The following is a 120,174-nucleotide window of genomic DNA, read 5'->3' as shown; positions in this document are numbered from 1 at the left end:
ACCATCAAGAAAAATATAGTTAACATTATCCTAAGAAATTAGTCATTAAAAATTTTAAAAACCATTTTCTTAATCACCTTTTCTGTAAAAGGTTTTATGTTATAAATTTAATTATATTGACTAGAAAAAAGATAATGAATTTATTTAATAATTTTTAGAAATTATTTTTATTAAAATTTATTTAATTTTGTAATTTTCTATAAAATAACATTTAACTATATTATAAATTGTTGATTTAATAAGTATTAGATATTTTACTTTTTTTGCAAGGTTATTTTAGATATTTTGTACTATATGCTTTATTTTTTCATATAATGCCAATCACAGTGATTTAAAGCACTAGTGATTTATAATATTGTATCAAATATGATAATTTAAGACTACTGGTGATCAAATTACCTTGACAATTAGATCATTATAGTGATTTTGAAAATAATACCAAATGGTATATTAGAGTTTATCTTCTTCCACACTTAAAACCTTAGACATTTGATTGACTTAAGTGTTAGAGCGTATTACGAAGAACCAACTTTGATATATCGATTGATCATGCTTTCTTACTGCGAGTTCAAGTAATCCCACACATAACTTCCCAATCCTCACTTATTTCACCAACATCCAAAAACACCATCAACAAATATAATCTTTTCCTCATATGGAAATCTTGTAAATGTCTTTCGAAGAGTTCTAAGTTTTTCTTAGTAATTTTCTTTTAGTTATTTTATGTTTGAAAATAGTACCTTATTTTTGTTTATTACTCTAAAGCAAATTTTTTAAATGGATGGTTAGTGGATGGGAAAGTGTATTTTTTTCATTGGTTTTATAGTTTACTATTAGTTTTTTTATTTGACAGTAAAAGGCTTTTAGGTTTTACTAAATGTATTTTTTCGATGAATTTAAATAAATTTGTTTACATTAAATTTAATAAATTCATAAAAATTACTTTTAATAAATATAAAATGAAATACTTTTATGTAATCCCCAACTATGACATTAGTATTCAATCCTCAATTATGATGTATGGACATAATGGAAAGGGTTAAACAAAAGATACCTGGATCATTTTGACTCTTGAGTTATACAAAAAAGGTTTAGCACTCTATTTATAAATTATAGGCTATTATCACTATTTGTGTTGAGCTTCGATCTCAAGGTAGTCTTGGAAAGACAGAGAAAAAAGACAATTGAGGCAAAGGTAGGGAGTGTTCCTTATGTTTACACTTTGATGTACAAGTCAGAATGAGTGAGGTAAAAAAAAGAGTAATAAAGAGAAATAGGAATATGATGAACTTGCCTTAATGGTGCTTGGACCTTTATATTTATAGATAAGCGATGGAAGGGCCATTAGAGGACAATAAGAACAATGTTGAGTTAATATGGCATTAAGTATGTCAAATTGACTTGACATGTCAAGTCAGCACAAATGTTAGAATTACCTCTGGTTGTCTGTTAAAGTTTCTAACATGGAAAAAAGATCATTATACTTTTTTGACCATAAAATACCCCTAACATTTTGTCTCCCCATCAAGTAGTCTAAGTATTAGACTACTGGATGTATGATTAACACATTCCATGTAGGGCAGATAGGTAAAAAAAATGACATAAAATTTAATTCTTCAAAGTCGATGTCACAGAGGAGGTCGACATTATGGGACAATTAGCCTTGGACTATGGTTCAACCTTGTAGGGGTATGATCTTGCGCATATGTCCTGAGTTAAATGTATAGCTAACTAGAAGGTTACCAAAGTGTTAATTGTTTGGGATGATCCAAGATCAGTGTTGGAGTTTGTTTGGTCGACGTGAGACTTGTGTTTTATTTCAAGAGTTTGTATTTAAGTCTTTATTTTAAACTTTAATAACAAATTGAGAGTCTGGCTTGTCCCAAAGAGATTTTCAATCTATCCAATCTAACTTAGGATTTATCTAGTTTGATCGATCTGATGGCATTAATGAGAAGAAAGGTAGTTTAAGCAAGAAAATTTAAAGAGGGAAAATAAAAAAATATCTTTCCATATTTGCTTTAACACATTGTGTGGTCTATGCCATTCATCGGATCTACAATGTGACTATATAAAGGGCAGTGAGGGCTTTTGTTTTCCATTTTTTTTATTTTTTTATTCTCAGCCCGATTTAAGTTTTTCGAACTTAAAGTTATTCTTTTCTCTACTTTTTTTATACGTATTTTTGACTATATCTTCTCATTTAAGTTTTTGGGGAGGTCGTGAGTTTTAGGGTAGAACTTAGGGGGTTAGCTCGGGCATGGCGATGACGACCTAATTTTGCCAGTCATTAGAGGTTGTGATTGTCAGAAGATGGCTTTTTGGTTCAATCTAATGTCCAAAGAAGGACAACAACTAAATAAAGATAATGCTTGGATAAAAAGAGAATGGGCCCTGAGCATAGAGAAACTATGTGCTGAGATAGATTATGACTTACAGAATCCACCTCCTTTACCTATTTCTCAAGTCGATCCATCTTTTTTGGTTGACTTTTTGTCATCTTTAGCTATTCCCCCTTTTGGGGGTTTGTTCTCATCAATTCTCTTCTACTTCTACTTTTTCACCAATTGATGCTTCCATTGTCACTTCTATTTCACCTCGATCAGTTTTTGTTGAGATTACTTTTTCTCTTGAAGTGTCTTCACCTTAGTTTTTTTTCCTCTAGAGTTGTTTTTTTCTCATCCATGGTTCAACCTCAGATTTTACTCCTACTTAAGAGTCAAAGTCTTCTACTGGTAAAGATTCTGATGATGAGTAGAGTTTCAAGGAAGAATAAAAGGAAAGGAATACCTCGATGAAGAAAGTGAAGACAAGGAGGGAGATCTTACGGAGTCGAATAATTTGACCAGGGTTTTTGTATATACTGTTTATGCCTTTGATATGATCTTTAAGGACATGATAAGGTAATTAAAAGGTAGGGATAATCTTGAATACTATCTTAACATGTGTGTAGGTTATCATGTTCGTGCTCTGGAGATAACTTTTTTTTTTTTAAGAAATGGATATGGCATATTAATGCCAAACTTTTTAGATTAGGTCATTGATAGACTGTAGCCACATTAGTTGTATATATATTGAGATTCATTTGTGGTCGATCTTAGGTTCCTACTTTATTTTTTATCTTTTTTAATTTTTAATTTTTACAATTTAACAATCACCTAGCTCACTCCTAACTTTATATAGTACATAGTAGGTTTCATTATTCTTTATTAATATCTAAACATTCTTTCTATTTTTCTTTTATTTTAAAAATTTTTTTCCTCAAAAAGTACCATAGTGATTAAAGATGGTACTATATAACAGCTTGGCCTAATAAAAAATTATTTATCGATTGTTCGAGCTCAATAAAAAATTAGAAGCTACTCTTCCTTTACCTTGAAAAATAAAAATAAATAAAAATGGTGAGCCAAAGGTCAAGACCATTGCCAAAAGTTAAGGCATGGGAGATAATAAATGGACCTGGCATTTTTATGGATGCACTAGTGGCTTTTTCTATATTGGATCTATCAGATCAAGACAAAATATTGAAATATACCTATAGGAGGAGCTCGTCATTGATGCCCACAAACTAACCTCCCCAAAAATGATAAATAAGATAAAGTACTGGGTAGGTATGAGGTAACATCATAGGATTTTATTTTAACATGGTTTTTATCTAACTTTTAGTTCAATTTTGTAGAGATGTCTACCAATGAAGACTTTGACTTCGCCCTATATCAGCATGCCCTTAAGCTCAAAAAAGGCCAAAGGAAGATTTAGCTCAGGGTCCCATCTCATGAAGGGGACAAACTCACTAACCCCTTAACTTAGTGCTCCCTAGCAATTTAGAAGATGAAGTCTACGGTTGGTCAAGATCTTTTCTCAGAATAAGCACCTTTTCCTACAAAAAAACCAAGGATTGAGGTCTCCATTTCCACTTTGGAAAATCTCGAAGCAAAAGTACTAAGACCCAAATCGAAAATGATTTTTACAATGTTGGATTATACTATCACCAATGACCCTATCGAGAACCTCAATGTGGCAAGAAGATTTTGTAAAGTCACGATCCCTCATCTTGGTAAATGCTATTTGACTTTAACTTGACTTTTTTATTATTTTTTATTTTACTTAAAGTCTAAGTTCATCGCATGCAGTTTAATAATAGCTTTCTCCTCAACCTTTGGACAACACCAACTAGGCCGTTCGCCATGTTTACCTTACTATAGCCTACCTTTTCAAGACAAAAAAAGATATAGTTATCCTGATTGAGGAGTATAAAAAGAGCTTAAATGCCTTGAGCAATGTATGGTTTAGCCTCAGTGTGTCCCATAAAAAAGGGTCGAGCAAAAAAAATAATGACAAGCTAACAACAAAGCTGGAGGTTGTCTTGGTTGAAAAAGCCTCGATCGATTCTATAGGGATGTAGATCGAGCTTAAGCTCAATGATGCTCAGGCCGAGATAATAAAGCTGAAGTATGAGTTTAAGGCTAAAGAAGAAGAAAAAAGGATATGAAAAAGAAACTATTAAGGACTTCAAGGCTTTTAGTGAATTCGTTTAGCTAAAATTGGAATTCTTTAGAAAAAAATATGCTCAGTGCTTTTCAATTAGTCAAAGATAAGGTACAGTTTAAATTTTTTTACCTCAACCTTAACCTCTCTGATATTGATATCAACAATATTAGATCGAGGCTTTCTCTAAATCAAGCCAAGGAAAATGAGGAAAAAAATAATAATGAGACCATGAATTTTGAGCTCAAGGCAACTTTGAGGGCCAAGCAGGAGAATGATGAGGTTAGGGAGGCTAAGGCTATTACTACTACTCTTATTGATGAGGGTGCTACTTTTACTATTGCTACTGCTTATAGATACCTAATTTTATCCAAAATAATATAACACTATTAATCTGAACCTATTTTTGCACTTGGGCTATAACCTATATTTTGGGTCCATTATATTTGGCTTATTTTAGAAGGCTATTACGTAGGCCATAAAAGCCCATTTTTAAAACCCAATGAACAACCCATAATGAGCCTTTTTATAAGTTTTTTATGAAGCCCAAAATGAAGCCCAAGTGGAGTCCATAGTGTGACCCATTATTCAGTCCAATAAATAAGAAAGAAAAAGAACCCAAATAGAAAGAAAAACCTATGATGGCAAGGCATTTAAGAGCCCATCTTCATTCACATGATGATTGAGGTTTACATGGATCAGGAGACAATCAACTAACAATGAGCTAACTTGCCATAGAAAGGTAAAAGGAATAACACTTACAACATACAAAAAAAACAAACTAAGTTAGTGGCTGGTGGTGTCAGTTTTAAAGTAGTGGAGAGGCAAAGAAAAAAACAAAAGAGGCAGCTATATAAGGGGCGATAGGGTTAGAGTTTAAAAAAAAAGAAAAAATAAACATAGAAAAAAAATGATGAAGGTTTTTTTAGCAGTATGGGATTTTTAAGGAAGTTAAGAGGAAAAGATAAAAGAAATGAGAAGATAAAAAAAAAAAAAGAGATCGAAAGAAAAAAAAATAAAGAAAGAATTTGGCAAAAGGTATTATTTCTGAAACTTTTTTTCTTTTTCTTAAAGGTTTTCACATGCTCATAAGGTTTAAAACTCAAAGCCTTTTTCTTTTTTATGGCTTTTTTTTTAGTCTGTACTCAAGAGTTTAAAGTTCTATTTATCCTATTCTGCTGTTCTTTTTTTGTATAATAGCTAATGGTTTATAAAAGGATAAATAGGAGGACAACCTTCACAGCTTATAAACCAGTTTTAAATATGCAACCAGAAACAAAAGCTTAATTTTTTTATGCCTACACCTTATTGGGTTGTTAGTATAGGGAAGTTTCATATTTTTAGTTTGCCAAATCTTTGTTTTCATAAATGAAAGTTTCATGAAGGCATGGAGAGTTCAATAGCTTTCGAAGGTGCGGTAAAAACAAACAAAAAAAATAAAAAAGTTATAAAACTAGCTTCCATTAACAACTTTCCAAGATGTGGCAAAAAGCAAAAAAAAAAAAAAAAGAAAACGTTTCCAAACTCAGCTTGCGCCCCTTTTCTAGTTATGGGAGTTTATCTTTTGATTCTATTCTCTTCTGGGATTTAAGTTGCATAAAAAGTAGTTCTTTTTTAACAAACCAAACTGTAGGTCTAAGACCTGGAAGTTTTAAGAATTTTGTAAATTAATAACAAGGGATAGACTTTAGATAGGCTATGTATTATTAGTTTTTTTTTTCTTCTTCCTATTCCTTGTGTTGTCTAATCTAAGATAGAATGAAAAGTAGAATGGATAGAGTAGAGGTCTAAAAAGATTTTTTTTTTTTCATTCATTGATATGAGAAAACTTCAAAGCATATCAAAGCATGGGTAGAACTTTGTTCATGATAGGTGTCATTCGTGCTTTTTATAATACATATCCATGCTTATTTTATTTCTTACTTAATTAAAGTTGGAATTTTATGCATTATAATCTATTTAATGTTTAAATTTTTATGCTTAAATTAATTTCATGCAATTTAATTTTTCATATTATAAATTATTATTTTTATTATTGATGCAATTATTTTATTTACACTCTTGTTTCAAGTAAAATTAAAAATTAAAAAAAATGGAAGTAGTTCCTAGACATACCTAAACTTTGGCTTGGTTCCTATTTGGCTATGAATTTAGACTTTCCCTATTGCCTTTCATGTAAGTATCAAAAGTCATGGTGTGGAGCTATTATTGTAAGGTTGCTGTATAACATCATGTAACTGGCCAAAGTCATGGCGTAGGGAAGCCATTATTGTAAGGATGTTGGATTGAATATTTTTCCTTGCCCTATTTTTGTTTAGTCTAAAAAGGGATAAGTTCAAAAAGTTCATTCTAGTTAGAATTTTATAATAAGTAAAAATTTTAAAATATAAGGCTTAAAGTTTGTTCCCAATAAAGTTTATTTCCATGTGTGCTTAATTTTAATTATCCTATGCAAATTTTCTATATTGTTTAAATTTAATTGCAAGTTTAATTTTCTTAGTGTTTGGATTCCCATGCTCGTTTTAATTTAATTTTTCATACTTTAATCTATGTTTGGTATATTTTATTTTTCATAAACTTTAAATTTATGCATAATAATAATAATAATAATGATGATGATGATGATGATGATGATGATGATGATGATGATTTTAAAGAAAGAAGAAATATATATGAAATATATAATAATATAAAAATTTATTTTTAAAAAAATTATAAAAATGAGTTTACTCTGAAAGTCTACCTAGATGTTATAAATTTTTAGATAGATTCACAAATTCTTCAAATTTAAACCCAAAGCTACCCAAAACCCCAAACTCATTTTAAATTTTTAAAGATTTGCATGAAAACCCTTTATGAAGTAATCTGTTCTCGAATGCTACCTAGATATTGGAGTATTTAAGAAATTTTATTTCATTAAGAATTTTCATATATTTCAACAACTTCAAATAAATTCGTTTTGTTAAAATAAAAAATATAAAAAAAATAAATAATGAAAATAATAAGACAAGATTTTAAATATAAAAAGTCACATTTAAACTCTATTTAGATGTGGGAGAGTCCAGATGATCTTTTGATATTTGAAAATTCGATTCTTAAATTCGTATTTTATCATCATCTACATATAACTCATTTTTTAGAATAATGTGTACATTTATAATTTATATATATGTTTGTTGATATTTAATATTAATTATTTTTTTTTACTTCGTAAAAAGTTTCTTTAAAAATTTTTAGTTTTGAACAAATAAAATTAAAATAACATTTCATGAAATATAATTATTAATACTCTACTTAGATGTTAGAGAGTCATAAACGATTATCATTTAAAAAAAGTGTTATTTTATTATTTTTAAGAGAATGTTATGATAAATCTTAGATGGAAAGATTATCTTTGAATTCTGTCTTTATGTCAGGGACTTTGAATGTATTTCTTTAATTTGAAGATTTTCATAATATTCTTAAATAAAGATTTTTTCTAAAACTAATTTCATTTTTTAAAAACAAAGAGAATTATAATTAAATTTCATATAAAAAAATATTTTTATCTATGATTATAAATAGTGCATATTTAATTGGTACCAATTTTATGGGTGTTGTCGATGTGCTAATTCTTCCTCACACGTAATCGACTCTTGAATCCAATTTTGTTTTCGTAGACCAAAATTATCTTTTTGATAAACTTTAAACTCGTTTTATTATCTTATTAAAAGGATAAACTTTTGGGTGGTTAATCATATCTTAAAAAGGATTGGTGATAACTCTCCGTGTTTTCACAATTTAAAACCTTGTCATTTAGCAATCCGAAAATCATTATGATAGCTTGGTGACTCCACTGTGGACATTTTTTAAAGTCAAACCAAAATTAATCATGTGTTATTTGAAATGTTGGATTTTATGGTTTAGTTAATATTTAATTCCCTCTATTTTAATTTTTTTTAAAAAATTTGCTTGATAGTATTCTACCTTGGTTGAGTTATTTGTTTTGCTCTTATGTGCTTGATTGATATTTTTTTGTACACATTCTACATATTCACTCGCATACATGAATTCTAGGCCTGAGCACTATCCCTTATAGAAAGAAGTAAGGTAGTTACACTTTCGTGAAGTGATAACTTTTGCATTTGCTAGCAAAATACTTTCACTTAAATTTAACCATTTTCGTTAGTAGCATGTAATGGGTGAGGATCGGGGAGTCTTAATAGTCTATAATGGACAATGATATGAGGAATAGTTTGACAACCTTTAGACGTATAAATCCTAACCTAATATATTGTGAATCCTAAGGATCCAACCTAGGATAAAGCCAAGCTGTCTTTCTTAAGAAAATTACCTGAAGCTAAGACACTATGTATATTTTACTTTGTTATATGCTATGCTTGATTATTTATTTATTTATTTTATTAACATTACTAACTTATTTAATTCATTTATTGCCTTTAATTTTTCTATATGCATTATATAAGCATTATATTTCTTAAAAAGATATTATTTTAGGCCAAATTTTTAACAAGAAAAGCTCTCATAAAGCCTACAATTGTATCATTTATGTTTAAAAATTATTTAAAGGTTAAGAACCAGTCAAAAAGTACCTAAGAAAAAGAAAAGGATTATTTAGGTTATGGTTATATCTTGATACTTTTACAATCAGTGTATGTAGATCTCAATCAAAGTGACATGTTAGAATTAAAGGCTATCTAGAAACAATAGGGAATAGAGAGAAAGGAATCTTTTTCTAAGAAATAAGGGGATGTGGCATTGCTTATGTCGGTAAAAATTGATGAACAGCTGATTAGATCTACAGTGTAGTTTTAAGATCCATTCTATCGATGCTTTGTTTTCAACCAAGAAGATTTGATCCTTACAATCAAGGAGTACTCATTTTTTGCTTTGGATAGAATCTATCAGTCAGGATATGATATTTTGGAAATAACAAAAAATGATCAACTTTAGGAAGAAGTTGGCTAGGATCATGAAAGTTGGGATCGAGGAAATTGATAAACATAAGAAACAAAATAATGGAATCAAGTTAATTCCTTTAACTTTTTTGTTAAAGCACATAAAGAAACATCTAAATGATCATTGCAGGTAAAATATGTCTACTTTGGTAATATATGGGTTGGTAATATTTCCCAAAGCACTAGGGCATGTAGAAGTGTCGGTGGTTGATTTCTTAAAACAATTGGGCAATGGCATAAATTTATCTTCAACCATCCTAGTTGAAACCATTAGATTAATAAATTACTACCGAAAAAAAGATGAAGGCCGATTTATAAAATGTGCTTAGCTACTCTATATTTGGATTCATAATCACTTTTAGGGAAAAGAAAAAGTGTCTTTTTGACCTTTGTCTACTCAGTTTGTCACGATCAAGGAGTATTTTACTAAAGAATGGCGAAGAGATTGGACCAAAAAGCATTGAATGTTATTTTTTTTGAATCTCACGAGCGAAGCCATAACGTGGAGAGCACTATAGATGCTTTCTTCTGCCATATTATACAGTTGTAGAGATAAACCATGGGTTCTATCACTAGGGATATAAAAGGTAGTTAGCTATACACCTTTCATGGTTAAGAGACAATATGATTCTTGATAGTTTATTTTTATGACTCATGGACTCAACCTACTCAAATTCGATTATGGTGCACCCAATTATATGAAAAAAGTTTGAGAAGTCATTAAAGATTGGAAACAAATTAATTGTATGAATCTGGCTAGGTATGTGGATAATGTGGTGGAAAGATATCTTTCATAGAGAGCAAAAAGTATCATTGAAGTTAGGCCACTGTTGAAAGATGTTTTAGAACAGTTGTCCAACCTCATATCGAAGCTAGTGTTGATAGCCCTCGAAATTGCTCAATAAGAATTTGAGGTAGAAAGGAAGAAATTGGAGAAAAAAAAGATGGCAATGTTAGAACAGGTTAATCAATTGAGATATGATTTAATGATGAAAGACAATACATTGAATAAGTTGGCCAAAGAGCAAAAGGTGTTGAAAGAAGATTTGAAATATCTTCATTAAGAAAACAAAAAACTAAGAATAGATGTTGGACTTTTAAGAGGATCAAAGAGGGAAACCATGAATTTAAGAAACATGATAGAGTACTAAAAAGGTAGAGCTAAAGAGAACAAAAAAACTATTGTCACTCTCACTCAGGACCAGTAAACATGAAAAGATAAGTTTTTTAGAGTTACTGAAGAAAATAAGCAATTAAAGGTCAGATTAAGAGAAGAAAAGAACAAGAATTCTATTATGCAAAAAATATTGGGGCAAAAGTTTCTAGGGCTGGAACATCAATTGGTAGAGAACTAAAACCACATGGACAAGATTATGAAGAAGTGGCAAGAAAGAGAGGACGAACAGGCCTATATCTACAACATGAGAGTAAAAGCTCGAGAGATGTGAAGAATAGAAAGCTTAGAAAGGTAACAATACATAGAAACTTGACCTTTAAAATTACAAGGCTATTCAAAAGGCAAACAAAATGGTTAAGAAAGTGGAAGCATTTAAATAAGAGATTAAACCAAACCAAGGCTACAGTAAGCGATTGTTAAAGTTTCTATATGAGGCTAAAGAGCAATATGCTTAAGTTAAATGTTTTTATGGTTTTGATGTAAAGATGATTAGATGATGTACAAGAATTTTCATGATTAATGAAAATTTCTTTTGTTTGGATTGATCCAAAATAATGTCCCAATTTGCATTTCATTCATTCAATACATGCAATTTAATAAAAGTAAAGATTTATAACAATAATAATAATGATATTATATCATGAGCTTTAATTCATGGTTAATAAACAAAGGGTCAATGATAACGAAATGAAAAAACCTAAGTCAATCAATCCCACACAGATATAACACTTATTCTTAAGTTTGAGTCATGAAAGGAGAGAATGCAATTAGGTTTAAGAGAGTAAAAAAAATGCAAGAAGAAATAAGAGAAAGAGTAATGGAGATTCAACAAAGTATTAAGGCATAGATGGTTGAATTAAGGCAGTTGTTATCCATTTCATTAAAGGGTAAAGGAGTTGCTGGTATATCAAGACCAGCAAAAGAGATTAATATGGAAGAATCTTTATACCTTTAGGGTTCACCCCACCTCAAGCTCAAGCTTTCCGTGGTAGACATTTTGAGCCACCAAATGTAAAACCTTACCCTTATATCAATCTTTCTACTAGTTAACCACAGATTCACTTGAATGCTAACCCAAGATCTATCCCTGTTAACCCCATCTTGGTACTAAATCTAGATGACTTGGTTGAATAAGAAAAGTCATGAAAAATGTCAGAGTTGGTTGTAAACTAAAAAATATGAACAAGTATGACCAACTTAAAGAAAGACTCAAAGTAGTAAAGGGTAACGATATTTATAGGGTTATTAATGCTAATGAGCTCACTTTAGTGCTTAACTTAGTTTATCCTAACAAAATTCAAAACCTCAGATTTTGAGACATATGATGAAACAAAATGTCTTTCTGTTCACATTACCATGTTCTATCAGAAGATGACGGGTTATACCTAAAATGATAAGCTCATGATATATTATTTTTAAGATAGTTTAATCAGATTGATAGCAAAAAGGTATATAAAGCTAGATTAGAGTCAAATATATTTGTGGAAGGACTTAACCAAAACTTTAATCGCCCAATATAAACATGTCCTTGATACAACCTTTAACAGGCTATCATTACAAAATATAGAGAAAAAATCAATGAAAACCCTTAAAGAATATGTATATCAGTGAAAAGATTCGAAAGCCTAAGTCCAGCCACTACTAACTAAAAAAGATATCACTATACTATTCGTCAATACACTAAAAACACCATACTATATTAAGTTACTTGGAAATGCAACAAAAAATTTCTCTAATACGGTGATTTTGAGAGAAATAATAGAGAACGCCATAAAAAATGACAAAATTGAAGGGCCAAAAAAGAAGACAGTAAATCCAAAAAAAAAAAAACATGAGACATATGTAGTCACTTGCGAAAATTCCTCATGCCATTCCTATACAACCTAAACCCACCATACCTTTCTTATTACCCTACTACCAACCAAATTTCCTAGTAGCCCTATTATTACCAAGTACCCTAACAACCACCATACAGGTTAAACTTTAGTCCTCAACCACCTAATTATACCTTTGTACCTCCAACTCAATTGCTTGTCCAACCAACCCATCGAACTAATAACTAAAGAAACCCATAAAGCAACAACAATCAAGAGAAGCCTTAGTCTGACCCAATTTTTATGTCTTATATTGATTTGTATCCCCAGTTGTTGAGAGGCCACTTTATTATCCCTACTTGTGTGGTACCATTAAAGGTACCTCATCTAAGTTGGTATAACTTTAACGCGAAGTGTGATTACCATTATAGTGTGGCAAGACTCTCCATTAAAAACTACATAACACTTAAACATAAGGTACAAGGTCTAATAAATGAAGGGCTCTTAACTTTTGATACTAAATTTAAGCCAAATGTCAATAGAAATCTTTTGCCAAACCACTCATAATATTGTGGGTAATGGAAAAGATATAAGGATAAAAAAAATGCATGGATAAAGTGAAGAGCCCTTTTGAACGAGTGTATGACTATTTGATTGAGATAAGCATGATTTAGTTAATATCTTTGGATGATAATGGAAGCCATAAAGACCATAACTGGGTTTGCATGCACCATAAAAGAATAGTCAAACATTCGATTCAAATATTTGAAGTCTTTCAATAAATGTTGCAAAGTTTGATTGTCACTGCTGTAATAAAATTTTATGATGAGTATAATGAAAGCAATGTGAATATGATGGGTCATGAGCTCTTTGACAAGTCTTTTATCCTTAAACCTCTAATGCTATTTTATGATGAGAAACCAAAACTTACAACTGAGAAAACTATCTCTTTTTATATGATGGTAATGACTATTTATATTCTTAGTCCATTCCTTTACCACACCAATAAAGCAGTCTCGTGGAAGTATGACTATGATATCATGGTTCAAAGACCTGATATGACCTCAAATGATCCAAGTATAGGAAATACTGCAAACAAAATAAGTATAAAAGGAATAACCTATGGTGGCCAACATTATACTCTTAAGATGTTAGAAAGGGCCAAAAAAAGAAAAAATAAGTTATGAGAAGAGGATATAGTGGAAAGTTAAAAGTACTCAACCAGTAGTAAGTCTAGAAGTATAGATTAAAATTTTAGTATCAAAGAAAGAAACCTGTGAGTTTCTAAAAATCATCAAGCATAGTGAGTACAATATGGTTGACCAATTGAACAAACCGTTAGCTCATATTTCCCTATTGTCACTACTATTGAGCTCAAAGTCACATAGGAATGCTTTGTTGAAAGTGAATAATTAAGCTTATGTCAAGCATAATACTTCTACTAAGAAGGTAGATCACATGGTGAAAAATATTATGCCCCTACTTTATTACTTTCAATGATGATGAAATACCCCTAAAGAGATAAAGTAGTGTGAAGCTTTTGCACATCACTATTAAGTGCAAAACCTATATCATGGCTAAAATATTGATTGATAATAGGTTATCTATTAATGTCATGCCTATGACTATATTGTTAAAGCTTTTTGTAGACCCTTCCCACATGAGAAATAGTCACATGATAATAAAGCTAAAAAAGAGATGATCGATAATATAGAGATTTCATTGTAGATTGGCTCGTGTATTCAATATCTTATTTCATGTGATAGATATAACACTTAAATGTAGCTATTTTCTCAAAAAACCTTGGATTCATACTACTGAAGCTGTATCATCATCTTTACACCAAACGGTAAAGTTCGTTGTTAAAAGAAAGTAAGTTTATCCAGATGGTGAAAAAGATTTATAAGTGACAAAAACCTTGGCGACTCCTTATGTCAAGGCTACATAAGAGGCGATTAAATATTCATTTAGAGCTTTTAAAGTAGCAAATGCTACTTATGTCAGAGAAAGGTCAAAGATACCAATCCCTCAATTATAAAAAATTATAGATATGATGATCAAGCAGATTATCAACAAAGGTTAGCAAGCCAAACAAAGTTTAAAAAGCGCTTTATAAGGAATTAAAAAGTCACCGAGCACAATTGATAACAAAGAAAGATGGGGCTTAGGCTACAAGATTATTGTTGTTTATAGAAAAAATATGACACTAGAGAAAAAAAAAAAGATAATGGCATGCCTTAAAGGGCAGTTGATGGAAAAATGATGTTCCCTTATCTATAGGAACCATTTTGCCTAGATTGTTAGAGGTTGAAAAGGGTGAACCAGTGATGGGATTGGTGAAAGCCTTCTCTCAAGTTCAGATTGGTGTAAATGAAAAAGTTGTGCAAGAGGAAAAGATGTTTTTTTTTTTTTTTTTAGGTTAGAAGATCCAAGAATGATATACTATTTTGGTTATCCTTGAACCATTCAAACTTAAAACTTTTAATTACTTTTGTCCAAAAGCATGTAGAGGTCAAATGTTTGGGCTTACTTTCATTATTTTAATAAAATGAATGCAATTCATTTCACATATACCATCTTCTCTATTTTTTTTTTCATTGTTATTCATATTTTTCTTACCTTTGCCAAAATCAGTTTATATTTCTTTGAGATTGTACCCATTTTCAAATCTTTAAATTATGAACATTATAGATAGATGAGACAATAACATCGGATTTGATTTCAAAAATTTGATTCATATTAGTAAGCTTGGTGATGATGTTGATTCCAAAGACTATGATTTGCCTTATGATTTATTAAAATGGATGGAGCTAGAGAAGAAAATTATAGAACCTTAACAGGAATTTGTTGATTAGTTAAATTTGAAGGATGATAAGAATAAAAAAGAAGCTAGGATTGATACTTCACTATCACTGATTGAAAGATAAAAATTAATGGATTTGTTGCAAGGATATATGGATGTATTTGTAAGATCCTATCAAGATTTACCTAGGCTTAGCATAGATGTTGTTAAGCTTAGAATACTTTTAAAACTAGAATGTTGACTAATAAGTAAAAATTAAGACACATGAAGCCAAAAATATTGTTAAAGATAAAGAAAAAGGTGAAAAAGTAGTTTGATGCAGGTTTTTTATAAGTAACCAAAGACTTTGAATGGGTAGCCAATATAGTCTCAGTTCCTAAAAAAATGAAAAGGTTAGGATGTGTATAGACTATTGGGACTTAAATAGGGCCAGCCCAAAAGATAATTTCTCGTTGCCTCATATCAATACCCTTGTGGATAACACTACTAGGTACTCTACCTTTTCGTTCATGGATGGATTTTTTTGGCTATAACTAGAGTAAAATGGCCTAAGAAGATATGGAAAAAAACCATGTTTGTGACAATGTGGGGTACAATTTACTATAAAGTCATGCTTTTTAGATTAAAAAATGCTGGCGTCACATATCAAAGACCAATGGTCATATTTTTTTACGATATGTTGCACCAAGAGATAAAAGTATATGTTGATAATATGAAAACTAAGTCTCATGAAGATGAAGATCATGTTGCTAATCTTAAAAATCTCTTTGAAAGGTTACAAAGATACTAGTTCAAGTTGAATATGACCAAATGCACATTCGGTGTTAAATCTAAAAAATTGGTAGGGTTTATAGTTAGTGAAATAGCTATAAAAGTAAACCTTGATAAGATTCGAGCTATTCAAAAGTTGTCAGTGCTACACACGTAAAAAAAAGTGAGAGGTTTTTTGGGGTGATTGAATTATATTTCTCGTTTCATATTTTAACTTACCTTGAAATATGATCCGATCTTTAAGATGCTTTGTAAAAATAATCTAGGTAAATGGGATGAAAAATGCCAAAATGCCTTTGAAAATATTAAAGAGTATTTAACAAGCCTACCGTATTGGTACCATTAATTGTAGAAAGGCCATTGATCTTGTATCTAATAGAACAAAAGTGATCGATCAAATACGTACTGGGGTAAAGGGATGAAACTGGTAAAAAATAGCATGCTATATACTATTTAAGTAAAAAGTTTACAAAGTATGAGGCTAAGTACTCCCAAATAGAAAAAATATGTTATAACCTGACTTGGACTATAGTATATGCTCTATCATATGACTTGATTGATATTAAAGTTGAATCCCTTCAAATATATTTTTGAGAAACCATCTCTGTTGAACAGGATAGTGAGATGGCAGGTCATACTTTTGAAATATGATATTGTGTATGTGACACAAAAATTCATAAAATAAAGTGTGATAGCTGATTTTCTTGTCAATTGAACTATAAAAGATTATGAACCCATGAAATTTAAATTTTAAGATGAAAACTTAATCCATCTTGCAATATAAAAATAAAAAGCTTGTAAGAAAATCATGAAATATGTTTTTCGACGGGGCATCCAATATAATGGGGTATGGTATTAGCGTAGTGCTTATATCCTCAAAAAAATTACTATCTTGCACTACTAGGTTGGATTTCGATTGCATAAATAGCATTATTGAGTATGAAACATGTGCCATGGGTCTACAGATGGTAAGAAGATTGAGGTGCTAAAGTATATAAGGATTCACCCTGAGTAATTTACCAATTAAAAGGCAAATAGGAGACTAGGGACCCGAAATTGGTATTATACTAAAGACACATAACTAACTTGACAAAATAGTTCAAAGATAGCTAATTTCAGCATGTTTCTCACAAGAAAAATTAGATTACTAATACCTTGGCTACTTTAGCAGTAACGTTCAAGCTAAATGATAATACGAGAATCTAGCCTACTAAGGTACAAATAAGAGATTCATCGACCCCCTATTCAAATGTGAAAGAGGGGGTAGATCAGTGACCATGGTGTTATGACATTATGAGTATATCAAATGCCAAAATTAACTCGAGTAGGCCTTAGAGAATGACAGAAGGATTATTCAAAGATTAGCAATAAGATTTATGCTTGATAGGGAAATCCTATATAAGAAGACCCGAGATCATATATTATTAAGATGTGTAGACATTGTTGAAGTAAGAAAGATATTGAAGAAGTGCATGAGAGAATTTATGGAATACATGCCAATAGGTATATGGTGGCCAGATAGATTATGAAAACAGGTTAGTACTAGTCTACATTGAAAAATGGCTATACAAAAATGCCATAAATACCAAATTTAAGCGGATAAGATTCATTCCCTTCTAATCTCATTATATGTCTTGGCATCATTATGACCTTTCTATATATGAGGAATAGATGTGATTAGACCTATAACCCCAAAAGCTTTGAACGAGCATTGTTTTATCTTTGTAATAATTGATTACTTACCAAATGGATGACAGTAGCTTCGTATGGTAGTATTACATGATCAGTAGTGTGTAAATTCATAAAAAGAAAGATAATATGTTGGTATAAGCTCTCAAAAAAGATCATTTCTGATAATGCTAGCAAAGAAGAATCATGTAAACATATGACAAGAAGATACAACCTCGGTATGAAGGTGAATTAGTTTTGAAAAAGATTTTGTCGATTCAAAATGACAATAGAGAAAAATAGACATCCAATTAGAAAGGTCCATACATGGTAAAAAAGGCATTCTCTAATGGAACTAAGATCTTTGCATAAATAGATGGTGATGAATTGTCAAATCTTATGAATTTTGACACTATTAAGAAATATTTTGCTTAAAAAAAAAAAAGAGACGATTCAAATTAAAAGCTCAAAAAGGGTAGTTTCAACCAAAGAAGGATCGTTTAAGCTAAAAATTTGAAAAAGCAGCTTAAATGAACATAAACTAAAAAAAAACCTTTCAAAAAATAAAAAGATGGCACATGACTGGATGAATCGATGTCAGAGTCAAGGGAAATGACTTTTGAGGGAAATTTCCATTGGTTACAAGTGTAGGGCAAAGATTAGTTGTATGATATCAAGCATAGCAAAATCATAAATGTAACGAGTTTTTAAGAAATGATCTAGTATGAGTAGGTCAATGTTGTTCAAATGTTCATCATTTAAAGAACTGATATTTGATTCTTGAAATATTTTTGAATTACCTGTTCTTTCTTTTTCAAAAATCTCATATTTCTCTTTTTAAAACCAAAATAAATACCATATGGTTAGCTAATCTCATATTCAACCTTGAACATGGAATCATTGCATTTGTCACTTGAAATTAAGATAATGACTAACAATGTTTTGTAATAAATCGTGTTGTTAAAAAAGAGGTTGTAAGGTTGACAGAAAATAACAATATAAGGTCAAAAAACATAAAAAATGAAATGAAAAATCTACTAATTTCCAAAAACAAAAAGAAAAAAAGTGAAAAAAAGATAAAGAAAGAATTCAGAAGAGGTTTCAAGACAAGTAAAAGTCAAACGGATCTATAAAAAATCTGAGATTCCAAAATAAAAGGAAAGAGAAACAACTTGATGAAAAGTGAAAAATTTTAAAAAAATGAGAATATTAGAAACACATTCTAAAGTCTGAAAGAACCAAACTAAGTTTAGAAATTGAATTAATATTAATGAAAGGGCATGATCTAAATCATTGATTGTATCTTCATCTTTCTGATTCATCATAATCGTTGCATGCATCGTATACATTTTTACAATAAGTTGTATTGAAGGTCTCTTTATGAAATGTCTAAAAAAATCATGATGTGTTTCTTTCTAAATAAGGATGATGGTTTAATTAAGAGAACTTGTCCAAAAGATGAAAGGTTACCCCTAACACGATCCTCAAAACTTTGACTATCAATTTATAAAGCACCTAAATCACTTCTTTAACTCGTGGTTCAATCTCAATCATTTTTATTTTTTAACTCATAACTCAAACTCAATCATCTTTATTCTCTGACTTATAGTTCAATCCCAGTTATTTTCATTTCTCAACTTGTTGTTAAATCTTGATCATCTTTATTTTTTGACTTGCAGCTCAATCCTAGTCATTTTTATCCTTTGACTTGCAATTCAATCCTAGTCATCTTTATTCTCTGACTTATAGCTCAGTCTTAGTCATATTTATTTTTTATTTACGATTCAATCCCTATCATTTTCATTTTTTGACTTGTGACTCAGTCTCAATCATATTTATTCTTCGACTTGCAGTTTAATCTTAGTTATTTTTATTCTTCGACTTATGGTTTGATCTCAATAATCTTTTGTTTTTGGTTCATGGCTTAGTCCTGATCATTCTTATTCGTTAACCTGTGTATCGGTCCTAATCATTTTTTACAGTTTATGAACTTTTTAACTCTTAAAAAATATATATAATAAAAAATAATCAAACAACAAAAGCCAAAAAAAGATAGATTAATTTTTAAAAAAGTATTTTATCTCTTTTTCTCGAAAACATCATCTAGACAAAAATATTATTTATGTCTTTGTATTATTTTTTATCTTGAGAAATATACAAATAAAGACAGTTGTAGATACTTAATCTTGTTTGAAATAATTTAACACTATTAATCTGGAACCGTTTTTGCACTTAGGCTATGATTTATATTTTGGGCTCATTATATTTAGCCTATTTTAGAGGGCAATTACGTAGGCCACAAAGGCCCATTTTAAAACCCAATGAGTAGCCCATAATGCACCTTTTTATAGGTCTTTTATGAAGCCCAAAATAAAGCCCAAGTGGAGTTTATAGTGTGACCCATTATTCATTCCAATAAATAAAAAAGGAGAGCCTGAATGGAAAGGAAAACCCAGAATGGCTAGGCATTAGAGAGCCTATCTTTATTCACATGATGATCGAGGTTCGCATGGACTAAGAGACAATTAGCTATGAATGAGTTGACTTGCCACAAAGGGGAAGGAGAACAACACTTGTAACATACAAAAAAAAAAAAAACTAAGTTAGTGGCTGGTGGTATTAGTTTCAAAGTAGTGAGAGGAGAAAAAATAAACAAAAAAGGCTGCTATATGGGGAGCCGATATGGTTGGAGTTAAAAAAAAAAAAAAGATGAACATAGAAAAAATGATGAAGTTTTGTTAGTAGTCTAGGATTTTTAAGGAAGTTAAGAGAGAAAGATAAAAGAAAAGAAAAGAGAAAATAAAAGAAAAGGATAAGAGACTGGAAGCAAAAAAAAAAAAAAGAATTTGGGAAAATGTAATTTGTTTTAAACTTTTTTTCATCTCCCTAAAGGTTTTAACATGTTCATAAGGTTTAAAGCTCAAAGCTTTCTCTTTTTTCATTGCTTTTTCTTTTAATATGTACATAAGAGTTTAAAGCTCCATTTTCCTGGTGTCTGCTATTCTTTTTTGGTATGATAGCTAATGGTTTATAAAAGGATAAATAGAAGGAAACCTTTATAGCTTATGAACTAGTTTTAAATATGCAACAAGAAACAAAAGCTTACTTTTTTTTATGCCTGCACCTATTTGGGTTGTTAGTTTGGGGAAGTTTCATGTTTTTGGTTTGTCAAATCCTTGTTTTGATAAATGAAAGTTTTATGAAGGCCTGGAGAGTTCAATAGCTTTCCAGGGTGCAGCAAAAGCAAACAAAAATATAAAAAAGGTTTTTGAAACTAGCTTCCATCAACAACTTTCCAAGAAGAGGCAAAAACAAAAAATAAAAATAAAAAGGGTTTCCAAACCCAGCTTGCGCCTTTTTTTTTTTTATGGGAGTTCATCTTTAGAGTTTATTATTCTCTAGGATTTAAGTTGCAGAACAGGAGTTCTTTTTTAACAAACTAAACTGTAGGTCTAAAACTTGGAAGTTTTAAGAATTTTACAAATTAATAATAAGGGATAAGCTTTAGATAGGCTATGCATTTGTCAATTTTTTTTCTTCTTTCTATTCCTTGTATTGTCTAATCTAAGATAGAACGAAAAATAGCATGGATAAAGTAGAGGTCTAAAAAGATTGATTTTTTTTTTTTGTCTTTTTCATTCATTAACTTGAGAAAACTTCAAAGCATGGGGTAGAAAGTGACTTTGTTCCTAATAGATGTCATGCATGCTTTTTATAATACATGTCCATTCTTATTTTATTTCTTAATTAAAGTTGGAATCTTATGCATTATAATCTATTTAATGTTTAAATTTTTATGCTTAAATTAATTTCATGCAATTTAATTTTTCATGTCATAAATTATTATTATTATTATTGTTGTTGTTGTTGTTGTTGTTGTTGTTGATGCAATTTATTTTATTACACTCTTGTTTCATGTAAAAATTAAAAATTAAAAAAAAAAAGAGGTACTCATTGACATGCCTAAACTTTGGCTTTATTCCTTATTTGGCTATGAATTTAGACTTTTCCTGTTGTCTTTCATGTAAGTATCAAAAGTCATGGCATGGGGACATTATTGTGAGGTTGTTGTATAACATCATATAAGTGTCCAACGTCATGGCATGAGGGGGGCACTATTGCATTAAATATTTTTCCTTGCCCTATTTTTGTTTAGTCTAAAAAGGAATAAGTCTAGAAAGTTCATTCTAGTTAGAATTTTATAATAAATAAAAATTTTAAAATGTAAGGCTTAGAGTTTGTTCCCAATAAAGTTTATTTATGTGTTTTTTAATTTTAATTATAGCTATGCAATTTTTTCATATTGTTTAAATTTAATTGCAAGTTTAATTTTATGCATTGTTAATTTTCTTATTGTTTGGATTCCCATGCTCGTTTTAATTTAATCTTTTATACTTTAATCTATGTTTAGTTTATTTTATTTTCCATGCACTTTAAATTTATGCATAATAATAATAATAGCAATAATAATAATAATAATGATTTTAAAGAAAGAAGAAATACATACGAAACATGTAAGAATATTAAAATTTATTTTTTAGAAGAATTATAAAAATGAGCTTGCTCTGAAAGTTTGCCTAAATATTAGAGATTTTTAGAGAGGTTCATAATTTCTTAAAATTTAAACTCAAACCTATCCAAAACCCTAAACTCGTTTTAAATTTTTAAAGATTTGCATGAAAACCTTTTATGAAGTAATCTGTTATCGAATGTTGCCTAGATGTTAGAGTATCTAGGAAATTTCATTTTATTTAGAATTTTCATACATTTTGTAACTAAAAATAAATTCGTTTTGTTAAAATAACAAATATAAAAATAATAAATAATAAAAGTAATATGACGAGATTTTAAATATAAAAAGTCACACTTGAACTCTGCCTAAATATGGGAGAGTTTAGGTGGTCTCTTTATATTTGAAAACTTGATTTCTAAATTCATATTTTATCATCATCTGCATATAACTTATTCTTTAGAATAATGTGTACATTCATAATATATATATATGTATATATGTCTGTTGATGTTTAATACTAATTATATTTTTTTTGTTTTTTTACTACATAAAAAGTTTCCTTAAAAATTTTTAGTTTTGAATAAATAAATTAAAATAGCATTTCGTAGAGTATAATTATTGGTACTCTGCCCAGATATTAGAGAGTCATCAACGATTATCATTTACAAAAAGTATTATTTTATTATTATTGAGGGAATGTTACAATAAATCTTAGATGAAAAGACTATCTTTAAATTCTGTGACTTTGAAGGTATTTTTTTAATTTGAAGATTTTCATAATATTACTAAATAAAGATTTTTTCTAAAAATAATTTCATTTCTTCAAAACAAAAGGAATTATAATTAAATTTCATATAAAAAAATTTTATCTAGGATTACAAATAGTACATAATTAATTTTCATCAATTTTATGGTCATTGTGGATATGCTAATCCTTTCCCACACGTAATCAACTCCAGAAACCAATTTCATTTTCATAGACTACAATTATCTTTTAAATAAACTTTAACTCATTTTATAGCCTTATTAAAAAAATAAACTTTTGGGTGGCTAATCATATCCTAAAAATGATTAGTGGTGACTCTCTGTATTTTCACGATCTAAAACTTTTTCATCTAATGGTCTTACAACCATTATGGCACTGTTGATGTTGCTGACACCTAGTTCTTTTTTCTTTTTAACATTTTATGAATTTTTTATTTTAGAATTTTTAATGTATAAAGTCGATTTTGTGGTGACTTCAGATCGAAATTTTTTTGTTAACAACTTTGTACCAATCAATTAGAAAATCAAATACATATTTTGTTCAGTTTAGCTCAAGTTTCAATTTAGCTTAACTATTATTTTTCTTTATTTGTGCAAGTTTAACCTCGATTAATCATGATAATGTGAATTCATGCAAGTTTGAGACTAGTTAAGTGGCTTGAGGATTTACTTAGTTTCTTAAGAATATCTCAGATCAAATTAACTTTGGAATCCATCTAAGTTTCAAGTCAAATTTTGTTAGATCAATTGGGATATGAGCTCAGTGTGAACATAAGTGCTATCAACTAAGCATAATTCGATTTATATATTCAAGTACAAAGTACAAATATGAGCTCAATTTAGTTCAAGCTATTGACAATAGACCTTTAAATTGTTTGCATTCTATGTCCTTAGAATGATGTTGCCATTCATATCTTATAGTTTATAAGTTGCATCATGGACGATCTTTTTAACTACATATGGTCCTTCCTAGGTTGAAGTTAATTTATCACCTCGATCATCTACTCTTGAGATTTTAACTTTTCCAAGCACCAGGTGTCTTTTTTCGATGTGCTTACTCAAACTTTTTTGTTATAATAACTAGATACCTTTTGCTAATAAGCTGCTATCTATGTTAGGGCTGTGTCTTTTTGTTCTTCGATGAGGTTTAGGTTAGCCTTTAGGATTTTCTCATCTTCTTCTTTTGATTTTAATTTGACCCCTAAGCTCAAAAAGCTAATTTTGACAAGTACCATGACTTTGTTCCAAATGCCAAGTGAAATGGGATTTCGTCCGTTGGTACCTTAATGGTCGTCTTTAGAGCCCATAACACTCCTGATAGTTTATCAACCCACTTCTCTTTTGCTGCATCCAGTCTCTTCTTTAGGGCTTTCAATATTACTTTGTTTGCTACTTCAGCCTATTCATTAGACTAAGGGTTACGACCAATGTGAATCTTAAATTAATGTGAAGGTTTGAACACTATTTATTGAACCGTGAGTTTTCAAATTGTTTGTCATTATCCATTATTATGGATCGAGGTAAGCCGAATCTACAGACTATATTCTTTCACACAAATTTTTTGACTTGGGTTTTTGTTGTAGTAGCTAAAGTCTCGACTTCAAGCCATTTTATGAAGTAGTCTACTATTACTAAGATAAATCTCCTCTGACCTATGGTTGGAGTGAACGGTTTTAAGACGTCTATTCTTCATTGCATGAAAGGCCACTTACTAATGATAGTGTGAGCTATGTTGAAGAGAGATGTTGTATGTGAGTAAATCTTTTACATTTATCACATCTCTTGTCCAACTCAATCGTATCCCTTTTGATGGTGGGCTAATAATAGCATTGCCTAAGCATTTTATAGGCTAATGACTGAAGTTCGAGGTGGTTTTCACATATTTATTTATGGATTTCTTGCAAGCCGTAGTCTGCCTCTTCCTCATCAATACATCTTAGATAAGGCAGGCTAAAATATCTTCTATATAGTTTCCCTTTAATCATTGTGTATCGAAAAGCCCTCTTCATTAATACTTTAGCTTGGATCTTATCTTGGGGTAATGTTTTCATGGTCAAATATACTTTGATTGGTGTCTTTTAATTTTTTTTTTTTTTGTGATTTATCCCACAAGCTTGTCCTCAATGCTTTTGTGTGCCAATCTTCTACCAAGACTTAGTTCAGACTTTTTGTTGTTATTCTTGAAGCCAACTTAGATAAGGAATCTACTAGTGAATTTTCTAACATCGATATTTTCTTTACTTTGACTTTCCTGAAACCAGCCACTAAGACTAGCATTTTATCTAGATATTTTTGAATTTTATCTTTTCGATCTTCGAACTTCTTATTTATTTGGTCAGTCACTAGTTGAGAGTCGCTATACACTGTTATATGTTGAATATTCAACTTGGTTGCTAACTTAAACTAGCTATCAATGCATCATACTCTACCTTATTATTAGATGCCCTGAACTTAAATCTCTAGGCATATAGATATTGCAATCCTTTTGGTTAGGATAAGGTCGGCTCTTCCACTATGGTTTATGGCCTATCCATCAACATAAAACTTCTAATTTTTTTTATCCAAAGTTTACTCTTTTTTCTCAAGTAGTCTTTTAATGTGTATCGAAGTAAGTTCTATGATGAAGTTTGCCAGCACTTGAGATTTCAAGATTGACTTAAATAGTATGTGCAAGTCAAATTTGCTAAGCTCTACTACCCATTTGATTAACCTCCTTGACATTTTTAGCTTTTTAAAGACTTATCTCAATGGTTGATCGATCAGTATGTGGATTACATGGGTTTGGAAATATAACCTGAGTTTTCTTGCTGAAGTGACAACTACATACGCTAATTTTTTTATACTACTATAGTTCATTTATAGCCCCGTCAATACTTTACTTATAAAATACATCGATTTTTGCTTCTCTTTTTCTTTTTAGACCAAAATCGAACAGATGGCTTAGTCTGTAGTGGCTAAGTATAAGTACAAGATTTTGCTGGACCTTGACTTAGATAGAATGGGTAGAGAGGATAGAAGTCCACCTAAAGTCAAAAATGTTTTCAAAAATTTTGAAGAATGGTAGACATCATTCTACTGACCTAGACATGAATCGACTTAAGGTAGCTATTTTTCTAGTTAACCTTTGTACTTTTTTTATTGAGATTGGTGCTTTCATGTTTAAAATAACCTGGACCTTTTCTGGGTTTACTTCTATCATTCTCTTATTAATCATGTAATCGAGAAACTTACTCGATATGACTCCAAAAGCACATTTACTTAGGTTAAGCCTCATATTATACTTTTTCAAAGTATTAAAGGTCTTTCTAAAGTCTTTCAAGTGCTCGATTAAGTTTTTGCTTTTGACTATCATGTCGTCCACATATACTTTTATGTTATGATCGATCTGATTTTTAAATATCTTGTTTATCAATTTTTGGTAAGTTACCCCTGCATTCTTTAATCTGAAAGGCATCACCTTGTAATAGTAAAAGCCATTCTTGGTAATAAAAGTCATATTTTCCTCATCGTCTTTTAACATTTTGACTTGGTTGTAATCAGAATAGATATTCATAAAACTAAAAAGGCCATGCTTGGCATTATCGTCTACCAGCCAATCTATGCTAGGAAAAGAAAGTTATCTTCTGGGTATGCTTTATTTAGATTGATAAAGTCAATGCACATCCTTCATTTTTCACCGTGCTTTTTTATCATGATCACGTTGGTTATCAATTTAAGGTAGTAGACCTTCCTGATAAAACTTACTTGCAATAATCTATCGATTTCTTTCTCAATGGCCTTTTATTTTTTTGAGGTAAAAGTTCTCTTCTTTTATCGAATTGATTTTACCTCAAGATTAGTATGCAATCTATGGACCATCACTTAAGTATCAATTTTAAGCATATCAGATGGTGTTAGGTGAACAAGTTAGCATTGTCTTTCAAAAGTTGAATTTATTGACCCTTGTATTGAAGTTTAGTTTCAATTTGTATATATTTTTTAAAGATGCCATCCGAAAATGGTATGGCTACGAAATCTTCTACCAACTCAGGTCAGTTTTTATCCAAATTTGATCTTTGATCAATTATCTTTTTTTATTTAATTCGGTTGAGACCATTTTCTATGAAAATAGATCCCGACGTGATGATCAATATGTTATTAATAACTTGCTAAATATGTATATAGTGAAATTAATATGTATTTTTCATTTCATGCTATGTTTTGGTTGGTGTATTAGCTCGGTCCAAATGACATATAGTTGTTCACACTGACTTAAAAGCTTAGTCATTTTTAGAGTTACTTCAAAAAATTCAAATAATAGAACAAAAGATTTCTTTTTGTTTGAGTTTAAAAGCTCAAAATAGCTTAAAAGCATGCTTCTACTAGATTGATCTTATGTTATGTGTTTTGCCTTATAGTTTTATGTATCTTTTTTATTTCTGAAGTTTACCTTTTCTCAATGCATTTTGTTTTGGTTGAACTACCAATTTGTTTTTCAGTCCTCTCTTTCATTATTGCAATGTAACACTATCATGCTATGTACCGATTTCCCTATCCTGTTCAAGCCCGTTAGGTGTTAAGAATTTTACTCTCAGATGAGAATCTGAGCCTATAAGCTGCATAACATATTGGTTAGGTTGACCAAATATCATATTATAGGCTGATGAGACATTCACAATCATAAATTCTATGACCGAGGTGATAGTCTTTGGTTCTATTCCTAAAGAAATCAATAACTTGATGGTTTCCTTCACCAGTACTTGTTCATTCTTAAATCTCACTAGTGTTATGATGATCGACTACAACTGATCTTTATTAATTTTTATTTTTTTTTATAGTGCTATAGTATATGACGTCGGTCGAGCTCTCATCATCAAACAAGATTTTTTTTACTACATAGTTGTATATTACAACTATGATCACTATAGCATCATCATGTGGGTGTTGGATTCCTTCCAAGTCTTTTAAGCTGAATAAGATCGATTTATTTTTCTAGTCTTTTTTTTTTCTGTTGAGATGCCTATAGCCATAACCATACCTAGATTGAACTTTCTTTTGGCAAAGGTAGAGCTGCCTTCAGTGATCACATTAATCACTTCGACAATCGACCTGTTATTATCAATTCAAACCTCTTTTAACCTCAACTCATCTCTTCGAACTTTATTTCTTCTATTTTTTAGCCTTCTTTCTCTGTTGTAAGTGGGCTCTCTATAGTATTGTTTATAATCTATTCTAGGTTAGCTTTGTCTTCGTTGCTCTACAAATCTTCTCAACTAACTTTTTCTTATCAGGGCTTTGATCTTATTTTTTAGGTCAATGCAATCTTCAGTGTTACGGCCTACATCCCTATAAAAGTCATATCTTTTGATTGAATCCCTTTTTATGATATGTCTTAATGACTTCGACCATTTGAGGTCGATATTTCTCTCGATTTGTATCAAAATCCTCTCTCGAAAAGTATTCAGTGCAATGTAGCTCTTTCTCCACTAGAGCTTTTAGCCCTATGCCCTCTCTCTCTTGAGAAAAGATCGTAAAAATCATTATTTTTTTTACAATTGAGAAAAAAAGATGAGCCACACTCACCTTAGCTACCAAGGAAGGGGATAAGCCTATCTCACCTCAATTGTTTCTTATTGTAGCTTCAGTATTTATATATTTCTCAACTATCAGTAGGATGTCAGCCAAAGTCTTTGGTGATTCTAGTGACAGGATTAACTTCATGTGGTATTCTTTATCGTTAAGTCCATTTGTCAGGATAGCTACAACAACTGTTTGCTTAAGGTCTTTAACCTATAAAGCTTTTGTGTTAAAACATGTGACATAGCTCCTTAAAAATTCATTGCGACCTTGGTGGATCGACATCAAACTCAGAGTTATCTTTTTTGCTCATTGACTACTCATAAATTAGGACAGGAATGAGTGATTAAGCTTTTTGAACGTTATAATTGACCTCAGTTCTAGGCTGTTGTATTAGGATCGAACTATGCCTTTCAAAGTGGTAGCTAGGCCTTTACACATTAAAGCTTTGTCTGTACCCTGCATCATCATGTTAGTCCTCTAAAGTTTCAAATGATCGAAAGGGTCAAAAGTACCATCATAGGTTTCCAAGGTCAGTATTTTAAATCTTTTTAGAGGTATGACTTTGTCAATTTCTTCAGTAAAAAGTGAAGTCTCCAAGCTCATCCTTGAATACCACTACTTTTGTTTTGAATTCTTTCTCCATGGCTTGCATCTGAGCCTCCTAGTCCTTGTTTGGTTAGGGTTTAGGGTTTATCTGTTTGAATTTTTGGATTGTGGAATGTGTCAAGTTATGTTAGGGTAATGGCAAACGAGTGTGTTATACTCTTTTTTTTTTTTAAGCCAAAAAGGCTTCCATTTTTTTGTAACTTGGCTGTCTTACTACAACTCATCGGCTAGGGGTAATTAGGTAGAGCACTTTCAAAGCTTGCGGTAGGATTATAGTTTGCAACATTTATTTAGAAGCTTAGATCTGCTCGATCAATGCCTAAAATTATTCAATGGTTGGGCCTGTTTATGGTGGGGAAGGTTATTATGAGTGTTGACTATTATGTTCTAAGTGTTGATTATTATGTGTTTTTATCCCAATCGAGATGGCTATCTCTCATTCTTTTAAGGTTCTCTTCTTAGATGGCATTATTTCATGGTTAACTAATAAGTGGAAAAAGAGGCCTCTACCTGGCGTGCCAAATATTTGTGTCAAGCTCCAATCTCAAGGTAGTCTTAGAAAGACAGAAGAAAATGATGGTTAGAAATAAAAGTAGAGAGTGTTCTCAAGTTTACACTTCGACGCCTAAGTCAGAATGAGTGAGGTTGGAAGGAGAGTAATAAAGAGAATTAGGAATATGATGAAATTACCTTAATGGTGTTTGAACCTCCATATTTATAAATAAGCAATAAAAGACCATTAGGAGATAATAAGGATAGTGTCGAGCTTATATGGCACTGAGTATATCAGACCGATCTAACATGTCAGATCAGTACAAATGTCAAAATTATCCTTGATTGTTTACTAAAGGTTTCTAACATGAAAAAAAAAAGCCATTATACCCTTTTGACCACTAAATGCTCATAACAATCACATATATGTTACTTACCATGTTATATTATCTAAACTTTTAACTTTTTATGTGATATTTAACATTGTAGTAAACAAATTTATTTTTTAAAAAGAAATCAATAACTTAAATCTTATCTAAACAAGCTAATGAGATCTTAGTTTAGTGATAAAGAAAAACTAAAATCATGAGATTTTTATGTTCAAATTTTATGATGCGTGGATTTATTTCAATTTTATGTTAAATTTATCTAATTATTTTTAGTTTGTTGATTGATTTATTTATTTGATTATGTAATTATCTAATATTTATTAAAAAAATTTAATATAAATTGTAGTCACCAGGTGTTTAAAATTTATTTTATTTATCTTTTTAATAAAAAAAAAATTGTAATTGGTTAGAAGATTGACCAGTGTTAAGGTTAAATTGAACTACTATCCCCGTATGATACTTCAATTTGAATGGAAATGATTTTTATTTAGTTTCAATTTGGTGAAAAGATAAACAAGATTTGAAGATTTTAATCATAGGTGAAAGTCTATTCGAGTGAGGAAACGACATTATAAAAGGCATGCAAGCACACATAAAGAAAAATGTGGTAGTATTAAGAGCAAAATAGAGGCAAACAAACAATATAAGCAAAAAAAGAAAAACACAGAACACAAGTGCAAAATCACACAAAAATTAGCAAAAACATAGTAGCGAGAAGCAAAGAAGAAAGAAGCAAGATTCAACCAGAGAACAAGTCTTAGGTTCACCAGTATCCTTAAACCATCATGAGTTTGCCTCCATTCCTATTGCTAACCCAACCTCTTCAACACTAATAGAGCATATACACTCACCAATAAAAAACCCAAAAGTAACAAAATTGACAAAAACTCAGCTTCAACCAAATCTCATAATAGAACCAATTGCACAATTTGGCAATTAATAGTGGCAACACAATCTGAAATGCAAAACCCATATTCACCTAGGACAACTACCCACTACCTAAATCACCCATCTCGAGCCATTCGGTTCCAACCCATTGAACCTAGAAAATTCATAACCACAACACACAAGATACAACCATAACTACATAGAAAGCAAACACCATTTGCAAATCAACAGCTTTCAAACAAAAATGCAATCAAATCAAGGGTCTCAAGTGTGAGATTTTTGAAGGACTTCTTATAGTTCATAGAGAAAAGAATGAGAAAAAAGAAAAAGGAAAATTGGTAGCCAGCAACTAGCAGTGATTGGTGACTTAGGACAGCAAAAGGAAAGTTTGACAAATGCTTTCTGGGCGATGGATTTTCTAGTCTTTGTTGGTTATTGAAACAAAAAAAAATCACCAAACAAAAAGTAGTTGAAGATAAAGGTGCTCGTGACCTAAATAGTGCTGGTAAACGACGATCTGGTCGATAGCTAGAGTTCTGCTTGTTAATCTTTTGGGGCTATACATAGAGGGAGACACTGTTTGAAACAAAAAGGGGAGATAACCAAATTTTATGCTAGGTTCATAATATGATGTAAGACAGGCCATTTTATGGGGAAAAAAATTGTCAAAAATATTTTTTAAATAAGAAGAAAGATAGAACCGACTTTGAACCATTGTTTCTCACCTTAATTATAACCTGTTCCAGACCCAATCCAGGTAGTAGTTAGGGCTAAGCCCATTTGAAAAGCAATTTAAGGCTTAATTCCACTTGTGATCAAACCAAGTTCAAAAAATTTAGCTTAAACTGATTGTTGACTAGGATTTTAACCCAAATTCTGGTATTGTATTTTATTTTATTTTTTATTTTGTTTTTAGTTTTAGCATTTATTTATCTATTTTTACTTACTTTATTTTGTTAAATTTAGATTAAGGATATATTTTATGATTTGAAAACAATGGTTAATAATTTAAAAGTAATAATTATCTTATGATAAAATATTTAGAAATTATAAATAGCTAATTTCTAGAAAAATTCTAAGTGAGAAATTTTTTTTGAAATTTGACTTAAATGGAAGAAAAATTTAGATAAAATTTTAATAAGAATAGTTAATATTTATTTTCAATTTTAAAAATAAAAAATCTAATTAAATTTAATAAATTTTGGGAATGAATTAAAAATTATTTAATGATGAGATTCTTAAAATTTCAAATGATAAATTTTCAAAGAAATCTAGGTAATTTTTTTTTAAAATTTAACTCAAATGATGAAATAATTTAAATGAAATTTCAATAAGAGTAATTGTCTTCTTTTTCAAATAAAAAGTAAAAATGTAGCGTGCACATTTGTGTGAAAATATTTAATAATTATTCAAAGATAAAGTCTAAAAAAGTATCACAAATTGATGAACTTCTATGAGATTTTCAAGTGAAAAGTTTTTTCTAAATTAGGTCCAAATAGTGAAAAATTTATAAATGAAACTTGTATAAATAAAAAAATAAATTATGAAGATAAAATTCTTAATAATCGCAAATAAATGATTATCTAAAAAATTTATAGGTGAAAAAATCTTTCTAATTTTGATCAAAATGATGGAAGAATTAGATATATTTTTAATAAAATAAAAATTTAACAAGTAATTAAGTTTTCTGACAATGAAGCCTCTTCAAGGAAATAAATAAGATTCTTGAATACTCATAAGATTAGAAAGTATTTTTAGGAATTCTACTAGATTAATGGAGAATCTTAAAAGTTATTTTCAATATTAAATTTAAGACCATTAGAATTATAGATGTTTAGGATAATTTAAAATCAAATTGTACCTTCTTTTAGGATGAATATTGTAGGAGTGCTATAACCTTCTTTATATAAAATCGAACTCCTGAAACTAGTTTTATTCAAAAAGTTAGAACATATTATTTAGGAACCTTTAGTCAAACTTAAGATTTTCTTAAAATGATAAATTTATTAGGTGACCAATCATACCTTAAGATTGGTAACAACTTATCTTATTGCGTCTAACTATAAGTCTACGGATTTATACATTATAATAAAAATAATATGAACTTGATTAAAAGTTATGTCATAAAGGTGAAACATGACAAAATGATGGAACATTTCATTTGTAATTGTTTTTATTATAATACTATAATTAGCTAATTACAATAAAAAATTATTAGGAGTTTACTATTGAAAAATGTGAGTTTTACATATTTTTATAGACTTTTGATAATATTAAATTATAATTAGTTAATTACACTACAATAATTGTAAGAAAGAGATTTACATAATTTTTATGGACTTTTTTAATATTAAATTATAATTAATTAATTATAATAACTATAAAAGATATAATCCCTCAAAAGTATAGGTCAATTGTCATCTTTAATTTTTTTTAATAAAATTCTAAAAACTTTTTACATATAAATTAGAAAAATAATAAAAACAAAGAAAAACAAAGATCTATGTACATATGATCCTAAGGGCTGATAGCATAGTTGTTAATTTTGTTTTAGTATCGATCGTATCGATTCATATGTTTCAATTGTACCAAAATATAATATATCTAAGAATGATTTTTTGTATCGAATTTGATGCCAAATAATATTGGTTGTTTTTGTTGATTTCGGCTAGTTTCAATGAATTTTGATAGATTAACTTGTTTTAACCGATACATGAATGTAAAATATGTTTTGTAATTTAAGTTATCTTTTATTATTTGATTGTTTTTAACTTAATAAAAATACAATTAATTGATAAAATAACATTTGAAAATGGAATTTTTCTATTTTCTATTATAACTTGTTTTCTTTTATACTTTATTTTTTCAAATTAAAGTACATAAGTATTTTAATTTTTTTTTAAAAAGTAATTGTATTTCTTTTTTAAAGTTTATCAATCATGAAATTAAAGTTAATTTTATTATTTCTTTATTTTTATCTTAATATTTACATAAAAATATTTATTTAAATATTATATTATTAGATTAAGTATTTAAAAATATCATAAAAAATTTATAATATTATTTTTTATACTTTTAAACTTATTTATTTAATTTTTTGAAAATATTATATATTTATTTTATAAATTATTAATAATATTATAATATATAAATATATATTTATAAATATATTTATATTAAATTAAAATTTTGAAATAATATATCAAAATAACAAATATTAATATACATATTATATTTTTTTAATTAAAATATTATTCGATACAATATTAACACCGTTATCTTACAAATCTGATGGCGTAATCCGGCGGCCATTAGATGGGTTCATCCGTAAGGCGGCCAAATCTTACGCCATAATTAAATCAATAATTGACTGCCACGTGCTCAATAACATAGCACGCCGGTCACTTGAAAAAAACACAAAAAAGCATAAAGAGTTGACCGATGATGTTTCTCATCGAAGAACACTTCTCTGAGTTGCGTACGTTTCCAGGTTTGTTCTAACTTCAAATCTTAGGAAACCGTGGCACTTACGTAAGAAGTTAATCAAATACGATCATTTGTTTTTTGCAGCTGCGGATTAATCGAACAGCCGAGACAGTTTCATTCAAGTGAATAATTGTCGCTGTGGCAAAAATCTTTTTTATTACCAGGTAATTTTCGAACCTTCCCTGTCTCAGGTTTTTGTATGTTAGACTGCTTTCAACTTCTACAGTTTTTGGTCTTCTGATAGTAATATAAAAACCCAACTCTTTATAATCTATTCTGGGATTTTTGTGTTGTACTGTTGTTTGATTGTTTCAGTTATGTTGCTTTCCAACGACATGCTTTTGTTGATTCAATCTGGTTCTGGTTTTTGTTTTGGAAGGAAAGATTTTGTTCTTTTTTCTTTCTTTCAGTCTTTGACTTGTCAATTCTTTTATGTTTGTTTTGGCTATGTGCACGTTTCTTGTTCCGGTCAACTTTATCTGATTAAACTAATGAAGTTTCGTTTTGTTTTTGTTATTTAGCTTCATTTTTGCACTGGTGCTTTTCTTTTTTTTTCTTTTCACATAACTTTTGGAGACATATTGTGATGAAGAGCAAGAATGTTATTGCTCCTTTCAAGTCCTGGTTTGAATTGAACATTCTTCAAGTGAACTACACAGCAAGCATCAGACTACTTTCCCTTAAATGAAATCGGAATCGATTATTCTGTCGTTCTATTTGACCAAAAGGTCTTGGATTCTCGTCTTATAGCATTTGACAACATGGGGTTTGGTTTTCTTGTTTAGCCGTTCGAGTTGTATACTTTAGGACCATATTCTTATAATTTCTTTCAAGACTTTCTATAATGGGGCCAATGCTGGAAATGTGCGTGAACATTTTCTTGTTATTCGTTGTTGGTTTTTTCCACTTCCCTGATAAAAATGTTACCTTCCCTCCTAAAAGTGTTACTCTTGATGGAAGATTTTGCTGTTGTTTCAGGATGAGTTTCTGATTGTGCTTTTCTTTTGTTTTTCTTGTAGGGGCGTGGTGAATAGACAGGCATTAGTAGTAGCGTTCACTGAAATTTGGGAATTGCGTCCGTATCCAAGACAAGGAGATGGGTTCGGAAGGACCAAAGGCTGTAACTATTCACGTAACTGGATTTAAGAAGTTTCAAGGGGTTTCTGAAAATCCAACAGAAACTATAGTTAATAACCTGATGAGTTTTGTTCAAAGGAAGGGGTTGTTGCCTGCTGGTGTTACTCTTGGGAGTTGCACTGTTCTTGAGACTGCAGGCAATGGTGCTCTTTCCGTGCTTTACAACGTCTTGGAATCAGGCATCTCAGGAATTGACACGAAGAATGAACAAGTTATATGGGTCAGTTTCTATTATGCCCCTTTATATGTCTCTGTTATGCAGCTTTACGTACAACTTTAAAGTCATTCAAGTCTTACTGATTTTCCTGTTTAGAAATTGAAACTTTTCAGAAATTCACATTTAAAAGTGAACTAATCCTACCTCCTGTCGTTGCCAATTTCAATGGTGTATAGTTGTTTGGCAACTTGTCGGTTGTCAGTTTAATATGGTAACCAAAGGGGTCTTAAATAATATGCCTTCTTTAAAATAATTGTAAAGATGACCTGAACATTTCAAATAGAAAGTTTACACGCAGCCTATGAATTTTTTTTAAAAAAATGCATAACTTGTTTCCTAGTGTGTAAAGGAAATATTTTAATCATCTCATTGATATTTGATCATCCTTTTCATCTTATTTTTCCTCATTTTTCCATTTTATTTTGCTTTGAGTGCCCGTTGCAGTTAATTAAATGGTTTTAGATCATCCATATTGACCATCCAGTGAACTCTAGCTGGGGAAAGATATTTATAGAGAATATATGCACAAGTACATGATGCTATTGATAGTGTCAAGTGTTTTCAGGAATGACGTTTGTTGATCTAATAGACCTCAATTTTATTGTTTCTTTAGCTTCACTTGGGGGTTAACAGTGGAGCAGAGGAATTTGCCCTTGAACAGCAGGCTGTAAATGAAGCCACTTTCTGTTGTCCGGATGAGCTAGGGTGGCAACCTCAGGTGGATGCACTTCTTCTTTTAATCTTCACAAATGTTCTTTCTTGTTCTATCCTTTAACTTTTACACACCGAGTCTTTTTATTTTCCCTTCTTTTTTTTGTCATGAAGTCTGTTGTATTTAAATTTCCCTTTGATGTCTCCAGCAACTCCCAATTGTCGCAGAGGATGGAGAAACTTCCCGTAAAAGAGAGGTACTCTGTGATCTTTCACTATATATTATTTACTTTTGTTATGTTTTATACACCGCTATATCAAAGAAACCTATCTCATGGCTACTGTGACCCGGTAAGAGAGCTGCCTCTTCCCCATTTCCCCTTTCATCTGATAAAAGAGAACCGTGTTTAACATAGTAAATCTTTTGGTTCTTGAAGACAACTTGTTCCATTGAAGCGATCCTCAAGTTTTTAAAGAACAAGGGCTATGATGTGACAATATCCAATGATGCAGGCCGTTTCGTATGCAATTATGTCTATTATCACTCTCTGAGGTTTGCAGAACAGAAGGGTCTCAAATCTCTATTTGTTCATGTTCCCCTCTTCTCGAGAATTAATGAAGAGACACAGATGCAATTTTTAGCTTCCCTTATGGAGGCCTTTGTTTCAGCCTGCTAACATTAAGTGATTTGTATCGTTTATTCACATTATTATTTCTGTCTGCTGGTGTGTGCATGCCTCAATTTACAACCCGAACAATGCTTGCTTTCTGTGAGGGAAACGATTGTGCTATATTTTTGTAAACTATTCTCTTTTATCCTACCTTTAGTGACACAACGGATGAGACTTTAAATTTCCTTTTACTCCCCACCAGCCTTTCTCCTTCGCCATTTTTTCACCCTTGTATTTCTTTCATGAATTATATTTCTTAAGAGGGTTTTAAGTAATTAAATTTATTAATTCATGTATTCCTAATACAAAAATACTGACAATTTATGTCTTTACGTAATGATAATTTTAAAAAGTGGGTTTCATGAATTGTATTACTTATTTATTTATTTTTATATTTTGTTTAAAATTATTAAATTTTAATCATAAATTTACTAAAAGGTGAATTATTCATTTTTTAGACTAAATAGCTAAAAGTTTCACTGATTTTTAAATAATGAAAAAAATCTTTTCCCATGAATAATCGGCAAGTTGACGTTTCTTCTTGACGCTTGTTATTGGGTCGGTCGTTTGATGGAGCGATTTTTTAGAAGTTTACTCCAAGCAAAGAACAAGACCCTCAAGATTATCTATCGGCCTGGTCTGAATTCTTACAAGGTAAAGTTGCAATCTATTCCGACTATATTATATTCAAAGTGAAATGGGGACAAATTATCTCCTATTGCATTTCCCATTAACATGGCAACGGGTGATCAGGCGAATTTCCCCCGACTTCACTTAATTTTTAAAAAATTATATTTGATTTTGATTGGATGTGATATATAATTATTATTATTTGTATATAATTTTAATACTTATATATATATAATTTGCATTCAATTTCTATCGTATTTAAAATCAATTTAATAATTTTAATTTAAAATATTATTAATAATTTTATTAATATAAAATTAAATAAATAATATATATATCAAAATGGATAGACCAAAATGTTTTAAAATTCATTGTCAATCCAATTCCTTTTTTTTTTTTTTGTATAAATATTTGATCTACCTTTAATTTTAATTTTATTTAAATAAAATTACCCCTATCAAATCAAATTGGATAAAAATTCTTGGCATATAAAATTTTTCTTTTCATCCTTCAATAACCCACAATCGGCTTAGAAATTCAACAAACTGTCGTGTACCTAAATAAATAGCTGAAGGACATTGACATCGAAGACTGTTGGTTCAATGGATAAGATTCGATCAACTTTGATGATAATACTCAGTGATCCTAGATTAGAAACATCGTGATATACCCTGACTTTTCCTTGATGTCGGATTATATAATCATGTGATTTTTTATATGTTATCAATCTTGAATGCAAGAATTTTGTGGAGAATGAAACAGATTATTTATTTTGATTCTTAAAAAAAAAAACCATCAAACTAAATGCAAAAAAACCATTACAATGTAATTAGTTAGTATTTGACACTTTATCATCAATTAAATTATACGGAATGTAAATGCAGAAAAAATAATAATAAAAAATTAAAATACTAAAAAAATAATATTATATCGTCTGGTATATATGATAAAGTGCTGATTAAAATGTAGGAAATATAACATTACAGTGTTTGGTAAATTAGCACATTATTAGAACTGTAATGTAAATTTTCCAAATTGTCCTTATGCATCAAATCAAATTATTTATCCAAAACAATAGTATTCATATTATAATATTTATATTAAAATGATAATTCAATAATAATAATTTTGAATATAATATCCTGTCCTTTTACTGAAATATTAAACATTACCATCCATTTCCTTATAATTTTTCCTACAAATGGATGATTCCATAAATAAAAGCTAATACACCTTAAACATTATGCAACAACGGCAACAACACAATCTTTTCAAACCAACTCTGATAAGAGATCAATTACCAATGACCAGATAAATGAGAAATTTGGAAAAGTTCATTACCTTTATCATGTGACCTTGTTTCTGCAGGTTCAACTTGCAAAAAATCTGAAGGAAATTAATAATCAGCTCTCCAACTTAAACCACGATTAGTTTGCTTAATTCCTTCATATGAAAAAAAAATTTAATTAAGATCTTGTTAAAAAAATGATTTAAGAGCTCATATCTCACAATTACTCTATACTAGCGTTACACTCAAACCTGTAGGAGAATATCTATAAATACCTTGTCGGCCCTGTCCTCATTCCAAATCTAGCCACATGTATGAGATAACCAAAATATTAAACATTATCAGCCATTTTCTTATAATTTTTTCTACAAATGGATGGTTCTATCAATCAGAATTAACACGCTTTTAACATCCTACAATAATAGTAATAACACAATCTTTTCAAACCAATGCCAAGCAACGCAATAGCCTTTTTTTGAACACAATGTGTTCTATCAAGATACCAAACAAAGCAACAACAGCAAGTGTTCTATCAAGATGCAGCAACAACAATATTTTTCAAACCTAATACTCCTAGCAGCAATACCAAATAGATGATTCAAAATACCATCAGGACAATTGTTTTGATACCGAATACACATTATAATCAATCATAATATGTCTTACAATCCATAATGGCATGATAAAATCCAAAGTTATCCAGATAATAATAATAATAATAATAATAATAATAATAATAATAATAGTTCTAAATTCAATAAATCAAGTAGGATAAAATCCTAAGTTTTCGATGATAAAATCCTAATTTCAGCAAATTATTTGCTTTAAATAGAGCCGCAAAATAAAGCCTTAACATAAATCTTCTTCATATAATTGGGAATTAAAAAGAGTTAATTACTTTTTCCACTATCACTAGAGATAATGAAGCCAACTCTAACAAGGTCTTCATCAGTCAAATCTTCAATTCCCAATCCAATATTACATCATACACTTTCATTTTCCTAGTAGCATCATTAGCCATGGATTGAAAACAGCTGGCCAATTTACCAATCTCTTCCTTAGAACTTTCACAAATCTCACCAAGCTTCTCCATGTTGGTAAAAATGCATCATGAGCATTGTCAGCGACTAATCCCTTACATTTCTTGGTCTTGGATCTTTTTGGGGCTACATCAAACTAACTTGGCATTGCATGCCTTCTAGTTTCAGTGAATGATTCAGTATTAGTTGTTTGAGTGCAGAACATGGACTCTTGGATGTTGTCCATATTAAGTTCATCATTATCAAAGTTGAGAGCATTGAATGCAGTTTCAACAGCTTTTGCTATTGTAATTATCGAATCCTCTATTTTTATATTCTCGACAGCATCAGAAGGTGATCTTGCTCCTTTTCCAGTAGCCCTATCCTTCACAAAGATAATGGCTAATTTTTCAATATGAAAGAATGGCTTGTTTCTAAGTCTTGCAGTAGCTTTGATTAGTTTGCATTTGAAATGCATATATAACATAAAAACATAAAAAGACATTCCTTTAAACATCAATTAATAATTACATGAATTAATTTCAATAATAACTAGGATTACCTTAACCCATCCACTCCAAACATCAGTGTCACATGTCACACATTTGTTGATGTCATCCCACCCAAAACTAGAGATTGCATGACTTAACATCTCAGCCATTTCTCGGTATTGGGACTTCAATAACCTCATTTTAGAGTTGATATGTCGAATGCCCTTGGCAACCTGAGATCCGTTCAGCCATCCATTTTTCTAGCTACTGCAAATAACCTGCCTTGAAGGTGCCATTGTCTTTACTTCAACCTCCTTGGTTGACGAGCTCCATGTAGCAGTTAATTAAAATAGCATCTTCAGTAGGGGTTCACTGATGAGTGGATCTTTTGCTTCCCTTTCCTACTCTTTGAAATTATTCACCCTCCGTCTAGATGTTAACATAATATACTAATAGAAGAAAATATAATAATATAACAACGTATAAGAAAACTAATACATCATTAGAATTTGTTTTTAGAAATATCTTTCCATTTTGTAAACTAATAACATAAAAAGATTAAGTTAATTAATAACTTTCCATTTTGTAAACTAATAACATAAAAAGACCAAGTTAATTTTGTTATGTAAAAGTGACATGTAACACAACAATAAAGAGTTTGGATATCATATAATAAACTATTTTCCATAACAACATACATAACTTCCTAAAATAACAAAGGTTCCAACCTCATCAAATAACAACATACATAAGTTTCTACGATAACTAAACTATTTTTCGCAACCTAAACAAATTATGGTCAAAATAATACCAAAACAAAATGCACTTATTAAGTAAAAAAAAAAAGTGAGATATCAATGCCGAATAATATCTCAACTTTGATCAATTAACTACCTTTCTAAGTGGCTAACATCTTCAACAGTTGGTATTTCTTCACTATGATAATCATTCATTCTCCAAAATTGCATAAATGCTTGTTCAACCGGGGTTTTACCAATAAATGATTCATAGATAGCTTCTCTAAAACCATGAATTTATCTTTGAGTTTCTGGCTAAGTGTTTTAGATGCTTGATCTATATCCAACTTACATTAAATATGTCTTTGCTATATCTAATAAAAGCAATAATAAGAACTTTAAAATGAGAATTGATATATGTTCTTATAACTTGTTTCAAATATGCCTAACTAGTCATTTGTATTCCAAAATGTTTGTTTTCCTTTTTCTTTTATCATTTAAAGGCGTTCTAAATTAAGCCTTTTTTTTTATTTTACTTTGTTTAAATATTAACATGGCATTTCCAGAAAGTAGGGAGGTTTTCAAATTTGAGTATTTGAAATTCCACATAGTTGGTTACTGCACGTATTTTTGTGTTTTAAGTTATTGTTAATAGTTACATCAGTTTGTCATAACTTAAGGTTGCAATTATTATATGATGATCCAAAGTTTTCCTTGTAATAACACCCAGTTTTTTTTTCTTTATTTAAATTTTTATTACTAGTTTTTAGTTAGTTACAATATTAGTTATTGTACTAATAATTTTAAAGTTTGCAAAAATTAATGGTTGGTTGAAATGGGAATGATATCAGACATATTAGGGATTTCATACATGATTTGAGAAAATCATACACAATTTCATGATTTATGTGCATTTTTAAGGATAAGACTGGTTGAAACAAGAATGATAACAGATATATTAGGGATTTTTCATACACAATTTGAGAAAATCATGCATGATTTCATGATTTTTCTACATTTTAAGGATAAGGTTAGTCGAAATAAGGATGGTCACATATATATTCTTTTCACAACCGACACTCCCAATCTTAAAATCAACACCTCTAAACCTAATTTTAAAATCAACACTATAAAACCAAAGCATAAAATCATCATATCCAAGATAAAATACAATAAACCCCAGACCACCCTTCTCCTAACCAACCCCAAAATCAAGCTCTCCTTGCCAAATTGTGTTTAAGAATGATCCATCACCAAAGTGACCTTTGGGTAAGGGTGCTCACCAGCAAATTCCTATTTAAAAGAAACCCTAAGAACTCTGCCACTTTAGTGGTATGGAGGTCTATGAGTAAATGCAAATAGCTTCTGGAGAAAGGGATGAGGTGGGTTATGCATGATGGAGCTAAGACCACTTTCTTGTTCGATAACTAGACTGGGCAGGAGGGTATTAGATCATTGATTGAAGGACTCTTTAAGAAGGGTGAAGAGGCACTCACCATCAATGATGTTATGCAAGTTGGAAAAATTGCTGGACAACCTCACATTTCTTTCCAATTCCCAAAGGAAATTCTTAGCATCATCAAAAGCATCCCGTTTTCCCTAAGACAAAATGGTGCGGATACTTTATGCTGGAACTACGAGCACACAGGGGAGTTGTCTTTGAATAGTGCCTATAAACTCGACTCCCTTGATAATCTCCAGTTTCATCCATGGAAAAAGGAAGGTGATTATGGATCTGGAAACTCAATATATACCTTAAGCTTCAGTTTTTTCTATGGGAATGCATGCACCATATCCTGCCAACCAGGGTGTTCCATAGAAAACGAGGCATGGAGATACAGAATGGATGCTCATTTTGCCTAGCAAGGGAGGAAACCTTGGTTCACCTTTTCGTTGAATGCCCAACTGTTCTACACTAGTGGGCCTTAGCTAGGACACCACCCTAAGGACTTCTTACTAATTATTCTTTTTGGACGAGTGGCTGCAGCATAATGCCACCTCCAACCATGTCTTAGATAATCATAGATTACCGTAGAAAATCATGTTCACCTTCTTTTTATGGGAAATATGGACAGCTAAAAACAAACTGATCTTTTGAAGGAAAATTTGAAGTTGCAAGGATGGTCCCAAGAGCCATTGAGTGAGCAAAAGAATTCCAAGCAATTGTGGAAAAACCAAGAAAATGTCATTCCCTACCTTCATTAGAGTTTAATGGAACCCCCCACGAGGTTGGCACGAACTTAATATTGATGGTTCTTCACTTGGAAACCTAGGAAAGGCTGGAGCTAGAACATTTTTACGGGGCCATACAGGAAAATAGATCTCATGATTGTCTCGACATAACCTTTAGCTGCTTCTTGTGTTCGAGACTGCATAAGCCCAAGGAATACCCGCAATGGAAGAAGCTTATAGCCATTATAAGGACTTATGAGAAGTTAATGGTGAGAATAGCGGAAGCAATCAGCACCTTGAAGACTCCACTAGAGTGTTGAGGTTCAATGCCATCCGGTTGAGCCAAGTGAAATGGAGCTCTCAGGTTCCCGATTAGGGAGATAAGAGTGTGGCTGCGAAAAACCACTAGTCAAGCAAAAAGAATCAACCAAACCCCTCCCATCAGAGTGCGTATTGGGTGACTTTTAAGAGAAAGAGTAATGGGCATGTCATACGCAGAAGTGATGTACACTTTAATAAGTCAGTTTTACCAAGGACGCGTCGGCATTGAAGCAAGAGAAAGGGACAATCATGATGTAGTGCCAAGGACCATCGAGACGAGAGTGGGACATCGATCCAATGTGCGCATGTGGTAAGGAGTTGGCATCCCCCTAGCAACAAGGGCATTGCTAGAACGAGTGAAGGAGAATGTCACATCTCGTGCACAAGTGCAAGCCCAAATAGGTCGTATGACAGAACTTGCTTGAGTGGGTGCAGGCAAAGAACCAAAAAGATCGAGATCGATGCTAAGGCACATATGAGACCTAAGGATGCGAGCCAGGGCCTAGGTCAAGGTTCGAAAGTATACCCCAGGATGAGCTACCAGGTGCTAGGTATGAAGACTGCCTGTTGGAAAGCTCTAGAACGCCCCAAAAATGTGGTGTGGGCGGGCACAGAAGGGTTTAGAGCAGCCTGGAAACAGGTCAGGTGCGCAGGCACAGAAGATTCCCAAAGGCCTAGGAGCGGGCACTGTAGCACCCAGATGAGGAAGACTCTACAAGACCCCAACTGCAAGCAAAGAAGGATTTGGAAGCCGCTAGGCGCGTGTGTCACGGACCTAAGGAAGAGTCTTGAATCTCACATCGAACATAATAGGAAGGTCACTGGGGTATAAAAGGGTTCACACCATCTCCGCCTTGTAAGGCGCCTTTCGTAGGACAAAATCGTGAGGTATTGTCACGGGTCGAGACTTAAGCTCCGAATCCGCGCGGCTCCGGGACCCGGGTATTCACCCTTCCGGCCTCCCAGATCAGCCTGACCGCCACGATTCACACCCTTGTGAGGTATTGTCCGCTCTGGCCCCCCTGGCCTCACGGTGACAAGTGGTATCAGAGCCAGCCCTATACCGTTCGATCCACGCCAAGCACCTCGAGGGAGGTAGGCAGGGTGGCCAGCCTCCGTGACGAGGGCGTCACAAGGTTGGGTGCGGGAAAATGTCACGGACCTAAGGAAGAGTCCTGAATCTCACATCGAACATAATAGAAAGGTCACTGGGGTATAAAAGGGTTCACACCATCTCCGTCTTGTGAGGCGCCTTTCGTAGGACAAAACCGTGAGATCAAAGGGGCCAGAGCAGACAATACCTCACAAATGTGTGAACCGTGACGATCAGGCTGATCTGAGACGTCGGAAAGATAAATGTCCGGGTCCCGAAACCGCACGAGTTCGAAGCTTAAGTTTCGACCCGTGACACGTACACTCAGCTAGGGTGCCTGGACCTTTCCAAACTTGAGACTTAGTACGGAGCCTATATGTATCAGGATTCTAAAAAGTGCTTAGCCAAACAAACTTGAGTTTACGAGCCTGAAATTGTTTATAAGGCCTGTAATGGCCATACACATGGACTCTTATTAGCCATATATGTCAAGGGGCTCAATAATAAAGGGAGGAACTCCCCTTCATTTGGTATAAAGGAAACATTAGAGACTTAGGCATTGAGAGCCATTATAGAAAACACATAAGGACATTGTGTTAAAAGAGCAATTATACATGGTCATCAAGTAAATAAAGTGGTCTTGTCTTAACTCTCTCTTTTCTACTCTTTCCTTTTTAGCTTTCTCCTAAAACTAATAGAAGGCTAGTTGAGTTCCAACATAAATGCTAAGCACAACTGGAAAAGGTTGATTTAGGTATATTGAATGGTAATCTCTGTCTAAAGTCGCACGATTGCTATGTTTAAACTTACAATTGTACCCAATTAAATTAGATAGAAGGTGACTTATTTCCATTATACCAAACCTAGCTTAAAGTAAGGAGAAAGACTTGGATGAAGTTCCTTAAGTAAAATTTGTCAAGTTTTTTACAAAAAAATGATTAAATAAAAATTAAAATAAAAAATTAAAATTGATAAATTAAAATATTTTGTTAAATAGATTAAATGTGTAAATTTTAAAAAAATTTTAATAAATTTTGATATATATTTTTAAATAAATATTTTTAATAAAAATAATGATAGAATTTTTATTATTGAATAAGTATCATCAAACTTGAATTATAAATAATTTTTTAAATAATTTTTTACATACTATTATTTCTAAACTCTGTCAATTATTTATTTGAATTATTTATTAAAATATTTGTTAAATTATTTTTAAAAAAATTTTCAGAAATTTTCCTTAAATAAATGTAAGTTTTATCCTCAACTAAGTTTTGTCCTAAAGTAAGGACCTCAGTCCTATTATAGATTTTCTCTGTCGGATGGCAACTTGATCAAAATGCTGCAGCACCAATGGCGGGAAACTAGATTTTTGTCCTTTATCCGTACATCGACAATGTCAGTACCACCAAATTACAAGGCCTTTACACCGTACTCTGATAGAAACCCTCATCTGCGTATTTACTACAAAAACGAAACAGTTAATGAATTAATCAAATCCGGGCGTTTAAACGATGCGCAAAACCTTTTCAACCAAATTTCTACGAGAGATAGCATCACATATAACTTGCTAATTTCTGGGCACGGTCGATATGGGAATCCAAAGCAAGCTCTGTATCTTTATAGGGAAATGGTTTCACAAGGAATCAAAGAAACTGGTCCTACATTTTCTTCTGTGATTACAGTTTGTGGGAGTGGAAGATTTTATAGAGAAGGAATTCAAGTTCATTGCAGGGTGATTTCACTTGGGTTTGGATTGAATTTGTTTGTTGGAAGCTCACTTGTGAATTTTTATCTGAATATGGGACTTGATGAGGTGGCTTTGAAGTTGTTTGATCAATTGTCTGAGCGGAATTTAGCTGTATGGAACTTGATGTTAAATGGGTTTTTGGAGCTTGGTAAAATAGAGAAATTATTTGGGTTGCACGACCAAATGGAATGGGAGGGAATCAAGCCCAATGGACTTAGTTTTTGTTATTTGATTCGTGCTTGTTGTAATGGGAGGTTTGTTAATGAAGGAAAGCAGTTGCATTGCCATGTGATCAAGGCTGGATGGGTGGAATGCAATGTTTTTGTTGCCAATGCTTTGGTAGACTTTTATTCTGCTTGTGGAAATTTCATTAATGCTAGGAAAGCATTTACGTTAATTCCAGTTGAAGATGTGATATCATGGAATTCAGTCATTTCTGTATATGCAGAGAATAATTTGTTGTGTGATGCTGTTGAATTATTTAGTAGGATGCATTTCTGGGGGAAAAACCCTTCCATTCGTTCTTTTTTGGCGTTCTTGAATTTATCTAGTAGAAGAGGGGATATTCTATTTGGGAGGCAAATTCACTGTTTTGTTATGAAAATAGGTTTCGATTCAGTAAGTGTTCATATTCAGTCAGCTTTAATTGATATGTATGGAAAATGTGGTGACCTTGAAAACTCTCGGTCTGTATATGAGAGTGCTTGTAAGAGAACTATGGAGTGTTGTAACTCATTAATGACCTCTTTGTTGTACTGTGGTATCACTGAAGATGTGTTTGAGATGTTTGGTTTGATGGTTGACGAAGGAATTGGGATTGATGAGGTTACTCTCTCCACAACTCTGAAAGCGTTATCGGTGTCTAGTTGGGCAAGTTTGGACAGCTGCAGACTGTTGCACTGTTGTACTATAAAATACGGTCATGAATCTGATATTGCAGTTTCATGTTCTCTTATTGATGGGTATTCAAGATGTGGGCATTTTGAACTCTCTTGCCAGGTTTTTGAGACACTTACTTCACCAAATGTCTTCTGCTTCGCATCTATGATAAATGGATATGCCCGAAACGGGATGGGGAGAGAAGGTGTCAGCCTGTTGGAAGCAATGATCCAGAAGGGCCTGATCCCTGATAAAGTGACATTCTTATGTGTTTTAAGTGGGTGCAACCATGCAGGGTTGGTTGAAGAAGGGAAGTTTGTGTTTAACTTGATGAAATCTTTTTATGGTATTTGCCCAGAACAGCAGCATTTTTCATGTATGGTAGATCTTTTAGGCCGTGCAGGTCTGCTGGATGAAGCTGAGAAGTTGCTGCAACAGGTACCAGGAGGGGGAGATTCTGTAATGTGGAGTTCATTGTTGCGGAGTTGTAGGCTCCAAAAGAATGAAATGGTGGGAAAAAGAGCGGCAAAAGTTTTGATGGAGCTTGGGCAGGAGGATTTTGCCATTTATTTGCAGGTGTCAAATTTTTATTCTGAAGTTGGGGAATTTGAAGCCTCATTGCAAATAAGAGAGATTGCTATGGCAAGAAAAGTGATGAGAGAGATTGGTCACAGTTTAATTGAGGTCAAGACTTACAGTTAACATTCATTTCTTATACTGATGAAATTTTACAGGCATAGTCATCCAACAGAGAACTTTGGAACAGTGCTTGCTCTTCTGTTTCAGCTTTATTTCCATGAAACTGGAACCTGGTTGTGAATCTGCATCTTCTGCTTAAATCTTCTAAAGAGCAGTTACTTTAGTTTGAAGTCCTTGGCTTGAAACAGGAAAAGGACCTTTTGCCCCCTGTTTCGCTTTCTTATTTAGGTATTTATTGCCTATTTCTTGCTACGTGTTATCCATGCATGTATGCATGCATGGTGATTTTTCATTTTATAAACTGAATTCAGTTGTGTGTGTGCATGTATGTGTGTATTTATATATATAAAACACAATTTCCTTTGCTGATTTATTTATCCATTTCCATGAGAGTGAGAGTGGGAGTGAGAGACAGAGATTAGACAGAATCCATGAACGTTTAACTGATGAATTTTCCCTACTGGTTGAAGAGTAAAGCAAAGAACTTAAAAATAAATTTTCCCTTGTACTTCAAGTGTGGGGCGTGTAGAAAATGTAGCACCTTCATCTATTTTAAGCCAAGCCAGATAGCCTACAAAACCATTCATTTCCAGCATTAATCTTCACATGTAAACTAAACCAATGTCTTATTGGATTTATACAATTCAATCAATCTTCCAAACAGACAAAAAACAACAAATCATGAATAAATTGTTCCTCGTTTCCTTCCCTGCTTTGCTGATAGCAGCGTATGGAGTTGCAGGGGACATCTTTAGCATAATTGGAGAGCTTGAAGACCTGGACATAGAAGAAGAAGATGCAGAACTATATGAGATCCCATCTTGGACAAATGAACGTGGTGGCACGGTTCTTGTCAATGTGGATAGCTTTGGTGCAGTTGGAGATGGAGTTTCTGACGACACCTGGGTATGTGCTGGAGTTTTTTTATTTTTTTAATTTTTTGACTCCCTTGCAAATTACTTTCATGGTTCTTTTAAAATAGATTGAAATTACAAGCTCTACTGATTAAGACTCTTCTAGGCAGTAATTGGCAGTCTCTGTTTCCATGGGGGTTCTGACATATGGCATCTCTCAAGGATTTAGAAAATAGTTTGCTGTGAATATTGTTTTTGAATAACTTAAGCATTCAATCTGATATGGAAATTTAAACTTTTTGTGTATTACTGTTTGTCTTTCTGCAATACTTTTATCATCATGCTTTTAGAAAAGCATGGGACACGGCGTGCTCTACTCCAAAATCAGTTTTCTTGGTTCCTCCTGAACGCCATTATTTGGTTAATGCTATGAAGTTTAAGGGACCTTGTGCAGATAGGTTGGTTGTTCAGGTAATATCAAAGTAGATTAACTTGATCGCATATGAAAATAATATCTAAGTTATCTATATCTATGTTACAGATTAAATGATTGCAAATATTAATTACATGTTGATATTAATTTTAATTTCAGTTGTTGTAATTTTTTCTATTTTCTATTTTCTATTATATCATAAACTTTATTGTTATTATACAGATTGATGGAATAATAGTAGCACCAGATGAACCTAAGAACTGGGACCCAAATCTTCCGCGACTCTGGCTTGATTTTTCTAAGCTGCGGGGAGTGGTGTTCCAAGGAAATGGAGTTATTGATGGCTCTGGCAGCAAATGGTGGGCATCTTCTTGCAAAAAGAACAAGTCAAATGTAATACCTTAGGGTGCTCTATACAAATTCTTTCATGCTCCAGTTACAAGTCAAACAAATAGAATGTAACATATTTTTTTCCTCTATTTGCTTTTCCTTTGGCAGCCTTGCCGGGGGGGGGGGGGGGGGGGGTGGGGGCACCAACAGTGGGGATCTTTCTCCGCAATTATACTAGTCATGCTTTCAATAAGCAGCATGCCAAAATTATGCATGTGAACTACCAAATGTATCTCCAATTAGATTTTTAACATATGAGTTTGTTGCAGGCACTGACTATAGAATCAAGCTCATCTGTTAAGGTTAAAGGCCTTACAATTCAGAACAGTCAGCAGATGAATTTTGTCATCTCCAAGTCTGAATCTGTTCAGGTATCTGAAGTACGAGTCTCATGTCCGGGAGACAGTCCAAACACCGATGGAGTCCACATTACTGGGTCAACTAATGTTGTTCTTCAAGACTGCAAAATAGGAACAGGTACTTAAACCTTGTCTTTAGTCTTTCCTTGCATTTGTTTTGTTCTGCAAACAATAAGAACACCATAAATGAAGCTGAAAGAATACCTCTTAGAAATGTTACTACAAACTATTACATGTGTGCACATTGACTGGTTAACTATGCGTGGTGAATGTGCATATGAAATTCAGGGGATGATTGCATCTCAATCGTTAATGCTTCATCTGCTATCAAGATGAAGAGAATATATTGTGGACCAGGACATGGAGTCAGGTGTGTTCCAAACTTCCAGTTAGATTATATAAAATAATTCAACAGATTGTTTCTGATCTTCTCAAGTGAGACACTTGGTGCTTTGTTGACCATAGCATTTCCTACAGTGTAAACTGATTGTTACATGTTTTACTTCATTTTTCTATCTTTAATGCAAAATTTGGCTACTTAGCATCGGAAGCCTTGGGAAGGATAACTCCACAGGCATTGTCACAAAGGTGGTCTTGGATACAGGATTCCTCACTGAGACTACAAATGGTGTCAGGATTAAAACTTGGCAGGTATTGTAATGACATATCTCATAAACCTAGCACGTGTATCAATAAGAATACACATTTAGCCAGCATTAGGAAAGCTGAAAATAAAAAGTCGAAGACTATTTGGGGCTTCAGTTGTGAACATACCTGAAAAAACAGGATTATAGCACATTTAACATTTGCATGCTGTTTCTGAGTAAAAATGAAGCCTGATATTTTCTTCTTTTGGGAGGAAGAGGGAAAAGGGTGGGTGGTGGGTTCTATTAATGATTTTTTTTTATTCTGAATATGTCAACACATAATTTTCATTTAGAGCAACTTCGAATTCATCTCTTTGGGAATAACATGCATCTCCTTGTGATTCTTTGATAAAGGGCGGTTCCAGTTATGTTCGTGGGGTGCGTTTTGAAAATGTGAGGATGGAAGATGTTGCTAACCCCATCATTATAGATCAATTCTACTGTGATTCCCCAACAACCTGCCAAAACCAGGTGCATTACCCAAGTTCCTTTCTGTCATATCTAAATTTCTCACCATCTGTCTTTTGATCACATTAGAACCATGATTCTTGCAGGAGTCTCTCACCCAATGAGAACACTGATCACATGAATTTCATATTCTTTTTTATTTCTTAGACATCAGCAGTGCAAATAAGCCAGATTATGTACCGAAACATTAGTGGAACAACAGAAAGCAAGGAAGCAATGAAGTTTGCCTGCAGTGATACTGTTCCCTGTAGCAATTTAGTCCTAAGCCATATAAACTTAGAGAACAAGGATGGCACAGTGGAGACCTACTGCAACTCAGCTCAAAGGCTTTGGCTACGGGGTCGTGCATCCTTCAGCAGACTGCCTAAGTTCCCATGACAAAAGCTTTATTCTCATCGATCAGAAAGAAAATTCCGAGTTTGCTGAACCTACCGCAGATCATATTGTTCACACTGAACTCTAAGCTCCCTATAGGCATATCAATAGCGATGTCATAGTATTAGCAGCAGAGGTCCGAGGAGGCTCGAGGCACAAGTGAAATTTTTATGGGAAATTGCGGATGTCATTGATGTTATGCACAAACTGCGATGATGCTAATCCAGACAATAGCAAGGATGTATAAAATGCAGTTAATGTTTCTATTAATGAGATTACTTGGTAAAGTTATAATTTTTTTTTTTTTTTTACATCTTGATATGAAAGTGCGATGGTACTCTTTCAACGGGTCCATTTTGTATATCGCAACAAAAGTAAACCATCCCTACTGATGGAAACTCCAAAAATAATCCTCCACGTAAAAACAAAGCTGTTAGGATCAAAATTCGACTCTGCTTCATTGTCCAGAATTAGTATGGCCACTGCATTATCCTTAAGATATTTCAATTTTTTTTTCTTACAGACTGCAACATTTTCAGCTGCTGCTAACATCATTTTAAGGTTTCTCATCTCTTTGGTCCTTACTAAGGGTAAATAATTATACATAAACACACGTGACTGGTCATATTAAATGTTTTAGACACGACCATATGTTTGTATTGCCCCCCCCTTTTTTTTTTTTTTGTTACAGAGGGAAATCAAAATACTAAGACATTTTTTTTCTGCTACAAAGGGAAATCAAAATATTAAGACATTTTTAAAAGTAGGGGGAATTTGTACACCCTTGCATTGGTGAAAGTTAAAAATAATCATCTTCAGTTTTTTTGTTTAGTGATTAAGTGGATTTTAAAAGGATATAAAAATCTTGATTTAGAACAATAATTTTCTTTCATTCCACATGGATTATGTCCATCCTATGTAACAAAAATATTAAAAAATGAATCCAGTATGGAGGAGTACATAGGATTTCAAAATCATCATCTAAATCAATCTTCTTTTGCTAAAGAGTTGGCACAAAAGTTCCCTTCTCAAGGACATGTTGAAACAAGTATTAACTATTTCTTTTTTTAAGCTCCCAAATGCAGCCAATTAAACCATCAAGCGCATGAATGGTGATATATTATCTGCTGAAATAATCAAATCACCTCGCTAAACCCCTCTTGCCAAGCTAGTAACATATCAGAACAGACTGCCTGCCATTCCGCAATTATATTCGAACAAAGTCAAGGTGTGCTCCAAAACCAATAATCCAAATACCTGTATGTAACCGAATCAAACCCCTCGCTCCAGAAATGCTTGGGTTTCCACGAGATGAGCCATATCAAATTCAGGAGGACTCCAACAGAAGCACAATCCTTACTATTTTGTGATCCTAATATTTAGTTGCAACCTCAAGCCTTCCAAAACTAATTCATCGTGTTGAAAAACCAAGCCGTCAAATAACAGACAAAATCAACCAACAGGCTGAAGTTAAAACTTCAAAGTAGATAATCAAATCAAAGAAGTAGAATAATTAGGGTAGCTAACTGATGGATCTAAAAGATGATAGATTATCCGGCATCGTTTTCCTCCTTTTTCTCTTTCTGGTTTTTCACTTCCACGTCCTCCACTCCTTCTCTAAAAAACTCCTTTCTTCCCCCCAATTCCCCGAACACAAGCAGATCAAAGTAAGATCACTCACCTTTCCATCGGTAGGAATTCAAAATTCGGTTTTAACCGGGTTAATGGATTTAGTTAGGTTAATTGGTTGATCATGAAATAAATTTTGATTTATTATCGAAACTGATTTTTAAAAATTTCAATTTTCAATTAAAAAATTAATTACTTAAAATATCACAAAATTTAAATATAAAATTAAAAATCTATATAATGATCATTTTTATTTGTTATATAAAAAATTATAATTTAAAATTTAAAAAAAAAAAGAGTTACAAATATAATTATTAATTTCGTCGATTGTACTTATTGATATATGCTTGTCGAAATATCATGTACAAGGTATTTTTCATACTAAATTTAATATCAGCTAATTCCAATGGTTTTCAATAATTTCGGCTTTTTTTACGCATTTCGGTGGATTTATAATTTTCAGTCAGTACATAAGATGTTACTTTTTTTTTTTACTTAATAAAAATAAAATTAAAGAATAAAATATAAAAATTAAAGTTGAAACTTAAGAGCTTGTCTAGCCACCTTTTATTGTTTTTTTATATTTTTAAACTTAAAATGGTGCTATTATTTTATATATTTTTAAATTTATTTTTTTTTAAATTTAAAAATATTATATATTTATTTTATATATTATTAATAATATTATTATATACACGTTTATATTTTTTTATTAATATTTTTATATTAAATTAAAAAATTTTAAATAATATATTTAAACAATTGATATCGATATAATATTATTTTTTTAAATAAAGTTAAAGTGTCGTCTATATAGTATTATTAATTTTAGTTAAACGGATTAAAATAGGAAACATTAAATATCACCTTTTTATAAAATGATGTATAAATTAATTGAGTTAAATTTTAAATTTAAATAATTTATTTTATAAGTTATTAGAATTTTTAATTTAATATTATAATATTTAAATATTTTATTAAATTATTTTTTTAATTTATTTTAAATCAACAAATTTAAAATTTAAAATATAACTTAATCTAAATGAATTTTATAATTAAATTAATTCAAGAATTAAATAAATTAAAGTTGATTAATTAAATTTTAAAATTAATAAATTCAGTTAATTTACTGAAAATAAAATATTATAATTCAATTAATTTAATTTTAAATAATTCCATTTGACATGAACAAATAATAGCCCGTATCATTTGTTTATATTTTATATATTTATAGGGGCAGCAGCTGATGAAACGGTGCACTTCGATAGACTCAGACCAATGTTCAAACCGCATCTGGTTGTAGCGTCTGTAAGCGACATCTTATCTTATCCGATCTAAAATACTATTTCCCCTCTTTCAAGCCCACTCTTCGCTTCAATAATTCCATTTTTAAATCACACCAAATCTTCAAAATTTTAAAGTCAAAGCTAAACCATATCTCTTCTTACCGACATTTCCTGAACTCCTACAATGGCGCATATTTCAGACAAGGAACTCAACGCCGTGACAAGGAGGATTGCAACCGTCTCAAACCATCTCCTGCAGGTCGGTTTAGGGTCGAATTCCAGTTGGAGCCGTGGTTCCATTGGGTTCTCTAAGGCTTCGATGAATGATAGCTACCGTAGAATCCATGGTGAAGTTGCAAGCCATGAGGTTGAGTGGAAAACTGCTTGTGATGAGTATGGGAAAGAATTCATCGATATTATTTATGAAAAGGCCGTCGGTGAAGGCATTGCGAAGGTCCATTCAGCTTCATTGTTTGACTTTGCAAACAAGCTCAATGGTTATTATTATTGTTGTTGTTGTTGTTGTTTTTTTTAGATTACAATAAACAGGCCAGAGAGAAGAAATGCGTTCCGGCCGCAGACGATCAAGGAGCTTATACGTGCATTTAACGACGCCAGGGATGATAATTCCCTGGGAGTCATAATCCTCTCGGGGAAGGTAATTTCCAATTTTCCATTGTCCATCGTATCCGCAAATTATTAACTTTTTTTTTTAATGTTGATACTAAGGATTTAAATTACGGTAACAGTCACGTTTTCGGTCATATCGCGTTTATCACGGTTACAGATATAATGAAGACCTTTGCGGTCACTATGATTATTGCGATCATGAATTTTTTTTAATTTTACTCAACTTGCTATAAAATATGATAATTTTAATTATTAATCATAAAATCTCTTATTTTATGATTTTTAAAGTAATTTATATCATATTATGTGTTTTATTTATTTAAAAAAAAATATTTTTAGTAAAATATTCATATTTAAAAAATTATTTTTATGATAATTAAAAATAAAAAGAGATAAATAAATATATAAAAAATAAATAATCATAACGAATAATATATTTAATTATTTAATTACCGTACTTATCAAATTATTATCAAATTATATTATGCATAAATCAAATAATAAGTGATTAGGTATTCATAAATTAAGTAAGAACATTATTATTTATGAGTCAAAAGAATTGTTTTTTATGAACTTACAGTAAATCAAACTTGACAACCTCAATGTTATGGTCGATTTTCAACAATAATAACCTCAAGTCTACTTCTCTTGTCTCTTGACTAAATTGCACAGACCCACATAACTTCTTATCCCTTCACCTTGCATTCAATAATTTTTTTTTTTCAAATCTTTATCCTCATCCCAATCTCTCAGTTCTTTTTTTATTTGGTGTGTGCTATCTGTTGTTTCTATAAACTTTAAGTTTCACTCTCATCTCTTATCTCTTATTTTAAGTCTCAACAACTCTTGTCTCATTCTATCAATGTAACATAGTCCAATCTAATCTCAAACACACAAAATTATGACAAATTTGAAAATTAAAAAAAAAAAAATCCCAAACACACAAAATCATGACAAATTTGAAAATTAAAAAAAAAATAATTTGAGTGTTGAATTAATTGATTACTTTAAATTGCATATACTTAATTTTGATTGAAGTTGAACTTGAGAGAATTGATTTTTTTTTAAGTTTAAGTTTTATGGGTTTTTTTTTCTGAATTTGTAAATTGATGTTTATTTTCTTTCTTGTTGTTTTTATTTTAAGTTTTTAAACAAAATCAAATTTTTTTTTTTTGAATTTTTGAATGAAAATAAGAATAGCGGCAATAACGGACCGCTATTGTCGCTATTCACCATTATACCGTAATTTATGATCGCAATTCATCTGCTATAGACGAGATTCAAATTCTCTTCCGTTTTTTCTCCAATAACGGTGGTAGATAGTGGCGCGACCACGAAATTGCGGCCGTGACACCGTTATCCGACCGCTATTTGAATCCTTTTGATACTACATGATAATCTGATGCTGCAGGGAAGCAAGGCATTTTGTAGCGGGGGTGACCAAGCGTTGCGAAAAGCGGATGGTTATGCTGATTTTGAAAACTTTGGCCGCCTTAATGTTTTAGATCTTCAGGTACAAATTTCACACATGCTGAAGGCAACACCTTGTATTTTTCCCCCATTAAACATCTCTGATTCTTTAATTTATTAGTTACTCTTATCTATCTTGATTTTAATGCAATTGCAGGTACAAATTAGGCGTCTTCCGAAACCAGTGATAGCAATGGTGATTTGTTTTTCTTATTCAAACATAATGACAATATTCATGCCTTTGTTGTTCCGATTTCGTTTTGGTCTTTAAATTGCTGACGATATTATAAGCCAGGTTGCTGGTTATGCTGTTGGAGGAGGACATGTGTTACATATGGTTTGTGACCTGACCATTGCTGCCGATAATGCTATTTTTGGCCAAACTGGTCCCAAGGTGATTACAAACATATGTTCTGTTATTTCATGTAAAAAAGCTCGCTGGGAATGCCCTTCTTTAGCCCCTGCTTGGTTGATTTTGTTGTTTTGCTTCTAGGATGGTGGTTGCAGACCACAGTCAAGACTCAAAAGTCTATTTCCTTGTACCAAAATTCCCGCTTCAAATTCTGGTGCAAGGTGCTTATGCTACTTTTGTTAATGTTTTTACGCTGATTACTTTTATCTGATTGCATATGCCACAGGTAGGAAGTTTTGATGCTGGTTATGGAAGTTCCATTATGTCTCGTTTGGTAAGCAGTAAGAAAGATGTCAGCTTTTATTGGGCACATATGATATTTGTTCTCTGTTTTATACGCAATCTGAACAGTGTGTGGTCTGGATTTGGATAAACAGATTGGACCTAAAAAGGCACGCGAAATGTGGTTTCTTGCAAGATTTTACACAGCTTCTGAGGCAGAGAAAATGGGACTTGTCAATGCTGTTGTGCCGGTTAGTTGTTCTCGTTATTAACAGTCCTCTTTGCCTCTTCCATGAACTAATCACCATCTCCTCATTTTCTCCCATTAATCAATTCCTCACCAGCTAGAGAAATTAGAGCAAGAAACAATTAAATGGTGCAGAGAGATCTTAAGAAACAGTCCAACAGCAATTCGAGTGCTGAAATCAGCTCTTAATGCAGTCGATGATGGCCATGCTGGACTACAGGTACTTGTATTTCATTGTTGCTGTAAACACCCATTTATGTCTAGACCTCAATTAGGCTCATTCGTGTCCAAGCCCATTAGGTTCGTCTGTGTTCAGGCCTAGTTGGATTGATTTCCTCTATATTATTATTATTATTATTTTCTTTTTCTTTTTCTTGTCTTTCATGTTCTTTTTTTTCTTCTTTTCTTCTTTCCTTTTTTGTTTTAATTCACACGTAAACAAAAATATAATCGAGATCAGAATCCCGCTTGGTCAAAACTTCAATGCCAAATCATATCAACATGTGATTGCTGGAATCTTGGAACCTAAAATCCCGTCATGATAGAATTCAATCCCAAGATTTAAACCTGGGATTGATTCTGTCCCTTTCCTTAAACGGATCCTAAGACTGCCTATAAATTGAATTGGTTTTACAGAGGATGAACACACAGAAACACATAAAAAAATTTTGAAAAAGAATCTAGAAGAATTTTGGCAGTATGGGTTTTTGAGATTTAGAAGTTGGGATTCAGGGATTAATTCGAAGTTTTGGGTGTGATTTTAGGTTTCTAGAGGTGAATTTAAAGTTATAGAAGGTTTAGGGAAGGTTTAGAGCTATCAGGGAATTTTTTTGGATTTTTTTAAAATTTTTTTGGGTTTTTTTTTTTTTTTTGAAGAACTTTGAATTTTTCGACAAAATTTTTTGGTGAAGATTGAAGTTTCTAATGAGATTCTGGCAAGATTTTCAGAATCCAACACGTTTTTCAAAAATTAATGAGTTTTTTAGTTTTTGATTGAATTTTTCAATGACATCCCTAAAAATCGATGAGATTCTAAGTTTTCGATTATCGATGGATTTTCTAGAAAGAAGACAGAGGAAGAATCAGCTAGAGAGAGATAAGGGAAGAGACTTTTTAGTAGAAAGACGTTGGACCTGGCTTATATATTGTCTCTACACAACGTCATTTTAATCGTTTAGGATCCGCGTAATGACCTTGAAATCGACCCGATCTGATTAAGGTTTTTCTTTTTCCATTTTATTTTTATTTTTTGATTTGATTTGATATTATTTTATTTTTAACCTATTTTCTTTTATTATTTTTTGGTTTCATTTTTTAAAAAAAGAGTTATTTCTACCACCTTTATTTCTAAAAAAGAAAAAAAGTAAAAAAAAAATAAAGTTATAAAAAAAAGAAAAAGAAAGAAAATAGTTCTACAAAAAAATGATAAATAAAAAAATCCTTCCAATAAAAAAAAAATATTTTTAAATAAACAAAAAATAATTTTTATCATCTAAACTATTGGAGAATTGCTTTGAAGTGAGCCTTATCAAACTATTGGAAGGCTTCACTAATTTTTCTAAAATAAAAATTAATAAATCCAACGACAAAGCTTTTTCAGAGTGAGACATTAATCTCCATGAATACTTATGAGATGAGAGAATTTATCCTAAATTGCTACCAAACTATTAATAATTTTAGGGTTAATTTTTAATATTAAATTATTTGATAAAATTATAAAAATGACCTAGGCTTGGATAATTTGAAATCAAATTTGTACCATCATTTAGATGAACGTTGTGGGGTAACTACAACTTTTTTCATGCATAACCGTCTTTCGAACCTGACATATATTTTGCAAATCAAGTTCAATCAGGTGGCCAATCATACTTAGGCAAAAAAGATTGGTGGTGACTCTATCTAACCCATGTTTAGTGGTAGATCTACAGATCTATACGTTATGATAGTTTGACAACTCTACTGGAGACATTGAGAGTCAAGCCAGTAAATGATTTCTTATTATCCAAGCCTTGCTTAATAAGTTTAAAATTATTTTATTCCTTTTTATTGCTTATATCTACTTTATTATTTATTTTCTTTATATATATCTACTTATTTAGTTGTTCATATTTGCTTAAATATTTATTATTTGTATATATATATATATATATATATATCTATCATTCATCAACATGTGTATAACATAAGCCCTCCACCTGAGCTCTACCTTTAGGAGGGAGTGAAGTATCTATACCCTTATGAGATTTCATGTCTTCGCATAGGCCTGCGAAACACTTTCAGTCAAATTAAATCATTTTTGCTTGTAGCCTATTATGGATGAGGATTAAAGTGCCTTACTAATCTGTAATGGATCGTGATGTAAGGAATAATTTGGAAACCTTTTAGAATTAACCCAAATCGCATATAGTTAACTTTAAGAACCCAACCATAGAGCTTTTATCTTCCCACCCTTTGTAAATAATCCAAAATTCTAAGTCATGTTGTTATTTTAATTGCTATGTGATGTTTACTTTATGTTTTATTGAAGTGACTAACTAATTTTCTTGTCTTCATTTATTTCTTTTCCTTTTGTGCACATTCATGAACATGTTTACAGATTACATAGTATTTTTACCTCAAAGCTATTTTAACAAAAATCCTCGTGGATTCCACAGAACGTTAGGTTTATACCTCATTTATGCTGTTCAAATGTGACTCTCCTATAGAGGTGAAGATAGAATTAGAAAAGAAGCAGCGAAAAGAAAGAGATTGCTTACCACAGGGTTATGTCTTTATACTATCAAGAGAAGTTCGCCTACTCCTCAAACATAATGATTTGAAAAGCCTATCAAACATGTTAATTGTATGACCCCTTCAAGGCAAGATGCTTTTTGTGAGAAGTTTGGGCATATTGCATATTTGTTATCAGTGGAGGTTGATTACTCACTTATCAAGATGATGATACAATTTTGGGATCCTTCTTGCTGATGTTTCATCTTTAATGAGATTAATTTAATACCAATAATAAAAGAGTATTCAACTTTAGTGGGTATGCATTTACTGTATCCAGATAGAATATACATGAAGAAACATAAATCAAGAAGTCATAGAAAGTTGGGCCAAATCTTAGGAGTAGGAAAAAAAGTCATAAATTCATACATCCGAGAGAAGGGAGATCACAAGAGTATTCCATGAGAAGAACTCTGAGATTTTATTGTCAAGCATTCAGATGATGGTCAGGGAATGGATACATTTGCTCTTGCCATATATGGATTGGTAATTTTCCCTAAGATTTTAAGCCATATTGAGGTGGAAGTGGTTGATTTATTTTAACATATTGAAAAAAAAAGTGTAATTATTCACCAACTATCTTAGCAGAAACTATCAAATCTCTAAATTTTTATAGGTTGAATGATAAAGCACGTTTCATGGATTGCATACCCTTATTATATATATGGATGAAAAGTCATTTTGAATGCAAGAAGAACGCATTTTCCAAGCTTTATACACTCAGAGTCCGATTACGGAGTTCTGTTAGAGCATTTGGCCAAAAGTAAAGACTCAAAAGAAGTGAAAGTGTCTACTGCAAGGGTGCACAATGGGTCAGGTAAAATGGTTAGCTCTGTGGAAGGACAGAAAACCTATGTTGTATCAATATGGAAAAGAGACAAGGGTTTCATTTTTAGGTCTATAGGGACCAACGAGCTATGCATCATTAATGGTAAGGAGATAGCATGAAGTCGAACAATTTACCTTTATGACCTTCAAGCTCAACCAGTTTGACTATTCATATGGGGAGTCCAAAACTTTTCAAAAGATTGATAGCATGATTAAGGCCTAGAAAAAGCTTAAGAGAGTCAGCCCAAGACCATTCACTGATAGAGTCACTCAGGGATATCTGATTTGAAGAAATAAAAAGGGTCAAAAGATTACATTTATGCCTTGAAAGCATCACTTACCAATGGGCCAAGAGTTAGATAATAAGCTTTCTGAGTTAGAGTATGAAATGGAGAAAGAGAAACTGAAGCAAGAAATTTTAAAGCTGCAGGAAAAAAAGGACCAATGGTAAAATAAAGCAAAAAAATTAGAAATCCAAGTCCATAGGATCTTTAAGGAATACAGTAAAGCTTGAAAAGTTGTTAGAGAACGAGATAATGCCCTTAAAGAGTTGAATGAGCTACGACGGGAGCATAAGAGGTTGCGCATATAGGTATAAGTCAAAAAAATAAATAACATAGAGCTAACTCGTGAGAATGAAAAGTTAAAATAAGAGTGTGCCTAAATAGAATATGCTTTTATGAAGGTTGAGTAAAAGAATCAATGGCTTTCAGACCACATTTTGACTCTAACATTAAAGCTGAATGAATAAAAAAATCATGCTAGAACTCTCACAAAAAGGCATAAAAAGTTATCCTATTAGATGTGATACGGCAAAAGAGAAAATTTAGGAAGACAAATATACATAGAGCACTTCAAAGCTCAGATAGACAAAGTCGCAATCAAAGCAGGGATATGGTAAAAAAAGGTTGTGGCATTAAGAGTTTCGTTTACACCAACAGAGGAGCATGGACAAAAACGGTTAGACTTCATTGAGAAGGCTAAGGATCAATATAAGTTAGGCATTTTTATAAAGGACTAGTATTAGATTTGATGTAAAATAGATTCTTGTAGAATAAATGAAAGTTTTTTTTTGTTGAATTTTTTTTAAGGGGCAAATATTTTTTTTTCTCTTCTTTTTTTTTCATGCATTTGCATCATACTCATTTATTCGTTCATGACATTATCATTGAATCTTTAATTGTGGTACTAAGGTGCACGAATAGCTACACATCAATACAATACACGGGCTTAAGCTAGAAAGATGAAACAGGATAATACAAGTCACCTTGAAAGGATAGAAAAAGCTTAAAAGGCACTAGAGGAAAAGTTAAGCAAGATTTTAAAAGCCTTAAAAAAGTAAGTAAAGAAAAATCGATGAAAGAAGATACTTCATAAGAGGTTACTGAATCAGCATATCCTTCAGGCTTTAATCCATAACAAACCTAAATTGTCATAGTATTCCAACCCTAACAGGCAATTTTTCCAAAATACAATTATTCAGGAATGTCTTATACACCTAGCCATGAAAACATTTAGAGTTATGATAATCTTATTTTTGCCAAAAAGATAGCGAAGCCCATTCAACTCCTTATTACAGATGATACAAAGGAGAAAAAGAAAGCACAAACAATTATGCCCTTGAAGAATTCTAAGATTGATTAGGCCATTAACATGCTTAAAGAAAGATTAAAGGCTGTAAAGGAAATTGATTTTTATGGATCCATGGATGTAGTGGGACTTTACCTTGTACCAAACATGGTGATGCCACCCAAGTTTAAAGCACCGAAGTTTAAAAAATATGACAGTACTAAATGCCTATTACACATATCACTATGTACTGTTGTAAAATAACAACACATGCTAGTAATGAAAAATTATTTATGCATGTCTTTCAAGACAGTTTAATTGGGTCTACAGCAAGATGGTATGTCCAGTTGGATGAGACTCAAATAAAGACATGAAAAAATTTGACTCGATCCTTCATCAATCAGTATCGTCATATTATCGACATGGCCTCGAACCTTTTTCTTTGCAGGTAATGAAAAAAAGGCATCTGAATCTTTCAAGAATATGCTCAAAGATAATAGGATATAGCTATTCAAGTATAACCTTTTTTGATAAAAAAATTACAGTATTGTTTGTGAACACTTTAAAGTCGTCATGCTATAAAAGAATAATAATAAATGTGACCAAAAACTTTGCTAATATGGTGATTTTGGGAGAGATTATCGAAAATACCATAAAAAATGGTAAACTTAAAGAAGGTGAGTCTTTTAAAAGAGCACCTAAGAAGAAAGAAAGTGAGACTCAAGCTGTGAGTCTTAAGAGGTAGCAATTGATAAGCTGCTCTTAGCTAACCTACCTTACATACCACTACACGATAAACTATACCTCTACATTTCCTTACTAATCATCCACTCGACTATCTTATCCATCTTCACCAAGATCCTCCGCTCACCCAGTCAGTATTACAAGTAATACCAGAAAACTACGAACTAGGAAAATACTCACTTTTGATCCTATACCCATAAGCTACATAGAGTTATATCAAAAACTCTATAAGATCCATCTAATTACTCTTGTCTTTACCAAACAGCCCGAATTTCTTTATCCCAAATGGTATAATGCCACTGCCCATTATGACTACTATTATGGAGTAACGAGCCATTTTATTGAAAATTACCTTTTTTCAAAACAAAATGTGCAGCATTTGATTAAAGAATGGTTGATAAATTTTGATATCAGTGGGAGCTCAGCACTTAATGTTAGTGAGAATCTTTTACCCAATCATACAGTCAATGCCCTAGACAAAGATAAAAGGTATGTAAAAAAAAGGTAGAAGAGATTACAATGCCATTTAACTAGCTTTATGATGCTTTATATGGAGCTGAACTAATACAACCGGTGATTTCATGCACCTATAGGGGAGGATGCATCCCTAATCAAAGGTGTAAATATCTCAATGGAGCTCCAAGGTATTTTATTAAAAAATGTCAATAATTTCACCAAGAGCTACAAAAATTAATAGACTCTTACATGATAGAGTTATATAAGGAATCAATAGCCTTGAAAAATATTAGGGTGGCTATGACAGATAGATGGGTGCTAAAACTTATCATTATGTGTTGTAAGAAATAGCCATAAATAGCTGAAGGCAAGTTCATCCCCAAACCAGTAGCTTTCAGAGTCTTACGCCTCTTTTTTTTATAAAGATAATAAAGTGGTACCTTAGAGATATGAGTGTGAGGTGATAACCTAGAGGCAGCAAAAGGATATATCGAAAGGTTAAACTACTCATATAACTAGTGTTGAGGGCATAACTAGAAGTGAAAGATGTTATACCTCAGATACTTTAAAAAAAATGAGAAAAAGAAATGAGAAGCAAATTGAATCAAAAATTTTAAAAATCTCAAAGTTGGTGCCTAAAAAGGAGGCTTGAGAGTTTTTAAAGTTAGTAAAGCATAGTGAATATTCTGTGGTGGAACAATTGGATAAGATGCAACTAGGATTTCTTTACTTTCACTTTTTCTAAACTCATAATCGCATTGTAATGCTTTGTTAAAAGTATTAAATTAAGCTTATGTGGCTCATAATGTATCAGTGAAATATGTGAATCACTTGGCAGGGAATCTAGTGGTGCCACATCATATCTCTTTTAATGATGATGAAATTTCGCTTAAGGATAGAAGGAGCACTAAGGCATTACACATCACTATCAAATGTAAGGACCACATAGTAGTAAAAGTCTTCATTGATAATGGATCAACTATTAATGTAATGCCCGTGTTCACTTTAGCTAAGTTGCCTTTTGATATGTCTCATGTCTAAGATAGTCAAATAGTAGTCTGAGCATTTGATGAGACTAGACGAGAAATCTTAGAAGAGGTTGAGCTACCTATTCAGATTAGGCCATGTATCTTCAATATAAAATTTCAAGTTATGGATATCTCTCCATCATATAGTTGTTTATTGAAAAAGTCATGGATCCACAAAACAGGTGTCATCCCTTCCTCACTATATCAAAAGATCAAATTTAATGTGGAAAGATAGTTGGTGATTGTGGTTGGGGAAGAAAATTTACTAGTGACCTAACTCATAAATGCCTTACATGTGAAAGTAGCAGAAGAATCATTGAAATGCTCTTACAAATCTTTTGAACTTGTTAATGTAATAGGCGAAGGGCTTAAATTCAGTCATATTATGATCAATCAGATGGTTAACAAAAGTTAGAGTATCAGGTTCAGCCTAGGCAAAAGCCTACAAAGGATAAGAGAGATTCCTAAGATTAAATATTACAATTGCATATCTAGATTGGGTTATGAAACAGAGAAAATGCAGAACAACAATAAAAAGGTAAAGAAAGAATCAATGATCTTTTTCTATTTGAATGAAACCTTCATTTTTAGAGGATACATGCACCAAGAAGCTGAAGAAGAGATAAAAGAAGAACCAAAATGGGAGGAAGCTTTTGCTAAGCTATTCATTCATATGGTGGATGATGAAAGTCAATATGAGGAAGCCTAGGTTTACCCATGCCCGCCAAGATATGAATTGCACAATTAAAGGGCATCCAAATGCCTATTGTTTCTTATTTTCCTTCAATGTAATCATATCTCCTAATTGCTTATGTCCAAAAGTATTTGGATGAACTTTTATGTTTGGGCCTTTTATTTTTCATTATGTCAATAAAAGTAAGAGCATGCATTTTGTTCATTTCTTCCATTTCATTCATCACCCCATCAAAATTTCTTTCTAATATTTCCTATTCTATTGATTTTCAGGTCCCCAAATGAATGTGAAGGTAATCATGACAATGATCCAGGGTTTAACTTTAAAAATTTAATTAATACCGATGAACTTGATACTAAAAATTTTTTTGAAGAATACACTGTTTTGGATTTAATGAAGCTAATTGAACAGGAAGATAAATCAATTAAGCCTCATCAAGAAATTGTTGAATTGATCAATTTGGATAATGCCGAGAATAAGAACGAAGTCAAGATTGATATTTTATTCTCAAGATATGCTCGGACTTAGCATTGAAATAGTGAAGCATAGGCTACCATTGAGACCAAGATACAAATCAGTGCAACAAAAGCTAAGAAGAATGAAACCAAAAATGTTATTGAAAATCAAAGAGAAAGTTAAAAAGCAATTTGATGCAGGCTTGTTGTCAGTGGCCAAATAAATTGAATGGGTGGCTAATATAGTACCTATCCCCAAAAATGATGAAAAGGTGCGAATGTGTGTAAACTATAGAGATCTAAATAGAGCTAGCCCTAAAGATAATTTTTCTCTACCTTACATTAATACTTTGATAGATAATATAGTTCGACATTCAATATTCTCTTTCATGATGAATTATCTAGTTATAATTAGATAAAGATGGCTCGAGATGATATGAAGAAAACCACTTTCATGACTATGTAGAGAATTTTTATTTCAAAGTTATGCCTTTTGGGCTAAAAAATACCGGAGTAATCTATCAAAGAGCAATGATAATACTCTTTTATGATATGATACATAAAGAGATTAAAGTTTATGTGGATGACATGATTATCAAATCTCGAAAGGGAGAGGATCATATAGTTAATTTCAAAAAATTATTTGAAAGATTGAGGAAGTTTTAGCTTAAATTGAATCCAGCCAAATATACATTCGAGGCCAAATCAAAGAAACTGTTAGGATTTATAATCAGTGACAGAATGATAGAAGTGGATTCAGATAAAATTTGAGCTATCCAAAATTTATGTCCTCCAAGCACACAAAATGAAGTTCAAGGTTTCTTAAGCAGATTGAACTATAACTCCCAATTCATTTTTCAGCTTACTCTTAAATATGATCTCATTTTCAAACTCTTTCAGAAGAATAATCTTGAAGAGTGAAATGAACAATGTCAAAAAACTTTCGATAAGATTAAATAATATTTATCAAATCCTCTAATATTAGCACCCCTTATTCCAGGAAAACCATTGATTCTATATATAGTAGTATATGAGGGATCAATGAGATGTGTGCTGGGCCAACAAGATAAATCTGACAAGAAAGAAAAAGTTATTCATTACCTAAGCAAAAAATTCATAGTATATGAGTCTAAGTATTCATCACTAGAGAAAATATGATGTGCTTTGACGTGGATAGCTAAAAGATTTAAGCAATATATGCTCCACCACACAACTTAACTTATAGCTAAACTGGATCTCATCAAATACATCTTCAAGAAACCATTACTATCAGGAAGAATTGCAAGGTGACAGGTGATGCTTTTTGAATATGATGTAGTATATGTAAGCCAAAAGGTAATTAAAGAAAGTGTCATTGCTAAATTCTTGACAGATAAAGTCGCTGATGATTATGAGCCCATGAAGCTTAATTTTTCAAATGAAGAACTAATGTCCATTTCAAAGTTAGAAGAAGATGATGATGATGAAGAGATATAGAGGATATATTTCAATGGGGCCACCAATCCCATAGGGCACAGGATCGGAGCAATCTTAATATCTCCAACAGAGCATTACTATCCTATTACAGTAAGATTGAACTTTAACTACACCAATAATGTAGTTGAATATGGGGCTTGTGTTATAGGATTTCATGCTGCTTTAGACAGAAAAATTAAAACATTAAAAGTGTTTAAAGATTTAACTCTAGTTATTTATCAACTAAAAGATGAATGAAAAACAAGGGATTCCAAACACATCCCTTACCACAAATACATCTTAAAGCTGTGTAAACAATTCAAAGCAATTCAATTTGAACACTTGTATCAAAAAAAAAAAATTCATATTGCAAATGCCTTGGCTACTTTGACTGTAATGGTACAGATTGGTGATACTATTAAAATTTAACCTATCATATTAGATATCAGGACATGCCAGTATATTGTACCAACTTGGAAGAAAATGAGGATGGTTAGCCTTGGTATCATGATATTATATGATATCTAAAGAATCAGCAGTATCCAGATCACAAAAAGTGATAAGAGAACCTTGCGAAGATTGGTTATGGTATTCTTTTTAGATGAAAAAATTTTGTATAAAAAAAGTAAAAACCAAGTGTTATTACGCTGCGTAAGTGCCTTTAAAGCCAAAAAGATTATTAAAAAAGTTCACAATGGCGTATGTGAAACACATGCAAATGACATATGATGGTAAGACAGGTTATGCGAGTTGGATATTACTGGTTGACAATGAAAAAAGATTACATTGATTATACTTGAAAATGTCACAAGTGACAAATTTATGTTAACAAGATTCATGTTCTGCCCAATGCTTTACATGTTATAACATTACCTTGATCATTTTTTATATGAGAGATGGATGTAATTAGGCCTATCACACCAAAGGCTTTAAACAGGAATAGATTCATTTTTGTGATGATTGATTACTTCACTAAATGGGTTGAAGCTGCTTCTTTCATAACTGTGACTAGATCAATGATCTACAAGTTCATCAAAAGAGAAATAATTTACAGATATAGGCTTTCAAAAAGAATAATCTCAAATAATGCCAAGAATTTAAATAACAAGATAATGCAAGAAGTATATGTTCAATTCAAGATTTAACACCACAATTCAACTCCATATCGTCCAAAAATGAATGGGGTAGTAGAAACTACAAATAAAAATATCAAAAGAATTCTAAAAAAGATGATTGAAATATACAAAGATTGACACAAGAAATTACCTTTTGCTCTACATGCATATTGAACTTTCGTACACACCTCTACTAGGGCAATTCCTTTTTCCCCGGTTTATGGAATAGAGACTGTATTGCCAGTAGAAATAGAAATGCCATCACTAAGAATGGAAGTGGGATTAGAAGAAGATGAATAGATTTATGAACGCTATGAGCAATTAAACTTTATTAAGGAAAAGAGATTGATAGCACTCTGTAATGACCAATTGTATCAAAAGAGAATAATGAGAGCTCATGATAAAAAGGTCAAACCTCATCAGTTTCGAAAAGAAAAGTTAGTGTTGAAAAGAATTCTTTTAAGTCAACATGATAATAGAAGAAAATGGATCCCGAATTGAAAAAGACCATATATTGTAAAAAGAGCCTTTTCAGAAAAAGCTTTAATTTTGTCAGAAATAGATAGAGATGAGTTTTCTAGTTCTATTAATTCTGATACAGTTAAAAAGTCTTTGTTTGATTTTAAAAAATATAAAAAAAATAAAAAAAAGAGTCCAAGTTGAACCCAAAAAGGTAGCTTGTATAAAAAAAGAGAGGGAGAGTTCAAGTTAAAAACCTAAAAAGGCGGCTTGGATAAAAAAAAATGATCGAGTTGAAAACCTTGAAAAGCAACTGGAACTAAATGAAAGCAAAATCGGGTGAATAGAATATGGCATCACTTAGGAAGACATACCAAGGAAAGTGAATTTCAAAGAGCTTTGAAGCATTGGGGCATTGTGTTTTGATTGAGTTTTTAAAGGAGATCTAAGATTTATTGTCATGGTTATCTAATCATTTGTCTTGAAGATTGCTACCTTAAATAACCACTCTTAAATACACTCTTTGTACCTTTATAGCATCATTTGTAATTTATTACTTATCCTGATAAATAAAAACCCATCTTGTTGTTCTCTTTTAGTTCTATACATTGCCAATATCTTTGTCCTTTCTCTTTATACCTTGCCATGAAAAGAATAAGTGCATAATTTGCATCTCCCACTTTGGATTTGGGATAATAATTAATAATTGAACAAAGTCATACAAAATTATGTTACTTTGAAAGATTGAAAGACAAGGACCAAAAATGAACTTTTTCAAAACAAGAGTATAGCCTTTTGGGGATGAAGATCATCTTCAAGTTGATGAAAAATGGTTGCTTTGCCAAAGATGTGCATTCAAATTGGTGAAAAATGGTTTCTTTACCAAGGACGTGCATTCATGTTAATGAAAGATATTTTTTTCCCTAAAATGCATAGTAAAGATAAATATTCAGGGTAATGAATGAGGGTTTCTTTGCTAAAGATATACAGAAATAAAAATTCAGAAGCCTTAGTATCACAATTGATGTTTCATTTGCATTCCAGATAAAACATGTAATTGCATTATTCAATTATCCAATCTCGACTTAGGTCAGATTATCTTCAGACTCGTGACACTAGTCTAATTATTTATTAACGACTCGACTCAATCTTGGTCACCTTCAGACTCACGATATCGTCCCAATCATCTAATCTCGATGTAAGTTAGATCATTTTCAGACTTGCGACACCAGCTTGGTCATTTATTTATGACTTCGACTCAATTTTGGTCACCTTCAGACTTACGACGTCGTCTCAATCATCCGATTTTGACTTAGGTTAGATCATTTTTAGACTCACGACACCAACTTGATCATTTATATATGACCTCAACTCGATCTTAGTCACCTTCAAACTCATGACATCGTTTCAATCATTTGATCTCGACTTAAGTTAGATCATTTTCAAACTCATGACACCAGCTCGATCATTTATTTATGATCTCAACTCAATCTTGGTCACCTTCAGACTAGTAGCATCATCCCAGTCATTCGATCTCAACTTAGATTAGATCATTTTCAGACTCGCAACACCAGCCTGATCATTTATTTACGATCTCGACTCGATCTTAGTCACCTTCAGACTCACGGTATCGTCTTAGTCATTTGATCTCGACTCAAGTCAGATCATTTTTTGACTCACGATATTGTCTTGATCATTCAATCTCGATTTAGGTCAAATCACTTTCAAATTCGTGGCATCATCCCAGTCACTTGATCTCAACTCAGGTTAGTTCATTTTACTTTCAACTCGAGGTTTACCACTGGTCGATTTTACTCGCTGATTTGACTGGAATAGAGTGAGTGTCTAGGTCTTTGCATCATCTTTATTTAACAAAAATATGCAAAGAGTGACAGCTGTAGACATTCATTTGTGTCTGAACCTCAATTAGGCCCATTTGTGTCTAGTCCCATTAGGCCCATCTGTGTCCAAGCCTAGTTAGACTGATTTTCTCTGTATTTTGTTATTATTATTATTATTATTATTATTATTATTATTATTATTATTATTATTATTATTATTATTATATTTTTCTTTTCTTTTGTTAGTATTTTTGTATATATCATTGTTATATTAATATCAATATTATTATTATTATTATTATATTTTCTTTTTCTTTTCTTTTATGTTCTTTCTTTTTTTCTTTCCTTTTGGTTTTAATTCACACGTGAACAAAAATAGAATTGAGATCAGAATCCCACTTGGTCAAAATTTCAATCCCAAATCGTATCAGTATGGGATTGCTAAAATCTTAGGACCTAAAATCCCATTGTGATAGAATTCAATCCTACGATTCAAGCTTTGGATTGATTTTGTTCATTTCCTTAAAATAATCTTAAGATTGCCTATAAATTGGACTGATTTTATTGAGGATGAACACATAGAAACACAAAAAATTTTTGAAAAAGAGTCTGGGAGAATTTTAGCAGTAAGGGTTTTTGGGATTTAAAAGTTGGGATTTAGGATTTAATTTGAAGTTTTGGGCATGATTCTAGGTTTCTAAAGGTGAATTTAAGGTTACAAAAGGTTCGGAGAAGGTTTAGAGCTATTAGAGAATTCTTTTGGATTTTTTTAAATTTTTTTGTTTTTTTGAAGAACTTTAAATTTTTCAATGAAATTTTTCGACGAAAGTTGAAGTTTCCAACGAGATTTCGATAAGATTTTCAGAAACTGGCATGTTTTCAGAAACTGTGGATTTTTTGGTTTTTGGTTAAATTTTTTGGCGACATCCCCAGAAACCAGTGAGATTCTCAATTTCTGATTGAATTTACCGATGGGTTTTCTAGAGATAAGGCAAAGGAAAAATTGGCTAGAAAAAGAGAGGGAAGAGGCTTCTAAGCAAAAAGGCGCTAGACTTGGCTTATATGTCGCCTCTACACGATATCGGTTTGACCACTTAGGATCCGCGTGAACCTGACTCAGGATTAGCATGCTAACTCTAGTACCGACCAGACTCAATCGTAAGTTTTTCTTTTTTCATTTTATTTTTATTTTTTGATTTTATTTGATTTTATTTTTAATCTATTTTCTTTTATTATTTTCTGGTTTCATTTTTTTTTTTTGAAAAAAGAGTTATTTCTACCATCTTTATTTCTAAAAAGAGAAAAAAAGTAAAAAAAAAAAAAAGAAGTTTTAAAAAAAAGAAAAAAAATAGTTTTACAAAACAAATAATAAATAAAAAATCCTTTCAATAAAAAAAGAAATATATTTTCAAATAAATAAAACATAATTTTTATCCTCTAAACTATTAGAGGATTACTTTGAAGTGAGCCTTACCAAACTATTGAGAGGCTTTACTAATTTTTTTAGAATAAAAATTAATAAATCCGACGACGAAACCTCTTCAGAGTGAGACACCAATCTTCATAAATACTTCTGAGCTGAGAGAATTATCCTAGATCGCTATCAAACTATTGAGAATTTTAGGGTTAATTTTTAATATTAAATTTTTGATAAAATCATAAGAATGACTCAAGCTTAGATAATTTGAAATCAAATTGGTACCATCATTTGGATAAACGTTAGAAATATATTATAACTTTTCTCATGCATAATCAACTTTCGAACATAATATCTATTTTGCATATAAGATACAATTAGGTGGTCAATCACATCTAAATAAAAAATATTGGTAGTGATTTCATTTAACTCATGTCTAATGATAAGTTTATAAATTTATATATTATGATAATTGTAGCAGTCTATTTTAACCAAATGGCTAAACCAAACCGTATCATAATAATCCTTCACTGTTCAGTCAAAAAAAAAAAAAGAAATTATGACTTTATTTCATCTACTTTTGCAGGAACTAGGTGGAAATGCCACACTAATTTTTTATGGCACCGAAGAAGGGAATGAGGGGAAGACAGCATATGTTCAGCGTAGACGCCCAGATTTTTCGAAGTTTCCTAGGCTACCTTAATCTTTGCAGCCGCATTTGCATTAAAAATGTGGACTCTACCAGTCTACCAGTCTTTGAATGGTTTCATACCTATAAAACAGTCTTTTTTATGTAATTCCTATTGTTTGATCTTGCAAATTCAATTTATCTATAATAAGAGTAGTAAAAATACTCTCTTTTTTTTTCATTTTTCAAACGCATAATGCTCTTATTTGTTATATTTTAAATGAATTTTTAATTATAAAATAAAATGTTAAACAACAATATTATAAAAAAATTAAATTTTATAATATAAAATTTGCAAACGTAAAAAATTTTTTCTTCGAAGTCAGAAAAATACTAGTGTACTAGTAATTTTCTTCATTGGGTAAACCATACTCGTATTGTAAGCCCATCTCCACCTGATTTCCACCACCTCCTTATATTAGCCATTGGATTGCGGGGCCAGCAATATCATCCCAACGTGGCACTTCCACGTCAACTTCCGATAATACGTTGCACCTCCTCTCAGCCTTTCCTCTGTACTCTGAATAAGTTCCAGTATCCGATAAATTATTTTTAGGATAAAATCCATAAATAGTTATCTAATTTTAAAAGGCTGGTTTGTAAAATTTTAGATTTTGATAAAAAATATAATATTTAAAAATTTTTTATGTTTAGAGTTTTGTTTGATTTTCAAGTTACTTGTAATTAGATTCACTTATTCGGTTGAGGAAATTTTAATTTATTAATTCATATATAATTACTTAATCTCCTTCAAAGTAGTAGGTAATCTTTTATTTTATTTTAATAAAAAATACTCAAATGATAAATGATACATTTAGTAACAAAAGAAAAAAATTAATTTTTTTAATTAAATATACCTAATTATAGCATTTAACAATATCAAGTTATAATTGCTATATTAAAATATAAAAAAAATCAATTATAACATTTAGAATAGCTAAACGCTTTTTTTTTTATAAATATATTAAAAAAAATCAAATAAGACATTTGTTCAAAAGAAATACTTTATTTGAATTTATAATAATTTTAAAATATCGTCTATCAAATAAAGCATTTGAAAAAAAAAAGCCTTATTTGAAAAGGTCTTGTAAATATGTTAAAAAAACATAAAATAATATATTTGCTTAAAGAAACGCTTTAATTGATTATTAATTAAAACGTTTCAAGGATTATCAATTAAAGCTTTTTTCCATTGAAACACCATATTAATAATCACTTGAATTTTTATCAAACTGTAATTAATAATTAATTATGGCATAACAAAATTTTCAAGAACTTAAACAAAATTTTAACATGTGATAATTAAAGCGTTTCTTCTTTAATACGCTTGTTACATATTAAAACTAAATTAAAATAAGATAAATATAAAAAAATATAAAATTGAGTTCCAAACTTATTTTTTTAAAAGGTAATAGATATATGAAAAATTATTTAATTAATTTAAATTTGAAAATAAGATAACTTTTTTTATCAAAATCTTAAAATATCATAGAAAACCATGAATTTTTTATTTCAAGATTTTGGATATTATTAAAAATTTGACATTTTCTTTCATAATCGGATTACTTTAAATTCAATTAGGAAACAAATACCCATCACCAAGATTTCGATGAAAAATTTATGAACTTTTCAAATCGAACGCAATCTAAAAATAATTTTAAAATGATTACATAATTATTAAAAAATTTTAATTTAATTATTTAAATTTAAGTAAATTTTTTTTATCACTTCATCGTTAGTGTTTAAGGACATCTTGATGTAACAATATCACATCAACTATTAGGTGTTATTTGGCATTATCACATCATTTGACAAGTTAAGTGATATTGTTGGCATGGTATTTTAAATTTTGAAAAAAAAATAAATTTTGATCACTTAGCTTTACTAGAATTTTTATTTTGAACATTTAATTTTAAAATTTTACAATTTAATCACTAATAAATAAGTTTTTAAATTTTATAAAAGAATAAAAATAAGTATTTGATATTTGGGCATAGAGTAAAAAATCTCTTGAATTATAATTCAATAATTATTTAAGTTTTTAATAATTTATTATAATCAATTAAGTCTTTAATCTACTATTTTAATTTAATTGAACCTTTAAATTTACAAAATCTAACCAAGTAGTAAAATTTAGTTAATTAACCTTCAAACTATAATCAATTAAACTCTTAGAATTATTTTACAAGGAGAGAGGTAGAGAAAAAGGGAAGAAAAAGGAAAAAATATTTTATTTAATTTTCATATATATATATATTTATTATGTCATGTGCCAAATTTTAATTTATTTTATTGATGTTAGATGGAATTTTCTCCTAATTGATAAAATTTAATGGTATTAACTTTTTCATCCAAATTAATGTTTAATTGAATACAAATGGATGTTAGAGAGATTTATTGATTGATTGTAATTAAAAAAACAAAAAAGGTCTTGAACGAATTTTTAATTATAGTTCAGGAATTTTTTTAGCCCTTTAGCCTTCATATTTTTATTACATAGAATTAAATTATAAATTTTTAATTTTATTGTAATTATATTATTTAAATTTAAAAAATGAATGGATATTATTTACTTGCATAAATTACTAAAATAATATTACTTTAAATATTTTTCATTCAATTTAAATAAATTCAATTAAGTATTTTATATTTTATAATGTTAAGATTTAATTTTAATTTCATATAGTAAAATATTAAAGAAAATATAAATAACATAATTTTATTGTAATTAGAACCTTAACATTATAAAATATGAAATTTGTTTTGTTATATATATATATATATATATATATTTCTTTAACTATTTTATTGTATAAAATTAAAATTATGAACTTCTATCTAATTAAAATTTTGATATTATGAAATATTTAATATTTGAATTTATCTAGATGGATTGAATCACAAAGGTTTGAAGTAATGTTATTTTAGTAATTTTAACAATTAAATAATATTTATTCATTTTTCAAACTTAAATGGTATAATAATAAAATAAAGTTTATAATTTAATTGCATATAATAAAAATATCAAATACTTATTTCTATTTTTTTAATAAAATTTGAAGATTTATATATTAATGATCAAATTTTAAAGTTATAAAGTTAAAATTTTGAAAAAATTAAATGATCAAAATCTCTTTTCTATTTTTTAAATTTAAAAATATTACATCAACATATGACATCATATGATGTTACTTAACATTTGACAATTGATATCACAATACTACATTAGTACAATGCTAGATAGTTGCAGCTCAATGACATAAAAAAATATCTACTCAAACTGTAGTGGCTAAATTAAAAATTTTAATATTTAAATCACCAAGCCAAGGTGATTATTTGTTAATTATACCCTTATTTTTATATAGAAAGCCAAATACAGTTTCAGTTCTCTTGCCTTTACGCGAACTCCATCTCCATCTTTTGGCTGGCAGGGCCAACCTTCTGTATTTAAAAATCCATTATTATTAATTACGAAAATTCAGAGCTAATCAGAACCCTAAAAAAGAGAGAATGAGTGGCAACGAGTTTCCATTCTTCTTGTCTTGTGACATCAATCTTCCCGTTACCTTTCGTGTCGAGAGATTGGAAGGAACTTTGCCTTCCACCAGATCTCCCAATTCAGGTTTCAGTCCAAATTCACTTTACTATTCCGAATTTTAATCACTTCATTTTAACTTGTGAATTTGTAAGCCACCGAATCATACTAGCAATTTTGATGATGATTTCAGTATTACAATTAGTACAAAAAATTTCGCGCATGACTAAAAGTTTTATGATACAGCGTAGTGAAATTCAAATTTTCTTTCATTTTCAATTTGAAAATCTGAAATTATTAATAGTTTTTTTTTCAAATATCGGTACAATTGTCTGCCCTCGGTTTCCATTGCTGTACAGGAATTGATTCCACCAAAGAGGAGAGGAGAGCATAGCAGAACTTTATTGGGCTAAAAGCTTCCAATCCAATCACATCAACGGAAGTGAAATCAAACACACAAGAGACAATAATTTAACGTCGTTCGGTCCAACTGACCTACATCCACGGATAAGAAACAAGATCCACTAGTTGTAGAGAATTACAAACATACATCAAATCATCAACCTCACTCAACAATCAATACTCATAAGACACTCTCAATCTCTTCTAGTCCTATAGAGTATTCTCAACCCAAACAAACACAAACCCAAACCCTTGTGCACCCTTTCAACATAACCAAACACATACCCATATGCTCCCATACATCATACCTATGTAGACCCTCTTAATCTCCTCTAGTCCACTCACAAACAAACATACACACTCATAAGACGTAGAGCCCCAATACTCCTATGGGGTGTCTATCCCACAAAACCCTACAACTCTCTTACATCTTTTTCTCATACCTAACCCTGTAGAGACTTCACCTATTTATAACCATACAAACTTGCCCATTAAGAATCCCTCTCTTAGAATTCTTCTCCTGTAAGTCAAACTTACCTATTAAGAATCCCTTTCCTTTTAGAATTCTTCTCTTGCAAGTCAACTTACCTATTAAGAATCCTCTTTCTCTTAGAATTCTTCTTTTGCAAGTCTTCTTGTCCATCAAACAATATCTGACAAATCTCAAACAAATCTCTTATGGGATTTGAGTCAATATTCCCAACAATCTCCACCTTGACTCAAATTCCATTAATCATCTGTCTTCATACTAGACATGCTTGGCTCCACCTGCAATGAAAGTCTTACAATCATCTTCTCTTCTCTTGTGTCTTCACGCCTCATACAAACCAATCATCAATCTTCAAAACTTAAACTCGAACTCTTCTCTTGAATCGAGCTCCTTTAAGCTTACTTCTTCTCATGTCTCAAACCAAGCTCTTTTCATATCTCGAACCGTCAACTTTTTCCATGTCTCGAACCATCGGCTCTTCCCACATCTTGAATCTTCAACTCTTTTCACATTTCGAACCTTCAGCTCTGATACCACTTGTTGGGGAATACCACAGCTCTGATACCATTTGTTAAGCTAAAAGCCTCCAATCCAATCACACCAGCGGAAGCGAAATCAAATAATAAATCAAACACACAAGAGACAATAATTTAACGTGGTTCGGTCCAACTGACCTACATCGACGGATGAGAAAAAAGATCCACTAGTTGTAGAGAATTACAAACTTACATCAAATCATCAACCTCACTCAACAATCAAATACTCATAAGACACTTTCAATCTCCTCTAGTCCTATAGAGTATTCTCAACCCAAACAAACACAAACCCAAACCCTTGTGCACCCTTTCAACATAACCAAACACATACCCATATGCTCCCATACATCATACCTATGTAGACCCTCTCAATCTCCTCTAGTCCACTCACAAACAAACATACACACCTATAAGACGTAGAGCCCCAATACTCCTATGGGGTGTCTATCCCACAAAACCCTACAACTCACTTACATCTTTTTCTCATACCTAACACTGTAGAGACTTCACCTATTTATAACCATACAAACTTGCCCATTAAGAATCCCTCTCTTAGAATTCTTCTCCTGTAAGTTAAACTTACCTATTAAGAATCCCTTTCCTTTTAGAATTCTTCTCTTGCAAGTCAACTTACCTATTAAGAATCCTCTTTCTCTTGGAATTCTTCTTTTGCAAGTCTTCTTGTCCATCAAACAATATCTGACAAATCTCAAACAAATCTCTTATGGGATTTGAGTCAATATTCTCAACAAGCTCTATGTAGAGTGTCCTTAGACGGAACTCCATGTGGCCTTCCAACGAAAACAAGGTTTGGTTTTTTATGGAAAACAGAAAATTTCCATTAATCAACTAACTACTCGATTTCTTTACTCGCGTTTGAAGTTTTTTAGTATGTTTCCTCTCTCAAATAGTTTATCAGTGCTAGGGTATTGATATCTTGTTTTTATATCAGGTTGGAGTCTGCAGGACCATTGTATTGCTGGAATGAACTAATCACATTGAGTACTAAATATCGAGATTTAACTGCACACTCACAACTTGCTTTGACAGTGAGTAGAAAATTTAAAGTTCCTTTGGTTTCTCATTGCATTGGTGATTTCAAGTTGTGTTCTCTTTTTGTGTGGGTTGGCAATGTGGATTCGTGTGTCAGTTAATGAGTGTTAAAAATATACGTTGGAGAACTTTGTTCCATGCATACATTTTGTGACACCTACCATATCAACGTCCCATTTATTTGATTCTTTCTAGGCATGCGGGGGCAAAATATTAGCTGCGTCTGTTGCATTATCTTCCCATAGGAATTCCTGCATATTCTGAAATGGAAAAGGCTTTTTCAGAATGCTAGTAATCATCAATGAAGCAACATCAACAACAACAATAATAATAAAAACCATTGAGCTTGTTTTCAAAGTCAAACAATGAAGCTGAATGGACCTTCGCAATGCCTTCACCGACGGCCTTTCCATAAATAATATCGGTGAATTCTTTCCCATACTCATCAAAAGCAGTTTTCCACTCAACCTCATGGCTTGCAACTTCACCATGGATTCTACGGTAGCTATCATTCATCGAAGCCTTAGAGAACCCAATGGAACCACGGCTCCAACTGGAACCCTAAACCGACCTGCAGGAGATGGTTTGAGACGGTTGCAATCCTCCTTGTCACGGCGTTGAGTTCCTTGTCTGAAATATGCGCCATTGTAGGAGTTCAGGAAATGTTGGTAAGAAGAGATATGGTTTAGCTTTGACTTTGGATTTTTGAAGATTTGGTGTGATCAAAAAATGGAATTATTGAAGCGAGGAGTGGACTTGAAAGAGAGGGAAGAGTTTTTACCTTTTTTTATGCGGATGGTGGAGATGACTAGAGAGAACTGACAAGTGACAAGGGATAGCGTTGCTTGCGCCGTGGTGATTGAGATTCGCGCTGTGTGTTGTAGCCAATTTTGCAGGTTGGATAAGGTAAGATGTCGCTTACGGACGTTACAACCCGGTGCGTTTGAACGTTGGTCTATGTCTATCTAAGTGCACCGTTTCATTAGCTGCTCCCTCTATAAATATATAAAATATAAACAAATGATATCGGCTGTTATTCGTTCGTTTCAAATGGAATTATTTAAAATTAAATTAATTAAATTATAATATTTTATTTTTATTAAATTAATTGAATTTATTAATTTTAAAATTTAATTAATCAAATTTAATTTATTTAATTCTTGAATTAATCTAATTATAAAATTCATTTAGATCAAGCTATATTTTAAACTTTTAATTTGTTCATTTAAAATAAAATTAAAAAATAGTTTAATAAAATATTTAAATATCATAATATTAAGTTAAAAATTTTAATAACTTATAAAATAAAATAAAATATTTAAATTCAAAATTTAACTATATTAATTTTACATTAATTTATAAAAGGTGATATTTTGAGGTTTGAATTTTAATCCGTTTAACTAAATTTATTAATACCATATAGACAACATTTTGATTTTATTTAAAAAATAATATTATTATTTAAATATATTATTTCAGATTTTTTTAATTTAATATAAATATGTTAATTAAACATACATGTATATAATAATACTATTAATAATATACAAAATAAATATATAGTATTTTTAAATTTCAAATAAATAAATTTAAAAATATATAAAATAATATCATCATTTTAAGTTTAAAAATATAAGAAAACAATAAAAAGTGGCGAGACAAGCTATTAAGTTTCAACTTTAATTTTTATATTTTATTCTTTAATTTTATTTTTATTAAATAAAATTTTTTTTAAAAGTCAGCATCTTATGTACTGACCGAAAATTATAAATCCACCGAAATGGACGACATGGTATTAATAAATGTAGTTAAATGGATAAAAATTTGAACCTTAAAATATCAACTTTTATAAATTGATGTATAAATTAATAGAGTTAAATTTTAAATTTAAATAATTTGTTTGTTTTATAAGTTATTAAAATTTTTAATTTAATATTAGGATATTAAATATTTTATTAAATTATTTTTAATTTATTTCAAATGAACAAATTAAAATTTTAAAATTAACTTAATCTAAATGAATTTTATAATTAAATTAATTCAAGAATTAAATAAATTAAATTTGATTAATTAAATTTTAAAATTAATAAATCCAGTTAATTTAATGAAAATAAAATATTATAATTCAATTTATTTTATTTTAAATAATTCCATTTGAAATGAACGAATAACAGCCCGTATCATTTGTTTATATTTTATATATTTATAGAGGCAGCAGCTAATGAAACGGTGCACTTGGTAACGTCCGCAAGTGACATCTTACCTTATCCGATCTGCAGAACTGGCTACAACGCAGCGCACGAATCTGAAAAACCACACGGCGCGAGCAACGGCATCCCTTGTCACTTGTCAGTTCTCTGTAGTCATCCCCACCATCCGCATAAAAAAAAAAAAAACTCTTCCCTCTCTTTCAAGTCCACTCCTCGCTTCAATAATTCCATTTTTAAATCACACCAAATCTTAAAAAATCCAAAGTCAAAGCTAAACCATATCTCTTCTTACCAACATTTCCTGAACTCCTACAATGGCGCATATTTCAGACAAGGAACTCAACGCCGTGACAAGGAGGATTGCAACCTTCTCAAACCATCTCCTGCAGGTCGGTTTAGGGTCGAATTCCAGTTGGAGCCGTGGTTCCATTGGGTTCTCCAAGGCTTCGATGAATGATAGCTACCATGGAATCCATGGTGAAGTTGCAAGCCATGAGGTTGAGTGGAAAACTGCTTGTGATGAGTATGGGAAAGAATTCACCGATATTATTTATGAAAAGGCCGTCGGTGAAGGCATTGCGAAGGTCCATTCAGCTTCATTGTTTGACTTTGAAAACAAGCTCAATGGTTTTTATTGTTGTTATTGTTGTTGTTGTTGCTTTTTTTAGATTACAATAAACAGGTCAGAGAGAAGAAATGCGTTCCGGCCGCAGACGATCAAGAAGCTTATACGTGCATTTAACGACGCCAGGGATGATAATTCCGTGGGAGTCATAATTCTCACGGGGAAGGTAATTTCCAATTTTCAATTTTCCATCATATCCACAAATTATTGACTTTTTTTTTTTTTAATGTTGATACTACTTGACAATCTGATGCTGCAGGGAAGCAAGGCATTTTGTAGCGGGGGTGACCAAACGTTGCGAAAAGCGGATGGTTATGCTGATTTTGAAAATTTTGGCCGCCTTAATGTTTTAGATCTTCAGGTACAAATTCCACATATGCTGAAGGCAACACCTTGTTTTTTTCCTCCATTAAACATCTCTGATTCTTTAATTTATTAGTTACTCTATCTATCTTGATTTTAATCCAATTGCAGGTACAAATTAGGCGTCTTCCGAAACCAGTGATAGCAATGGTGATTTTTTTTTCTTGTTCCAACATAATGACAATATTCATGCCTTTGTTGTTCCGATTTCGTTTTGGTCTTTAAATTGCTATCGATCTTATAAGCCAGGTTGCTGGTTATGCTGTTGGAGGAGGACATGTGTTACATATGGTTTGTGATCTGACCATTGCTGCAGATAATGCTATTTTTGGCCAAACTGCTCCCAAGCTGATTACATACATATGTTCTGTTATTTCATGTAAAAAAGCTCGCTGGGAATGCCCTTCTTTAGCCCCTGCTTGGTTGATTTTGTGGTTTTCTTCTAGGATGGTGGTTGTAGACCACAGTCAAAACTCAAAAGTCTATTTCCTTGTACCAAAATTCGCGCTCCAAATTCTGGTGCAAGGTGCTTATGCTACTTTTGTTAATGTTTTTACGCTGATTACTTTTATCTGATTGCATATACCACAGGTAGGAAGTTTTGATGCTGGTTATGGAAGTTCAATTATGTCTCGTTTGGTAAGCAGTAAGAAAGATGTCAGCTTTTATTTGGCACATATGATATTCGTACTCTGTTTTATATGCAATCTGGATTTGGATTAACAGGTTGGACCTAAAAAGGCACGCGAAATGTGGTTTCTTGCAAGATTTTACACAGCTTCTGAGGCAGAGAAACTGGGACTTGTCAATGCTGTTGTGCCGGTGAGTTGTTCTCGTTATTAACAATTTTCTTTGCCTCTTCCATGATCTAATCACCATCTCCTCATTTTCTCCCATTAATCAATTCCTCAACAGCTAGAGAAATTAGAGCGAGAAACAATTAAATGGTGCAGAGAGATCTTAAGAAACAGTCCAACAGCAATTCGAGTGCTGAAATCAGCTCTTAATGCAGTTGATGATGGCCATGCTGGACTACAGGTACTTGTATTTCATTGTTTTTTTTTTTTTTTTTGGATAAGCTGAATTTTTATTTATCCAAAGTCAGCAGGAATCTGCTACAATATAACTATTCTACAACTTAACAAACAAAAGAACACAATTCATAAACAACTTATTCTAAAAAATCTACATTAAGATTTCAATCTTCACTTTGTTTACCATATCTCCTGCAATATGTTTCAATCCATGTAGCCTATATCTTACAATTTCCTTGACTTTGTCCACCATTTGTGCTGTTGTCATCTCCCCTTGCTTGAATATCCTTTGGTTCCTTTCCCCCCATATGAAATATATACACGCATTCCAGGCAATTCTCAACAGAGATGAGATCAAGGCTTTCCCTTTTAACCTGTTCTCTGACCAGCTCAGTTCTGTGTACCAACTTCCTACTCTTCTATCAATCTTGCATGGCTGAGGAATCTTTTGCCAAACTTCTTTTGAATAGACACACTCAAAAGTAAACATGGTCTCTTGTTTCATATTCATTGTGGCATAAGCTGCTTCTACTATCAATTTCCATTCCCCATGATCTCAACCTATCCTTCATTGGAAGCCTATTCAAAATCGCCATCCAGGTTATTAGCGAATGTTTTGGGATGTGATACTTGAACCATATTAGTTTCTGCCACCTCACTTTCTGTTATTGTGGTCTGATCTTTTTCCATACCATGGTAGTGTCATAACATCCTTTTGGAAATGGCCATACCTCCACTCCATTTTCCCTTTTGATGAAGCTTTGCACAATCTGCCTTGTTTGAAGCAATTTCCTCCAATTCCAACTACTAGTTTGCTTGGCTGCTACTTGCCATATGTTGCTCCCTTTCAATTATTAAGCTTCAATCCAAGCAATCCACGAAGAACCAGCTTTTGCTTATCGACCAGATGTTCTGCAAGACACAAGCTAGATTTCAGGTCAAGATATCTTTAACATTGAGCCCCCCTCTTGGGATAGCATATTGCCTGCCAGTTTACTCGGGCTCCTTTTGCTGATCCTTCTTTTCCTTTCCAAAAGAATCCAGAACTTAACTTGTTTATCCTCTTCAGCACATGTTTTGGGAGAATGAAATGCCTACACCAATAGTTATGCACACTAAAAAGCACTGACTGCACTAGTTGTAACCTGCCAGCGTATAATAAGTGTCTTGTAGCCCAACTATTAATCCTTGCTATTATCTTGTCAACTAAGGGTGCACGGTCTTTCTCTGTGAGCCTTCTAGTTACCAATGGGACCCCAAGGTACCTAACTGGTAACGTACCAATCTTAAACCCAGAAGCTTGCTGGATTCTGGCCAGTTCTTCCCTGCTAACCCCTGCCTGATAAAGCTCACTTTTCTCACAGTTCAACTGTAGACCAGACATAGTATAAAATGCCTCTAACACCACCTTTATCCCTGCCATTGAATCCAATGTTCCCTTTGCGAAAATCAACAAGTCATCAGCAAAGCAAAGGTGAGTTAATTTAATTCCTTTGCATTTAGGATGATAATCAAAGACACCAGCTTCGGCAGCAGCATCCAATATTCTGGAAAGAACATTAATAGCTAGATCAAACAAGTAAGGGGAAAGTGGATCTCCCTCCCGCACTCCCCTTACTCCTTTAAAATAGCCTACTAGTCCACCATTAAGCGATAAAGAAAAGAAAAAAGTAGTAATGCAACTTCTTATCCATCCTATAAACTGATTTGGTAGCTTCATTGCGTGCAAGACTGAGAGTATGAAGGTCCGGTCCACTGAATCAAAAGCCTTCTGAAGATCAATCTTGATTGCACATCTTGGAGATAAAGTGGATCTGCCATATCCTCGAACCATTTCTTGAGCTAGCAATACATTATCCGTGATCTATTTTCTATAAATGCACTTTGATTACTACTTATCATCCCAAGCAGATTTTTCTTTAACCAATTAGCCAGAATCCTAGTGATACATTTGTAGATTGTGGTGCAGCAAGAAATCGGTTTGTAATCCCTTGTTCTATTAGGATAGTTGCATTTAGGAACTAATGCTACTATTGTAGAGTTGAAAGCAGGTAGCATATTCCCAGTTTGAAAAAAAAAAATGCTCTATAGCCTTAGTAACCTCATCTCCCACAATGCTCCAAGTTTGTTTGAAGAAATGTGCCGTAAAACCATCAGGGCCTGGGGATTTCTCTCCATTCAATGAAAACATTGTCTTCTAAATTTCCTTTTTAGTTACTGGTTGTATGAGAAAATCTTGAGCCTTTGTAGATAAGGTCTCTTGAAAGAGCTCTGCCAAAAACTCATGTGTGCATCCTGTAACATTTTGATCCTTAGTTCCAATTAACTTCTGAAAGGAGGAGATTGCTTCCTGCGAAATCTGGTCAAATGTATCCAATCTCTTCCCTTCTGGATCCATTAAGACTCGTATGGTATTCTTTTTATGCTTTGCTGCTACCAGTCTGTGGAAAATTTTTGTATTTTGATGACCATCTTACAGCCATCTTATTCTTGATTTCTGCCTATAATAACTCTCTTCAGCCTTCATCAGGTCCTTGAGTTCTTCATATAGACTTCTCTCAGTCATAACCAGTTCTTTTGGTGGGTTTTGAGTTAGAATGGCTTTCTGCATTACTTCCAGCTCTTTCCTCTTTGCCTGCACTCTACCAGACAGATTTCCATAGCTTTGAAGATTGAACTTCCTGAGCTCCAGTTTCAACCTCTTTAACTTCTTATGCAATATTAGCATTGGGCTACCTTTGATAGGGTTTTCCCATGATCTTTCCACAATTAACTTGCACTTCGGATTCCCTGTCCGATAGTTAAAAAACTTAAAAGGCTTTGGTGGGAATTGAATTGTCATGCTGAGTTTGACAAGTGTAGCATTGTGATCAGAGACTTCTGGGGCTAAGAACTCAACATGCGACTGTGGGAGAGTTGAAAGCCAAGAGTCATTGATCAAAACTTCCTTGCTAAGTAACTTCCTAACTGATGGTTAGACCAAGTAAATTGAGGTCCAAGTAAATCTATCCAACTTCCTTGCTAAGTAACTTCCTAACTGATGGTTAGACCAAGTATATTGAGGTCCAACATAAGCATGATCATACAAGCCTAGTTGAATTAAGCAATTCTGAAAATCTTTCATCTCTGAGTTTACTGATCGAACTCCATTATAATCTGAGCTTTCAGAGGGATGGACTATGACGTTAAAATCCCCAGCCAAAATGGTTGTCTTACACTATACCACCGATATGAGATAAGTTCAACCACAAGTTCTTTCTTTGAACACCATCATTACTCCCATAAATGGCAGAAAAATAAACTTTCCTGATTTCATATTGTAACACACAAGTAATACTTTGCTCAGAAAACTCTAGTAGATCTACTTGTACATGATCTGTCCAGAACATCCACGTCTTTCTGTTTGGAGATGCTGCATAATTGTGAAGAATAACCCAGCCACGAAAATGCTTTTCCAGCACAGGCTGCATTTTATGATGCTTTATTCTAGTTTCTAATAAACACACAATATCTGCCCTCATTCTATTTATTCTATCTACAACACTCTTTTGTCTTCGAGGATCATTAAGTCCTCTAGTAATCCATACTATCAGTTTCATGTTGAAGAACAACTAGGCTTACATCCAGAGGCAGTGGCTTCTGCCTTAACCTTCTTCCCCTTATCAACTGGACCTTTCTTCTTGTTTTTAAGGGCCTTCATTAAATCAGCAACACCTGCAGATACTGCTCTCTGTTTCCTTGGTGAGAATGGAATTATCTCTTCAGCCTCATTTTTAGAACTCTGATGTACACTGCCTTCGTCCACTACCAATTCTGATTCCTGCAGAGCTTCTAAGATCGAGAATCTATTAACAGAGCCTGCTCTAGCAGTTGGGAGTGCAATCAGAACCTCATTTTTCCTTATGGCACTATCTGGTTGTAACTCATCCACTTCAGTCATCTTTGCCTCCTGCATAGCCATATTACCCTTATATTTATGCACCCAGACCATTGCTTCTATCTTTATTGTCCTTGTACAAGTTTTATCATTGTGCCCAAATATACAACAGTGCTTGCATTTCTGGGGCATCCATGGAATTTCTACTGAAACAGACATAATTGATCCATCCCTTCTTTCCACATCAATGAACTTTGGCACTTCCATACTTGCCTTCTTCTCAATACAAATCTTTGCATATGCCAGTCTCTGCTTATTTGCAGTGATTGAATCCATATATAATGGATTACCTAGGGCGCTAGCTATATAGCTAAGTCCCTTTTCGTATAGAGCTCAAGTGGTATATTGCCCAATTGCACCCATACTAGCAGCATTTCCATATTAAACTCTAATGATCGCATTCCTGGCTCCCATTTCCGAACAATCAATGGTTTGTTCTGGATATGCCATGGTCCATGTTCTATCACCCAATCCCTAACTTCCTCATTTGGGAATTGAATGACAAACAGATTCATTCCAGCAGGCTTGATCTCAATTAAACCGCTTTTCCCCTATAAAACATTAACCATCTTTTGAAATAAATTGAAATTTGGCATCCTCCCAATGAACTGAGCTACCAGCAAGCTTTGCCATTGATGGATACCTTCCTCGAAGACATCAGGAGGTGTTACAGTTATTCTGCCATCTGTCTGTTGAGGGGGAAAGTACTCTAACGCTTGATCCACTGAGGCTGCAAATAGATTCCTCCAATCCATCGTGCTCTCCTTTTGATTTACCTCTTCCATGTCTGATTCAACTCGGTCATCCATTTTTGCCCCAACTCCTTTGATCTCAGATCTCCTAATTGGATCAGAGGTCATTCCTGTTGAAATCCCCAATTTACTCATCACAAATTTGCAATAAGCCAATGAGAAATACGTACTCAACACGTATTAACAATAATGAGCAACTACAGCAAAAAACTATGAAATATTGATGGATTGGCCAAGAAAATGATGAGAAAATCGAATAAGACGAGAAATTACTAGGCTCAAAGAAGACCGGCTAACGTGAGCTAGAAACCTGTATTTCATTGTTGCAGCAGTCTGTTTTGACCAAATGGCTAAACTAAACTGGATCATAATGATCCCTCACTGTTCAGGCAAAAAGGAAAAAAAAAAAAAAAAAGAAACCTTGGCTTTATTTAACCTACTTTTGCAGGAACTCGGTGGAAATGCTACACTAATTCTTTATGGCACTGAAGAAGTGAGAGACAGCATATGTGCAGCGTAGACGCCCAGATTTTTCAAAATTTACTAGGTTACCTTAATTTTTGCAGCTGCATTTGCGTTAAAAATGTGGACTCTACCAGTCTTTGAATGGTTTCACCTATAAAACAATCTTTTTTATGTAATTCCTATTGTCTGATCTTGCAAATTCAATTTATCTATACTCTCTTTTTTTTTTCTTCATTTTTCAAACACATTGTGTTTTTTTTATATATTTTAAATGAATTTTTAATTATAAAACAAAATGTTAAACAACAATATTATAAAAAAAATAAATTTTATAATATAAAATTTGCAAACATAAAAACTTTTTTCTTCAAAGTCAGAAAAACACTAACATACCAGTACACTAGTAATTTTCTTCATTGGGTAAACCATACTTGTATTGTAAGGCCATCTCCACCTGATTTGTACCACCTTCTTATATTGGCCATTGAATCGCGGGCCCAGCAATATGATCCCAACGGGTCACTTCCACGTCAACTTCGATAATACGTTGCACCTCCTCTCAGCCTTTCCTCTGTACTCCATGCAAGTTCCAGTATCCCATAAATTATTTTAGGGATAAAATGCATAAATAGATATCTAACTTTAAGAAGATGATGTTTGGCTCATAGAATCTTAAATTTTGAAAAAAAATATGATATTTGAGAAAGTTTGATGCTCAAAGTTTTGTTTGATTTTCAGAATATACCGTAATTAGATTCACTTTTTTTATTGAAGATATCTTAATTTATTAGTTCATGTATAATTACTCTAATTTCTTTGAAAGCGATAGACAATCTTTCATTTTGTTTTAATAAAAAATATTCAAACAATAAAAGATAATTTTAGCAGTAAAAGAAAATAAAGACTTTAATTTTTTTAATTAAATATACCAATTATGTTATTTAACTAGGCATTAAACCATAATTATTGTATTAAAATATAAAAATTATCAATTATGGCATTTGGAATAGCTGAATGCCTTATTTGCTTTTGTAAATATATTAGAAAAAATATCAAATAAGGCATTTGTTCAAAAGAACCACCTTATTTGAATGAATAAAAAATTTGAAATATCATCTATCAAATAAGATATTTGAAAAAAAGAAACGTTTTATTTGAATGGGTTTTGTAAATATGTTCAAAAAAAGTATCAAATAAGGTATTTATTTAAAAAAAAGTTCCTTAATTGATTATCAATTAAGACATCTTTCCATTGAAGCATCACCTTAATAGCCACTTGAATCTTTATCAAACTAATCAATCATGTCATAATAAAATTTTTGATACCTTAAACAAAATTTTAATACATCACAATTAAGGGGTGCTTTAATTAATTATTAATTAAGGCGTTTTTCTATTGAAATGTCGCCCTAATAGCCACTTGAATTTTTATCAAATTTTTATTGATAATCAATCATGTTATAACATGATCTTCAAAACTCTAAACAAAATTGTAATATGTGGTAATTAAGGGGTTTCTTCCTTGAAACGCTTTAATTGTCATATATTAAAATTAATTTAAAAATAAGATAAATTTTTAAAAAAAAATAGTTAAAACTAAGTTTCAAACTTGTTTTTAAAAGGATAATGGATATGCGACAAATTTTTTATTCAGGTCAAATTTAAAAATAAGATAACTTTTTTCTTCGGAATCCCAAAATACAATAAGGAGAGGTAGATTTTTTATTTTAGAACTTGGGTATTGTTAAAAATTTGACATTTTCTCTCATAATTAGATTATCTTAAATCAAATGTGGGAAATAAATACCTACTATCAAGATTTTGATGAAAAATTTATAGATTCTCTCAAACCAACCATTCTTTAATAATAGTTTTAAAATGATTATTTAAATATTAAAATTTTTTAATTTAATTATTTAAATTTAAGTAAGTTTTTTTATCACTTCATCATTAGTGTTTACGGATGTCTTGATGTAATAATATCACATTAATTGTGAGGTGTTACTTGACATTATCACATTATTTGATAAATTAAGTAGTATTATTGGCATGGTATTTTAAATTTTGAAAAAAAAATAAATTTTGATCACTTAGCTTTACAAGAATTTTTATTTTGATCATTTAATTTTAAAATTTTACAATTTAATTAGTAATAAATAAAATTTCAAATTTTATAAAAAATTGATATTTGGGTAAAGAATAAAAAATGCTCCTAAATTATAATTCAATAATTATTTAAGTTTTTAATATTTTATTATAATCAATTAAGTCTTTAATCTTCTATTTTGATTTAATTGAACTTTTAAATAGACAAAATCTAATCATGTGGTTAAATTTAACCTTCGAACTATAATCAGTTAAACTCTTAGAATTATCTTAAAAGAGAGAGAAAGGTTGAGAAAAAGGGAAGAATAACAAAAAAATATTTTATTTAATTTTTACATATATTAATTACGTCATGTGTCAAATTTTAATCTATTTTATTGATATCAGATATAATTTTCTCTTAATTGATAAAAATTTATTGGCATTAACTTTTTCATTCAAATAAATGTTTAATTGAATACAAATGGATGTTGGAGAGATTTATTGATCGATTGTCATAACGTCTAGGTTTGTGGCCCTATCGTTAAATATTGACTTGAAGAATCACCACCAATCTTTTTTGTTTAGATGCGATTGACCATTTAATTGAATCTATCAATTTTAAAAAAGAAATCCTAAGTTTAACATAGGTATCTTTAAAAGGTAGATTCAATGTTTGCAAAATCAAAACTAGGTCCAAGAGTACGGTTATGTGTGAGAAAAGTTATAGTAACCTCACAACGCCCATCGAAAAATAATACCAGCTCGATTTCGTGTTATCCATTAAATCTTAAAAATTTTACCAAGTAATTAATTATTAAAAATTATTTTTAATTGATTCCAATACTTTTGGTAGAAAATTAAAAAAATTCCCTTACCTTAAGAATATATAAAAAAATTATTGTTTCTTTTGTAGATGCTCAATCGTCAAATTATTTAACATTAAAAGATTTTCAAGAAAAGAAAAAGGAATAATACTTAACCTTTTATGGGGATCTCTTTTATTTTTTTATTTTTTACTTTAAAAAAATTTTATGCCTTTATGCAAGAAAAATTGATACTTTCAACTTTTTTTAAAGCATTTATGAAATTTTTATCTTAAAAAAAAATTAATACTTTTAACTTTTTCTTAAAAATGCCTTTTTTATTGAAATTTTATTTTCAAGAAAATTTGATACTTTCAATTTTTCTTCAAAATACCTTTGTTGAAATTTGTTTTTCAGGAAAAATTGATACTTTCAACTTTTCCTCAAAAATACCTTTTTTGAAATTTTTAATTTTAAGAAAAATTGATACTTGCAACTTTTCCCCAAAATGCTTTTTTTGAAATTTTTATTTCAAAGAAAAATTGATACCTTCAACTTTTTTTCAAAAATACTTTTTGAAATCTTTATTTGCAAGAAAAATTGATACTTTCAACTTTTCCTCAAAAATATTTTGTAAATTTTTATTTTCAAGGAAAATTGATACTTTCAACTTTTCCTCAAAAATGCTTTTTAAAATTTTTATTTTCAAAGAAAATTAATACTTTTAATTTTTTCTCAAAAATGTTTTTTGAGATCTTTATTTTCAATAAAAATTGATACCTTCAACTTTTCCTCAAAAATATTTTTTGAAAATTTTTTATTTTCAAGGAAAATTAATACTTTTAATTATTTCTCAAAAATACATTTTTAAAAAATTTTATTTTCAAGAAATCATTGAAAATTAAAGCATGTTTAATTAAATAAATAAATGAATTCAATTTAATCAATAAATACATAAGCAAAAAAATCATAATAAATAAATAATAAATAAGTAGAAAAATAGAGAAAAAAAATTGGTGCGGCTCGACTAGGCTCGAATAGAGTGTAGCTCTAGAGACAAACTCAGCTGAGGCGGCTTGGTATGTAGCTCAGCTTAAAAGCTCAATAGGGAAGAATGAAAATGGGCTGGTGGGTCAATGCATTATGGGTTGGGTTGGATTTTAGGCGACACGTGGATCCTACCCACTTTTTAACTATTCAAAACAGTATCATTTCTATTGGTATAAAAGCTAAGAATTCTTCCTTTTTCTTCAGATGTCTCCCTTGCTCTCTCTCTCTTCTCTTTTCTATTTCCCTCTTTAGGTGATTTTCAATCATTGTTTGTCATTGAATGATGCTGAAAAAATCATTGGTTTTTGGGTTTTATCGTCGAAAATTAGATTTTTCACTAAAAAGTTATCGAAAAATTCAACCTAATTCTGAAATTTCCAAAAAATTTCCAAAAAATGCAAAAAATTTCCTAAAAAAAAAAAAACTAATCCTCCAATCTAAACAATGAATTTCTCAGAAACCTCATACTTTAAACTATAGCTTCTTCAAAAAAAATTTTATTCTGATTACCTCTTATTTTCTCCCCCTTCTCTCTGTGTCCCTATTCTTGTGATTGCTGGCTTTTATATAAGGTTAATTCGAGATTGAACGAGGATTTGAAAATCAAAATCCCTCTATCCCCTAATCTGTTTTCCTTGGTTTTAAAATAGGATCCCTTTATCCAGTTTTAAAATTTAATTTTCGATAGAGTTTTATTAGAATTGGAACTCTATTTTTACTTATTATTATTTTTCATTCTATAATCTTTATCCAAAGCCCACCAAGAAAATAGATTTGAAAAATGGGTATCTACGGTTGCCCTTATTTGTATATATTTTTTAAAACAAAAATTATGCAAAGACGTAAACACCCATTATGATCTTATTTAAGAAAAACAACACTTTGGCATAGTTTAGCTCGAGTCCAAAATGGAATGACCAAAAAATGGATCTAACATAAGTCGAAATCTAACATAAAATGACTTGAACTGATCATAATCTGAAATGAATAACTTAGACTGAGTTAAAGAAAGATTTGACATAAGTTAAAATTCAAAAACAAAACGGCATAGATTGAATCGAAGTCTAAAATGAATAACCTGGACTGAGCCAAAGAAGGATTTGACATAAGTCAAAATCTGAAAATTAAATGACCTAAATTGAACGGAAGTCTTAAATAAATAACTTGGACTGAGCTGAAAAAGGATTTGACATAAGTCAAAATCTGAAAACAAAATTACCTATACTGAACTAAAGTCTTAAATGAATAACTTGGACTGAACCAAAGAAAGATCTAGCATAAGCCAAAATCCGAAAATAGAATGGCTTGGATTGAACCAAAATTTAAAATGAATAACTTGGACTGAACCAAAGAAGGATTTAACATAAGTCAAAATTTGAAAACAAAATAACCTGGACTGAATCGAAGTCTAAAATGAATAACTTAGACTGAGTCGAAGAGGGATCTGGCATAGACCAAAATTCAAAAATAAAATAACCTGGATTGAACCGAAGTCTGAAATGAATAACTTAGACTGAACCAAAGAAGGATTTGACATAAGTCAAAATTCAAAAACAAAATGACCTAGACTGAACCAAAGTTTGAAATGAATAAGTTAGACTAAACCAAAGAAAGATCTGGCATAGATCAAAATTCAAAAATAGAATGACCTGAACTGAATTGAAGTCTGAAATGAATAAATTGGATTGAGCTAAAAAAAGATTTGGCATAGGTGAAAATTCGAAAACTGAATAACCTGGATTGAATCGAAGTGTGAAATGAATAACTTAGACTGAGTCAAAGAAAAATTTGACATAAGTCAAAACCCGAAAATAAAATGACCTGGATAGAACCGAAGTCTGAAAAGAATAATCTGGACTAAGCCAACATATATTAATATAGGTTGTATCAAAAGTTTAAAATAACTGTCGCTTCATTCTTGATAGCTCTAATCATCTATGATGTTGAAAACTTTCATGTAAAAGCAAAATGCTATGAAAATGCCAATTTTCGTAAAATACCTATATGAAATGTTATGAGATGTCAGGCTTATCTAATTATGGTAAAAAGATTTTCAAGCTTTTTTCTGTATCCATTTACCTACCAGTTATGGATCTTTTAACTTCTGAACATATTTGATTAAGGAATCAAATTATCATTGTTTTTTAGTTTCGACCAAACCAAGATCACCATTTCATTAAGTTTCCATTGCCTTCATTTTGGTTACCCATGCCACTCTTAGCTTTCTAGAGTAATAAAGAGAATTGTCATATCATTATTTGTTTATCCATTATCATTTTAATATAACAACAGATGTAAAGCAAATGCACATTTTTTTTGTCCCGGGTAAAGGGCAGACAAAAAAATAAAAATAATAAAAAAGGTTAGTGTTGACATTAGAAAAGAAATGGATTTATTGATTGAATGGGACTAAGTTACAAAGATAGGCTAAAATGAGCTATCGGATAATCATGACCAAAGTAACTTGGAGCTCTTCTTAAAAACCATCCAATTGAAGTCCTTAATCCTTTTGAGTTCATCAAATCACACTTGCCCCTTGCACTATGAAAGTAATGTCTTGAACCTCTATGCTACCTTTTTGGGCTTTCAACTTAGATATCATTTCTTAACTCAAACTGCTCTTTGTGGGTTTTTAATTTTAGCCACCTCTTTTTGGAACTCAAATTGCCCTTTACGGGTTTTCAATTTGAGTTTTTTTGTTTTTTAAACTCAAACTGTCTTTTATGGGTTTTCAATTTGTGCTTTTTTTTTTTTGAACTCAAACTGCCCTTTATGGGTTTTTAATTTGATTTCTTTTTTCTTTTTCTTTTTTTTTTTTTTGAACTTAAATAGCCCTTTATGGGTTTTTAATTTGAGCACTTTTTTTTTATTAAGAAAAGTACTTCTTCACAACATATGAATTTATTGAATTGGGCAAGTCTTCTCCATCCATTTCTGTCATGATTAAAGCTCCTTTCGAGAACACTTTCTTGACAATATATGGACATTTCCAATTTGGAGTTTATTTTCCTTTATTGTCATGTTAACTTAGAAGAATCCTTTTCAAAATCAACTCTTCTTCATGAAAACATTGGGTTAAATTTTCTTGTCATACACTTGCATCATTCTTTTTTGGTATAACTGACAATGACATAGTGATGTCAATATTTTCTCTTCAACAAAATTCAGTTACTCGTAATGCTCTCGAATCTATTCGACTTCTTTCAAATTGACTTCCATTAGGACTTTCAAAGAGGAAATTTCTACTTTCACTGGTAACACGGCTTCAATCTCATAGACCAAAGAAAATGGGGTTGCCCAATAGAGGTACATATTGATGCCTAATAAGTGTGTAAAACAAAAAGTAACTTTTCATGTCAATCTTTATAAGTCTCGATCATTTTCTTAAGAATCTTTTTAATATTCTTATTTGCTGCTTCTACTATCCCATTCATTTTTAGATGGTAAGGTATTGAGTTATGATGCTTGATCTGAAACTGGGCACATATCTCTTTCATCATTTTACTATTAAGATTTTTGGAATTATTTGAGATAATTTTTTTTGGAAGCTCATATCTGTATATTACTTCTTTCTTAATAAACTTACATACCACTAATCGTGTCACACTGGCATACGATGCAGCTTCAACCCATTTAATAAAATAGTCAATCATTACAAAAATGAACCTATATCCATTTGAAGCCTTCGGCGCGATGGGTTCAATAACATTTATGTCCCATATAAAAATTGCCCATGGGGGTGCTATAACATGTAGAGCATTTGGAGGGGCATGTATTTTATCTACGTAGATTTGGCACTTATGGCATTTTTTAGCATAATCTATGCAGTCACTTTTCATAGTTGACCAATAATACCCTGCCCTCATAATTTGTCTTGCCATCACGTGGCCACTTACATGAGCTCCACAATTCCTATCATGAATTTTTTCATGATCTTTCATGCTTTTATTGCATTCACACATATCATGAGAACTAGATCTTGATTCCTCTTATAGAAAATATTTTCGTCAAGAAAGAAACCCATAGCCAATCTCCTAATGATATTTTTGTCATTTTCAATTGTGTACTTTGGGTTTTTTTATTCTTCAAATATCGTAAAATGTCGTGATACCAAGGCTTCCCATTAACCTCTTCTTCGACATTTGAACAATGCGCTGGAAATTTTTTCACATCAAGCTTTATGGGTTGAATTTCAAAATTTATTTTCACTTTGTTCATAGTTGTTAATGTGGCTAGGGCGTCAGCAATTTGATTATCTTCTTTATGTAGGTGTTTAAATTGAATCTTCTCAAACTGTTTAACCAAGTCAATGACATACTTGTGATATTTTATCAGCTTTGTATCCATTGTTTTCCATTCTTCTCTTAACTAGTAAATAACCAAGGTTGAGTCTCTATAGGCTTCTAGTACTTTGATTTTTCTTTCAATTGCAGCTTGTAAGCCCATAACACCGGCTTCATATTCAGCTACATTATTAGTATAATTAAAGTTTAATCTTAGTGTGATAAGGATATAATTTCCTTTTGAAGATATCAAAACTGCCTAATTTTATGTCCTAAAGCATTTACAGCTCCATCAAAGTACATTTTTCAAGATTGCTCAGTATGCTCTTCCTCATTAACTTGGAAAATGACCATTAAGTCTTCATCTAAAAAATTAAACTTATTGGCTCATAATCATCAACAGTCTGTTCTGTTAGAAATTCAGCTATGACACTTTCTTTGATTACTTTCTGAGTTACGTAGACGATGCTGTATTCAGAAAGCATTATCTGTCATCGAGTTATTCTTCTAGATAAAGAGGATTTTTTAAAAATGTATTTGAGAGGATCTAATTTTGCTATGAGCCATATGGTATAGTATAGCATATATTGCCTAAGCCGATGAGTCATCTAAGCTAAGGCACAACACATTTTTTTCAATGAAGAATACTTTGACTCATAGTCAATGAATTTTTTACTTAAATAGTTGATGGCTCACTCTTTCTTGCTTGTTTCATCTTATTGCCCCAATAGGCATCCCATCGAGCTTTCATTCACGGTTAAATATAGAATTAATTAATTTTTTTAAAATAGATGGTACCAGTACAGGTGGATTTGACAAATACTCTTTAATCTTATTGAAAGTTTTTTTACATTCATCATCCTATTTGTCAGAGTTATGTTTAAAGAGGAGTTTGAAAATAGGATCACATTTAAGAGTGAGCTGAGAAATGAATCAAGATATATAATTCAATCTCTCTAAAAAACCTCATACCTCTTTTGGTGTGCATGAATGTGACAAGTCTTTGATGGTTAAGATCTTATCAGGATCTATTTCTATTCCTTTTTCATTGATTATAAAAACCAATAGCTTCTCTGACTTAACCCTGAATGTGCATTTTGATGGGTTCAATTTTAGCTGAAATTTTTCCAACCCCTTGAATAATTTTCTGAGGTTGACCACATGATCTTCTCTTTCTCTAGACTTTGTAATCATGTCATCTATGTATACTTCTATTTCTTTATGCATCATGTCATGGAAGAGAGTTACTATAGCTCTTTGATAAGTAGCCCTAACATTTTTCAACCCGAAAAGCATTACTTTGTAACAAAAAATTTCTCACATAGTGAAAAATGTAGTTTTCTCTATGTCATCCTTAGCCATCCTAATTTGATTATACCTCGAAAATCCATTCATAAAAGAAAATATGGAGTGTTTGATCGTATAGTCCACTAAAGTGTCAATATAAAACAGGAAAAAGTTATCTTTTGGGCTTGCTCTGTTCAAATCCTGATAATCGACACATATTCAAACCTTTTCATCTTTTTTTGGTACTGGGATTATGTTTGCTACCCATTTTGGATACTTAGTTGCTTGAGGTATGATGGATGAATTGTATACGCGAGCAGGTGGTTGTGGTTGAAAAGTTGGTCAGTAAACTTGCTGGTATGATGGTTGATATAGGCAATAGGTAGAGGCTACTTGAATTGGATACATGGGCTGGTTATAAAAAGGAACAAAATTTTTAAACTATTGGCCCTCATAACTTATAGCATGAGTTTTTTTTTTTTCTTGGGTGGGTCACTTTTTTTTTTGCACTGGTTGTTTCTCATTCATCTAATTTATCGTACTTAATGGTGTTTTCAATCATCTTGCCTAATATAACCATGTCAGTAAATTTTTTTATAGCATTTCCTATTAATCTTTCATAATAAGGAGACTTAAGAGAATTGACAAAAAGCATTGTTACCTCTTTCTCTGTGAAAGATGGTTGGACTTGAGAAGCAACATCTTTTTATTTTTAAACGTATTATTTAAAACTTTCTATGGTTTTATTCTTCATACTTTATAGAGAGAGACGGTCAAGTGCTAAGTCCATTATGTGTTTATATTAGGTTACAAATGCTTTTGCCAAGTCATTCTACGATCGGATATGGGCTCGATCCAACTGCACGTACCATCTCACCACAGAGCCTGCAAGGTTATCTTGAAAAATTATGTATAAATAGTTTTTCATCATGAGCATAAACGACCATTTTACAGCAATATATGGTAACATGGGTTACCAGGCATTTAGTCCCATCATATTTTTCAAATTCAAGGACTTTAAACTTTGGTGTGATGACCATATCTGGGACTAAATATAGTTAGGCTATATCCATAGAGTCAAAATAATCTATACCCTTAATGGCCCAAACTCTCTTTTCCAAAATATTCATTTTCTATTTGGAGCTTAGCTCTTCTATTACTTTAGAAGTTTTTGCTTTCAACCTCTCATTCTCTTGAAGGTCATCAAAATAGTAGACTTTAATTGGGTCCGTTATCTTTACCTTAAAGGTAGGGTTAGTGTAACTACGATATGGCACTTTAGGATAGGTGTAAGCATATGCCTCAGAAAATGGCATGTGTAGGGCTTGTGTCTCCTAAGAAGATTGACCTTGGTTTAGACCAAACCCAAGAGGGTATAAAGGATCCACAATATCTTATCTTTCATTTGGATTAGGGGTTTCTTCTACTATTTTACCCTTATCAATTTTTTTAACATTTTCATCATCTTGGTCAACTCTTCTTTTATCTATTCTTAAACCTTCTTGATCTTATTTATATGGGTATTTTGTTCCTGTTTCGTTTGTCTTGCTCACGATCAAGTATTATATGGGTGACGTACAGGTTGGCTTAAATTTATCGACGGTCAAGCTATCCTTAAACCTTTAATACCATATCTTAGAATTAGCAAGTTTATATGACTATCTCATAAAAACCTAAAGTTGTTATTTTGTTAAATTCAATGAATGTAAATGCATGTATGCAAAAACATTTACCTTAAGACAGTGTTTAACCAAAAGATTTCATTTATTCTAAGAATTTTGTTTACATAAAATTTATCCTAATAGAGTTATAATCATAGAATCACTTGATTTGCTCATACTGGTCTCTTGCTTCTTTAATGAAATTCATCAAGCATTGTCCATGTTTCCCTATTGAGGCCACCACTTGCTTTAGTGCTTTTGCTTTTTTGACTATTTTTTTTTGCCTTACACATCCCTTTATAAATTTAGGTTGTTAAGTGCCCAATATAACTCTGTCTCTCTAAGTTTTCCTTTTTACCACACCATACTTGGTATGATAATTCTTTATGCTCTCTGGCCAATGCAGCGATATATTCTTCCTGTTTATTCAACCTTTGTCACAACCTACTTATCTAATTGTTCAGCATATTATTTTTTGTTTGCATTTAGGTATTTTCTTCCTCCAATTCAGCATATTCTTGCTTCAATCACTCATTTTCATCAGTTAGCTCAGCAATTGTTATCTCATTGACTTTTACCTTCACACATAACCTCTTATGTTCTTGGTGTAGCTTCGTTAGGTCTTTAACAGCTGTATCACATTCTCTAGCAATCTTATAAACTTTGAATTCATTTTTTTAGCTTTATCTTTCCATTGATCTTTCTTTTTTTGAAGCTTTTGGATTTCTTGCTTTAGCTTATCTTTTTTTATCTCAAACTTTTTTTTCACAAGCTCCAATTTTGATAGTATTTCTTCAAGCTTTTCTCCTATTGGTTGTTGAAAACCTTCAGGAGTGAATACCACTTCTTTTTCTCATCTTGCTCTCTAGACCAAATACCCATGAGTGACATTATCAGTGAAAGGTCCAGGACTCACCCTGTGGGGGGTTTTTCCATGCTTTAATCACATCGTTCCTCTTTTGAAATGCTTTTGGCTCATTATAAGAAAAATCTAACTGATGAAGTTTATGTGTCATAGGAATGAATTATTTTACCCCAAATTGTCTTCTCACTAATAGTGATGCATAACTTATTGCTCCCTATAAACCCAAAAGTGGAACCATGGTGTTGTCTCTACACTGATATAGCATGAGTTCCCTATTCATCCATGGGACCAACCATTTTACCTTAGTGCTAGTCAACTTTTGTAAGAATGCTACCCATTTTTTTCATACTTTTGTTATGGCCACTCGCTTTCATAGAATTCTTTGTGAAAATATAGTTTCGAGAATGCATTTTTTTTACACTTAAAATGGCTTTTCATCCATTAATACAATAGTTGTATACAACTTGTAAAATGCCCTCCATTATGGCGACAATAACTCAATGATCTGATAATCTCTACCAATATAATTATTGAAGGGTTGCAGCCTTTGATCACACTTTCGAAGAAATCAACCACTGCTATTTCAATATATCCTAAAGCCTTCGAATAAATCACTATTCCATATATGGCTAAGGCAAACACGTTTAACCCTTACTCCTCATCTGCATGTTGTACTAAAAAATTATGAAAAAACTTCCAAGGTAAACAAACCTGTTCTTATTTCTTCTTTGTATGAGAATCCACAATCTCTTTGTTTATCCCCATAAGATGGGCTAGATTTTTACGAAATCCTTATTTATGTTTTTTGACATATATCTTGTTAGGAACTTTGAGGTGTAAACCCAACAAATTCGAATATTCTTCAATGGTTGGTGTTATATCAACTTCATTGAAGATGAAACACTTATACGAAGGATCTCAAAATTGCACTACAACTCTAATTAGTTGATTCTCAACATTCATTGCAATGAGGTATGCTATATGTCCATATCGTTAGCAAAACTCTTCTTGTCTTGATGGACCCATCTTCTTTCATATATCAACCAAATCCTCTAGATTATTTTGTTTAAGGAAGATGGATGTTTCTTGAGACAAGGTAGAAGCATAGCTTATTGTTAGACAATCCCCCTCTTTTTGTTGATTTTTTTTTATTGAACCTTTACCTCATTTGGTGATTCGCAAGGAACTAATATAGATGAAGAGCAGACCAGTCGTTCTGTGAAATCCATGAAAAACTCTTTATTGAAAACTATTTTTTCAAGCAAATATTCTTTATACAACTTCATGATATGAGTATGAATCATGCAAAAATGAATAAGAGAGATGGTTAGTACATATGATAAAGAAAAAAATATATAAATAAATAAATTAGAACATCATACATAATAAAAGAATAAATCATAAGCTTTTGGTTAATTCTAGAAGGAAGGAGACGGCTCTATCTATAGGTTAGGCATTTATAAGGTTCATTATATGTGGTTTAAATGTTGAAAATCTAAAGGTTCCCAAATTGCTCCTTACATCATTATCCATCACAAACTAGTAAGGTACCTCAATCCTCGTCCATTATAGGCTACAAGTGGAAAAAAGTTCAATTTGAGTGGGAGTATTTCGTTAGCCACTGTGGAGGTATTAAAACTTCATGAAAGCATAGATACTTTTACTCCCTCCTAGAAGGACGAAGCTTGGGTATAAAACTCATGTTATGCACATACATATGAATGACATTAGAAGAAAAATAAATAAATATAACGAATGAATGAAAAATCTTTACAAACAATTCAATTTTATTGAACTTTTGGATAACACAAATTTATTTACTAGCCTAACTCTTGGCTTGTCCCCAGTGGAGTCACTAAACTGTCATAACGTCTAGGTCTGTGTACCTATCGCTATACATTGACTTGAGGAGTTATTATCAATCTTTTTTTATTTAAGTACGATTGGTCACTTGACTGAATCTATCACTTTTTAAAAAGAAATCTTAAGTTTAACATAGGTATCTTTGAAAGGTAAATTCAACATCTGTGAAATAAGAACTAGGTCTGTGAGTACGGTTATGTGTGAGGAAGGTTATAGCACTTCTACAATGCCCATCGAAAGATGGTACCAACTCAATTTCATGTTATCCATTAAACCTTAAAAATTTTACCAAGTAATTAATCATTAAAAATTATTCTTAATTAACTCCAATACTTTTGGTAAAAAATTAAGAAAATTCTCTCACCTCAAGAGTATACAAGAAAACTACTATTTTTTTTTTGCAGAGGCTTCGTCGTTAGATTATTTAACATTAAAAGATTTCCAAGAAAAGAAAAAGGAATAATACTTAACCTTTCATGGGGATGTCTTTTATTTTTTTTTTACTTTAAAAAAAATTCATACCTTTATGCAAGAAAAATTGATAGTTTTAACTTTTTCTCAAAAATACATTTTTTTGAAATTTTTAATTTCAAGAAAAATTAATACTTTCAAATTTTTCTCAAAATGCTTTTTAAAAAAATTTTATTTCTAAGAAAAATTGATACCTTCAACTTTTCCTCAAAAATACTTTTTGAAATCTTTATTTGTAAGAAAAAGTGATATATTCAACTTTTCTTCAAAAATATATTTTTTTCAGAAAAATTAATATTTTCAATTTTTCCTCAAAAATGTTTTTTGAATTTTTTTTATTTTAAAAAAAAATTAATATTTCAACTTTTGCACAAAAATATTTTTTGAAATTTTTTATTTTCAAGAAAAATTGATACTTTCAACTTTTTCTCAAACATGCTTTTTGAAATTTTTATTTTCAAGAAAAATTGATACTTTTAATTTTTCCTAAAAAATGCTTTTTGAAATCTTTATTTTCAAAGGAAATTGGTACCTTCAACTTTTCCTCAAAAATATTTTTTGAAAATTTTTTATTTTCAAGAAAAATTGATACTTTTAACTTTTCTTCAAAAATACATTTTTTAAAATTTTATTTTCAAAAAATCATTGAAAATTAAAGAATGTTTAATTAAATAAATAAATGATTTCAATTTAATCAATAAATATATAAGCAAAAAAAAATCATAATAAATAAATAAATAATAAATAAGTAGAGAAATAAAGAAAAAAAAAACCTTGGTATAGCTTGGCTGGTCTCAAACAGAATGCGGCTCCAGAGACAAACTTGGCTGAGACGACTTGGTATGCGACGCTACTCAACGGCTCAATAGGGAGGAATGAAAATGGGTTGGCGGGTCAATGCATTGTGGGTCGGGTCAGATTTCAGGCGACATACAGATCTTACTCACTTTTTAACTCCTTAAAATGGTGTCGTTTTGCATTGGTATAAAAGCTAAAAATTCTCTTTTTTTCTTTAGATGTCTCCCTCACACTCTCTCTCTCTTCTCTTTTGTTTCCTTCTCTAAGCAATTTTTGATTGCTGTTTGTTGTCGAAAGACACCAAAAAAATCATCGATTTCTGAGTTTTATCGCTGAAAACTGGATTTTTTGTCAAGAAGTTGCCAGAAAATTTAAATTTTCTTCCAAAAATTCAACCTAATTCTTGAATTTTTAGAAAATTCCCAAAAAATGCAAAAAAAATTCCTAAAAAAAAACTAATCCTCTAATCTAAACAATGAATTTTCCAGAAATCTCTTACTACAAATTATAGCTTCTTTGGATTTTTTTTTTATTCTGGTTGCCTCTTATTTTCTCCCTTTTCTCTGTGTGTCCCTGTTCTTGTGATTGCTGGCTCTTATATAGGGTTAATTTAAGATTGAACGAATGTTTGAAAATCAAAATCTCTTTATCTCCTAATTTGTTTTCCTTGATTTGAAAACAGGATCCCTTTATCTAGTTTCAAAATTCAACTTCCGATAAAATTTCACTAGAACTAGAACTTTATTTTTACTTATTATTGTTTTTCATTCTATAATCTTTATCCAAAGCCCACCAAAAAAACAAATTTAGAAAATGGGTGTCTACATTGATTGTAATAAAAAAAAATCTTGAACGATTTTCTAATTATAGTTCAGGAATTTTTTTAACCCTTTAGCCTTAATATTTTTATTACATAGAATTAAATAATAAATTTTTCTTTTATTGTAATTTTATTATTTAAATTTGAAAAATGAATGAATATTATTTACTTGCATAAATTACTAAAATAATATTACTTCAAATATTTTTCATTCAATTTAAATAAATTCAATTAAGTATTTCATATTTCATAATGTTAAGATTTAATTTTAATTTTAATTTCATATAATAAAATATTAAAAAATATATAGATAACATAAATTTATTGGAATTAGAACCTTAGCATTATGAAATATGAAATTTGTTTTATTGTCTATATTTCTTTTAATATTTTATTGTATGAAATTAAAATTAAGAATTTTTATTATAATTAAAAATTTGATATTATGAAATATGGAATATTTGAATTTATCTAGATGGATTGAATCACAAAGGTTTGAAGTAATGTTATTTTAGTAATTTTAATAATTAAATAATATTGATTCATTTTTTAAACTTAAATGATATAATTATAATAAAATAAAATTTATAATTTAATTACATGCAATAAAAATATCAAATACTTATTTCTATTTCTTTTATAAAATTTGAGGATTTATATATTAGTGTTAAAAATTTAAAATTTTAAAGTTAAAAATTCTTAAAAAATTAAATGATCAAAATTTATTTTCTATTTTTTAAATTTAACAATATCATATTAATAGTATATGATTTATTGATAATGTTATGTGGCATTTGATAATTGATATGGCAATACCACATTACTACAATGCTAGATAGTTGCAACTCAATAACATAAAAAAATCTACTCAATCTGAAGTGGCTAAATTAAAAAATTTAATATTTAAATCACCATTTTAAAACGACACCAAGCGAAGGTGATTATTTGTTAATTTTACCCTTACTTTTTTATAGAAAGCCAAATTCGGTTTCAGTTCTCTTGCCTTCTACGCGAACTCCATCTCCATCTTTTGGCTGGCAGGACAAACCTTCTGAATTTAAAAATCCATTATTATTAATTATGAAAATTCAGAGCTAATCAGAACCCAAAAAAAGAGAGAATGAGTGGCAACGAGTTTCGATTCTTCTTGTCTTGCGACATCAATCTTCCCGTTACCTTTCGTGTCGAGAGATTGGAAGGGACTTTGCCCTCCACCAGATCTCCCAATTCAGGTTTCGGTCCAAATTCACTTTACTATTCCGAATTTTAGTCACTTTATTTTAATTTGTGAATTTGTACGCCACCGAATCATACTAGCAATTTTGATGATGATTTCAGTATTACAATTAGTACAAAAAATTTAGCGCATGATTAAAAGTTTTATGATACAGCGTAGTGAAATTCAAATTTTCTTTCATTCTCAATTTGAAAATCTGAAATTATTAATGTATTTTTTTTTTCAAATATCGGTATAATTGTCTGCCCTCGGTTTCCATTTCTTTACAGGAATTGATTCCACTGAAGAGGAGAGGAGAGCAGAGCTCTATGTAGAGTGTCAATTGTACATAGATGGTGCTCCATTTGGCCTTCCAACAAAAACAAGGTTTTTTTTTTTTTATGGAAAACAGAAAATTTCCATTAATCAACTAACTACTCGATTTCTGTACTCGTGTTTGAAGTTTTTTAGTATGTTTCCTCTCTCAAATAGTTTATCAGTGCTAGGGTATTGATATCTTGTTCTTATAACAGGTTGGAGTCTGCAGGACCATTGTATTGCTGGAATGAACTAATCACATTGAGTACTAAATATCGAGATTTAACTGCACACTCACAACTTGCTTTGACAGTGAGTAGAAAATTTGAAGTTCCTTTGGTTTCTTATTGTATTGGTGCTTTCAAGTTGTATTCTCTGTTTGTGTGGGTTGGCAATGTGGATTGTGTGTCAGTTATGAGTGTTAAAAATACGTTGGAGAACTTTGTTCCATACATTTTGTGACATCTACCATTTCAATGTCCCATTTATTTGATTCTTTCTAGGCATGCAGGGCAAAACATTAGCTGCGTCTGTTGCATTATCTTCCTGTAGGAATTCCTGCATATTCTGAAATGGAAAAGGCTTTTTCAGAATGCTAGTAATCATCAATTAGTCTCTTATAGTTTGAATGTCTTTGATGGTATTGTTCCTAGTATGCAAGTTATTGATGTTAGTCATTTGTGTGTAAATAACTCCATTTGGTGGGCACTGCACATGTTTTATTAAAGTTTTTAAAATTATTGATTACCAGTATATCTTGGTCTGGAGACAACCCCTCAAAAGTTAGCTTCTAAAGATGAGGTATCTATTCTTGAGATTGGGTTTGAATGGCCCTGAAGTGTTACATGGACATGTGTTACTATAGGTGTTAGATTTTCTTTGGTATATTTCGTACAGATAATAGATGGAGATTAGCTAATTTCGTTTGTTTTAGTAGTGCTTTAGATTTAAGCTTTAGAGTTTGCATTCTGGCTTGCATGGAGATTTTTGCCTTTGACATTCAAATCACTGAAAATTAATGTTATTAAGCTTTTGTTAGTAACTTTTTCTTCTTCTTCTTCTTCTTCTTCATTAAAAAGAATATTTCAACTTCCCTGCTTTGACCTTATTGTCAATCTCCTGGAATGCCCAGGTTTGGGATGTGTCATGTGGGAAAGATGACAGGTTAATTGGTGGGGCTACTATTCTTCTTTTCAACAGCAAAATGCAACTTAAAACAGGGAAACAGAAACTTAGGCTCTGGTTAGGAAAACAAGCAGATGGATCATTTCCTACAACTACCCCTGGAAAGGTTCTGGTTCTTGGTGCATAATGTTTCTGGTTTGGCATTTCTTTAGATAGTTACTTTTTTTTAATGTATATGGTAATACATTCCACTATAGGTCCCCAGGCATGAGCGTGGAGAGTTGGAGCGTTTGGAAAAGCTTACAAATAAGTATGAAAGGGGACAGATTCAACCTGTTGATTGGCTAGACCGTCTCACATTCAAGGCTATGGAAAGAATTAAGGAGAGGGAAGTCTTGAAAAATGGAAGCTCTCATTTGTACTTGATTGTTGACTTCTGTAGTTTGGAGCATCGAGTTGTTTTTCAGGTATGTTCCAGATCCACTATCATCATATAATTTACTGGCTAGTGGTTTTTGTTGAATCGTTACAAATGCTGCGATTATTTTCTCAATAATAATAACCTGAGTATGAATTTTTTTCTCTTTTTTCTTTTAGGGTAAATTACAAAATCCCACTCTGTGGTTAAGGATGGAATAAATATGCCCCATATGGTTAAAGAAGTGATAAGAGGTTTTTTTTTTTTTTTTTGTTAAATTTGAAGCTAAACCATTATCTTTTTCCCTTCTTTTGCTTTTTTTCTTTATCTCCTTTTATTTTTCCTTGAATTTTTAGCCCTTCTCTCTCTAACAGTGTCGTATATGTCATTTTTCCTTTTACACTCTTGATTTTATAATTAATGGAAGAAATCAAAGTTTTGTAAAGATGATGGGTTTATTTACGTCCAACCACATGGTGCTTTTTTTTTTTTTTTTTGTAATTTACCCTTTTTTTTCGCATACAAATCATATGCTGGTCAAATTTAATTATGACAATTAACCATTGAATGTTTAATATTAGTTGAAAAGCTAAAATCTGACATTTGGTAACAAAATTGTACTTTTCTTCTTACCTATACTCTATTTGTCTGGGACTTATTATGAAAGGCTAACATATTCATGCCATCTCTAGCCATTTCTACAATTACATTTGAATGCATACTTTGAAGGAAACTGCATTAACTTTTTGATGCAAATTTCTGTTTGCCAACCACAATAATCTTACCTTATTTTCTTCTGTTGTGCAGGAAGCAGGGGCCAATTTCTTATTACCATCTGCAATAGCTTCATCAAATGAACTGGTCATTGTGTGGGACCCTGAAGTGGGAAAGATAAACCCCTCCGAGCACAAGCAATTGAAGCTTGCAAGGAGTTTAACTCGTGGTATCATTGACAGGGACCTTAAGCCAAGCTCTAATGAACGAAAGTAAGTTTGAAAACAACTTGAAGCTTCTCCTACCCTGCAAATTTGTCTGTCAGCCTGGATGTTTCCTTCTAACATGCATATTATAGTTGAGACAGAATGATACAATGATTCATCTGATTGTGCATGGAAGTTTATAGTTATGTAGCAAGTTTTGACTCAAATTTGGTTGAGCAATATGAGACCAACGACTCTTGGAGACTCTCATAGGTTATTTTATTATTCCTAGAATATGTATTCTTCTAAGTGTCTGATATAATTGTGTTCATTGATCATTTTTTCTTGAGAAAAAGGTATATAATATATCTTTAATTGTAAGGTCAATACAAAGAATTTTGAAATATCCACCTACAAGGGCTTTGAGTGGAGATGAGAGGCAGCTCCTTTGGAAATTTCGCTTCTCATTAATGTCTGAGAAGAGGGCCCTCACAAAATTTCTTCGATGTGTTGAATGGAGTGATGTTCAGGTTAGCATTTCCCTTTTGTTCTTGGTTTTTCTTGTGAATTCCAATGTCTAGGGGAAAACTACTCCTTGATTAGTCCTTCATTGTAGCTCTTGTTCCTCATCAATTTCTTCTAATTCATCATGCTAGCATCTTCTTATTCTATATGTTATCACCTTTTATCTAATACTAGAGCATATATGCTGTTTCACATAGTATCCCTTGAGTATGTCCATATTTTATGAAATCTGTTTTTTGATCCATGTTATCACCTGTTATCTAATACTAGAGAGCATATATGGTGTGTCACCGAGTCTCCCTTGAATTTGTCTGTATTTTATGAATTCTGTTTTTTGATCTGATAAACCATCGAATTTTTTGAAATTATAGAAAGATGTCAGGAAGGGCTGCAGAAGAAAGTGACTTTTCTATGTGATATGATGATTTGTAAAAGGATCTGTTTATGTAATTGGTAGGCATTAATGTGCATTAAGCTCAGATTTACAGGTCTGAACTGCTAACCTTTTCTGGGTTAGCTGCCTTGCTCCGCTTACTGTTTTTCTTTTGGTATCGTTACTGAACAAAATAAATAGAAACTATTCTAATTAAACATAAAATGATCATATTTGAAGATTTTGGTCCATGTGTGCAGGAAGCAAAGCAGGCAATAGAACTTATGGGTAAGTGGGAGATGATTGATGTCTGCGATGCATTGGAGCTTCTATCACCGCTTTTTGAAAGTGAAGAGGTAGGTCTAAGTAGGATTTGGCTCGTATTTTGTGGGGACATCTTTTGGGACCTCTGTTGGAAACTGTGTAAGATACCCTTAGATCTTAGGTTGCTTTTTACTGTGTTATTAACATTAAAGGTCTTAGTGTGTTGTTAACATTCAAACGACAATCTAACTTGATTTTCTTATTTGGTTTTTCATACAGTTGATCCCAGAGTATGGGATATAAGGCTTAGTGTGTTTTTGTTGTTTTTTAACATTAAAGGTCTTAGATTATTCTTATATATAATGTGGCTAACTGAGCTGGTTTGTCACCAACATAGTGTTCTTTTAAATATTTCAAGTGAGTGACTTTTTTCCACATTGTACTTCATTTCTCTTATATGTTTGCTCTTTGTACATTATAAAACTGCTGCCCTCTTACTAATTTTCTTCCCCTTATTGTTTTAACATAATTTCTTCTAATCTTTCTAAGGTATTAAAGTAAGTCTTCTATTTTTAGCATTATTGTGTTACAAAATCTAGTGTATGCACAGACAAGGTTAGGTACACATCATTTTAAAGGTTTAAAGTTAGGGGAAGGACATCTCACAAGGTATCTATTTGTGCCAAAATCTGTTACTTCATACTTGACACGCTGATCTGGAAAGAGTCCAACTAAAGTATCCTTATAGCATTTTTTCTTCAGTGTAGATTGTATTAGATAATCTATAATATCTTATTCCTGATTGAATAATGTCTAATTGTTGATCATTGTTAACAGGTTCGTGCATATGCTGTTAGTGTTCTTGAAAGAGCTGATGATGAAGAGCTCCAATGTTACTTGCTCCAATTAGTTCAGGCACTTCGATTTGAGCGCACTGATAAATCTCGCCTTTCACAATTCCTCGTGCAACGTTGTATGCCCCTTGATGCTTGTGTGAATGTAATGTTTGTGTGTGTTTGTGTTTTAACACAATATATGCTATATTTTTGCAGTACAATTTTTTACACTGTTTTTCAAAGCTTTTGCTATTTCTCTTTCTTCTCCTTTTAACAATCGACAAGACTCAGCTTTCTTTCTTTTTTTTTTTTTTTAATTCCTAACAAATGTCTTTGGCAGAGCTTTCTTTTCCCTCAAAACTCTTCAGCCAAATGCTCTCTCTCTCTCTCTCAAACCTTTCTTTTACTCTCCTTTCCTTCTATAGCCCTATACTTTCTTTCCAAAGTAAATATCTTCCATTGTGTTGTTTTGCCTCCTCCTAGTTATAGGGAATTAGGGATAAAAGACTGGAGATAGACATTTTGATTTCCCTCCTCTTATTAGCTGAATATTTTTGGTTGGGAGTACCAATTCATAAAAATTACTACCTTTTATTTTCTTGAGATAAAAAATGTACATTTACCATTTACTTTAGTAAATTAAAATTTTTGGTTAAAGTAACTAAATTGGATTTTTATCTATTATTCAAAAAATTCACAAACAATAATACACTTTATTGGTTGGTAGTCTGAAAGTATTCTTGAACTTTACAGCTTTACGTAATATTGAATTGGCTAGTTTTCTACGCTGGTTTGTTGCTGTGGAACTTCATGATCCTGCCTATGCAAAACGATTTTATTGTACCTATGAGTTCCTAGAAGAAAATGTGATGAAGGTATGAGTTCCAATTTTCTGTTACTGCACATTGCCACCTGCTTTTCTGTTTAGGAATAGGAATGGTTGTGCAATCATGATAAATGATTGGTCTCTAATTTGCATTTGTGAATGGCGCAAGTTACAGTAATATTGTTAGCATCATTAATTCTACCTTATGAAGTGCAAGACTAATGACCTTGATTTCTCTTTCTGCGGTTTAGTAATCACTCATGTTGTTACAGTTGGCAGCTGGTGTAAATGGAGAAGAAGATGGATTTAAGAAGTGGCAGAGTTTGGTACGTCAGACAGAATTGACAGCGCAATTGTGTTCTATAATGAGAGATGTGAGAAATGTGCGTGGCAATACACAAAAGAAGATTGAAAAGCTTAGACAGCTCCTTTCTGGTCTTCTTAGTGAACTTACTTATTTTGATGAGGTATTTCTCTGACAGGAATTTCCATACTAAATAATCTTCTAAGACTTCTATGAACAAGTGTCTGCTGAGTTTTACAAATTACAAAAATTGTATTCCAATCTTGTTTTCAGCCAATTCGATCGCCTTTGGCTCCAAGTGTCCTTATAACTGGAATTGTGCCTTCGGAGTCATCAATATTCAAAAGTGCACTGCATCCTTTGCGACTGACATTCCGAACAGCCAATGGTGGACAGTGCAAGGTCATGTTTAAGAAGGGTGATGATATTCGGCAAGATCAATTGGTACATGACAAAATTCTTCTGTTGCATTAACAAAATTCTGATAGAAAGATCAGACAGGGAGGTGGCAATCCTTCATGTGGTTAATGTAACTGATGTGGTTCCTTTAGGTTGTTCAAATGGTATCTCTTATGGATAGATTACTAAAATTGGAAAATCTTGACCTGCACTTAACTCCATATAAGGTGCTGGCAACTGGACAAGATGAGGGCATGTTGGAATTCATACCATCCCGTTCTTTGGCACAGGTATTATATTCTATAAAAGACACAGCAAATAGCATTAAATTACTCTGTTTCGTCTACAAATTTAGCTGCAAAACTTTGTTTTTGTTCTTCATAGTTGATGAAGCATTATGTACGCATGCATACTCTATAGATTTTCCATATTCATAGACTCTGCCAATTACCAATCCTCTTCGTATATATATTTTACCTTCAAGTTTTCTATAATGCATTCATAATGGTTGTGATCTAGCTAAGACTTTTTGTATGCATTTTTTCCTTATGCAGATTCTTTCAGAGCATCGTAGCATTATAAGCTATCTGCAGAAATTTCATAATGATGAACATGGACCATTTGGGATTACAGCCACTTGTCTTGAAACCTTTATAAAAAGCTGTGCTGGCTACTCTGTTATCACATACATACTGGGAATTGGAGACAGGTGATCTTTTGTTCAGCTATAATATCTGAATAAGTCCTTTGCATGCAGATTGGCATCTAATATAAGCCATGGATTTTTCATAATTTAATTTGCAATTTCTGAAGACAAATCTTTATTGGCTGCAGACACCTTGACAATCTTTTGCTTAGGGATGATGGACGCCTTTTCCATGTTGATTTTGGTTTTATTCTTGGCCGAGATCCTAAGCCATTTCCACCACCAATGAAACTTTGCAAAGAAATGGTTGAAGCTATGGGTGGAGCAGAGAGGTATTCTGGTTCCTCCTTTCCCTAATTTGTTTCTACCTTTTTCTTTTCTTAATTCTTTTTTTTTTCTTTCCATCACTTGCTGAATAAGCTAAATATTAGATCATACATTTCCATACTTTGACATTAATATGCATAAATGTTATTTCATTTTGCAGCCAATATTATACAAGGTTCAAATCCTATTGTTGTGAAGCATACAACATTCTCCGCAAATCTAGTAACCTTATTTTAAATCTTTTCCATCTTATGGCCGGTTCCAACATTCCTGACATAGCATCTGATCCTGAAAAAGGCATCCTTAAGGTGAGTTTCTTTATGTTTCAAATCTGATGATCATATTGGAAAATCATTATTTTCCCATGTTTTTGACCAATTCTGTTGGTGTAGCTCCAGGAGAAGTTCCGGTTGGACTTGGATGATGAGGCCTGCATACACTTCTTCCAGGATCTTATCAATGAGAGTGTTAGTGCCTTGTTTCCTCAAATGGTTGAGACTATTCATCGGTGGGCTCAATACTGGCGCTGATCCTCATAAACAAGTTTGGGATGTTCATTAGCTTTGGTAAATACATAGGTACATTTAGCTTGACTCAGTTTCTCTCTCCCCACTTTGACTCAAACCCTTTAATATTTTGAGTTTGTGCCGCCTTTAATGTTTTGAGGTTTTCATGTTGTGGCGAACAGATTTCAGAGTAGATACTGACTGGGCCAAAAACAACTGACAAAATCTGACAGGTTTTCAACAGCCTCTCCGCTCTTCTATATATAATAGACATGGAGAATGTTCTGGATTATTATTATTATTATTATTTTTGCCACAAGTCTCTCTGCAACAACCATTGGGGATGTAAACAGATCTGCTATTGTGAATGATTGTAAATATATCCTTTTTCCGGTTGTATCTTTTGATATAGGTCTGAACTTTGAACTGAGTGGTGTATTGGATAGCTTCCCCGAGATATCCAAAAAAACACGAACGGACAGAAGCTTCCCGAGAGTTATCATGCTCAAAGAGATAGATCCCCCGTAAAAAGGATAGATAATCTGTTATAAGACATAAATGTATGTATCAATATTCACCAAACATATCAAAATGACTAGTATTGATCGAAGGGACACCTTGCATATCTTTTAGCCAAAGCAATGCATGCATTTCTTGCCTATAAATGTCGACAGCAGGTGCATTGTCAACAAATTACCACTGTTCTTAGCTTCATGAACTTCTTAATCATCTCATCATCTTTAAAGATGTGAGTTCGAGTAGCAAAACTATTATTTGTTTGGGAGTAAAATAGTGATTTTAAGGAGGAGGTCATAAACAATATATATTTTTAAATATTTAAATATTTTTATTTATAAATTATTTATTAATGTAATACTTAATTGAATTAATTCATTAAACATTTTAATTATTGTTTTTAACTTTAATTTATTTTTATGAATTAACTTTAATTTATTAATTTAGTTTTTCTTAAAATATATAATTATTTTGTGATAATATTATTTCAGGACTAAAAGTGTTGTTATTTTATGATTAATTAAAATATAAAGATAAACCTTGGTCATTTTAGGATGAACAGTAAGTGATTAAAGGAGTGTCACGCGGCACTATCTTTTTTTTTTCTCATCTTTTTAAAAAAATTTTATATTTAATAAATTTTTTTGTAGGTTTTATTTTTTAAAAGTGAGACCACGTTACATCAAGTTTTCTTTTTCTGTTTTACCTGTTTTAGGGATAAAAATATTATATTTATAAATAATTAAGATGTAATTTATATATTCATCCATTCATTATATAAATTCTATTTATTTTATCCTTTTTCACCCTCATTTAAAGTGTTTATGTGAAATCTTATGTTTTTACTTTTTTTTTTCTCTCTTCCCAACTTTTTTTAATTTTTAAATTAAATAAATTTATAAAAATAAAATCCAATAAAGGGCTCCATGCGCCACCTTAGTTTAGGTTTTTTTCTTTTGTTTTTAATTTCATAAATTTTGTGAAAAAGGAGTTGATATATATTTTTTAAAATTTTAAGTTTTTGTTTGTCAGATCAACTTGATGCCGAGGGTATGACATTTTTTTTTTTTCATTTTTTTTTTTTAAAAATTTTTCTTATATATTTAATAAATAATTTTTTAGATTTTAATTTTTGCTGATCTACTTGATTTCAAAAGTATGCCATATGTCAAGCCGTTTTTTTTTTCTCTCCATTTACATTTTTTTTTACTTTTTTATTTGATTAATATTTTAAAATATTTTAAAGTTTTTTTAAAAGTAGGCCCATTTCATCTAATTATTACCTATATATTATTTTCTTTTTTATTATTTTTCTTTTTAATTTGATAATTATTTATTTTATATTTATATTTATATATTATATTAATAAAATTATTATTTAATATATTAATTTAATAAAAACTATTTTATATATAATTAAGATGTAATACATGTATCAATCTATCCATTATATAAATTTTATTCAATCTGGTTATTATTTGACTCGTTTGATTAAGGCATAACACTTTATATTTCTTTCATTTTAAAACTTTTTTACTATTTTTAAAATTTTTTTATTTTTTATTTAGATAAATTTGTTTTAAAAATTCGATTAAGATGTCCATGCGACATCTTAATTTAGTTTTTTTTTTTTATTTTGTTGTTTTGTTCTTTTAATTACATAAATTTTACAATAAAAAGAGCCGATAGATAAACAAAACAATTTATATATAGTGGTACTTTTTCTTTCTTTTTTGTTTTTATTTTTTTCTTTTTTCAGTTATTGTTTTTTTAATTAGATCATTTTTATAAAAAATAATGTTAATAAAGGTGCCCATATAGCATTCATATTTGTTTATTTTCTTTCATATTATTTATTTATTTATTGTTTTTTAATTATATAAATTTTACAACAAAATGAAATGGTTAATAAAGATGGTGAAATAATTAGTATATGATAAATTTCTATCTGTCTCAATTTGATATGTGCATTATGTAAAAAATCAATATCAAATCAATTCGAGTGAATTTTTTAATAAAATCGTAAAGAATCAAAAGCAGATTTAATCCTCTACCCTAAGCCATCTTGTAGTATATATAAAAATATATATTTTATTATTTATTTAATTATATATTATTTTTATTTAAAGTTTAATATTAAAAAAGTCACATACACAAAAAATTAAAAAATATATTTCTATAATTTATTTTTTACGAGAATAAAACATCAATTTAAATATTAACGTTTATCTTCATTTAATTTATCTTACCTTTTAGAGGGTGTTTAATTTGTAAAATCTTAGATTCTAGGAGAAAGTGTGATCCTAGAAAAGTACAATATCCCAGGTTTTCTTTTTTTTTTTTTTTCAGGCATCTCGTATTCAAATTTACTTGTTTGGTTGAAATGAATTCATATATATTAATTCTTGTATAATTATCATAATCTCCTTGATATATATGATAGCAACTTTTTATTTTGTATTATTAATAATAAATATCCAAACGACAAATGATACCTTTAGCAGAAAAAATATTTTAATTGATTGTTATTTTTATTTATAAAACATCATCAATTAAGGTATTACTAAACATTAATGCTTTAATTGATGGAGAAAAAGAGTTAGAAAAAATATCAATTAAGGAGTTTGGCACTTTGAATGCCTTAATTGATCTTTTTTAATAAACTAAACACCTTAATTGATCTTGTTTTTAATCTATAAAAAAATGATCAATTAAGGCATTTGTGTAACCAAACACCTTAATTGATGTCTTTATAAAGTTATAAATAAAATCAATTAAGACATTTGGTTATACTAATTGAGTAATTGATTTTTTTTTTTTATAAATTTATAAAGGATCAATTAAGGCATTTGGCACTTTGAATGCTTTAATTGATCTTTTATTTAAATTAAAAAAAAATCAATTAAGGTGTTTGATTACACAAATGCCTTAATTGATCTTGTTTTTAATTTATAATTTATAAATTATATCAATTAAGGCGTTTCTGTATACAAACGCCTTAATTGACCTAAAAATAATTTTAAAAATCGATCAATTAAGGTGTTTGTAAACACAAACGTCTTAACTGATCATTTTAAAAGATTCAATCCCCATTCTTGAATTTTGGCAAACCAAATGACTAATACAATTTAATGATAAAAATGCTGCAATGCATGTATTTCCCTAAACCCATTAACCCATTTACTTTGCACTTTGGTTTCTTAATCTCTTTCGTCACCACTAACCGCAAACCATTCAATGCCGTCACACATATACATTACCGATATGTGCAAATTTTATTATTTTGGTACTATTTATATTTGTCTATATATGTCATTGTTTTCTTTCCTTATTACATATTTTTATATTTTTTTATAAGCATTTACCACCGTTACTTACGTAGCACAATCTCCTTTTATTGCGTGCTTGGGGTTTTATTTGTTGTAGTATTGTGGTTTGCTAAATGGTTTTATGGAAAGTAATTTTTATATTTGAACTTATTTATTTTGCATAAAACTCTTATGATATGATGAATATGATGAAACACAGTATGGCTTGTACCTATACAATATTTTTGGTTTTATTATGTTTTATGTATATTGGTCTATTTACTGTAGTGGAGATTGGTTGTTTTTACTGCATGGGATGTACAAAGAGATAGTTTGATATATTTCATATAATTTTGATCAAAATCACAAGTATTATGTTATCCAAAAAGCATATATCTCTTTCTACTGAACATGACGAAGATACATCCATAGTGAAAAAAAAAATCAAGAGGATGTAGTAAACAAATTAAAGTGATTGGGATAAAAATTCACATCAAGTTTAATCAAAATAGATTGCTTATGTTAATTAGAGGTACAAAGTTGGTTAGCTACATTAGAGTTGTCATCTGGCATAATATTTCTATTACGTACCTTAGTTAATAGATGGTTCATGATGATAAAAAAATAGTATATGTCGATTATGGTATATTTATTCAACAATATCCAAATTTTTGTTAATTTGGAATTGAATTGAATTAATGTGTTGAATTTAATGTATTTAATTTATTAGGAACTGTTTGATGTCTTAACTAAATATAAAAAGTTTGTGTTGCAATTGGTTGAAAAAATATTTAGACACTTTAAGAGCAGATTAACAACCTAATATATTTTACCGTTCGCTAATAATTCTAAATTGTTAACCGATTCTCTAATGACATATGCAGATGTTATTAGTTATGAAGAGTGGTTAAAATTTGTTCAAGATTGTTTATCAAATGAAAGTTTGTTAATTGTTTATAATATTTTGTTTAATATATCCGATATCTTAATATGTGATTTATCTTATTTCTTTTTTACCAGAAAATAAAAAAACAACAAAAAAACATTCGAGCCAAATAAGTATATCAGCGTCGAACATCGAGAAAACGTTATGTAAATGTCAAGTGTGATCTTATAAGTATTCACACAATTGTTTTATACTCATATATGAATATTTATGAACATGTAAACATAAATTCTAATTCTTATATCATCTTAATTTTTCAAGAATCATCTAACTTAGGAATCGAAGTTTTATAGATAGGATGTGTGAAAAAAAAAAGACATATGCATAAAGATGGATCATTTACAAATGAAGCAACTGATGAAATGGCTAAAAAGATTGTAAATTTAATTCATTATTTTATCACGTATGCTGAATGTGCTTATATGCATGACTATATATTGTATATGGTTTGTTATGCACCATTTTTTTGTGTTTCAGGATGATTTTTTATAGGATATGAATTTGATGAATTGCAAACCAATTATGACAAATATCCTTTGTCTTTAGCATTAAGATCCAAAGATAGACATGGTTAAGTTCATGAAATTGGTAGATTTGTGTCGTTACCACAAATTTTCAAGAATCAAACCAAACCCCCTCTAATGAAATATATAAAATATGAAGTAATCATTCAGCAATAACAGCAAAGACTTGATAAGCAATAGCAACACCTGAATGATTAACAATAACGGCTCGCAGCTTTGGTGGTGATGTTAGTAGTAATACAGCCTAATATGTCTCAAAGGCAATCTATTAGCGACATCAAGTAAGGAAAGGATTTTGCAAATCAAGTCTTATAGCAAACCTAAACTTTAGTAATCATCATTATTTTCATTTTGTTTATTCATTCAATATTTATTTGTATTTTATATTTTTTGAATTGGTTTTGATACTTATATTTTATACTATGTTGTAATAGGATGTTTAAACTCAGATGACAACCCTTGCAGAGTCTGCCATTAATGTGTTATTTAATTGTGCACTTGATTATTTATCCAGAAAAAACATCATTATCATTGAAAGAGAGCATGTGTTATTTGATCATCCATTGATGTCTTACATTTGCTGGCTAGAAATTAAGGTATTTTGTACCCTAGATGAAATATATGCGTATGATATTGTTGTGTATATGAAGTTAGCTTATCAATTAATTTAGATATCCAAAGTCAATATCAATTATTTTATATTAGGTCATAATATTAAATGGTACTATTGATTGTCATCATGCAGCCTTCTATATAAAGAGATAAAGGAGAGACAAATGACCCATAAATTCAAATTTATTGACCCAAATTTGATTAGTCATAAGAATGGCACTATCGTTACTCGTTCTTGTCATATGGGTCAATTCATGCAAAAATGGGCTATTGGTGCCATATAATTCTACATAAGTCTATTCGTAGTACTAATTATATCATTTATAACATCTAATATCATGCCTATTATTTTTATATCATTCCTATTATTTTGAAGGTGTCATTGGCACCTTATTGTAATTGATACTAATTCATGGATACCATTCTTATTTAACTCCACTCAACTAATGGTGATGCCTAAATTCGATATAACCAATTTAATAAAAAGGTATTACATGATATTAATAAGTGATAATTAGATTATATTGTGTTTCTTCATAATTACTATTATTTTTTTTACTATTATTTTTTTGTTTAATTTAAGAGAATGACTACAATTGATAAGAATAGAAAGTTCGATTACATGTCATTATCGGTAAGTGCAAAATATATTCTTTTATATTGTTTAGTTTAGATAAATGTTTACCAACCCACTCAATTTTATTTTTTAGATACCTCATCAATAGGAGTTACCAAATATGAATATTATATCATTCATTTTATAATGAAAGATTGTTTTCTATTAAATTATTAGCACACCATT

General features: G+C 31.1%; 4 protein-coding genes, 1 long non-coding RNA gene and 3 pseudogenes across 13 annotated transcripts; 7 read left to right on the top strand and 1 right to left on the bottom strand.

The window, feature by feature from the left end:
• The first annotated feature begins 34,187 nt into the window (after positions 1 to 34,187).
• On the top strand, positions 34,188 to 37,244 carry LOC111288995 (uncharacterized). Of its 2 annotated transcripts, XM_022879892.2 has the most exons (6): positions 34,188 to 34,381; positions 34,462 to 34,541; positions 35,397 to 35,734; positions 36,345 to 36,449; positions 36,592 to 36,639; positions 36,820 to 37,244. In XM_022879892.2, the coding sequence occupies exons 3-6, from the start codon at positions 35,474 to 35,476 to the stop codon at positions 37,057 to 37,059; spliced, it is 654 nt and encodes a 217-aa protein (XP_022735627.2). In that variant the 5' UTR covers positions 34,188 to 34,381; positions 34,462 to 34,541; positions 35,397 to 35,473; the 3' UTR covers positions 37,060 to 37,244. The 2 variants fall into 2 exon arrangements, with proteins under 2 accessions (XP_022735627.2, XP_089616037.1); XM_089759911.1 differs by lacking the exon at positions 34,188 to 34,381 and having other exon boundaries at positions 34,401 to 34,541.
• An 8,780-nt stretch (positions 37,245 to 46,024) lies between these two features.
• LOC111288402 (pentatricopeptide repeat-containing protein At1g74600, chloroplastic-like) lies at positions 46,025 to 48,502 on the top strand. The gene has a single exon (XM_022879283.2). It carries the CDS (start codon positions 46,144 to 46,146, stop codon positions 48,133 to 48,135), a length of 1,992 nt encoding a protein of 663 aa, XP_022735018.2. The 5' UTR covers positions 46,025 to 46,143; the 3' UTR covers positions 48,136 to 48,502.
• A 105-nt stretch (positions 48,503 to 48,607) lies between these two features.
• LOC111288403 (putative polygalacturonase At1g80170) lies at positions 48,608 to 52,038 on the top strand (annotated as a pseudogene). Its single transcript, XR_016341708.1, has 8 exons — positions 48,608 to 49,034; positions 49,325 to 49,457; positions 49,642 to 49,812; positions 50,079 to 50,286; positions 50,457 to 50,538; positions 50,711 to 50,819; positions 51,170 to 51,286; positions 51,431 to 52,038. The product of XR_016341708.1 is annotated as a putative polygalacturonase At1g80170 (transcript).
• A 2,589-nt stretch (positions 52,039 to 54,627) lies between these two features.
• Positions 54,628 to 73,253, top strand: LOC111288429 (1,4-dihydroxy-2-naphthoyl-CoA synthase, peroxisomal-like). 4 transcript variants are annotated; one of them, XM_022879313.2, is made up of 10 exons: positions 54,628 to 55,027; positions 55,109 to 55,231; positions 56,615 to 56,716; positions 56,831 to 56,869; positions 56,969 to 57,067; positions 57,312 to 57,359; positions 57,463 to 57,558; positions 57,652 to 57,774; positions 65,915 to 65,934; positions 72,971 to 73,099. In XM_022879313.2, exons 1-9 carry the CDS (start codon positions 54,758 to 54,760, stop codon positions 65,924 to 65,926), a joined length of 912 nt encoding a protein of 303 aa, XP_022735048.1. In that variant the 5' UTR covers positions 54,628 to 54,757; the 3' UTR covers positions 65,927 to 65,934; positions 72,971 to 73,099. The 4 variants fall into 4 exon arrangements, with proteins under 4 accessions (XP_022735048.1, XP_089616035.1, XP_022735047.1 ...); XM_089759909.1 differs by lacking the exon at positions 72,971 to 73,099 and adding an exon at positions 66,054 to 66,146; XM_022879312.2 differs by lacking the exon at positions 65,915 to 65,934 and having other exon boundaries at positions 72,971 to 73,253.
• A 3,236-nt stretch (positions 73,254 to 76,489) lies between these two features.
• On the top strand, positions 76,490 to 114,076 carry LOC111287273 (phosphatidylinositol 3-kinase, root isoform). 3 transcript variants are annotated; one of them, XR_002689964.2, is made up of 19 exons: positions 105,465 to 105,695; positions 105,970 to 106,066; positions 106,213 to 106,309; positions 107,130 to 107,288; positions 107,380 to 107,589; positions 108,348 to 108,526; positions 108,843 to 108,990; positions 109,619 to 109,714; positions 110,460 to 110,595; positions 111,212 to 111,333; positions 111,557 to 111,751; positions 111,862 to 112,032; positions 112,140 to 112,277; positions 112,542 to 112,696; positions 112,822 to 112,965; positions 113,121 to 113,268; positions 113,353 to 113,538; positions 113,649 to 113,699; positions 113,879 to 114,076. XR_002689964.2 is itself a non-coding variant. In XM_089759907.1 (18 exons), exons 1-17 carry the CDS (start codon positions 76,583 to 76,585, stop codon positions 113,488 to 113,490), a joined length of 2,445 nt encoding a protein of 814 aa, XP_089616033.1. In that variant the 5' UTR covers positions 76,490 to 76,582; the 3' UTR covers positions 113,491 to 113,538; positions 113,649 to 114,076. The 3 variants fall into 3 exon arrangements, 2 of the variants coding, with proteins under 2 accessions (XP_089616033.1, XP_022733420.1); XM_089759907.1 differs by lacking the exon at positions 105,465 to 105,695 and adding an exon at positions 76,490 to 76,694 and having other exon boundaries at positions 113,649 to 114,076; XM_022877685.2 differs by having other exon boundaries at positions 113,649 to 114,076.
• Positions 78,787 to 79,251, top strand: LOC149519336 (uncharacterized). The gene is made up of 2 exons (XR_016341277.1): positions 78,787 to 78,843; positions 78,988 to 79,251. It is a non-coding gene; the product is annotated as an uncharacterized LOC149519336 (long non-coding RNA).
• On the top strand, positions 81,381 to 88,682 carry LOC111288227 (1,4-dihydroxy-2-naphthoyl-CoA synthase, peroxisomal-like; annotated as a pseudogene). Its single transcript, XR_016341707.1, has 9 exons — positions 81,381 to 81,882; positions 81,967 to 82,089; positions 82,183 to 82,284; positions 82,398 to 82,436; positions 82,536 to 82,655; positions 82,878 to 82,925; positions 83,013 to 83,108; positions 83,202 to 83,324; positions 88,458 to 88,682. The product of XR_016341707.1 is annotated as a 1,4-dihydroxy-2-naphthoyl-CoA synthase, peroxisomal-like (transcript).
• On the bottom strand, positions 86,779 to 87,920 carry LOC149519335 (uncharacterized; annotated as a pseudogene).
• Positions 114,077 to 120,174: the final 6,098 nt, after the last annotated feature.

Source organism: Durio zibethinus, chromosome 4 (genome assembly GCF_047325235.1).
Source record: "Durio zibethinus cultivar Kanyao isolate XHJ-2024 chromosome 4, ASM4732523v1, whole genome shotgun sequence".
Taxonomy (NCBI): Eukaryota; Viridiplantae; Streptophyta; class Magnoliopsida; order Malvales; family Malvaceae; genus Durio; species Durio zibethinus.
The sequence above is the reverse complement of the archived record's forward strand: the minus strand, read 5'-3'. Positions and strand labels throughout refer to the sequence as shown.

Bases quoted from the DNA above. Each gene is read 5' to 3' on its own strand.
- LOC111288995 (XM_022879892.2), top strand. From the start codon at position 35,474: ATGGGTTCGGAAGGACCAAAGGCTGTAACTATTCACGTAACTGGATTT. The intron at 35,735-36,344 runs GTCAGTTTCTAT...TTGTTTCTTTAG, and splicing joins AGAATGAACAAGTTATATGG to CTTCACTTGGGGGTTAACAG. The intron at 36,640-36,819 runs GTACTCTGTGAT...TGGTTCTTGAAG, and splicing joins AAACTTCCCGTAAAAGAGAG to ACAACTTGTTCCATTGAAGC.
- LOC111288402 (XM_022879283.2), top strand. From the start codon at position 46,144: ATGCTGCAGCACCAATGGCGGGAAACTAGATTTTTGTCCTTTATCCGT.
- LOC111288429 (XM_022879312.2), top strand. From the start codon at position 54,758: ATGGCGCATATTTCAGACAAGGAACTCAACGCCGTGACAAGGAGGATT. The intron at 56,870-56,968 runs GTGATTTGTTTT...ATTATAAGCCAG, and splicing joins CGAAACCAGTGATAGCAATG to GTTGCTGGTTATGCTGTTGG. The intron at 57,775-72,970 runs GTACTTGTATTT...CTACTTTTGCAG, and splicing joins ATGGCCATGCTGGACTACAG to GAACTAGGTGGAAATGCCAC.
- LOC111287273 (XM_089759907.1), top strand. From the start codon at position 76,583: ATGAGTGGCAACGAGTTTCCATTCTTCTTGTCTTGTGACATCAATCTT. The intron at 76,695-105,969 runs GTTTCAGTCCAA...ATTTCTTTACAG, and splicing joins CACCAGATCTCCCAATTCAG to GAATTGATTCCACTGAAGAG. The intron at 107,590-108,347 runs GTATGTTCCAGA...TCTGTTGTGCAG, and splicing joins AGCATCGAGTTGTTTTTCAG to GAAGCAGGGGCCAATTTCTT.